Source organism: Sus scrofa, chromosome 15 (genome assembly GCF_000003025.6).
Source record: "Sus scrofa isolate TJ Tabasco breed Duroc chromosome 15, Sscrofa11.1, whole genome shotgun sequence".
In the NCBI taxonomy this organism is placed as follows: domain Eukaryota; kingdom Metazoa; phylum Chordata; class Mammalia; order Artiodactyla; family Suidae; genus Sus; species Sus scrofa.
The window spans coordinates 118,776,452-118,920,630 of record NC_010457.5 but is presented as its reverse complement, the minus strand read 5'-3'; the positions used below and the strand labels follow the sequence as shown (position 1 = coordinate 118,920,630).

At 48.6% G+C, this 144,179-nt stretch overlaps 2 protein-coding genes across 2 annotated transcripts; one reads left to right on the top strand and one right to left on the bottom strand.

Moving 5' to 3' along the window:
• On the top strand, positions 42,844 to 58,815 carry IGFBP5 (insulin-like growth factor binding protein 5). Its single transcript, NM_214099.1, is given in 4 exon segments — positions 42,844 to 43,177; positions 56,474 to 56,703; positions 56,997 to 57,116; positions 58,533 to 58,815. Coding segments are annotated over 4 exon segments (816 nt in total). The 3' UTR covers positions 58,665 to 58,815.
• On the bottom strand, positions 69,646 to 98,539 carry IGFBP2 (insulin like growth factor binding protein 2). Its single transcript, NM_214003.1, is given in 4 exon segments — positions 69,646 to 70,170; positions 72,799 to 72,939; positions 73,686 to 73,912; positions 98,048 to 98,539. Coding segments are annotated over 4 exon segments (951 nt in total). The 5' UTR covers positions 98,466 to 98,539; the 3' UTR covers positions 69,646 to 70,005.

The following is a 144,179-nucleotide window of genomic DNA, read 5'->3' as shown; positions in this document are numbered from 1 at the left end:
AAATATTTATTTCTTTGTCAATTTATTTAAAATAATAATAAACTCACTGCATGTTAACAAAACATATTTGTTATTAAAAAAATAACTATACTTGAAGTTCAGTGAGAAGTGCAGCATGATTTTGCATTTTTGCAAATCTTTTTAATTTCTAGTTTAATAGAAGACAGCTGGGTTCTCATATCTGCTTCTGCATTCAGTCTGTTAGGATATCACATGACAGTTAGCCTCTGGAAAAATCCAGTGTCTACTCATAAAAGAATGAGAGTGAGACAGGCAAATAATGGCTGAGAATAAAAATAGTTTTGACCTCGCAGACCCCCTGGAAGGGTCTCATGGACATACTTTGGGAATTGCTGGCTCAGGCTAATCAGAATTGCCTTCTGAGGCAGGATGGAGTGGAAATCTGAATAAAACTAGACTCTCTTGGAAAAGGGAAAGGAGTCTGGGTTTCGGTAGCAATCCACAGGATCTCCGTCACAGGTACTGAAAACAGAAAACAGACAAAAACTGCTACCATCCATCATCTCCTCCATCTCATTTTTTTCTAAATCGAAGACATGAGATAAACACAATTTCAAAATAAAGGGTAGTAGGTTTGATGGAATACATAAAATTTCATGAAGCACCAACTACAATGATTAGATGTGGAAGATGTGGGGAAAGACACCATACAGATGGCCTCCAGATTGAGAAGTGGACAAAGACGATGGCATTAACTGAAAGGGGAAGCCAGACAGGAGCAAGTTTGGGGCAGAAATGATGGATTCCACTTTGGATATGTTGACTGGGGCCTGGGAGAAACCCAAGCGGAGAGGTCAGGACCCCATGCTGAGATCTGCGGCAGTGAGGAGAAAGATGGGAAGTGAGTGAGTGACAGCCGAAGTTTCTATTACAGAGGAGGTACCCTGGGGACCAAAGACAGGAGATGGGAGATGGCCCACAGTCCAGGGAGAACTTCGAGAGGCCCCTCTTTATGGGTGGTTAGAGGAGGAAAGACAGGCAGAGGATAAGAAAGAGGAGTTTCCAGAAAGCTGCAAAAACATGTTCCAATCCAGTCTTGAGTGCATTCAAGAAGAGAATAAGGATGAAGCAGGTGTGTACAAGCCAGATGCCAGAGAGTGTGAGAGTGGCACTGCTGGCAGACTTCATGGTTATCCTCTAACCTCCAGTGCCTGCCACTTCCAGCTGGCTCCATATTAAAAAACAGAAACAGGGAGTTCCTGTTGTGGCTCAGTGGGCTAAGGACCCAGCATTGTCTCTGTGAGGATGCTGACTCCATCCCTGGCCTCAATCAGTGGGTTAAGGATCCAGGGTTGCCATAAGCTGTGGTGTAGGTTGCAGATGCCTCTTGGATCTAATGTTGCTATGGTTGCAGCATAGACTGGAAGCTGCAGCTCTGATTCAACCCCTAACCTGAGAATTTCCATATGATACAGGTGCAGCCATAAAAAGAAAAAAAGAAAGAAAGAAACAGAAAGAGGAGTTCCCTGGTGGTTTAAAAGGTTAAGACCCAGTGTTGTCACTGCTGTGGCACAGATTCGATCCCTGGCCTGGGAACTTCTGACGCCATGGGCACAGACAAAAACAATCAAACAAACAGCAACAAGAAACCTGCATGCAGAAAAGAATCTCGTAAAATATTTTTAATGACCATATAGTATTTTGCCCCATAGATGTGCCATCATGTAATGGTAAGTACTCGTGATACATTAGCAAGTGAAAAAAAAATCAAGACACCAGACCATGTAAGGAGAATGATTCCTTGGAGCTTTGCTCTGAGTGCATACATGTGGATATATTAATCCACCCATGGCAGCACAAAATGAGGCCCCTGGGGTGTGCTTGTCCAGGATTTGGCTCCTTGGTTCTACTGAGTGAGTGCAGCTGCTAGCTTTGTAAGCTGATGGGACTTTGAGGGGGTGGTAGAAGGACTGAAGTGCCAGGTGGCTGGAGAGGCCAAGGATGAGTTTCTTGGGAAAGAGAGAGAAGAGAGAATGAGACAGTTTCCACCAGGATTACAACTTTGAAGAAAACACACAGATGTTTAAAGTACATGGGGGCAGGCGGAATGTCCTTTTCAGTGTGACATAAACATCTCCATCTTCGCCCAAGAAATTCTAGAACGATCTACATCACTCAGCAATGATTTAGGAACTGGAATTGGATGGGACTGGGAATTATAAGGATTGGCCTCCAGATAGCACAGAATAAGAGCCACGGAGGCACCCAGGGAAGCTAAGTTATGTGTGAGTTATAAAATAAAAACAACAACCATAAAAATAATACCAAAAACTATCGTTTCTTGGGCACTCACTACATACCAGGAAGTGCTCTGAGCACTTTACTTGTATCAACTCACTATATCTTCATGACAGCCTTATAGCATAGCTGCCATAATTATCCCCATTTTGCAGATGAAGCAACAGAGGCCGGAAAGGTTAGCCATCTGTGTAAGAATGCAGAGCTAGGAACCAGCTTAGCACCAAGCTCAGATATTTTGCTTTTAGCCTCCACAATCTACTCTGCCTCTCAGTAAACTAAGCAATATGCCTGCTGGAAACTAGAACAAACCTTCAGCCACAGTCGCTTCTGTGTTATAAGAACATGGGCGATTTTTGTTTTCTGATTTATGCATTTTCTATATCTTCCAGTTTTTCTACGGTGATCAGGGATAAATGTTTCAATTATAGGAAATTAAGAAAAGGATCTTATTTCATCACCAATTACATAAACATCGATTGCAACTGATCAGAAGACCTCTCTCTCTGAGGAGGGTTTACATTGTAATGAGCAGCAAATTCCTAAGCAGAAAGAGGGAGATCTCTCTTCAGTGAGCAAACTGGGAGGGGGGAAAGGGGGCTTTGAAATCAACTCACTGCCCACCAGTGCCTGACGCCTGGACAGAACTGCACTCCCAAGAGCCATCTCCTGGAAAGAGGGGAACTGGGGGGCTGGTAATCCCTGTTGTAATCAAACCCCACCAGGGCCACGGCTGTAACCAAATCTTGTATTGGAGTGAGAGGGGAGGAGAGGCCCAGGGACCTGCTGAATTAGAAACCTGGCATCCCGGCCTGGCAGCTGGTGGGCTTGGAGTGTAAAGAACTTGTGAGCTCTGACTTTTCCATCTCAATGCCCCCTTAGATGAGCAAGATGTTACACAGTGAGGCTCGGTACACGTTCCTTCATGAGTTAAATGATTAATATGATTTTCATTTTCACAAATGACCTACAAAGAAGGGAAGAATGAAAGCCGCCCCCAAAGAGGACGTTTGGAAGGACTTCCTAACTCGAAAGCAAGTGAAATCACTTGTGATGGAACACGATGGAAGATACTATGAGAAAAAGAATGTGTGTATATACACATATATATATCAAAACACTGGGTCCAGAGAGGACAAGTTTGCCTCCTTGGAGAGACTTCTCATCGTGATAGCCTTTGGTCAGCTCCTCTGGGGGGAAGAGTCTCAGGGATAGCCACCTCTTTGGTGGTGGTGATGGTGGTAATGGTGTGACTTTGGCTGACCCTGATGGATTGAGCGTAAGAGGCATATCCCCTAATTGAAAAACAAACAGGCAGAGCTCCCATTGTGGCTCAGAGGTAATGAACCTGATCAGTATCCATGAGGATGCAGGTTCAATCCCTGGCCTCGCTCAGTGAGTTAAAGATCCAGCATTCCCACAAGCTGCAGTGTAAGTCACAGACACAGCTTGGATCTGGCATTGCTGTGGTTGTGGTATAGGCCAGCAGCTGAAGCTCTGGTTCCATCAGCCCATAGCCTGGGAACTTCCCTATGCTGCGGGTGTGGCCCTAAAAAGACAGAAGAAGAAGAAGAAGAGGAAGAAGGAGAAGAAGGAGGAGGAGGAGAGGAAGAGGAAGAAGCAGCATCAGAAGAGGAAGAAGGAGGAAAGAAAGAAAGAAAGAAAGAAAGAAAGAAAGAAAGAAAGAAAGAAAGAAAGAAAGAAAGAAAGAAAGAGAAAGAAAGAAAGGAAAGAGAGAGAGAGGAAGGAGGGAAAGAAGGAAGGAAGGAAGGAAGGAAGGAAGGAAGGAAGGAAAAGAAACAAGCAAATAATGAAACCCCTCCAGGACTGATTTTCATCCCAGCTTACAGAACCATAAAATCTGGGGATTCAATAGGACTTCAGGGGTTTTCTTATGCCCCTCCCCAGACCACATGCAAGTCCTTCCCTAGGTCTCACCATCTGGGGACCCTCTAATCTCCACCTACCTTCATCTCCCTGGTTCCCTAAAGAGGCCATTCTGTTAACTGGAAAGACGATAAGCAAACTGGAAATGTCCATCCCATGAGAGACAGATGTCCTGTGTTAACCCAGGACATAGAGCCCAGTTGACAGCCAAGCCCATAACATTCCTGAAACACTGCTCCGCCATCTCTCATGTCCATGGTGGCTACAGCCTCTCATTGGAAAAACCCAAACCCACCCACCAACATGCTGCAGGTATCCACCTGATGTGTTTCTTCAGCTTTCTGAACAAGACAAATCACCACTAACTCTGTGAACTTGACTAAGTCTCTAATCTTTCTTTGGCCTCCATTTCCTCACCGGGAAAAATGAGAAAACCCAATTGGAGGCTCACTCCTTGAAGTCCGACCAAAGCTAACACCATCATCCTGTGATTACTCTTGCTGGTAAAGTTGCAGGTGCAGGGAAAGAGGGTACTAAGGATTTATGTGGGAGTCACTCCTCAGCTCCAGGTAAAAAGAGCCTGGGTAATGAGCAGAAGCTGCAAACAGGCAAAGTGTGTATATATTTGCGCTGAGAGCTAGGTGGCCACCCAAGGCTCCAGAAACACAGAGCGAGGCCAGGGGCTCTGTCTGGACACCTGAAGGGACAGCACCACCTGCCCAGTAGCTGTTGGGCTAAGGGAGAGGGAACCCAGTGCTCCCACCCAAGCTGCACCTTCAGAAAGCACACCCACCTAGCAGGGCTCTGAGCCCACCAGGGGAAGCAGGGTCTATTACAGGTGAGGCTTCTAACACGTCTTAGCGGGGCTTGGAAACGCTCTGGGTGGGTCAAAACTGAGGGAGGAAGAAAGAGGTGAGGAAGGGGTAAGATGGCAGGAAAAGCAGGCAAAAATAAGAATTTATAGGATTTCCATTGTGGCTCACTGGTAACAAACCAGAATAGTATCCATGAGGACGCAGGTTTGATCCCTGGCCTTGCTCAGTGGGTTAAAGATCTGGCGTTGCCGTGAGCTGCCATGTAGTGTGCAGACACAGCTCAAATCCGGCATTGCTATGGCTATGGTCTAGGCCAGCAGCTACAACTCCAATTTGACCCCTAGCCTGGGAACTTCCATATGCCCTGGGTGTGGCCCTAGAAAGACCAAAAAAAAAAAAAAAAAAAAAAGAATTTATATATATCCAGGGTCACAGCCCAGGAAATGCTCACCCAGAATATGGGTTGTGTGGAGGTGGCACCAAGATGCCTCCACTGTGCTCCTTAGGTGGGTCCAGCACAGCAGGCTCCAGGGCAGACAGTATGGTGGCCTGGAGAGCATGGGCTCCAACTGGCTGCCTGGCGCCCAACCCACCCCCTGATAACACAGCTGTGGTGTTTGCATCCCGTAATTAACCATTCTAAGCTCAGTTTCTTCATCTGCATAATGGGGATAATAATAATCTGTATCATGAGGATGCAAGTGACCCATCTCATGAAGTTCTCCGAAGAATTAGGTGAAATGATTTTAAGAAGCTCCCAGTAAAGTGTCCAGAACCTGCTATACACCCAGTGTTGTTAGCGACCAGCCCCATCCCAACAACAGAGCTACGGCTCATTCCCGAAATTCTTGAGCTCGGAGGAGATGACGGAAGGGAGGAGGCAGGAAGGCAAATCATCCCCAGAGATAAACCAGAAGAAAGAGTCCTTTTTATCCCTGCCCTTCACACCCAGCTGTGCCCCCACAGCTCCCTAAAGGCGACCTGCAGATTGGCAGCAGGTGTACCCACAGGTGACATAGACGCCTGTCCGCTTCTACCTAGTGGCCAAGAGGCTGACCTCACAGTAGGAATCAGGGGCCTATGGGACAAAGATGAGGAAAGGGAACACAGGAGAAGACATGTCTTGCAGTGACAGGAGTGTGGAGAAACGGGAAAATCAGTGGCCGAAACCCAATTCGGAAAGTCTGACTGTCAGATAAAATGCAGGATGCCCAGTGACATCTGAATTTCAGATAAACAAGGAATAATTTTATAATACAAGTATATCCAAATATTGGAGGGGGCATGCTTATGCTAAAAAGAATTAAAATATAAAAAACCTGTTGCTTATTTAAAATTCAAACTTAACTAGACATCCTGTGTTTTTATGTGTTGAATCTAGCAGCCTGGGCGGGAGGCACGTGACAGCAGGCTGGAGAGGGTCCTGTGGGGGCAGGAGAGGTGAGGTGGGCTCAGCCTGGGAGGGGAGGAGGAAGAGGAAGTTCAGGCCAAGTGTAAAGAGGGAGTGGATGGAGAGCCCCACGTTTAGACTGTGGCAGAGAACATAAGCCAGTCAGGCAGAGGGAAGAGAGCACTGTGGGTTTCGTTGCAAAGGCCCAAAGCCTAGAACAGCACAGTGTGCTCTAAGAACTGGTAGCATCCAGTGTCCCCCAGTGTCACCCAGTGTCCCCCAGTGCTGCAGGAGGCAAGGAAAGTAAGGCGTGGGTACCCACCTCAGGAGATGCCTCATATTCGGGACATGTTTATGTAGAACTATTTTAGCATCTATAATGTGCCAGGCTCTCTTCTTGGGATACAGCAGTGAACAGACAGATGAGCTCACCACTCTCATGGCGTTGCTTATGTTCTAGCAGGAAGTGAGGGCATTTCAGACAATAAACAAGTAAATAAGACCATGAGAACCAAAGACATACCTAAGCCCCACTCTTATACTACCTGGCTAACTCCCATTCGCCTTTAGAGTCTACCTGGATATTATGACCTTGAGCAAGCCTTTCCTGAAGCCTTTAGCTAGAATTAGGATGTCCCCTGGCTCTCCCTGCATAGCTCTGAGCATAGCACATGCAATGGAGTGTTTACTTCTCCATGCCATATACTAAACAGTGAATCCTTAAGGAAACGGCCTATTATTACATCCATAGTACTCAATTTGGTGACTGGTATTTGGTACATGCTGAAAAACACATGGCAGAAATGTATGGGTTTTGTACATGGAGGATGGCTCTGTGCATCTTGGTGGAGAAGCCTAGTCCGGGTGGATTTATGGATCTTGAAATGGGGAAAAGATCAGAGGCTTAAAATCAGGTTTTTTAATTCTAACATATGGATGGTATGTTGAGGTCATGTGTGTGAATGAAATTCTGTCCAGGGGAAGCATATGCAATATGAAGTTAGAAGTTAGAAGTTTCTTTGGTTAGGAGCAAGCAGAATTAACACAGGCAGACTCAAACAAAAGCAAATAAACAAGTTGAGGGAGTTCCCTTATAGCAGCAAGTTAAGGATCTGGCATTGTCACTGCAGAGCCCAGGTGGGGCACACGTTCAACTCCTGGCCTAGGAACTTCCACATGCCACAGGCCCAGGAAAAAAGTGTTGAAGCACTCCAACAAAAATAACTCACCTGGGACCTGGGGGTTACTTTGGGTGCTGACACAGGTGACTCACCAGATCAGCCAGGTTTAGAAAGCTGGGCCCAGAGTAGGTTGGGGCATGTGTGCGACCCAGGGTGCCAGGACCCCCTGTTGAATGGGCTCCACCAGTGTGGCTCATCCTGCTCACTCACTTCAACTAAGCCTCAGGGGAGAAAGTCCACTGCATAGTTTGAGGCATGAACCCCCCTCTTGTTTAGGCCAGGACAGGAATTTGAGACCAAGACTGCACCCGTGGGTAATTCCACCATGCGAAATTAGGGTGGCATTCTCAGAAAAAAGAGGAAGTGGACACTAAGGAGCTGATACACAAGGGTCCTTACAATTATGAAGCTTTGCCGAACTGGCAGACGGTAAAGCCGTAGATCAGGAGACCCGTGGACCCTATGACATCTCCTGCTATGGCAATTTCTAAACAAACCACCTCCTGAGATTATTTGAATGAGCATTGCCTAGAAACAGGAGAATGAGCATGATAACATTTTTTTCCATTTTTTTAAAAGCTTTATTGAAGTATAGTTGATTTGCAATGTTGTAACAATTTCTGCTGTACAAAAGTTATACATGTACAGCAGAAATTGTTATACATGATTCAGTTATACATGTATATATACATATTCATTCTTTTTCAGATTCTTTTCCCAGAATATTGGGAATATTAAATATTGAATATTGGGATGTTGAATATCACAGAATATTGAATAGTGTTTACTGGACTACACAGCAGGTTCTTATTGACCATCTGTTCTGTATACAATAGTGTGCATGTGCCAATCCCAAACCTCCAATGAAAGGTAGTATCTTTAGTTGTTTTCAGAGCTACAAGAATCAAAGTTTCAGGACAACCAAGGGAGTCTAGAAGTTTTGATGTTGCCCATTAGTGTAACTTTTCTATGTGAGATAGTATGAAATCACGCTATTTCTGTTTCTTGGTGGGGTGGGGGTGGGGCAGAGAAGGTCATGCTGGGATGAGCTGTTGGAATAACCAACTTTAGGTTGGATGGGTAATGTCTAATTTATGTGTAGATGTGCCTTCAGTGTTGCAGGTGTTTTATGTCAAGATAGACATCTAGATGTGTTGATATGCTTCAGGCAAGTTGCCCTCCCTGTTGGAGCACCTGGGTTTACAGATTTAGAAAAGGCCTCCCCATGCAAGCAACTGTCAAGAATGATGGATGCTGAAACTCAGATTGGAGGAAGGCATGAACAAGAGACCTGGGCCCTGGGAACCTGTTGGAACTTAATTCCATTCTCTTTGTCCTTAATGATCAAGGACTGATGATCAAGTGATCCTTTCCAAGTTGCCTAGAAGACTTCAGAGCCAAGGCACCAGAAAAGTGATTGGAGAGGTAGTGGGAACAGCTTAAGAATTATTTGCGGGAAGCAGGGACAGAAGGAAAGAGGAGTAGAGTGGTAATGAGAGAGGGAGGTGATAGGGCCGAGACCCAGTAGGGGAGAAAAGGGGTGATTTTACATTTCAGTAAGAAACTAGGATGCTTTTCCTTTGAAACTATTGCTTCAAAGAATTCTATTCCCTAGCTCTAATACCAATCAGCTTTCTCCTAATTTTCAAAGACCAAGAGTCTTTTCAAGACCTTCCTAAACTGCCCTGCCTAATTCATCTTTCCATTTCCCATTCCTCTATTTCTTATTCAAAATTTATAAAAGACTTGTTAAGCATGTTAAGCATTCAAGATGTTAAAGCCCATAGACTTTATTTTTTTTTTTTTATTTTCCCACTGTACAGCAAGGGGGTCAGGTTATCCTTACATGTATACATTACAATTACAGTTTTTCCCCCACCATTTCTTCTGTTGCAACATGAGTATCTAGACATAGTTCTCATGCTATTCAGCGGATCTCCTGTAAATCTATTCTAGGTTGTGTCTACAAGCCAAGCTCCCGATCCTCCCACTCCTCCCCTCCATCAGGCAACCACAAGTCTCTTCTCCAAGTCCATGATTTTCTCTTCTGAGGAGATGTTCATTTGTGCTGGATATTAGATTCCAGTTATAAGTGATATCATATGGTATTTGTCTTTGTCTTTCTGGCTCATTTCACTCAGTATGAGATTCTCTAGTTCCATCCATGTTGCTGCAAATGGCATGATGTCATCCTTTTTTATGGCTGAGTAGTATTCCATTGTGTATATATACCACATCTTCCGAATCCAATCCTCTGTCGATGGACATTTGGATTGTTTCCATGTCCTGGCTATTGTGAATAGTGCTGCAATGAACATGCGGCTGCATGTGTCTCTTAAGTAGAGCTTTGTCCGGATAGATGCCCAAGAGTGGGATTGCAGGGTCATATGGAAGTTCTATGTATAGATTTCTAAGGTATCTCCAAACTGTTCTCCATAGTGGCTGTACCAGTTTACATTCCCACCAACAGTGCAGGAGGGTTCCCTTTTCTCCACAGCCCCTCCAGCACTTGTTATTTGTGGATTTATTAATGATGCCATTCTGACTGGTGTGAGGTGGTATCTCATGGTAGTTTGATTGCATTCTCTTATAATCAGGGATGTTGAGCATTTTTCATGTGTTTGCTGGCATCTGTGTATCTTCTTTGGAGAAATGTCTATTCAGGTCTTTTGCCATTTTTCATTGATTGATTGGCTTTTTTGCTGTTGGTTGTATAAGTTGCTTATACATTCTAGAGATTAAGCCCTTGTCCGTTGCATCATTTGACTTTAAAATAAATAGCAGCAATCCATTTCATCCTGACCAGATTGCAAAACAGTCACATCTGATTGTCACATCGGCCTTGTGAAAAAGAGGTAAGACTGGCATTATTTTTCTTTAAAGCTTAAAGGACACTAACAGAGTATATACATATGTGTATGACTGGGTCACTTTGCTGTACAGCAGACATCGATACAACATTATAAATCAATGACTTTAATTTTAAAAAAGAAAACATTAATAGAGAAACTAGGTTATGGGTTCAAGATGACATAGCTGATAAGGAAGAGGGCAGAGAGGTTAATCTCAATCTTCTTTCTTTCTCTTACTATTAGAAACATCTTTCATCCATGTATAAACGTTTTGTTCTACCATGTGAGGGTCATTCAGTGAAATAACATTGACTTTAAATCTGCTTGCAAGTAGCTCACATAGAATCATCTTTTTTTCTGAACTTCATTGGGATATGATTGACAAATAAAAAATGGTATATATTTAAGGTGTACAGTGTGGTGTTTTGATAGAAGTAGACATTGCGAAATGATGAACACAATCAAGATATTGAACATATCCATCCCTTCACACAGACCATTGGTGGATGTATGTGTCTGTGTGTGTGTGGTAAGCATACTTAAGATCTATTTTTTAGTGGATTTCAAGTATACAATGCAGTATTATAACTATAGTCACCATGCTGTACATTAGATCCCCAGAAATTACTAATCTTAAAAATGAAAGTTTATGCTCTTTAACCAATATTTCCCCATTCCCGCTACCCCTCAGCCCCTGGAAACCACCGTTATACTCTCTATTTCTCTATTTCTTCATTTTTAGATTCCACATATAAGGGATACTTTGCAATATTTGTCTTTCTATGTCTGGCTTTTTTCACTTAGCATAACGTTCCCTAAGTTCATCCACATCATCACAAATGGCAGAGGTTCCTTCTTTTTATTTATTTTTTTTTTGGCTTTTTTTGGCTTTTTGGCTTTTTGCTATTTCTTGGGTCGCTCCAGGGGCATATGGAGGTTCCCAGGCTAGGGGTCGAATCGGAGCTGTAGCCCCTGGCCTACACCAGAGCCACAGCAACGCGGGATCCGAGCCGCGTCTGCAACCTACACCACAGCTCACGGCAATGCTGGATCGTTAACCCACTGAGCAAGGGCAGGGACCGAACCTGCAACCTCATGGTTCCTAGTTGGATTCATTAACCACTGTGCCACGACGGGAACTCCCCCTTCTTTTTAAAAAGCTAAATAATATTCCATTGTGTGTGTGTGTGTGTGTGTGTGTGTGTGTGTGTGTGTGTGTGTGTGTTTCTTTATCCACTCATCTCTTGACAGACACTTAGGGTTGCATCCGTACCCTGGTATTGTGAACAATGCTGCAATGAACGTGGGAGTGACAATAGCCCTTCAAGATACAGAATTCATTCCTTTGGATAGATCCCCAGAAGCGCAAATTCAGAGTTCTTTCCCTAATTCCACACTGCCTGAAACCTGTGCTCTTCTCCACTCACCGAGGGAAGCTTGGTTTGCTCTGGACACATGGGAGGGAGGAGAAAACAGAAAGTCTCCTCCTTGGGACAGGAGCCCATTTCAGATACTTGTCTGGTGGAGAGACACTGTCTGATCCACCCATTCTGACACCATGCACAGAGCCATGGATTTATAGCTATATTGGCTTGTGGCTGCCTCTCCTTTGTTTTGCAGCACTTGTAATTTGGGTGCAGCATGACCCAAGCCGAAGTCCAGAAATGAGCCCTGATTGGTCTGAGCCAATGAGAGGATTCCATCCAACTTATCATCAGAATTGGTCCATGAATGAGCAATAACCCAAATTTAAGCCAGTTGGCTCCTGGAATCTTTCCGAGAATCATAGTGATTACTTCAAATTGGCCCAGTAAGAGTGAGCACAGGACCAGGACCAATATCATGGGCATGTGGCCTGTATAGTCACCCAGGGATCTGCACTTACTAGGGTTCCAAAATTAGTTTAATGTTCTGCTTTTGCCTTCTGGAATTTCTCAATAATTGTTGAGCAAGACACTCAAGTATTCCTTCACACTGAACTCCACAATTGTATCACCAGCTCTACACCAGCTCTACACAAGACTTTAGTTTATTGGTTAAGGATAGACAAGAACAAGGAGCACTAGCCATGGCTGCCATATGCTGCCATCTTGCAACTGTGAGTAAAGCAGCCTGAAGATAAAACCAACACTCAGAGGGTAGAACTGAGAGAAGCACAGAGAGTTGGTGCCCTGATTCAGTTATACCTGAAGTCTGCCACTCAGTTGGACTTCTTTGTTATGCAATCTAAAACATCTTCTCAATTTAAGCAGATTTCAGAGATATTTTCTATTATTTGCAACTGAGCACTTCCTATCTGATACAATGACTAAAGATAAATTGTCAATGCAATAACTTAGACACTTAGTGCCACATCTATAGGGTAGGACGTGGTGACTTCAGCTACCTCCCCTACATATTCTGCATGTCAGTCCTATATTCTCCATGACGTCTGTCTTGTCTGTTCACTCCAGGCCCCAGAGGTTCCCCCTCCCCAAAGGAACTCAAATCGACACACATTCTTGAACACTTGGCATAAGATGTACCCAGCCCTGGGTTGATGTGAACCATTTATACACTGTATAGTAACTATTTAGACAAAAGGCATAAGAACTAGCATTTTGAGCTGGACTGGACCTAAGAGATTGAGCCCTACACCCCTTCATTTTCCAGATGGGAACAAAGACCACAGGGAAAGTCACTTGCCCAAGGACACAGAGCATTCCTTCATGTATTAACTCTGTAATCTTAAGCAAGTTCTTCAAAATTTCTAGGACTGTGCTGTCCTCTCCCAAACAAGATAATCATTCTTACCTCAGGAGGAAGTAGTAAAGATAAAATAAATTGATGAATATAAAGTACTCAGGACTGTGTTACATGTATCAAGTGCTCAATAAACATTAGCTATTATTGGATTAAGAAGATGTGGTAAATATATACACAATGGAACACTACTCAGCCATAAAAAGGAATGGAATAATGTCATTTGCAGCAATATGGATGCAACTAGAGATTCTCATATCAAGTGAAGTAAGTCAGAAAGAGAAAGACAAATACTATACATCACTTGTATGTGGAATCTAAAATACGGCACAAAGGAATCTATCTACAAAACAGAAACAGACTCACAGACATAGAAAAGAGACTTGTGGTTGCCAAAGGGGGGAGGGGAGGGAGTAGATGGATGGAGAGTTTGGGGTATATGCAAACCATTACATTTAGAATGTATAAGCAATGAGGTCATACTGTACAACACAGGGAACTATATCCAATCTCTTGGATAGACCATGAAGGAAAATAATTTGAAAAAAAATGCATACAAATGTATGACTGGGCCACTATGCTGTATAGCAAAAATTGGCACTACACTCTAAATCTACTTCATTTTAATTAAAAAATATTAGCTCTTATTATTTAATTATTATCATAATACTTTCTCTCATGATATTGTCCATGCTTAACTTACATTAACATTTAACCCTTAAGTTGATGTTTAGTTTTTTGTGGATACATGTTTCACCCTCTCCCAAAAGCTCCTTCATGACAGGGAGCTGTCAGAACTGACTGCTACCTTCTGTGAACCCAGGACAGGGCTCTGCACTCAACAAAGGTGAGTAGTCAACAAAGAACTGTGGAGTCATTGGCCCACCTGCTCTAGAAGGTAAGATGCAAGAATTCATCTACCTTCCATGAGCTTTAGAAAAGTCTAGCTTTCTGGTTTGCAAGATGGAAGACCTAACAAATTAACTTTAAAACTGGCCAGTTAAGGGAAGGTCCCAGGGGCTTCTTGAAGTGGTGGGGACAATGTACGTATTCTTTGTGCCAACCAGAAACAAGACCCAAAGGAATGGGGCTCTGCTATAGCTGATTTGAGTTAGGTATCAAGAAGCACTTCCTGGCTCTACTGGGACTTAAGTACAGGTTCAAAGAAGGTCATGGTGTTTTCTGGATTTTTTTTTCAAGGTGGCTACCTCTTGATTTCTAGTATAGTTGTCATGTGGCGCCCACTGAGGATAAGCAGTGGGATAGCTAAAGGTTCTTTTGCAGTCCTGGGATGGAAAGACCAAAATTTGGCAAAGCCATGGGACCCAAAGCCTAGAAGTCAGGGCCTACACAGCCCAGCAGACCCCATGAAGCACCATGCTAGCCACACACACTGTACCCCAGGCCACATCTTTCTCTCCGGGTCATGCTGGAAGGGAAGAGTTTGGGGGCAAAAGAGGTGGGGATGAGGTGAGGAATTAATGACATAATTTCCCTACAGCAACCTGAGCTCCTTGGGAGAAAGCTGTGGCATAAGCACCAGGTATTACTATTATGAATCAGAATTTCTTCTCTTTAAATCCATTCTTCACTTAATACTCTTAATGAGACAAACCATTTCTAGGAAAAGGGAGTAGGAGATGTGAGAAGTGGTTTTCCAATTGAGTGGAGTGTTGTGGATCCTTTCAACAAGCTTTCCCAAACTTTTTTTTTTCTTCTCAGGATCAAATGTCGCCAACTGACCAGACCCCATTCTGTCTAAACAGGAAATTCCCCATCCCTGACCCCAAACCTCACCTTGCTGCTCCCCTCATTTTACTCACCCTTTGCCCTGAACATAATATAAATATTTAATCTCATTTATTACCTGAAAATTATCTGTATTTATTCTGTTTACTTAACCACAGTTACTTGAAAACAAAACAAAAACTACCAGACTGGGTCAAACAACCAGTGTCTCTGATTTTTCCACTAAGGTAAACCTTTCCGGTGTTTAATTTAGGTAATTGACTGCTTGCTCCCCAAACGCCCCACAGATTTTCCCAGCCGCCTTGCTTTGGATCCTTCCTTATTCTCTCCCACATACATCTTTTCTCTGTCTGGCAAAATCCAACACCTTTCAAAACCTATTTCAAAAAACCCCCTTCTCTGTGAAGACTTGCCCAGCAGCCCCTCCCCCACTGCCGCTGGACCAGCACTCCCTACCCTATCTTCCCAGAGTGCCTTGGGTGTACCTGAATCCTTGGTCTTATCACACCATGTGATTCCCTGGGACCTACTGGGAGGCAATAAAATGAGGATTTTAGAGGATTCCAGAATCCCACTCCATGGCTTCAAGGGCAGACTCTACAACTTTCCAATTTTGAGTCAGAAGGCAAGTGTCTTGGCTTTTCTATTGGCCAGGGAGCCCATCTTCTTATGTTTTACCTAATAAGCCCCCTGGCTTGGAGTTCCCATAGTGGCTCAGTGAGTTAAGAACCCCACGAGGATGCAGGTTCAATCCCTGGCCTCACTGAGAGGTTTAAGAATCTGGCATTGCTGTGGCCATGGCCAGCAGCTGCAGCTCTGATTTAACCCATAGCCCAGGCACTTCCCTGTGCAGCAGGTGTGATCCAAAAAAAAAGAAAGAAAGAAAAATCAATAACTAATAAAGTTCCTGGCTTCTAGGAGATTCTGTGCAATCCTTGGGGGACAGGTAAAGATAAGAAAGAAAAGGTAACTAAATGGGAGGGCAAAGATGGGGATAGAAGAAGCTAGAGAGAAGAGCAGGGGAGAGAGGAAGAATTTTTCTAAAGGGGAAGAACATATCACTCAGGAGTGGTTGAGGCCCCGAGTTAGAACTCCACATCCTGAGCTGGCAGCCTCCAGGGCTTATGATTTCAGGGGTGCAGGTTCATTGTCAGCCAGCTCTGTGTTCCTGCACGGTGAGGTCCGGGCTGAGGCCTGGCAGCAGGAACAAGACGAGGCACGGGCAGGCAGGTTCCCTCCGTCTGTGCTAGCACAGCTCACAGTCTGCGTCTCAGGCAGGACCTCACTTTGAGACTATCCTGTCCTGCCCCAGCCCAAGCCTCTTAACCGTGGTCAGATCACTCGGGATCAAATTACCCTTTTAACCCACAAGTCAGACCACGCTAGTCCTTTGCTCTCAGTGCCCCAGTGTCTTCCCCCATCACTCAGGAGACAATCCAGGGGCCTTACTGTGTGGCCCGGCCCCGAAATACTTCTCTGTGCTCTCTCCCCACATGGCCCCCTCGCTGCTTCTTAAGCACACCAAACAGGTCCCTTCTAAAGTATCTGGACTTGCTGTTCCTTTTCTAAGGATCCACTTCTCCATGCCTGGCTTGTCCCCTCCTTTCTTCAGGTCTCTGCTCCAATGTCACCTCTTGGGAAGTGCCTCCCACAACCACCTTACCTAAAGCAGACCCCCCTCCATCACCTCCCATTCACCCCACTGTACTTACCTTCCCCACACTCATCTCATCTGACACTGCATCTGCTCCCCGCTTGCATATCATCCAAGCCTGACATATGTAGGTGCTCAAGAAACAGTTGTTGAGTGAATGACAAAACAAAGGGCTCCAACCTTTTCACTCCCAGGGAGGAGCCCCGGGCCCAGAGCAGGAAGAACTTGTTCAAGATCATACTCACCAAGAGCTCCTGCTGTGGCACGGTGGGTTAAGAGCCTAACTGCAGCAGCTCAGGTTGCTGCAGTGACATGGGTTTGATCCCTAGCCTGGCATAGTGGGTTAAAGGATCTTGCATTGCCACAGCTGCAGCGTAGGACACAGCTGGCGCTCAGATTCCATCCCTGGCTTGGGAACTTCCATACTTCCATATGCCGTGGGTGAAGCTGTATCTGTATATAAATATATAAAATACTCACTGGCTCATGCGGTGCAGATCCTGAGTTCACCCATGTCTCTGGCCCCCACATGGAGGCCACTGAGCTTTGGAGAATGGCCCCCTTACTCACACAGCCCTAAAAGTGGACTCTGAAAAGGAGGCGTAGCCCCAGACAGCACAGTGCACAAGGTGGCTTTCTGGCCCTACTTGACTCTTTTCACATCTCTCGCTCCAAATAGCTTCTGAATCAGAATGAAAAGGTGCTTAAGAAAACCAGGCAAGATGATCCCAGCTTGGGGTGACCAGATGGCAGGAAAAGATTCCACTGGATTTGGTTAGACTGTGGTTAGAGGGCAGAAGGAAGCCCTAATAACAGAGGACAGTCGGAACCAGAATGAGTGTCCAGGATGGGATGGAATATCATTAGAGCCCTGGGGAGACAGGAGAGGCAGGAGAAAGCCACACTGCCTACTTATGTAACATTCATTCAACCATTCGGCAGAGAGTAAATGAGCATCTAGTGTTATTAAATGAGATACCTAGAGTGTCTCAGTACATCCCAGGACTATGCACCTGAGGGACAACCTATGAGGCCTCACAAGCCCAAGGAACCTGATCCTGTACGAGCCATCCCCAAGAATCTCTCTGTAGAACAGTCTCTTCCTCAGCTGGAGCCCTGAACCCTGGGGACAAGAAGCCTCCAATAAAGGAAGTGACGCCACCTTCCTTCTCTCTGCTCTGGTTCTGTGACTCAGATAACAATGGTACCCACACGGTCATGGGTGCCAGATTATCTGAACCCTCCATGGCTCATTTTGTCCATCTCTCTGCCCCTACAAGTAAACAGTACTTTCTTAGACCCAGGCAAGGATGGGTCATTCTTAGAGAGTGAGTCCCCAGCAGAGTTCATCATACCTCCTTTGCTCAACACTGTGACAACTACCAGCCTTTCCATTATAAAGTCCTTCTGGATGATGGTTATGCTATTTCTATGTACTCTATGATACTTGACACAGATGTTTCAAATTTTCTACAGAAATGTTCATTCAGCCCGCACCAATCATAACTTGGACGGTTATTGGAGGCATCCTAGACTTTTCTATCTTTGTGAGAAATAATCCAGAAGCACAACAGCCTGTTGTATGTAATAAATACATAATAAGGGGGGAAAAAGTTCAAATATTGTTTCATATCCTTCAGAATTGGAAGCAGGTTTTAGTGCAGGGACCACATTTTGATTTATTCAAATGATAGTAATTGAAACCTCATTAGCTAAAAAAATAAAATAAAATGCAGGTCTTCTGGTGTCTTTCCTCAGACTTTTCTGCAACACCTTTTTAAGATCTTTTTTTAGGGCTAGTCTCCATCATCACAGATAATTCTCCAGACACCAACTCCCTTTCTGTATCATTTGTTAAAGAATACATTTTTAAAAATGGGAGTTCCTATCATGGCTCAGTGGTAAACGAATCCGAGTAGGAACCATGAGGTTGCGGGTTCAGTCCCTAGCGTTGCTTAGTGGGTTAAGGATCCGGCGTTGCCATGAGCTGTGGTGTAGGTCACAGATGCAACTCGGATCTGGCATAGGCCGGTGGCTACAGCTCTGATACGACCCCTAGCCTGGGAACCTCCATATGCCACAGGTGCAGCCCTAGAAAGGAAAAAAAAAAAGAATACATTTTAAAAAATGAATTAATCAGCCAACAGCTATGCATTGGGTATCCATGATATGCAAAAGTCTCTGGCAGGTTTGGGGAGACGTACAAAAAGAAGGCAGAGGAAAGAGCAGAGGGGCTGGAGACAGAGATTAAGTTGGAATCATGGCTCCAATTCTTGTCCGGGTGAGGACAATTTTTCTCCCCCCTGTGGGATTTATCATCTCTGAAACAGGGTGAGCAATGCCTGCTCTATCCGTCATCCTGGGTGGTTGTGAAGCTCCATAAAGCTTATCATAAGCAGGGGCTTTATACACTGTAAAATTCCATAGAAATGTGAGTCAGATGCAACATGGTGTAGTGGAAAAACACTGAACTTACAGCCACAGGGTTGAGTGTGCCCAATTCTCTCAGTATTGATTCCGTCACCTATTTCCCCTGGGACATTAGGCTCAGTTTCCTGCTCTGTAAAAATGGCTTATTGCCAAGGGGGTGGAGGGGGGTGGAGTTTGGGCTTAGTAGATGCAAACTATTACATTTAGAATGGGAAGGCAGTGAGGTCCTGCTGTACAGCACAGGGAACTATTACCAATCTCTTGGGGTAGAACCTGATGGAAGATACTATGAGAAAAAGAATATATATATGGGTCACTATGCTATACAGTAGAAATTGGCACAATGCTGAAAATTGAGTATATTTTAATAAAAAAATTAATATAAAACAAAAAATTTTGATGACTTGTTGTGCAAATTGAGACTGCACATAAAAAGTATCCATCATTGGATTAGGAAGATTGGGATATACACACAGGGAATATTACTTAGCCATAAAAAAGAAAAATAATTCCATTTGCAGCAACATGAACTAGGGATTCTCATACTAGGTGAAGTAAGTCAGAATGAGAAAGACAAATACCATATGATATCACATATCTGGAATCTAACATATGGCACAAATGAACTTTTCCACAGAAAAGAAACTCATGGACTTGGAGAACAGTCTTTTGATTGCCAAGGAGGAGGGGGAGGGAGTGGGATGGACTGGGCATCTGGGGTTAATAGATACAAACTATTGCATTTGGAGTCGATAAGACAGTGAGATCTTATCGTACAGCACTTGGAACTATATCTAGTCACTTGTGATGGAGCATGATGCAGAATAATGTGAGAAAATGAATGTATATATGTGTGTATATATATATTATATGTGTATGACTGGGTCACTTTGCTATACAGTAGAAAATGGACAAAACACTGTAAACCAACCATAATAGAAAAAATAAAAATCATTTTTTAAAAAAGTATCCATCATTGTCTCCTGGTACCTAGCAGATCCTCAGCCTGTATTTGTTCAGTCTTTTGCAACAGATGAGGTGAGAGCAGTACAAGCAAGTGACAGAGAAGAGCTTGTAATAGCAGTGAACACCTTGTTCCAACCAGGCTTGAAGGGTCAGCCTGAAGATCAATCAGAAATGAGACAGAAGGGTTGCTGACATGAGGGAGATGGGGAGAGGAAATGCCAGACTCAGGAGTTTATGCTTGAGAGAACCATTTATGGGCATCAGGGAGCCATAGGTGGTTTTAGAGCAGCAGGATGATAGATGAGAGGTATTTCTGTGCTTATTATGTGTAATTGGCAAATAAGGTACAAACTTGGCTCTTGATGTGTTGTGGCTGGTGGAGGTCACAGGCTCCCCTGGGCCCCACAGTGTGGCCCCAGGACAGGATGGAGCACCCCAAGATTCATGGGGCTCTCTGAGACACAAACAGAGGGCTAGTCAGAACTAAAGAAGACACTCAAGGAAAGTCTAGCCCTACCTCCCCACCCACAGCATCCGCATTGACAAGAGAGCAGCCACTGTTCTATAACTGGTATAAAATTTTCAGTAAAATAATCCTCATAGCAATGGCTCCATTAATGTCAGTTACTCTTATTAAGAAGCCAGCTTTGGGGAGTTCCCACTGTGGCTCAGTGGCAATGAACCTGACTTGTATCCATGAGGAATTGGATTTCATCCCTGGCCCCAGTCAGTGGGTTAAGGATCCGGCATTGCTGGGAGCTGTGGTGTAGGTCATAGAGGCAGATCCATTCTGCATTGCTGTGGCTGTGGCTGTGGTGTAGGCCTGCAGCTACAGCTCTGATTTGACCGTTAGCCTGGGAACTTCTACATACCCCAGGGTGTGGCCCTAAAAAAAAAAGCCCAGCTTTGGAATCATACACTTCTTCATCCCAGCCCCCACTGGCACACTTACAAGCGGTCAGTAAGTTAAAACAGAGGGTGTAGCTTGAATTGATTAAGTGTCAGTGGGTCATCTAAGAAAGGGGAACAGTTGTCCCTACTTGCAGAGCTGCTCTGAAAACAGGGGACATTAAGTGCCATGGGCCAGGCATGCAGTAGACTCTCAGTAAGGAAGAGCTGTTACTCTGGTTACTGGCCAGGCCCATCTACAGAGAGAAATCCCTCATGCCAGATGGAAATCAGACGACACAGAAGAATCTCTCTGTTTCTCTGTGAACTTTCCCCCTCACCTGGCTGACACCGCTCAGGAGCAAAGGCAAAGATGCTGAACTCTTGCTCTGGGCCAGACATGGCTGACTGGATAAGTAGAAGAGGAGGTTGGAACCCCCACAGGGCCCTCAGTTCCCCGTGAAGCCACTCCAGGCAGCCCCACCAGTGCCTCCACCTCCAGGGGCCCTACCAACTGGTTATAGCTGGAAGTTCTCGTGGGCATAGAATCCAGTCCTTCCTGAGGCCATGGGGATGATGTGTCCCACATTCTCTCCTGCTAGAACGTGATAACAGAGGCTTACCTCTGTGTCCATCATGTGCCAGGGGTTTAGGCTGAGCAACCTTCCTAAGGAGGTAAATTATCCTTATACCCATTTGGCAGATGAGAAAATAGACTCAGAGCAGTTCAGAAGCCAGCTGCAGGTTACTACTCAAGCAGTAAGTGATCAAGATTCAAACCCAGTCTTGTGACTTCAGTGACCCTGTTCTTCCCCATTGGGCCATGTAGGTATGCTGCCCCAGGGACCCACTGTGCAGGAAAATTGCCCTTATTGATGGGCATGAAGTCAGCAACATGGAGAGGAGGCAGCAGATGCTGGTTGGCAATTCTAGGATCACAAGAGGCTCCCTGCCTGGGGGAAGCATCCAGACTACACTTGCCCCTCCCAGACCCCAGCCGCCCTCCTTTCTCCTCCTGCACTGCACTCCGGCCCCCAGACCTTTGCAGAGTCAGCCCCCAAATCACAGTGGAGAGAAACCTGCTACAACCACGTTCTTCCCAGCATCCCCAGGCCAGCCCTGGTGGGAAGGCTTCTCGACTAGAATACTAGAAATCTCCCAGCCCTTCACCAATCCCCTGCAGGCAGGGAATTAAAATATAAAGACAGAGAAAGAGGAGGAGTCATCTGAGAACTAAACTCTCCCCAAACACTGAACAAGACTTAAATGTCCTGAGGACTGGAGCCCAACATGTTTCAACGCACCAAGCACTCCTCCCCTCCAGCTGCACCAAGTAATTACAAAGGAAAGGTTGAAAGGGAAGTTTTAAGCTTTTCGTGACAGTGCAGTTTTCTCTTTTATTCTCCTCTGTCTCTGTTCCCCATTCTCTCTCCATCTCTCCCTCCATCTCTGATTCCTGGCCACAATTTTCTGCAGACAATTAGGAGCTGGTGGGCTCATGGAGCACAGACTCACATGCTAGAAGGAATTCAGAAGTCATAGAATCAGAACCCAGCTTCTACCCAAAATCATTGCTCCCCTGTCAGCATCCTCAGAAAAGGGTTCACCAAGAGCCTAGACTTCTCAAGACAGCATTTAAAAGTAATGGGGGGATGGAGTTCCCATCGTGGCTCAGTGGTTAATGAATCTGACTAGTATCCATGAGGACACAGGTTCGATCCCTGGCCTCATTCAGTGGGCTAAGGATTCGGCGTTGCCATGAGCTGTGGTGTAGGTCTCAGCTGCGGCTCAGATCCTGTGTTGCTGTTGCTGTGGTGTAGACCAGAAGCTACAGCTCTGATTCACCCCTAGCCTGGGAATCTCCATATGCCACAGGTGAGGCCCTAAAAAGAAAAAAAAAAAAAAAAGTAATGGGAAATGCTGGAGAGTGTGTACAGAAAAGGGAACCCTCCTACACTGTTGGTGGGAATGTCAATTGGTGCAGCCACTACGGGGAACAGTGTGGAAGTTTCTCATAAAAATAGGAGTTCTCATTGTGGCTCAGCAGAAACGAACCCGACTAGCATCCATGAAGATACGGGTTCAATCCTTGGCCTTGCTCAGTGGGTTAAGGTCTGGCATTGCCATGAGTTGTGATGTAGGTCACTGATGCAGCTCGAATCCCATGTTGCAGTGGCTGTGGCATAGGCCGGCAGCTACAGCTCCAATTTGACCCCAGCATGGGAACTTTCATATGCCATGGGTGTAGCCCTAAAATGCAAAGAATATAATAATAATATTTTTTAAATTAAAAAAATAAAAATAGAGCTGGCATATGATCTAGAAACTCCACTCCTGGGCATATATCTAGACAAATCTCTAATTTAAAAAGATAGGTGCACCCCTATGATCACAGCAGCAAAATTTACAATAGATAAGACATGGAAGAAACCTAAATGTTCATCTATATAAGAGTGGATAAAGAAGATGTGGTGCATAGATGCAATGGACTATTACTCAGTCATAAAAAAGAACAAAATTTTGCCATTTGCAGCAACATGAATGGACTTGGAGGGTATAATGCTCAAAGAAATAGGTCAAACGGAAAAAGATAAATTCTGTATGATGTCTCATATGTGGAATCTAAAAAACACAACAAATTGGTGAATATAACGAAAAAGAAGCAGACTCACAGATATAGAGAACAAACTAGCAGTTACCAAGAGCGAGAAGGGGGGGGCAACAGAAGTAGAGGATTAAGAAGTACAAACTACTACGTATAAAATGAGCTACATGGATATATTATACAGCAGAGGGAATATAGCCAATATTTTATAATAACTATAATAGATATAAATTTTAGAAAACTACAAATAAATTTAAAATTTTTGAATCACTATATTGTACACCTGTAACATATAATATTATACCTCAACTATATTTCAATTAAAAAGAGAGAGAAAATAGGAGTTCCCATCATAGCTCAGTGGTTACAAAAATGATTAGTATCCATGAGGACATGGGTTCAATCCCTGGGCTTGCTCAGTGGATTAAGGATCTGGCACTGCTATGAGCTGCATGTAAGGTGCAGACACAGCCTGGATCCTGCATTGTTATGGCTGTGGCATAGGCTGGCAGTTGTAGCTCTGATTCGACCCCTGGCCTGGAAACTTCCATATGCCACGGATGCGGCCCTAAAAAGACAAAAAGAGAGAGAGAGTGAATAGATGCAGACTATTGCCTTTGGAATGGATTAGCAATGAGATCCTGCTGTGTAGCACTGGAAACTGTCTAGTCACTTATGATGGAGCATGATAATGTGAGAAAAAAAGAACGTATACGTGTATATGTAACTGGGTCACAATGCTGTATAGTAGAAAATTGACAGAACACTGTAAACCAGCTATAATGGAAAAAAATAAAAATCATTATATAAAATTTTTTAAAATTGAAAGAAAAAATATATGTATGTTCAAATAAAGATCTAACAATAGTTTTTAAAAAGAGAATGAGGTTCTTCCTCTGTAACAAACCCATAGCATCACAGGCTAAAGGAAGGGATATCTTAGTTTGAGGCTGGGGGATGGGCACGGTGCCACCCTCTTGATAGATGAGGAAAATGAGGCCAAAGGATATATTGGTTTGTCTGTGGCCCTCAGCTAGATGGGAGTCAAAGATGTGGCAGAGAAGAGAAGTGCTTTGGCCAGGGACACAGAGGCACAGGGAAGCCAGCAGGAATCCTGACATCTCACTTGTACTAACAGGTTGAGTCTCCAGCTCAATCCAACCCAAGTTTTCCAGGATCTGCAGCCAAGCAAACGGTCTGGATCTGGGGAATGACACCTGTGGGGCTGAACATCCTCCCCCTGGCTGGTGGCCCCTCCCTGAGTCAGGGTGTATGCTCCCAGGTATCAGAAGGCTGGGATGAATACCCCCAGAGAATGTCACCAAAAGAGGAGCTCACCCAGAAATTTAGGACCAGCCCATCTCCCCATTCCTGCCCTGCACTTAACACAACTTAATCCTGGTCAAGTCCTCTGACAACTAGCATCAAGCTGTGGCAAATCTCCCTGAACAGAAAGATCCAGACACCCCAGGCTGGCAGTTGAGCTTATACCTCCATTCTGAGGCAACCAAAGAGCCCCAGGCAATGCTTTGGAGTTCGTTGCAACCTGTCAAGCTGCCTGTCCCTCCCTTCCTCCTCCAGGATTTAGCCTGGGGCTAACAGCCCTCACTTGCCACTCCCTTTGCACCCCCTGGAGCCATCTGCATGGAGTCTTCCATTTCTAGACCTGCCAGGGACCGATTCATCCGCTGCCAGATTTCCCTGAGTCCCAGCCCAGAGCCTGTTCTCACCGCACCCTCAAAGCCTTTGCCGGATGCCCTTTTCTCCTGCGTAGGAACCTCTCAGAGTCAATTTATTTTTCCCCAACCATGCCTAAGCTCCTCCAGCTTCTGTCTGCATATTTTTTATCTCCTCGGTGGCTCATCAAAGAAGAAAGAGGAGTGTGATGAGAACACTCCTAAGTGATGATAAGAAGAAGAAGATCTACGTACTGCTCGTAGAATTTCAACTAGCTCATTCTTCCAAATGACCTAATGGAGCTAGCTAATTTAGGAAGAGCCATTGTTCAAATTTCAGGAGGGCCTTTGGAATTCTCCAAGGATCTTCAAGGTCCTGGGAAATGTTTGAAAATAAAAATTAATGATTTTGGAATCATTCAAAGAAAACACCAAAAAAAATAAGAAGAAGAAAAAAAAACATGCTGAAATGACTTCTGACACAGATATTGTTTCCTCCTAAGGTATGGACACACTTTTACATGTATATCCTTCCTATTTCCTTTGGTACCCATGCCCCCTACATGTGAACATATGCCCATACCACCTCTGCACAAACCTAGAAATGCCAGAGGCTGTGCTCACCCCAGGCAGAGGTGTCAGATACAAACCTGACACCTGTCAGATATAAATATAAAAATATAGGGCACCCGGGTAAATTTGAATTTCAGATCAACAACAGATAAATGCTAAGTATGCCTCAAATATTGCATGGAACACACTTATACTAAATGTATTCATTGTTTGTTTGAAATACCAATGTAACTGGCCATTCTATATTCTCTCTGGCATCCCTAACCCACAGACGTGCTCTGCCCTAGTTCTACACAGACACTCTACCATGAACATGAACCGTGATCCATTGTGAGTTTTCCCTATTTTCATACAGTCATCTGAAAATTACCAGGGCAGAGGATTTAGGGAGAAGGGGGCTATTTTCAGGTCCTTCAACATTGGCCTTACTCCTGATCTCACTTAGGAAACTTAGGAATGTGGTCAGTGACTCAATGGTTGGGAGTGTCAGGGTGATCAAACTCACCAAATGTCAAAGATCGTTATTATCCCAAACAGTTATTAGCTCACTCAGTCCCATTTTTTTTTTTTTTTCCCACGGCCACACATGTGGCAGGCTAGGGGTGGAATTGGAGTTGCAGTTGCAGGCCTATACCACAGCCACGGTAACACCAGATCCAAGCTGCATCTGTGACCTTTGGCTTGTGGCAATGCCAGACCCTTAATCTACTGAGCTAGGCCAAGGATCAAACCCGCATCCTCAGCAACACTATGATGGGCTCTTAACCCACCGAGCCACAACGAGAACTCTGGCTCTCTCATTCTAATTTTTCCCTCCATGACAGTGCTGGTTTAGACTAAGAAAAGGCTAAAAGTATCCACTCCTATGAAGATTTTAATTCCCAGGTACTAGAGAAAATCAAAGAAGTGGCTTAGCTAGTTTCTAAGACATCCCAGAGATGCCCAGGACAGCAGTGGATCTGTCTTAGTGGATCTGGTGTCCAAAGTCTAGAGGTGTGTTTTGTGCTTATTATGAATGTCCCTCAACCTTGCACCCCACAGAGTTGACCGTGGCCATGGAGACAGGCTCCTATGACATCTCTAAGTCCCTTCCCTGCTCATCACCTGGAGAGCTGTGTATCCTCAGTTTGGTGGGCACTCTCCTAGTGGATAAAAGCAGAGATCTCCCCAGTTTCTGATAGGGTTCCTTGAAACATCTCTGTCCCTTTCCCTTGTTGGGCATGTGTGGACAGGATCCCTCATGTTTTCAACTTCCCCTAAAATGAGCTCTGCCCAAGGCTCAGGTCTCCAGCTGGGAGTTTGGCAGTAAGCCTGGGATACTGGGGAAGAAGGCATTCTAGCCAGGTTTCCAAAGCTGACACGCCTCAGACACCCATGCTGCCAACCAGCTTCCATCTGAGCTTCTATTCCCAGGTTGGTAGAATGGGTTCCCTTGACTAACCAGTATTATCAGGAAGGCCAAAGAAATGCTATCTCTGAATAACGGTGAATACTCAGAGGCCTAGCATCAAGATCTGAAATAGCAGGCATTTTTCAAGGGTAAGTTATAGTCTAAGGCTTTCAAAACAGATTTTGTATCTCCAGGATCTCTCCCTGAGAAACTCTGACACTTTCTTATGTAGAAGAAAAAAAAAAAAAGATCTTTGGTCTCCTAGAACCCAAACAATTTGGAGAAAAAGATAGCACTACAGGAGTTCCCTTTGTGGCTCAGTGGAAACAAACCTGACTAGTATCCATGAAGATGGAGGTTCGGTCCCTGGCCCCGCTCAGTGGGTTAAGGATCCGGTGTTGCCTGGGGCTGTGGCATAGGTTGCAGATGTGGCTTGGATCTGGCCCTAAAAAGCAAAAAAGCAAAACAAAGATAGTACTACAAAGATTCCCAGAGGGAATCAAAAGAATTATGAAGGAAGAGTCCAAAATTCAGTGAAAGGACCAGCATTTAACACTTCAAGAGTGTCCTAAGAGTGAAAGATTTCTATGCATGAAAATTGACAGAATGAACTCCCATCACACGGTCTTGTAGAGTTGAATTTCTGTAAAGACATGCAATCCCAACATTCTTCAAAGTGGGAGAAGAGGATTTGGGTGACAGCCCAGCACTACCCCAAGTCAGAAAATCCATGAAGATGTTTTAGTAAAAGCTCTTTGTGTCACAAAGAGCAGAAATCCTCTCCAACCAGTAAGGGAAGAAAGTACTTGTTAAAAGGGTAGTGGGCCCTTTGCCTCATTTTCCTTAGTAATAAATTGATAATACAAATTTTAAAAAGGAGTTCCCATCCTAGCACAGCAGAAATGAATCTGACTAGGAACCATGAGGTTGCAGGTTCAATCCCTGGCCTCCCTCAGTGGGTTAAGGATCCAGCACTGCTGTGAGCTGTGGTGTAGGTCACAGACTTGGCTTGGATCCTGCATTGCTGTGGCTGTGGCATAGGCCAGCGGCTGTAGCTCTGATTCAACCCCTAGCCTGGGAACCTCCATATGCCAAGGGTGAGGTCCTGAAAAGCAAAAAAAAAAAAAAAATTTTAAAGTAAGGGTAGCAGGAATGTCATGGAATCATGAGGAAAATCAGAGGACCTGCAAAAAAGCAAAAAGCCTTTGTGATTCAGGGCCACTTGCTGCTGAGCAGATGTTCATCTTTGATCTCCTCATCCCAGTTCCCTAGGGCTTCTCCGTTCCCATGACCACCACCAACTGGTCCTTCCTTCTGGGCCTTTTATTCACATTTGTGAAAAGGAGAATCTAATTGACCCCACCTCACCCATGCATGAGCCCTGATGGGGTTGGTGTCCTACCTGGAGCCAGTCACTGTGATCAGCAGAGAGGGTTCAAGGCACTGAGCTTTGCTACCCATGATCAGGAGCAGGGCAATCACCATTAAGCCTGATAAGAAGGGAAGAGTTCCCACTGTGGCACAGTAGAAACAAATCCAACAAATATGCTTGAGGTTTCAGGTTCGATCCCTGGGTTCGATCCCTTGCTCAGTGGGTTAAGAATCCAGCATTGCTGTGACATGGGTCGCAGATACAGCTCAGATCCCAAGTTGCTGATGGAGGTCCCCGGGCTAGAGATAGAATCCAAGCTGCAGCTGTCAGCCTATACCATAGCCACAGTAACACCAAATCCGAGCCACATCTGCAAACTATGCCACAGCTCAGGGCAATGCCAGACCCTTAACCTACTGATTGAGGCCAGGGATCAAACATGCATCGTCCCGGACACCATGTCAGGTTCTTAACCTGCTGAGCCATACAGGAACTCTGGCATATTTAAAAGAGGTATGTACCACAGTGTGTTCATTGCCCGCAATGAGTATGAAGGTCAATGCCCATCCATTTAGTGGACAGAGTGCTAGGAATTTTGCATGTATTACCCTGTTTAGTGTCCCCAGCCTTCACAGTAGGCTTATTTCCATTTTACAGGTAAGGAAAACTGAAGCTCAGAGAGGTAACTCACCAGGCTCGCTCGGCTAAACAATCCAACTCAGGTCTATAACACTCCTAGCCAGCATGCTTTCAGACACAACAAACAAGGTTCTCCCTCTGCAAACGGAGTCAAATTAAATACAGACAACAAAAGGCAATCTACTCCTAAAAGCACTCTAAATGAAGAAGACTGGGAAGGGAGGAAGGCCAGAGAGAGGAAAAATGGATTTGCTTTTCCTGAGTAAATAGGAAAGATGAAATGGTAGAAAGGTGGGAGACGTCTGGTCTGTCTGAGGACACTGGGAGCAGGGGGCAGGCAGAGAAAATGAAATCCAAGGCCATAGAAAAATACTCACTTTAAAGGAGTGATTTGTTTTGTTTTGTTTTTCTTTGTTCCTGTATCAGAAGTGCCTATTAAAAAAAAAAAATCCCTGCTGTTGCTCCAGCAACAGACAGAACCAGGGCCCTGCAAGGCCTATGCCAGGTCAAGAGCTTTTTCTACTCCCCCACTCCCAACATTTCTATTGTCAAGATCAGGGGCAGAGGCTTGCTGAGATACACCACTCAGAAGAGGCAGCAGAAACCCAGACCTCACTTGAACTAGAAAGAAAGCTAAAGAGGAACAGGGGGTGGGGGGTGACTGTGGGCTCGGCCCAATCTCACCCGAAAACAATGACAGAAGTTGAGACCAAAAATCAAATCCTGAAGTTAGTCCACAGGGAAAATAAGAGGAGGGAACAGAGAAAACTGACCACATCTAAAACACACACACTCAGAGTTCCCCAGTGGCTCAGGGAGCTAAGGACCCAGTGTTGTCACTGTGCTGTGCCTCTGGTTACTGCTGTGGCGTAGGTTTGATCCCTGGCCAGGGACCTTCTTCATGCAGCAGGCATGGCCAAAAAATAAGAATTTTTAAGAAAGGAAAGAAAGAAAATAAATAAAACACACCACACACACACACACACGCACACACACTCACCTAAAGACCCAGAAATAGACACAAACACACAGAAACAGAAACAGAGACCAGAGGAAGGGGAAGGCTGCCTTGTTTGTTCTTGCAAAAGGCATCTGGATTTCTCAGTGAGATCCTGACTTGGGGCTGGACTGAATGGTGAAATGCCTGGCACGAGAGGTGCCGTGAGTCAGCCACAGATTCAAGCTCCATCCCTCTGCCCCTCTGCACTGCTCTTTGCCAGACCACACAGCTTCCCTCCCCCTCCTGCCAAGCCTGGCTTAGCTCACTGTCCAGGTAACACACTTCAAAGACTTAGGGGTGAGATGGAGGGGGCTAGGCCAGCCTCAGGAAGGGAGCAGATTCCACTCCCAGCCCAAACACTCCTCGTCAATTTTCTTGAATGTCTGCCCTTCCTCTCGTATCCCTGACACTTTGAATAACCCCTGGACGTTAGAACTGGAAAACCCAATTTTTCACCAGGGCTGTCATTCTCTTCTGCCCTGGGAGCCTGTGCAGCTTTGTTATTGAGGGGTTGACCAGATGTCAGCCAATGCCGAAGCACAGTCTGGCAATAACAGAGTCTGTATGTTCTTCCCTGGAGTTGGTCGTGCTCCCTGTGACAGTCAGAAATAAGAGGAGGTGCTTAAGTGACCAGAAGCCATAGGATATCTATCAAAGTGTATTATAGGGATACCCTAGAGTAGGTCTTATGGCCCACAGGCTGGCTGCTCACATCCCTGAAGATGTTACCTTTATGCTACTTTGTACTATCCCAATGTGTGCAATCTCTTATAGAAAATGTAGAAGATCTCTGCAATCAGGAAACACACTCATCTTTAGGGCCCTGGTAACATAAAGTGAAGGACAGTGCCTGGGGCTAAAGTGCTCTCATTAAATGTCTGCTGACTTGAATCTGCTGGTATCCTCCTCCAACTCTTTTGAAACGCTGCAGAACTTGAGAAGCATGAAAACAACTTAATATTGCTTCCTCTCTTAAGTCCTTTCTCTCTTGACAATTAGATCTATGCATGAGATTGAGCCCTGCTCCAGGGACTCAGAGTCCTGTCATTGTACTGGTGGGGAACCTGAGAACAAAAATGACATTGACTTGTCAAGCACCAGAGCAGGCAGTATTCTAAAATGACCCCCCTGGTGACCCACACTCATATAATCCCCTCCCCTGAGTGTTGGTGGGACATGCAACTTGCTTTTAACACTGGAATATGGCGACAGTGATAGAATATCAATGCCTGTGATTATGTTACCTTATATGGCAAAGGTGAAGACACTTTGCAGATGTAATTAATTTGCAGTTGATTTTGTGTCAATCAAAAAAGTAGGTTATTCCTGGGTGGGCCTGACCTAATCAGGTGAGCTTTTTAAAAAGAGGATCTAAAAGTTCCCTGAAGTTTCTAACTAGGAGAGGTTCTCTCTCTCTCTCTCTCAGCTGGAATACTTTTTAGTGTGTGTAAAGAGGTTTGGGGGAGTTCCCGTTGTGGCACAGCAGAAACGAATCTGACTAGGAACCATGAGGTTGCAGGTTCAATCTCTTGCCTTGCTCAGTGGGTTAAGGATCCGGCATTGCCATGAGCTATGGTGTAGGTTGCAGATTTGTTTGACTCTGATCTGGTGTTGCTGTGGCTGTTGTAAGGATCGGCAGCAGTAGCTCTGATTAGACCCCTAGCCTGGGTACCTCCATATGCCTCGGGTGCAGCCCTAAAACAAAACAAAACAAAAAGAGGTTTGCCTTCTGGGTAGGTAGGTAGTCACTTCCTCTTATGAGTTTCCCAGGAGCCCTCTCACCCATCCATTCCAGCCATCTCAAATCCTCACTTCTCTCTACATGTTCCAGTCTCTTCCCACCATGACATGATGACCAGTTCTTTTTTTGTTTAAGTTTTATTGAAATATAGTTGATTTACAAGGTTGTATTAGTTTAAGGTGTACAACAAAGTGATTCAGTTATACAGGTACACACATCCATACTTTTTCAAATTCTTTTCCCATGTACATTATCCCAGAATATTGTACAGAGTGCCCTGTGCTATACAGAGGGTCCCTGCAGGATAACCAGTTCTGACTTCCTTCACCAAGTTCAAATCAAACAGGTGCCCTCCAGCACTTCTTCCTCTCTAACACCATCCATCTGCCTTCCTGGGAAACTGAGCAAGAACTGGGCTCCTGGCAAAAACGTTGAGTTCTCCTCTGAAGCTCAGAGCAAAGTGTTCTTCTCTGCACACTGCATCCCCCTGAGAGTTCACACCATGTTGCCTTGTCTTTGTGGCTGACCCCCAGAGCTCTGCTACCAGCCCTGCTCTTTCCAGACCTCTCTGCTACCAGCCCTGCTCTTTCCAGACCTCTGTCCTCGCTGTGCCTGGGCAGCTTCACCAGATATACCGCCTTCCACCTCCTTCTCTCCACCTTTCTTCAGGGCTTCCTCTGCCTGGATCATCTGCCTCCCACCCTCTCTTCTCAGATGGCCAAACTCTGGAAGCTCAGAGTCCTTTAGCTTCTACTGACCCGCTTTCCTCAAATATTCTTTTATTGGTCACCAATTTTCTTCCTCCATATAGTGCAGAAGGAAATGATCAATCTCCTTATTCAGTATTTACAAATGTTTGGGTGAATTTTCGTGATGTAAGAAGAACGAAGCTCTTGAACATAAAAGTGTACCCGAAACTGAAGAGTTATGTTTTCATTATGGTTTAAAAGTCAGTCGGCAGAAATAAAGAGAAGGAAGAGAGCTATGTAGATGGGGCAGCCATGGAATAACAGTTGTTCAGGCTGAAGGATGGACTCGTGGGTGTTTATTATACTGTTCTGTCTACTTTTATGTGTGCTTGAGATTCTCCATATAAAAATTTTAAAAAGGCCTTGCAATAAAATTTAATACCCAACTAAATATTTTAAACAGAAAAAAAAAAGGTCAGAGGACAGTGGGGCAATGCTGTTTTCATGGTCCGGAATGGTAACGACAACCTGAAAGTGAATTGTAGCAGCCCCTCTTGAAGCCATGCTTCTCCCCAGTCCCTGCCTGGCCTGCATTCTTCCTACATCTTTCCAGGGGGCTATGTGCATTTGTGACATCCATTCTACAGCTGTGAGAAAACAGCTAAGAAGATGGATAGATACATACACACATAGGTGATGCCCGTCAATCAGTAAATTATTAGTGTGTTTTTCATCTTCATTCATTTCTTTGTAGCTATAACAACTCATCTCTGGGTCTCCAGAATACAGAACATTATCTCCCCATATTTAATATGCCAGTTCCTACCCGAGTCCAAGATTTGTAGAACTCCTGGTGTTTGGACCAGAGAACCACATGATACAGGTGGTCACATCTCTGGGCTTACCCTGGTGGTTTGTGGACCAGGGAGTCATTGCACCAGACAAAGGGAACATGCTTGCTTCCGAAGACCAAATTAAGCCCCTGTACCTTTCCAGCCTGTGGCCCCTTGTTTAGATTTTGACTTTCAACCAATATTGACCTCACTGCTTTCTTCACAGGGTAAAGTGGGTCACATTCATTCCCAAGCCCTAGTCCTGGCCAACATCATGTCCCAGGAAATGCTCCGAGTGGGTTCTAGCTATCTCCAACATAAGCACCTCCACTCCCTCCCCTACCAGGACCCCCACTGCCCTTTGCCATCTGGTTTCTAACTGGCTGCAGAGAGCAAGTGATGAGGGAGGATTTAATAGCTATCAACGAAGGAAATTAAAATTTGTTTGGTTTCATTCCTTTGGCCTTTAATACTTTGACAATCAAGAAAACATAACAGGGAGTTCCTGTCGTGGCGCAGTGGTTAACAATCCTACTAGGAACCATGAGGTTGCGGGTTCGATCCCTGCCCTTGCTCAGTGGGTTGACGATCCGGCGTTGCCGTGAGCTGTGGTGTAGGTTGCAGACGTGGCTCAGATCCTGCGTTGCTGTGGCTCTGGTGTAGGCCGGTGGCTACAGCTCCGATTCAACCCCTAGCCTGGGAACCTCCATATGCCGCTGGAGCGGCCCAAGAAATAGCAACAAGACAAAAAAAAAAAAAAAAAAAAAAAAAAAAATAACAAGAGAGAGAGGCTAGCTAATTGAAAAATCGAAAAAAAAAAAAAGATGAAGGAAAAAAGAAGGAAACAGACTTTGTTCACTTATCTACAAACCCTCACTGGGTGTCTGCTTGTGCCCATCGCTGTTCTAGGCACCCACCTACACAATGGTGACCACTATAGTCCAACTGTCTGCCCTCAGAGCACTTTCTTTCTAGACAAACACAGGCCAGGAAAGACGATGATCTGACAATTCTGGCCATAATAACACCCCCATGGAAAGGTGATTGAAGAAGGCATCGTGGATAATAATAACCACCCCTGGAGTGTTAATTATGTGTTGTAGATGGAATTGTGCCCCCACAAAATTCATATGCTGAAACCCTCACACACACACCCCAGAATGTGCCCTTATTTGGAAATAGGGTCTTTGCAGATGTAACTAATCAAGATGAGTTCATATTGGAGTCAAATGGACCCCTAACCCAACATGACAGGTGTCTGGGGAAAGCAGGACACAGACACACACTCAGGAAAAATAGCATGTGAGGATTGGAATTATGTTGCCATAAACCAAGGAACTACCAGAAGTTAAAAGAGACGCCTGGAACAGATCCTTCCCTAGAGTTTTCCAAGATAGCATGGCCCTGTCAACACCTTGATCTTAGACCTCCAGCCTCCCGAACTGTGAGATATAAAATTTCTGTTGTTTGAGCCTCTCAGTTTGTGGCACTTTGTTACAGCAGCCCTAGAAAATGAATACACAATGTACTAGGCACTATTCGGTGTGATTTACATAGATTATCTCATGGAACCTTCATAGCAACCACTGATGGGTACCACGGTCCATTTTAAAGAGTAAGTCAAAGCAGAGGAAAGTTCAGAATCTTTCCCAGAGCTGAATCACTTTAATGGAAAAGGACGGAGGGATTCAAAGCTTGGGGCTCAGGGAAACCTGCCCTCCACATCCAGACTACCCTAACTGGGTATGTGCCACCTCTCTCCACACGCAGCCTTTCAATTCTTGCTCCAAGCATGTTGTCTCTTCAGTTGGCTTATGTGAAGATATTTCCATTCCTTGTTTGATGGTCAAATTGGTGCCTTTACCTGTTCTAGGTCAGTACCAGCAGAAAGACCTTGTGAGTCATGACGTTCATGCTATAGGTGGTACCTCAACTCTCGCCTCCTCATTTACCGACAAACTGGTAGCCAACCCTCCTGGCTTCATGACATCTCTGTGTGAAACCTAGGCTGTTCATGCTGTTTGTTTAATTTGTGTGTTCATCCAAGACTTACCACTGGGTTATGTGCAAGTTCCTCCTTTGACACAGCTCTAGAAGACGTTTTTCCACAACCAAAGGTATGGTGGCCAAGCAGTTTTCTTGTGACTGTCCTTTACTAGTGGGCTAAAGAGCAGATGTGGATTTGATCCTGAGAACTGTAGGAGCTGAGTGAAGGCTTGGGTGTCATGATGCTATGTTACAAAAGGGAAGGTTTTACAGTACTATTTTATTTTTCAAGTGATTTAAAGTATTTCCATGGATAGTTTTGAACATACTCAATTTTTGTATTTCAAGCTGACTTTAACCACTATATAAGCCATGACTCCACTATAGCCTAAAAAAAAAAAATAGTGGGTGAATTAAATCAACAAACAGGACATCAAACATGTGCATGCTAAGCTCAAAAAAACCTGCACTCAAAAAAACAGTTAAACCATAATCACCACATGAGTAGTAATTTATTTCCAGCAAAACATCAACCAAACTTCAACCAGCACACTAAATTAATGCTGTCATTTGGGTTTTGCTGGGGTTGTAATTCTGATTGTGTTTATTTACATATGTGTTTTATACATATGTAAATATGTGAGATAAGCATACAGAGTTTATAGCTTCATACATTTGCACATGTTTAGGTTACACTACAATTAACATATTCTAAGGCCAACAATAGGAGTATATTGGAATTTATTGTCATTTGAAAAGAGTCCATAAATGACTCACATTTGAGACACAAAGGGTTGATCAGACTGGTATATAATGGCACAAAAAGACACACATCGACATGGACCTTAAAACAGGCAGAATGATGCAGAGATCAAACTCATAGTGAAGGAAGATGTTAGAATAATTAGGCTGTGGTAAATGCTTTTCATTCAAAAATAATTTGTGACGTGCCCTCTGTGCTAGGAACTGTACAGGGGCTCATGGCCAAGAGGTAGGGAGGGAAGACAGGAAAGAGGAAATAAGATATCAAGATGAGTAAGACCTTGGGCTGTTGGAGACTCTCAGTCTAATGGGAGAAGAGGGCTACAATAGGTAACATTAATTGGGTGTGAACAAGCTTCACATAGACGGCCTCATTCAAGGCTCATGACAATCCTAGGGGTAGGCAATATTGTTCCCCTGTTTTACTGATGAGGACACAGAGAACCACATGGAGTAACTGCTGCTACTCAGCTAGGCGCCCTAAGGAAATCACACACGGGAGTCAGGGAAGCCTTCCGAAGTCAGTGTGACTTCATCCAGGTCTTCAATGATCACTAGGAGGTCACAAATTGCCACAGAGGGAGGAAGGCATTCTTGTCAGAATGAACAATTTGTGCAAAGCCACAGGGGCATATGGAAAAACAGGATTTCTCTAAGGAACAGCACAAAAGGTATAGATGGGCCAGCTGAGAACACGGCCAGAGTAAGCTGCCTTGAAGGGGTTCAAGCCCACCCCTCCACTCTGGAGATGGATCAAACCATGTCACTGGACCGACCCTTCCACACTAGTAGAAAAGCAGTGCTTCCTAATGGTTTGGAAACCAGGCCCAACTCTTCCAAACAGGGCCACTGCATACTACCTATTGCTGTGCAGACTGAGAACTGCAGGGTAAGGGACCCTTCTAAGTGGCATGGATCACACATGAGATATCACAGATACTTATGTATACAGATATTCCTTACCACAGTTTACTGAATGGAGTAGTAAAGCTTCTTCCTCTAGTTAGATCTGTATTGTATAATAATTTTCTGACAAATAGAAGTAAAGTGTCTTGCAGAAAGGCATCTTTTCCTAATTCATACAAATCTGCTCTATGGGTGGCAAGCTGGCTCTTACTGCTTCTTCTTGAGCTGTGATGAAACCTGTTCCAACCATGCACTGTGATTTTATTCAGCCTTTCTTACAGCTCACATGCAGTATATCAAAGCTGTTTCAAGCAGGTAACATTTTCTCTTTCCTCCTATCCCATGTGATTCCATCTTCCCTACCTAGTCCATCCCTATTGCTCTTGCATCTGGATCTGTCCACACTGTTTTCTAACTCACAACAGATCACTTTTCCTAGTTAATCTCATTTTTGCAAAACTCAAGCACAGCTCTGGAGCTGTCTGCTGTCAGAACAAACCAGGTCTCATGATCCAGGAAGATAGGAGGTGTCCAATCAGAAATTTATGCAACCCTCCCTATCCCTCCATATCTCTCTGGAAGGGCTCCAGAAGCCTCCTAAACCAGAATCCTTTTTTTTTTTTTTTTTTTTTTCTTTTTACAGCCACACCTACAGCATATGGAAGTTCCCAGGCTATGGGTCAAATCCTAGCTACAGTTACCAGCCTACACCACAGCCATAGCAACACTGGATCCGAGCAGCATCTGCGACCTACGCAGCATCTTATGGCAATGCCAGATCCTTAACTCACTGGTGAGGTGAGGGATCGAACCCACATCATCACAAGGACAACATTGGATCCTTAACCCACTGAGCCACAATGGGAACTCCTGAAATAAATAAAACTATTAACTTATATATTGCTCACATAGAAATATAAATCATTCTGATCTGTAGTTGGCTCCCACTCCTTCAAAAGTTATCCTAATATCTATTTAGACTCTAGTTAAATGGCCATCAGGGCAAGCCCTGCTACAAAATGAACCCTAACGGGGCACCTGGTTTCACCCTCAAAATCATTCTAACTCTGTTCTGTAAGAAACTTCATATAAAACCTAGAAAACCTTGTGTAGAAAGGATACAAAGCTTTTGCAGGAGGATGGCTGCTTTTGCAGAGGGAAGACCACCAGGGCTCCAGCGGAGGTGAGCTGTTCCCTGTAACAAACGCTGTATTTCTTTTTAACAAAACCTCAAAGAAGATGGCGAAACACCATGGTAAATGCATGCGGTGAGAAGAGGATACCTGTTACATTATCTTCTGCTCTTTAAATGTTTGAAATACACCATAATTAACATTTTAAAATGTAAAAAAAAAAAAAGGACATTTTTATGCCCTTTGGCTGAAGATCATATTTTAATTATTCACCAGCGAGGCTTCAGGGCATCCTTTGATGAACCCAAAGTAATCAAGTTCTGACCTGGCCCTCCCTCAGCTCAGAGGGAAGGTGATCATGAACAGGGTTGTTCAGGGCCCTCGCAGCATCTCCCACCTCCAGCTGGATTTGGTGCTGTCATGGCAAAAGGGCAGCGCCAAGGCTGGGGCAGCACCCCCAGTACCCGGGGGCGTTGATGTGGCCATCCATCCGTGCATTAGCTTCCCCCACCCCCACACCCATGTGGTCAGATTTCCACTAGCGTCTGCTTTGCCTCCTGCAAAGAAGGCGTGTTTTAAACGATGTATCTATTCTGCCACCTAGCCTTCAGTCACATCACTACAACAAAGCTGCCTTAAATGGCTCTTCTGCACAGACCTCTGTCTTGCTGAATGTCCCTAATGTTGAGGGGACCTGGGGGATAGGATACTTTATTTCCTAGGGGTAACCATACCTTAGATTTGGACTGGGATGAGTCAGTGGCGTTAGCATGGCCCAGTGTAAGAGAGCATTTTTCTCTGGGAAAGGGACTGGTGCAACTCAGAAGGCCCTTAAAGTGGAATAATGGCTCACTGTGGGGAACAGTCTAGGCAAATCTAAGGACAGTGGGTGGGGGAGCATAGGAGTGAATGAAGACAAGGCTGTTAACTGACATTTTTCTTTTCCAAACAAAGGAATTCATAATATTTTATGTCCCATTAAAAGCCTAGTTTTCCCAAATCATCAGGCATCATTCTGCCTCGAAAACCACTTAGAAACTCATGGAAAATGACCAGAGGAAAGGACTCAAGCTTTCTAAAACACAAATGCTAAGACCCTTAAAAAATACATCCATAAAAAGCACAAATCTTTTAAAGGGTTGCATTTCTTGAAATGTGGTCTTGCTAGGCAATTAATCTTTTCAAGGAATGGGAAAGGGTGATCTCTGGGGAACTGAACACAAGTAGATGATATTTAACATCTTACTTCTCCCAGAAGGATGTGACTGAAAGGCATCCAAGCTGAAATATGCCAGAGTTGGGAAGCTTTGTGGCAGGAGTTTCTCAAAGGAGAGAAGGGACCCTGGCCTCTGATATTGAAATCTGGCTGGCATTAAATCTGGGTGCACCCCCCAACTAAATTCATTGATGCAAACTACTTTTTTTCCAGAAGCAATCTTCAAAGGTGAATGTGAACAGATCCAGGGCTTCAGAACAGAGGGGAAGGGAAAATGGAATTTTAAAAGACTCCTATGCATCCCCACAATCCAACAACCTGGAAAGGACCTTCCCACTGCCCTTAAGTATGGGCTCTTAGGGGCAAACCCATATGGCCAGAAGCCCACCTTTGAACCAAATTACCATAGACAATGCCAGGCTCCTGAGAATACATTTTCTCTTATGCCCGTCTAGGGAGCCTACCCGAGGGTCCCCAGGACAGCAGCTTCCATCTCATCAGCCAACTTTCAACCTCTCATGAGACAAGCCAGTTTCTAAGTGGAGATACGGAGCGGGTCACTTAAGGTCTACAGACCTTCAGCGTCCCCCCCTCCGAGGCCCCCCTGCCGCCCTCCCCAACGGACCAGCTCCCGTTTCCCTTCTCTCCACCCTTGTCGTCTCCTCTATGAATCATCCCCCCTCTCCCTTTTACCTGTCTTCACACATTTTATTTTCCAGCCACTGGAAGTCGGCTAGACAAAAAGACGTGTCACCGAGGCCGTCTCTCTCAGAATAGAGGGTGGCTGGAACCAGACAACTCATGTTTCTCTGGAAGGAGCACTACAATCTCCCCATTCATCTTAAATGCTACCAGTGTGCCCGGATCCGGCTCTGCTGCAGAGCTGGTGCCGAAATAGGAGCAGGGGCCCTGAACACACACCACCCACCATCCAGCCACTCTTCTCGTCTGCACTTGACACAGAGGGGAAAGTAATACATGGGCTCCCTCACCCCTCAAATATTCCAACCAAAGTTTTGGATATTAATTTTCCCCCATCTTATGGAGCCCCAGACACAAGAGAGAAGAAGTGCTCAGGAGCCTGGTTTTTTTCTTTTTTTTTTTTTTTTTTTTTTAATTTTTACACACAGCTCCTCCTCCCTCTTCCAGCCGATACCTAAAGCCCCTCTGGCCATAGGAACAAAAGCACAACTTGAAACTTTTGCCTCGATTTTAAAATATGCTTGTGGGCAAAGAGATAAGTAGGAAGAGACCTCAGGATCTGGGTGTGTAAACAGCAAAGAGCAAGATGCTTCTGAACCAACCCAGCCAGAGTAACATGTTCTTGAAAGCAGCCCCAAGGAAGGAATTCTTATCATAGGGGAGGGTGCAGTCTAGTGGCAAACTCCATGAAATGCAGCCCCTTCTCCAAAGGGAAATTAGAAGGCTTCCAGGGGGATGAAATATTAAGGGGTAACAGTCCACCCCCAAGGGCCCCCCCACCCAGTGGGGCAGCAAATAGCTACCCATCTCTCTCTGCTCTGGCTCTGAAGTCACAGCCCACTCATGCCCAGTTCAGGAAAAAAATAAATCCCCTCCTTCCTTCTTTAAAGACTTGAGCTTTTCTTTCATTTCACTAAGGAAAGAAGGGGACTTAGTGTCCCAGGAGATTGTCTGAGGTTTCCAATGGACTAACAGTATTCCTGGTCAGGACCAGCAAGTCCTGGGGCACCACCAGCTCCTATTCCTGTGCTGTGCCTGCTAGCACCAGAGTAGCTCATAACAAAGAATCCCTCTGGTCTGTCACCCACTCCCTCCTGGGATATAGCCCTGCCCAATAGAAGGATCATCCACTCTGCCCACCTGAAAACCTCACACCAGGACACTTTAGGCCCCCAGGCAAGATTTTTCAGACCTAGCCTTTCCTCCAAAGTGCTGGTCTCTGTAACTCATTTCTGTCTACAATGCTGCTGGTATGAATGTCCTTTCCTGCAAGTACACACACAAAACACACACACACACACACACACACACACACACACACACACACAGAGGTTTCCTGGGCCAACTCTGTAACTGAAGGCAAGTAACCACTTCTTCACCATATAACCAAAGACAGTCACGTCACAGAGCAACAGAAACACTAGATTAAATCCCCTTTCCCAGATTTTTTTTTTGGGGGGGTGAGTTCAGAGATTTTTTCCTTTATTTTTATTTCTCCCCACCCCAACACACACACACACACTCACACACCCCTTATTCAGTCACTCATACACCAGCAGACAGCCATTTCCCAAAATTAGGGGAGAATTTCTTGGGCAGTGTATATATGTCCAGTTGGCTAATAAGAAAATACTCCTTCCAGCCTGGGCCTTGACTAGTTATGGGGTGGGAGGGAAGGGGGGACAAGTTAGTCCTTATTGTATCCACTGCTGGGAAGAACATTCAAACTCTCCCCCACCCCCACCCCACCCCCCTCTTGGCTGCCCCAGCCTTGTCTCTCTGGCCCCTTCTTTTCCATTTCAGGGAGGGCAGGGTGCTGTTCAGGCAGTGAAGGGGAGCCCCCGTGTGTCTAGAAGGTCTCTCCCCACCCCCACCCCGTGTGAGTTTGTACTCCTTGGCATCTTTGCCTGGGTTGGGTGTTGGGGAGCTCAAATTGCAGCTACAAACTGGCTGGCAGCCAGGGGCCGTCTATTTAAAAGCGCCTGCTCAACCCGAGCCTTTAGTCTCTTTGGAAACTTCTGCCGGGGAAAAAAGAGCTAGGAAAGAGCTGCAAAGCGGTGTGGGTTTTTTCCTTTTTTTTTTTTTTTTTTTTTTTTTTTTTTTTTCCTTTTCCTCCTTTTCATTACCCCCTCCTCGGTTTGCACCCTTCTTCGAGCTTCACGTAGAACCTGCGAATTTCGAAGAGGTGCTGGCAGAGTGGGAGGAAAGAGGTGTTAGGGGTTTGGATTTGGTCTTTTTTTTTTTTTTTTTTTTTTTAATTTCTTGATTTCAACATTTTCCCCCCACCGTCGCGGCTGCAGCCGCCGCCTCATACCTGTTCCGCGGCAGCCGTGCGCCGCTGGCGGCTGAGGGTTAGAAAGGAGAAGGGTGTAGTTTGAGATTTTAAACAAAAATTTCGAAGAAAAATCTATTTTTATCCCTCCCCCCTCCACTGCCTCCGAGCTCATTATTCTGGTTGTTGTTTGAGGGGGGGGACAATTTTTTGCTCCCTCCCAGCCCCTGCAATTCTGACCAGGCCAGGCTTGGGGGTTTGTTTCTCTGACCTCCAATTCCTCTGCGTGCACCTGGCGCTGCTCTTTTTCCCCCTACCTGTTGCAAGTCTGTAATCTTTGCAATTGGGACTTGCTTGCAGGCACTCCAGCCCTCCATCGCTCCCTGCATTTTGCAATTGTCTGGGGGAGGGCACCTGCTCTACCTGCCAGAAATTTTAAAAAGAAAAGAATTTCTCCGCGCGCCTTCCTGGCCCCTTTCTCCTTGCACTCTCGATCTCCTGCCCCGCCCCAGGTAAAGGGGGAGACTCGGAGAAGATGGTGCTCACCGCGGTCCTCCTGCTGCTGGCCGCCTGTGCCGGACCGGCCCAGGGCCTGGGCTCCTTCGTGCACTGCGAGCCCTGCGACGAGAAAGCCCTCTCCATGTGCCCCCCCAGCCCCCTTGGCTGTGAGCTGGTCAAGGAGCCTGGCTGCGGCTGCTGCATGACCTGCGCCCTGGCGGAGGGGCAGTCGTGCGGCGTCTACACTGAGCGCTGCGCCCAGGGGCTGCGCTGCCTCCCCCGGCAGGACGAGGAGAAGCCGCTGCACGCCCTGCTGCACGGCCGCGGGGTTTGCCTCAACGAAAAGAGCTACCGCGAGCAAGCCAAGATCGGTGAGCGCTCTCAGTGTGCCAGGCAGTTACACGGCGCACGGGCGGGGGACTTGGGACAGGCTGGCCCCGCGCGCTCTGCCCAGCAAGTGGCTTAGAGCCGGGGTGCAGCCCGGGAGGAGGGCGGGGAGGGTCCTTGCACCTTGGAATTCGAGCCCTGACAGATCCTGCTACCCCGGGCTGCGGTTAGCCGAGCTTCTGCAGGTTTTCGCTCCTTCTCTTCGCCCCTGCCCCCACCTCTCTCCCCTCGACTGAATACCGACTCTGAGCTCTTACTTGGTCTCTAGGTCCAAACCCCCAGGTACTCAATCTCCATTCCGAAAGTGTGCACCTTACGTTATCATCTCCTTCTACCACCCCACCCCCTATCCACTCAATACGGTTTTTTTTTGGGGGGGGGTCCTAAACTTGAAAAAAAAATTTCCTTTGTTAAAATATTGTTTTAACTGAGGACCGGGAGAGAGAGACGCTACCGGTCTTCTGTGCTAATTCCACCTTTGTCCCTCCCAACCCCCTACCCGCCCCCGCCAGTCTTTCTTTGACGTTTCTATTCTCCAACCCCGCCACACCACACAAACACACGTACACGCACACTCACATGCACACATACACGCACGCACGCATTCTAGGTAGCTAATGCCTTTTGGGTGGGGACTTCGATGCCCCTCCCACGTGCACTCTCGTCGATTTAGACTTGACTGATTGTGGTAGATTGTAAAACATGTGAATATGCAAAATACTTTTTTTTTCCCTCCCCGGTGGGGAAAGATTACTTTAGACCAGCGCGGCTGGGAGGTAAGGGGTTGGGGGAGGGGAGTAAGAGAAAGGGACTGGCAGGAAGTGTTCGGTGTTCCTGGGCTGAGTTTTTGTCCTTGAGTCTTAATTCCTTTTCCTCTGTCCCAATTCAGATTTTACCTAGGAAGAAAGATGGAAATAGGGTTGGGAGGCCAGAAGACATGTGAAATTCAGACATCACAGCTTCTCCGCCAGCGCTAATCCCCCACTCTCTTTCCTCACCACTCAGTAGCAAACCTGATCACAAGTGGGTGTGGTGTAAATGCGAGAGGGGCCCTGGAAACGCAGAATGCATAATCAAGGGGGCGGAGACGAAAAGCCCCGCACCCGCACCCGGAGCCTCCCCTCCGCCTCCCAGTAGCCCCGCCCCTGGTCTGCCCCGCCCACAAATTCTCAATGCCTGAAGTCTAGGGTTTAAAAGGTTGACAGAGCTCCTTGTTCAATCAGAACAGATCTGCGCCCCTTAGACTGGGTTTCCTTTGGGAAGTTACCTGGTCTTAAATGTTAAAAAGAAAAAAAAAAGTTTAATGAACTGTACATGAAAGTCTGAGTTCCAAGGCGTCAACCTATTGATCCTCTCCCAAAAGGGTGAAGACTTGTCTAAATAATGTTCATTCTGTAATTTCTTACGGGAACAATGCTTTTCTTGCCTCCTATTCCCTTCCGTTATGAGCACCCAACACGAGTTTTAACTGCAATCTACAGACACTATCATGTAGGAAAGGTGCTTGAGAAGAGGCAGGAGAGCTTTCTTGGGTTCAACCTGAAGAACCACCAACCCCCAACCCTGCAGAGTTTGCCTGTCCACCCCTCCAGCTTTGCAAGAGGTAGTCTTTCTCCCGAGTGCAGCCGGCAAAAAGGCAGAGAAGACAATGTGGAGGCCCCAGAGGCCGGTTTGTGAAGTTATTTTTATTAAGAGCCAATTTTCAAAGGCGATCCCGCCCTCCTTCATCTTGTGGGATGTGGATTTGGGAAAGCTTAGCACCGGGGGAAAAGGTATGAATCCATTTCCTGCCTTGGAAGCAAGCGCTCTGGGTAACAATCCGGTCACATCGAAAGTATGCAAGGTATCGCTCAGCCACATTCTGGCCCCACTTTTATTTGCCCAGCTGTGTGGTTGGTGTGATGTGGTTGGTGTGGAGGGTGAGCGCGCGCGCAGTTGCTGGGAGGAGAGTAAATTGGCGCATCTAACTTAACAGTTTAACACGCACACGCACACATGGGCTTTTGTCCCAATCAAGAAGCCTTAGAGACTTCTCTGCAGCCTCTTCCTTAGCCCCCACCTTCAAGGTACCTCTGAGTCAATGAGGAGCAGCAGCCCTGCCCCACCCCCACCGCAGTCCTTCCTTCAGACTCCACCCTGCCTAAGGCAGGTGCCTGCCCCAATGCCGTTGCTGGACTGCTGCCTTTGACCCGCGGCCGGAGCTGACGCCTGCTCCTGGCTAGAGGGATGGATGGGTCCCCCAAAAGTTGGAGATGGTGCAGCGACAGTACTTAAAGGGAGGAAAACGAAGAGAGAGAGGGAGAGTGTCGCCTCCTTCAGCCAAAATTGCTGCCCTCCTAACACTCCATGCCACTTTTCCCTACCAGTAACAGCAGCGCGAACTTGGCTTTCCGCCCCCCCGCGGTTTGCCGGATAGATTTGTGTGTGTGTGAGTGTGTGTGTGTGTAGACAGACATAGATTTTTTTTTTTTCCCAACAAAAAAATGCATTTCTAGAATCAGAAATGGGGAGTTGAGGAGAGCGAGATGGCAGGCAGCCAATGCTTCTTGGAGGAAGAGCGGAGGGCGGGCGGGCGGGGACTGGTGTTTTGCTAGGCGCGTTGCTGAGCAACGGGAGAGGGAGTGAGCCTGCAAGCCTGGTGCTGGGAGCGCTCAGGGCTCTGCATTTTATTTTGGCCAGTTCAGGGGCAAAGATAGATATAGAAACAGAGGGCAATGTGTGTGAGGCTGGAGAGAGGCGGGAGACAGGAGTTATTTATTGAACCAAGCTCGTGAGCTGGGCCGAGTCAGCGAAGGACCCAGCTTTGCTCTGGGCATTGTTTGGAGAAGGAGCCTTGCGGCTTTACTGGCGCGCATTCTTGTCCAGGTCTGGAAGATATCTCTTGCGCCTGTGAAACATTAAGTTTGGGATATAGGGAGAAGTGGATTCTGGGTTTCAGTTCTGTCATTGAGAAATAAGAGAGGAGAGGAAGAACAGAAAATATGCTTCTGGGAAAGAAAAAAAGTTACCTAAATAAAAATGAATTGCTTCTTTGAGGGGTTTGGCCCTCCATCACCCTGGCTTCCATTCCCAGCCTGGTCCAAATGCAATGTTGAAGTCAAGTTCCAGAGTTAGGTTTATTGGCCAAATTGGTGCCTGGGTCGAACAAGATCATGGAAAACTGAAGGAGCCAGATTCCTTTCCCACCCGTATCCCCTCCCTTTGAAACATGTCTTTGAGAGGCTGGCTGTGCCCTGAGCCAACCAAAATGGGAGCTGGGAAGACAAGAGAGGATGCTTTTAACTTGAATTTTCTTGTCTTCCCCCTCCTTCTGCTGTGTCAGCTCAGAATGGAAGAGTAAGCACAGTTGGCCATTTTCTTTCCATTTCTCTTTTTTTCCCCTTTCTTATCCCCCCCCCACCCCTATCCCACCTCCTTCTCCACCCCTCAACTCCAAGACATCCCCTGAGGGTTTGAGTTTAAGCCGGAGCAGCTGTGTGTTAGTCCTGGGGCTTGGGTTGGATTTGAGGGGGCAGGTGGGCTTGCAGCTGCAGAGGGAAGACCGGGCTGACCTAGGAGCCAGAGGTCACCCTGAGGGTTAGAGCAAAGGGCATGGGAGCAGGAATCCCAACAGAAGCCCTGGTCCCCTTAACGGGGAGGGTGGAGGGGAGAAACTAGCAGGACAAAAGGTGATCTTTGTCCTCTACAGTTTTTACTTCGTACCTGAGCAATGTCTTTGAAACTTTGAGTTATTTAATGTATGGAAAGTAAAATTTTGGAGAAGGCACCACCGCACTCCAGGCTCATTGCCTCCAGAAATTGGAAGAACGCCACAAGCAGACCAGGTACCAATGAGGTCCCACTGGAAGCAGGAGTGGAGGGGGCGGGAAGTGATTGCCCTGACAGGGAAGCAGTTTGGTGGGGTTTTGTTTGAGTTTTTGTTTTGCATCTTTACTGAGTTGGTCCAAAATTTGCAATCCCGGGAAACCAACCTTAAATTGTAACCTGGATGTATGGTTACAATAACAATAAGATTGGTTACATATTTGCAAATATAAATAAGCAAATCAGCCAAAAAAGCCAGTTCTAAGCTTCTGCACCCCACCCCCCACATATCCAGAGAATCCACTCTTGTTTCCAGCTCCAATTTTTTCCATGATTTCTATTATGATGTCTTTTTTAAAATTTCTTCTTCTTAAACACACGTCCAGAAGAATGATTGGAAATCTCTAGGAGAGGTGACATGGCCTTGCAGCCCTACACTCAGCTTAGCTCCGTCCTAGTGTCTCTCCAGGAACTGTCTGGGTATTGGCCAAAGAAGCCTACAACTGGAAGGAGCGCACAGCAATCCTGGCAGTCAAGGTCTTCATTATACAGATGAGGATTCTGAGGCCCAAAGTGCAGGGTGAGAGGCAAAGCCAGGGCTAGAACTCAGTCTTAGAGTCCTGTTGATTCTAGGCCTCCGTTCCACTATCCCCGGCTTCCTTCCTTCCTCACTAGGGCTCTGGCCTGGGCTTGGTCTAACCTGCAAGAGGCCTTTGGCAAAGATTGCCTGAGGCTGCCATCCTATAGCAGAGGTTGCGAAGCTGAAATAAGCGCTCAGAACTGGGGGTGCTCCATTTGAGGGGAAGAAGTGAAGCAGCCCCAAAGTGGAGAAGGCAGTACCCCTTTATTTTCAATCCTCTCTGTTCCGTCGCTTTTTCTACACAGTCTTGCAAGCAAGGCTGGCTTAGGGCAGTGGTTTGGTGAGGGATGGGGGCAAGGAGGGTGGAAAGGGGTGGCATTCAGCCCAGACTTCAGGTCCATGTGCCAAACCTCATTTCCTGAATGACAGGGAGCTGTCCTGATGTGGGCAGGGAGGCGGGCCCTCGCTGCCCCTTGGCTGGGCATCGGTCCTCAGTCTCTAAGGAGCACAAGGCACAGGAATGGCCTGCTTCCCGTGGCAACCAGCCTCCAGTACCAAGGGCTTCCATGGAGCTGGAAGCGGGTGGGATGGACTGAGGGAGTGATTGGGGGATTCGTGCATCAAAAGAAAATTGAGAAAACCACACATCACAAAGTTGATAAGGTTGAGAGTGAGAAGATCACCAGGGTTTTGAAAACATTCAGGCACATATTCAGAAGGAGAGGAGAGGAAGGGCTCCGGATTCTGGCTGGGGGCTCAGGTTGATCAGAGGAACTGCTGAGAGCCACCCTAATACATCCTGGAGGCTGTGGCAGCTCCTCCCTTGCAGGGTTCCTAAGAAGGAGGCAGATAAGATAAGACTGTCTTCCCAATAGATTAGACCACCAGGTGAACCCTTGGCGGCAGGGGCAGGGAGGGGGGCTATTTCAGTCTGGGCCTTCCTTGCTTCAGGGTTTGGCAAGGGAAGGCCTCTGATGGTCTGGATGAAGGGATCAAAAATGAGATGACCTGTTTGTTTTAAAATACCACTCCCCAAGGGTTCACCTGGTGGTCTAATCTATGGGGAAGACAGCCAAATAAATAAGAATCTCATTTTTGATCCCTTTACCTAGACCATCAGAGACCTTCCCTTGCCAAACCCTGAAGCAAGGCCCAGATTGAATTGGAATGCAAAACCCAGCCTCGTATGACCTCTGCTGGTTTGCAGAAAAGTTTCCTGGGGGCCCCAGCTATCCTGAACTGTTTAGATTGTACCATCACAGCTGTACTGGGCATGCTCCCCAGTGTCTTTGTCACCACAGTAAAGATGACTCTCAGATCCTTTAGGATAGCACAGTTCAATTGAAACATAATACAGGCTGCATATGTAATTCAAACTTTCTAATAGCCACATTTTTTAAAAAGGTAAAGAGAAACAGGTGACATTTTCATATATATATATGGATATGTATATATATGTATCTCCAAAATGTTATAGTTTCCACATATACTCAAAATAAACAATTATAATGTTTTACATTCTTTCTTTCATATTAAGGCTTTGAAATCTGAGGTGTCTTTTACATTTATAGCACATCTCAGTTCAGACATCAAATTTTCATTGGAAATACTTGATCTGTATTTTAAGCGTCCTAAGATTTACAGTTGAGAGAAGCGATTCAGACAGACTCAAATGTTTTCCAGAAAACAAATTGGGTCTTGGTTTTTTAAGTTAAATGAAATAAAATTTAAAATCCAGGGAGTTCCTGTTGTGGCTCATTCGGTTACAAACCAGGTTAGTGTGTAAGAGGATGTGGGTTCGATCCCTAGCCTCACTCAGTGGTTAAGGACCCGGCATTGCCCTGAGCTGTGGTGTAAGTCACAGGTGCATCTCGGATCTGGCATTGCTGTGGCTGTGGCATTCTCCCACAGCTACAGCTCCAATTCAACCCCTAGCCTTGGAACTTCCATATGCTGCAGATGTGACCCTAAAAAAGTAAAAAAAAAGTAAAAGTAAATACATTTTTAAAAAAAATGCAGTCCCACTAGCCATATTTCAAGGGTCAGAAGCCACATTCGGCTGGTGACCACGTAATTGGATAGGGCAGAGGTCACTGGCAGGCCCCTCCCACACCTAGGAAGAGAACTACTCTCTCTACTCTCTTCCTCCTGCACCCAAAAAGCCAAAATGGAAAAGAGTCTGAGCTTTAATTGGCAGACAGGACATATTCCCTTGTTTGACCCCTAGCAAATCTCTCTTCTTGTGCGGGGGGGGCGGGGGGGGGGCGGTGTTCAAACCATCTGCTCCCTGCCGCCCCCTTCTGGTCATGCAGGACTTTCCTGGGAATGTGGCTACTTAACTGTTCTGTTCTCAATGGTCTGTGATGACTCATCAGTGGGAGTGTGGCCAGGTCAGAGAAATGGCCCCTCACTTCCTCAATCTCCTCATCTCCCCCCGCCACTCAAAGGCTGCTCCCTACCTCATCCTCCATTACCTTCTGGTTTGGGGTGTGTATAGGTATTTCTACCGAACATTCGCCACCTTCCCCAAGTCTAGAGAGACCGTAAATTGTGCATAGTGTGTATTTCTCATGCATACATTTATCACCAGCTGCCTCCCAGGGAACAATAAATGTGTACCAGAGTCTCGGCCCTGAATCCTACTTGTCCCCGGGTGGGGAGGGGGCAGTGGGAGAATGAGGAGGACCCTTCCTTTACAGTGAAGGATGTGTGAGCGGGACCCCAGCTTTTTGTGCTGGTGAAGTGTCACCAACTTGCTTTGGTGTCTTCATTTATTTGCCCAGGATAGAGATGTCCCACACCCACATCGGCCAACTTGGCTGTTGGTTCTCCTAGACCAGGATGGGGTGGGGGCTCTATCAGAGCTCAGCGAGATAAGCCTATTACTCTATCCAGTCACTGACTCTGCTCCCCGCCTCTGCCTTGCACCCAAGTCAGCAAGACTTCCCTCCATGTCTTCTTGCAACCCTCCCTTCTTGCAACTGTTTCTTAGGATGGTGGTTGTTTGGGTTTTTTTCCTCTTGGAAAGTCAGTGCTCCTTTCCTTCTCAGCCCCCATAATTCAGGTCAAGAAGAGCCTAGAACATGCATGTCTGTTACTGACCACAGAGGAAAAGAAAACAGAATCTTCCAGTGTCTGCCTGGGCCAAGGCAGACAATGGTCAGGGATCCTCCTGGTAGGAGTGGGGACGTTGCAGCTCCCCTGGGAGCCTCCGCAGTCCTCCCTACCACCCTGTCCCCTTTTTCTTTATGCAAAAGAGGCATATGCAGTGTAACTGAGTCTTTGGCCTTTGCAGCTGGGAAACGGTCAGACTTCAGGAGACTGAGACATGATTCACATTTTTGTTAAATAGTGAGCCACTGATCCATCATTTTTCCCATAAGCCTCTAGTTGTAGCAAAGAGCAGGAGACTGCAGGTTGGCTAGGAAATGGGGCAAAGTGGGCAGGAGACACAGAGCACCTGGCCCCACCCAGGCGTGGATCAGTGTCCTCGAATAAGCTGTCCAGTAGAATTTTCTACAGTAATAGAAATGTTCTGTCTCTTTGCTGTCCAACAGAGTAGCCACTGGCCATGTGGCTACTGAGCCCTTGAAATGCGGCTTGAGCAACTGAGAAGCTGAATTTGTACCTTGACCGAATATGTATTTATCTCATTAGGCACATGTAGCTAATGGCTACTGTCCTAGATGGCACAGTCCCAGATCAAAGAAGCCCAGGAAATCCAGGGGACCCTACTTCTTCCTGCTCCTACGAGGCTCACGTGCCTGCCTCCTTGTTCCCTCTGCAGCAGTTACTGTGCTTAAAGGCAGGGGCATGGATGACATGAACCCACCAGGTACCCACTGAGCTCTAACATGCCCCAGCTTAGATCACAGAACTGCTCCTAGACCTGCTTCTCTCTGTCTCATGACCAGATTCAGGCATCTCTCCATTCAAAGGTTATTTATTGAAGACCATTTATTTATTGAGAGACAAAGATAAATAACAACATTCTGCCCTTAAGAAATTTATGTTTAAATTCCATAGAGGGAGCTAGAATGAGAGCCAGGGGCCACCCAACTCCCCTTTCCATCCCTTGTGGAGAGCTTCTGGGTGAACCCATCTTATCTTCTGGCTAGAAAAAGAGATTCTTCCTTTCCCCAGGTCCCAGTGGCAAAGCCCTTCCTTCTTCTCAAGCTGTGAGTTCTGAGCACATCTGTTTCCTCAATTTCTGTAAGCAAAGTCACAATATCTGAGCCACCCATTTTCTCCAATTTTGATTATAGGTCAAGTTCAAGTGAGAAATGACCACCAGGCTGTCAGTGGTGCCAAGGTAGGACCAAAAGCCAGGGTGGAAGTTTTGATTGCAGGAAGCAGCAGGTCCCAGACAACGCACCCATCCTTGAGACTGGGGAGCAGGTGGAATGAGAATGCTTCTGAAGAGCACTAGCCTGATTCTGCTGCTGAATCATCCTGCCCCTGCAGGAGAACAGATGCAACAAGAGGGCAAGGTTGGAGAGAGTGGTCAGCTTGGGTATAGAGTGCATTTTGGCAATTACAGTGCGAGTAGCAGTGCCTCTTGATCCGCGGAAGCTGCAGCCTCACCCAAACACCTGCTGGGTTTGCTGGAACATGAGGATGGCATAGTCCTCAAGCAGGTTTTCATGTTGCCTCAGTGGGTGTTGCTGTATCTGTGTGAATGGGCAGCGCCTTATGAATGAAGGAGAAACTGAATTGGCCACCCTCACATGGCAGGGGCTGGGGCCATCAGAGTGCTGGCTGGCAGGACTGGGGGCAGAATAGAGCAGAGAATCAGAATGCACCCTAAAGATAAATATCAGGACAATATAAGAGCTCTTGCTTCCTTAATCACTGGATAGATGATGGAATTAAAGGGCCCTGCCTGCACAGCTTCCCAGAGAGGGAACAATATTGAACATTCCTTATTCCTTTGCCCACTCTGCAGCACCCTTTCCAAATGACGTCTAGAGATAGGAAGGGAGGTCCTAGATCTGTTTTTCTTCTTTCCCTGATCTTGTTTCAGTTGCAGATTAAAGAAATAGCAGGGGGTTACACACAGATCACCTTGACCCCGTCTCATCCTGCCTTTTCCCCCTGACCTCATTCGAGTCCGTTCCAGTCCTCGCTTGTCCATCTCCCTGACTCTTTAAATGCCTACCGCAGAGGCACAGAGAGGAGGATGGGTGAGGTTGTCAGAGAAGTAGGAGTGGGAGGCACACAGACTCCTGATTTTAAAATTGCTTACAGCCCCTGCTACAACGGGCCTTGGCCATCAGTCTCCTCCGCCATCTACTGGTCATGTGGAGGTACTGACCTGCTGGTCGATCAGGTTCCACAACCCTCTGCACAGTTAAGTTCCTTGGATTGCAGCTTCACCAGGAAGTCCTCCCTTATATCCCACCTAAATCCCTTCCCTTTCTGCAACCTTGTTCCATTTTCTTTTGATGAAACAGCTCAAGAGCCACCAGTCTACTGGTGCCTTCTTGTTTTATCTAAAAGTTAAACCCTCCCCAAATTGAAAGCCTATTTATGACTTGGCCGCAGAGCAGCTGAGTAGGGCTAGCTGGCTCTGGCACTCCAGCTCCAGTCTTACTTTCCAGCCCTTTAATCTTTGTGGCTCTGCCCTGGCTCCGCTCCAAGTTTCCGCTGTCTCTCTGGAGCCTACAGGTGACCACAAGACCCTGCTTAGTATCTTTGATACTCGACTCTCCCGCTGCCTAAGTAATAGGTCCCATGGGGTTAAATGGCACCAAAAACTGGGAGGGACATCAAAACTTTAAGCCTGCCCTTCATAAGCAGCCAAAGAGCCTGCAAACTGGGGAGAGTATGCCCTCAGGAACCCTGCCTTGGTGGAGGAAGGACAGAGGGTTTGCAGAAGTATTTTGAGTCCCTGAAAGAAGGTACAGGAATCTACATTTGTTTTCCTAGTATCATCCTTGCTTAGTCCCAAAGCTAAGACTTTCATAGAAAAGACTAAGAGATGTCAAAGTAAATTGTCCCAAAGTTTCTTGAACCGTGATTAATGGCCCCATCCTCCTCCCAGGAAGGGTGACCCAAGGTTAAGGAAGGCCCACAGCACTTCCCAGGAAAATTCCTAAAATGTGAAGAGTCTGGAGAAGAGCAGCTGATGTACAGGGGGCCATGAGCCAACATACTTCCACCAAGGGCAGAGGGAGAAGCTCCAGAAAAGATGGTGACATGGCAATTGGAGAAGGGATCCCTCTGACCAAAGGGACAGGGAGTCCCCAAAACAGGTGGCCAGAGGAGGAAGGGTGGCACCCCCATCCCAGATGCCTTTAAGAACTAAAAAGAACACCACTTGGATGGGTGCATATACTTGTTTCTGCCTGGACACGGGGGATGGACTAGAGGGTCCATTGGAGGAATTCTGGGAGCCGGTACATCCTCTGGAGGTAAGCAGTTTCCGGGGATCTCTCCCGGTGAAGAGGTGATTCCTGGAGCCCAGCTCCACAGGTGCCCCTGAGGACAAGCCAGAGCAGCCCCCAAAGGAGATGCTCACCTCCTTTCTTGCACCGGTCAGCATCTGGCCTTCTCATCCTCCTCCCCTCCCTTTATCTGGTTACAGTTGCAATTGAGGAAGGGCTGTGACCATGCCCCCCAGAATGCTCTCTGCCTTTCATTTCATATACATATTTGGCCGTGCTCACAGTACACAGAAGTTCCCAGGTCAGGGATGGAACCCAAACCACAGCAGCAACCCATGCCCCTGTAGAAAAAATGCCAGATCCTTAACCTACTGCAGCACAAGGGTACGTCCCAGCCTTTCAAGGGCAGTCATGTCTTGCCCTCTCCCCTACCCCAGTGTTCGAGTGAGGATCAGAATGCTGGGTGATGCCCAGAAAGGTTGAGTGAAGTGTCAGGTCACTCAGAAAGCTGTGACCCTGTGGTTAGCTTTTCCCCTCCTCATGCCCTCCCCTCACCCGGAACAAGGTTGCGGGTTTGGGCCTGTGTTACTAGATAACAGCACCGTTATTTTTCAGTGTGTGCGGAGCTCCCCGCCCCCCAATTCAGCTGTGATCTGCTCTGCATCCCGCCCCCATTCTGGTTCATCCCACAACCAAGAAAAGTTGGTTTTTACACCAAAACACCTCTCCATTGGCTAATCCCCAGGAGGCCTCACTCTACCTAACAGGTGCATTGCCTTGTTGCTTCAGCACCCAGCAGATCTTGATAAAGGAGAGTCAGAGCCCCAGGTCAGGCCATGGGGGGCAGGGGAGTGAAAGGCCAAGAGCGGGGACTGGGATCCTGGCCATTTGTTAGCCATTTGCTTTCTCCCCACTTCTTCTCCAAAGACTACTTCCCTTCCTCTCTGGTGGACAGACACCCAAATCAGCTAACCACCCAGAACACAGCAAACCACTGGAGGCTTCTCCAGGGTGGGAAACTTCCCTGCTGGGGCTTTAAAGACTGGATGTCTATTCATTGAATTTGATAAATCCCCAGCCAAGAGACAAACAAGTGCATGGGGACTTCTCACCACCTGCCCTCCTGATTAGGTTAGGCCAAGCCTCCTAATGCCTCCTGGAACCTCCCCTGGGCCAAGAGCTCCTGCCCTGGAGACACCAATGTCTTCTCACCAAGGTGCTCTTCCCCCATACCTCCCCTCACCCACCTCAGATTCTCCTCCTTTTCTCATCCCTGTGCCTTGCCGTCAGGTTCCTGGGTAGCCCAGTGAGAGCCATGAGGGTGGAGAACAGAATTTTCCTTCACTCTCTATTTGAGGTATTTGGCATTACTACTAAAGCCCCATTTTCTTTTCCTAGAATTTGAAAAGAGGGTAATGAAGGTGGGGTTCCCTGTCCCCGCCTGCACAGCCCTGCCCTGCCCTGCCCTGCACCGGCTCTCACTCTGGGCATCCTGGCCACACCCTGCCCACCTGGGAAGATCGACCCCACCCAGGGTCTGCCAAGGCTGGTGGGGTCAAGGAGCTGAGAGGAGGGCCTGGGACCCTGTGAGATGAGAATTTCATGGAAATCTGTGGACCAAGAAAAGGCCGGGGGGTGGGGGGCTAGGGGGTGGAATTAACAGATCAAGAAATAAATGAACAAAGTCTTAGTCCTTTAAAGGTCATAAGTCAGCTAAGTATAGACTGTCACCAAGTCACTGCTATATATAACTGCTCCAGCCCCAGCCAGCTGTCTGCCTCTCCTGGCCTGGAGTTGAGTTATGTCCCAGCCTCCCAGGGTACAGAGTACAGAGCCACCTCTGAGCAGGGAGCGGCGCTTTGGGCATCCATGGCCCCCACCCACCCACCCTCACTGCTCCCCACCAGACCCCACATTTCTGGATCTCCCAGGTCCCCTCCTCCTGCTCTTGGGGATGGACCCCACCACTCGGCCAGGACCCTCTTGCCCTCCACTCCCCAAGTCCAGATATACCTCAACTCCAGCAGTTCCTTGCCACCAAGATCTCACAAGATGATGACTTGACCTCTTGCACACACGCTGGCAGTCCCCCATTTCCCTCAAACAACCTAGATCTCCAGCCTGTGTTCTTCCATCACAGCCCCACCACCAGCCACTGCCCCATCTACTTAGCCAGCCCCCCAAAACAAGCAAGCCCCTTTCCACAGCCTACCCCACAACTCCTCTCACCAGAGGTCCTCTGCCTCCCATTCAACTTCCCCTGCTGTATCAGCTTGACTTTTCCAGCACTCTCCTACTCCATGAAGTCTCCCTGGATTTGTTCTACTGGACCTCCCACCACTTACACGAGTGTTGGTTCACGTCCGGATTCCTATTTCCCTGCTTTCCCCAGTTTGGTAGGCTCCACGGGGGCTGAGAGCCCATGCCCCACCCTAACCCTTCGAGCCCTGGACTCTGCCTGGTTGTGCCTCAGCCGGCAGAAGCTGATCCTCTGCCCCACCTCCCTGCAGAGAGAGACTCCCGCGAGCACGAGGAGCCGACCACTTCCGAGATGGCGGAGGAGACCTACTCGCCCAAGATCTTCCGACCCAAGCACACCCGCATCTCCGAGCTGAAGGCAGAGGCCGTGAAGAAGGACCGCAGAAAGAAGCTGACCCAGTCCAAGTTCGTGGGGGGAGCTGAGAACACCGCCCACCCTCGAGTCATCTCAGCGCCTGAGATGAGACAGGAATCTGAGCAGGTGAGTCTCAAGGGGTCCCATCTCCTTCTGCATCCGCACCTGCAGTCTCTGCCACCACTCCAGCTTTGACCTTGCCCCGAGTCTAAATGAGCATGCGTGGCAGTACTTAATATACCTGGGGCGGGGGAGGGGGGCGGCGAGGCAGGAAGAAGACCTTGGGTTGCAGCTTATCAGAACAAAGAGTGGCTCCCCTTGCAGACTCTTTAGCCCCCACACACCAGCCCCGAGCTCTGCACGATCAGGTGGTTCCCTCCGGTCTTGCCATGCCTCTCACCCCTCCTGTCCGCACACAGGGTCCCTGCCGCAGGCACATGGAGGCTTCCCTGCAGGAGCTCAAAGCCAGCCCGCGCATGGTGCCCCGCGCGGTGTACCTGCCCAACTGTGACCGCAAGGGATTCTACAAGAGAAAGCAGGTACGCCTCCTATCATGCCCCAAGGTCAGGGGTCTCCTGGAAAGGCCCTTGCCAGAAACCTCCATCTCTAAATGCCTGGATTTCTGGTCTTGAAAACCGTGTGTTAATATCCTTAATATCTTCGGATAGCCTTGCATACACCACAGTCATGCCCCCCCATTCCCTCCTACACTAAAATCTATTGAGGTTTCACTGATTCACCTTATGTACATGAATTCATTTTAAAAGGAAACTTTCCATCCCTGAATCATGTCACACAGTTTGTTGTGCTGTTTTCTGATGCAGACACTTAAATATATACACTATGTATGACTCTAAAACGTATTTTCACCATGTACCACCTGAAATTGTTCAGTGCACCATTCACAACCAGGCCACCCTTTGGGCAGTTCTGCTGCTGGTTAACCAGCAATCTTAGCCTGTGAAGGAGTACACGCGACCTCAGGGCAATGGTTCTCAGATTTCTAGAGCTCAGCATCTCCCCGAGGGCTTATTACCCACACCAGAGTTTCTTTTTTTCTTCTTTTTTTTTACAGCCACATCTGCAGCATATGGATGTTTCTGGGGTTAAATCGGAGCTGCAGCTGCAGCTGCAGTCCATGCCACAGCCACGTCAACACTGTATTCTTAACCCACTGAGCCCAACAGAGGTGGGCTTGCACCCGCAGAGACAATGTCGGGTTCTTAATCTGCTGAGCCACAATGGGAACTCCTACCTCCCCAGAGTTTCTGATTTCTAGGTCTGGGGTGGACTCCGGGAATTTGCATTTCTAACAAGTTTCCTCCCAGGTGACTCTGACACTTCATAAGGGCACCGACCTCTCACCTAAGTTAGGGGTCAAGAGCCAGATAGCTTTGGGTGAGTTCTTGGCTCTCATGCATATGAGCTGTGTCCTCTTACCCCAGTTAGTTAATGTCTCTGCCTCTGGCTTCTCATGTAAGATGGACAGTAACTGTACCTACTATTCTCAACTGCTTTTGGGAATAATGCACTAATCTTTGCAAAGCGCTTAGAACAGCACCTACAGTATAGTAAGTGTTAAGTGGTGTCTGGTATATGACACAGCTGTACAAGTGATGCATCTTATTATTATTATTTAATTATTTAATTTATCATCATCATCTTCAGGCCACATAACTCCCTGGAGAATATCAAGTTGGAAAACCCTGAGTGGGTGACATTAAAAAAAAAAAAAAAAAAAAGTTGTAGGAGTTAGCCAAGGGCAGGCTGCCTAAATCAGCTCTTTTCTCCAGGTCCTGTCATGCAATGTGGACACGAGGACCCCAAGAGTTGGGTATAGCCCCCTCGACCCTCTAGGGATGGGGGTCTGTCTTGGGGTGGGGAAGATGAAGGACCAGGCAGGAGCAAAATGCAGGGTACAACCTTCCTCACTGCCTGTCACTCTCCCATGCCAGTGCAAGCCTTCCCGTGGCCGCAAACGTGGCATCTGCTGGTGCGTGGACAAGTACGGGATGAAGCTGCCAGGCATGGAGTACGTGGACGGGGACTTCCAGTGCCACAGCTTCGACAGCAGCAACGTTGAGTGATGCGTCCCCTCCCCATCCTTCCTCCCTCGCCCCATCCCGCCCCCAGCCCCAACTCCAGCCAGCGCCTCCCTCCACCCCAGGACGCCACTCATTTCATCTCATTTAAGGGGAAAAAAATACATATATCTATCTATTTGAGGGAACTGAGGACCTCGGAATCTCTGGCAAGGTCTCAACTTTGAAAATGGCAACAACAGAGATGCAAAAAGCTAAGGAGACCCCCAACTTAAAAAAAAAAAAAAGATTTTCTTTTTGAGGCAAGTTGAAGGAACAGGGAGGGCAAGAGAGGAAAAACAGAAGAAAGAGAAGGGAGGGAAGCAGGTGTGTGTATGAGAGGATGAATAGGATGAATAGTTGTGAGAAGGAAAAGCAGAGTGTGGGCAGGAAGCATCTGCCTTTATGTCCATCCCTGACCTGAGTTGGGGAGCCATTTGGGCACAAGCAGGTGTGATCCCAGGTGTGATATTCTGTGACACACTTGGAATTTGCCCAGTTTGGATATGTCCCAGGTGGAAGAAAGGAAAAACAACAGGTGTCAGTGCCTCTCCTGGATCGATCTCCTGCAGCCAGCAACTTGCACGGCTTGAACCCTGTCCTTCCTCTCCTCCCCCGCCCCCCACCCCATGGCACTGTGATCTCTCTTCCCCCCAAAAATTTACAAAAACTAAAATGCATTCCATTCCTCTCAACACAAAGCAAATTCCTAACTGAGTGATATTAGGGAGATAGGTGTTCCTGAACAGATCCATGAACATGAAGTGTGTGTGCATATTTCACTCCCCATGCAGACTCTGAGAACTCAACCCACACCCCAGTCGTGGGAAGACCTGTTCTTCCAGGGTGGCTAAAACCAAGTGCTGAGTGAAGCCTGTGGTTTCAGCCCTTCACTGCATTCAATTCACAACTAGGACAGCCTCTGTGGGGGAGGATAGGCTGAAAAAAAAATGTGAGCTTGTATCTATCTACAAGGCTCCATATAGTCATATATAGGCATATACATCTATCTTCTTTCTTTTTTTTTTTTTTCTTTCTTCCTTCCTTTCTGTCAAAGGTTGCATTAACTTTCCAAGTAGTTCCTATGGGGGCATTGAAGCATGTCCTTATTCTGGGTAAACCAAGAAAACCCATATTCTTCTAATACCACCCACAATACCAGTGTTGCCTCTTCTCCGTGAGCAGCAAATGCATCCCTTTGTGGGACACAGTGTTGGATAGTTTCGTGACTTCCCACGTGCACGTGTGTTCACACGCCACCAAGCCATGTGGATGAACGCACCCAGTGGCGCACCCACCAAGCCCTCCAGGACACCCTATTCAGCTTGAGGCCCTCTGGAAGTCACTGTCTCTGGACCCCACACCCAATGAACCCAACAGGTCTAAGTTGGACCCACTGGTCCAGCCCAGCCTTTTCGTTTCATCTGCACAGAGCCTGCATTTGGAAGGCCTCTCTCAGCCTGCACGCTGGCAGAGCAGGAGAGAGGCTGAAATGAGAGATGGCCAAGAGGGAGAGGGAGGTGGAAGGGTTAAGGACAGGGAAACAGTAGAAGTGACGGTTCAGGCCAGAGTAGATGCAGTGAAGGGCAGGGAGCTGGAGAAACAGGGGGCTGACTTCCCTATTCTAGCTTTGGAGCAAAGTGATGGGAAAGGGGACAAAGCCCAGAGAAAGGTCCTTGGGTCCCCACCCAATAAGCTCTCTGGGATTTAAGAGGAACGAGAGAGGAAGGTGGGGGAACAGAAATGAGCTTGAACCAAGGAAGGTGGCTATCTTCAGGTGGGTTCTAGACTGTAGGTGCTGGACAGGAACAAGGCTCGGTTGAGATGGGCCGTGGTCTTGAAGGGACAAGCCTCTGTGCTCAACGTGCCCAGCTTCACCCCGCAGTGACGAACTGAAGCCAGAGAGTCTGTCAAGCTCTTCATCCACTCTGTTCTGGCTTCCTTCCTGGGGTGGAGGGTGGCAGAAAGGCCCTGGACAGAGAATGGATACTCTGGGGGTGCTGTCATTCGGCAGCCAGATTCTGAACCAAGCAAAATCCTATTCGCCACTGGCTCCCCCAAAAAATGGGCAGATCTGGGGCTGTTCTCTGAGGATGGAGCTCGCCAGCCAGATCAATGGCATGACACCATGGAGACCACCCGGGCCCCGAACTTGGGCCAGTGAATAAGGACAAAACTAAGGACAAAACCATCTCAGTTGGTGGAAAGCCCATGGCTCTGGAACATGGCGGGGTGTTTCCTGCTCACCCGCCCCCACCCCTACCGGGATGGTTGGCTGGGATGGGAAAGACAGTCGATCTTCATAGGACAAAGGGCCTGATGGGGGTGGCAGCTTTGAGGACTTACTCAACCTGCTGTGCCAGCATATCCCAGCTCTCTGCGCAACTGTCCCCAAGCCCCCGGCTCTTGTGTCAGCGTCTTAGGCCAGTATCGTCAGCCTTTCCCACTTCACTCTTTCTGCCCGTTCTTCCTCTGGACCTTGAGCAGTCGTCTCTCTGGGATCCGCCACGTGGATACTGGGGTGCCATTACCCCTAAGAAAAGACTGAGCCAGGAATTGCATACCCCACCCCTCCAAGGCCTGGACCTGGTTCCTGAGAGGGGCGCTCTTTTCCGCCCAATGCCTGATGTTTACTGGACTCTGAATGGGCCTCTGCTCCTTCCCTAGGCTCTTTGCTGTCAGCCGTAAGGTGGGGGATTATGGCCTGGTTTAACGCCACCCATCTCTTCAGGTCTCCAGAGCTCACACCAACTCACCCGAACCTGTGAGTCTCTTTCTAGTGCTTGGGGTGTGAAGAGGGGTGATTCTGGTCAGCTGACCACTCCCCGAGAGGATGCTGGACCTTCAGACAGAGGAAGGTCCAGCCTGAGCCCAGGGTGGGAGCTCAAGGGAAGGGAGTCATTGAGGAAGGTAAGCCAGGGCAGGGTGGCAGGAAGGCAGGTGTGGCGAGCTGCCAGCTGTGAAGTCCTGAGCAGGGATCCTCTTGACCCCAGGCTGCCTATTGGCAACTGTCTGCTCACCTGTGGGCCTCAGACTCTAGGTCTCTGTGGCCTCAAGTCTAAATGCTGCCCCGCAGGCCAGCAGGAGTCTCTTCCCATCCCCTTTTGACTCACGCCTCACTCGCAGTGGAGACCCATTGTCCCCCATTGCTGCCAGGTGATTGAAAGAAGCCTCACCAGGACTGATCTTCCCACCCCCAGAGCTGCCCTACCCACCCCCCTGGGCAAAGCAGGGCATCTGGGAAGGAAGACATGCAAAAGTTCTCAGACAGCCAGGCCTGAACAGAAAGGCCTGGAGACATTCAGAGGGAGGTCAGAAGGCCCCGTGTGGTCCCACCTCCCGTCCCCTTGCCCATTTTCCTATCACCACCTCAGTGGTCTCCATGGTAACCCTGCAGGACCAACCTCCTCTGGGGAGGTGGGCCTGGACCACCACTCTCCCACCAGCCAGCCCACGCAACCGCCAAGACCCCCTCCTTCAGCTCAGCCCCCTGCGAGGGCTCCAGCTCAGATGGGAATCTCAGAGAGGAGTGGGCCAAGGAGAAGCAACCCTCTGGTCTCAGAGAGGACGTATTTCCTTTCTTTCCTGGAGAAAGGAAGCTAAGTTTTGAGAAGTGGTGGGACAAGGGAACGGAGGTTACCAGCCAGCAGCGTGGGCGTTGTACTGTCCTTATTTTTAAAACCACTAAAGTGCAGACTGATTTTGCACTTTTCTCCACTTTTTTTTTTTTCCTCTTAAGTTTTTGATGTCTTTTTTTAAACACACTTTCTTGGTTTTCTAATGGAGTATATAGTTTAGCCATTTCCACAGACTCTGACCTCCTCTCTTTAACACTTTTTTTTTTTTTTTTTTTTGGATGGGGGAAAGGAGAGGTGCGGGGTTGGGGGGTGGGGGATCCAGCCTCTCCGCACCCATTCACCCCACCTCTCTGGACCCTAGCCACCAACCTGAGTCCTGGACCTTCCACCACCACCACCACCACCACCACACACAGTAGCCCACACGGATAGACAGTTGTCAGACAAGATTCCTTCAGATTCCGAGTTGCCTACCGGTTTGTTTGTTTAAACAGCAATAACCACAGCACATATTACCGTAGTTCCTTATAGTTTGACATACATACATACCATAGCGCTATTCTCTCCTCTTTTTGTTTGTTTGTTTTCAATTTTTTTTTAAATAAATGCTCATAATCTTTACTGGTGAAAAGGATTAAAAAAATAATAAACCAACAAACAAAACCTGTTTGTGGAAAAATAAATAAATGAAAAAAGGGGGATAAGAACTCACCTGAATGTGGAAGAGCTTGCCTCCCGTTTAGGGTTTTGTACCTAAGGAAATAAAACACAAAACAAAACAAAAACACCCCCGGAGGATCTCACGTTTTATTAAAAAAGTGAAGATTGCTGTATACTATTTATTCAACTTATAATTTATGTTACTCCTTGATCTTTGTCTTTTGTCGTGACAAAGCATTTATTTAATAAAGTTATGCATTCAGTTAGCCTGCGTCGGCTTCCTCCAAGGGCCCGGGGAAGGTAGGCGAAGGGCGAGAGAGGATGGACGGAGGAAGGAGAAAGGACCAGACAGAAGCAGGACCAGGGCCTGCTCCCTCCAGGGAGACCCCCACACCGGCCCTCCCACCCAGAACTCGGGTGCCCGCCTCTCCATCTCTTCAAAAGCCTTTCAAGGAGTTCATGTACACAAGCAGGGCGGGAGGTCCTACAGGTTTAACTGCTGCTGTCACTGTGACTGCTATCATTATTACCAGTTAACCTCAGCTCCTGCTGTTAAAGAAAGTGATTGTGGAGTTCCCATCATAGGTCAGTGGTAAAGAACCTGGCTAGTATCCATGAGGACACGGGTTTGACCCCTGGCCTCACTCAGTGGGTTGAGGATCCGTCGTTGCCATGACCTGTAGGGTAGGTCACAGACGCGGCTCAGATCCTGAGTTGCTGTGGCTGTGGTTGTGGCGTAGTCCGGCAGCTGCAGCTCCTATTAGACCCCTAGCCTGGAAACCTCCTTGTGCCTCAGGTGCTGCCCTTAAAAAAAAAAAAAAAAAGATTTTAGTTGACTCTTAAGCAAAAGATCGGTCTCCTCTCTTCAGAGAGGACTTTGAGGAAGGCATTGCTAGAATATTCCCCAGTTGCCGATTCCAGTGCCCACAAGCTCTTCACTCCTAGGAGCCTCTGGCTGAGGTGAATCCCACCTCCGACTCCTACCCAGCCCCCACCCCCACGGTTTCCAAGGAAGAGGAAAGTTTTGGAATGGCTAGTGACTCTGATTTCAACCCTCCAGTGGCTTAAAGAGCACAGTTCCTACACAGTCCTGCCATCTGCCCTTCCTCCCTCCGGCCGCTTCTCCTTTCAGGCTCTTCTTTCTGTCTCCATGTCCCTCTTCATCTGCAAGCCCACAGCTGGGCATTGCCCTTCATGCATCCCCTCCCCCGGTACTGCCCCCCAACTGGGGCCTCCATCTGTGGTGGGGGGGCGGCGGGGGGGCACATCTCCACTCTGCCCAGCCTGAATCCCAGGGCCCTGCCATGTCCCAGTCACGTGGCAAGCAGAGTAATTGGAAGCATCCCTGCCAGGCGAGGAGCTGGCCTGTCATCGGGCACAAGTCCTTCTGAAGCATCATTGAAGCTCTCTTGGTGAGGCCACTCAGCCCGTGTGCAGCCTGGCAGACGTGCAGCTGTGCAGCCAGCGCCCAGCAGTGATGGCAGAGATGGAAGGGGTGACAGCTGTGCTGGGAGGCGCAGCGAGGGACCGGCCTTCCCCCACTCCTGGGCTTTCCCCTGCAGGGAGGCTGATGAGTAGGGGAAACCAAAAAAGCAACGTGCAGGAAAGCCATACGAGTCTATATCAGGCCACACAGCCTCACCCGCCCTGGGACTTGTCCTGGCCCCTCCATTGGCAGCTGCTCACCCTACTGTCAGCCATGTCCTGCCTGGGGGTAGCTGGAGACCGACCCTTCTGCCCATCATCCCAGCCCTGGGCCCACTCCGCCATGCCCCCGACCCCTATAGCCTTCACCTACCAACCTCCCGTTCACCTACCCAAGTCGTTTAGGATCTGGCCTTTGTCCCACCCCTCCCTGCACCATTCATCATCCAGGACACCCAGCTCTTTAGTGACCACACATTCACCTGGGGGCCTTGTGTTCCAGGAGGACTGGTCTGGGACCTGGGATTGGGGGCTGGTCCGAGGCCACACTCTGAGAAACACTCTCCCCTCCACAGTCTCACCTGCATCCGCTGAAGCCACTCTCTGAGCCTGGGTACCCTAAAGGGTTACACATGGAAAATCCAAAGATTTCCCCGTCCCCTTCCAATTGCAATCGGCTGTCACAGTGAGAGAAATGGGGCGAGGGCACTGTGATATTTACCTTGTGGAGAACGATGGCCTTCTATCCTCTCCATTCTGTTTTTGGACTCGTCTCCCCTCCCTGGCTCCACTTCCTTCCCTGGGGAGCCCAGAGCCCACGGCTCCTTCTGCTGTCTGGGTCTTGCCTGGCCTGAAGCCCCTTGGCCCTGAATAGACCTCCCCTTGTCACTCCTGCATGGGCCCCTGAGCCCTGCTGGAGAAAGTCCCCTCATCGTGCGGACTGACACCACCACAGAGTTCCCAACTTCAAATCCCACCTGGGGAAGCTCTTCATTCCCCTCTTGTCTACAACACCCTGTTGTGCTTCTCTACACACCGTCTTCTTGCAGAGAAAGCCAAGACCCACCAAGGAGAACGTGCATCTTCTCATCGCCATCCCTCCAGAGTCAGACACAAAGCTATTGCCATGTTCTCCCCCGCACCCATCCCCCAGTCAGTCTTCCTCTGCTTCCCAGGGGTGGCCCCCTTCCTTCACTCTCCCCTGCCGATGCTCCTCCATCTCCTCCATCCCCTGCCCCCCTCTCCTGCTGTAGAGCCAACAGAGGAGAGGGAGAAAGAGGGATGGATAGGAAAGTATCTTGTATTTAGAGCCCATGGAACTTGTTCATGGGATAGACGTCTGGATGAGGATGAGGGAGAGTCAAGGATATCTCCTCTATCCAAAGTCCACCCCACCACTCCCACCTCCCAGCAACTCAAGTTCAACCTGTCCAGACTAAACTCAGGTACTTTGCCTGTCTTGTTCTATCTTCTATCCCAAACCACAAGTTCAAAACCAAGAACAAGATTTGAACTCATCATCTTCCCTCCTAAACGACCCCCCTTCACACCCCCTCTCCTTCTCCTCCCCCACCTCCCTCCACTGTTTGCTGTCTCAGAGAATGGCAGCATCATCTGCCCAGCTGCCCACACCAGACCCTCCTGTACCCCAACATCTAATAAGTCCCCAATGACAGGAACCAGCCACCTCATTGACAGCTCTCCCATCTGTCCCTTCTCTCCATCTTCCTTACCTGGTTCAGGCCATGCTCACTTCTCACCTGGATCACTGCCATTTCCTCCTGCTGGGATGTTCTACCCCCTCCCATGTCCTCCAAGTGAGACGTCACAGTCAGAGTTCACTTTCAAAAACACAGACTCAGTCCTGCCCACCCTCTGCCTAAATCCCTTCCTTGACTCTTGAGAGCTTTGGGTCCAAAATTGAAATCTTTCAGCAAGACACCAAGGTCCTTCCTGGTGGGCCCTTCCGCCTGCATCTCCCACCACCACAGGTAGCCTCAAACATGGGAAGCTCTCCCTGTTCACTGTATAGCTCATGCTGGTTCCTCTGCCTGAGCGCCACCACACACACATGCACACACTCACACACATACCACTCCTTTCCCCCAAATTCCTACTCCCTCCTCACAACTCTGCCTTTGCACCCCTCTGAAACACAGATGTCCCTCCTAATTGCGTTGGGCACACCTCCACCACACCCACAGTCATCAAGTGCCTGGTTCCCTCCACTAGAATATCAGCCCTTTCAGGACAGGGCTTTTTCATCTTTTTCATCTCCATGTCCTTAAACCCTAACACTGAGCTTAGGACACAGTACTCATTGCATGCAGGGAGCATTTATTATATGACAGAAATGGTTTTCTAGTCTCAAAGCCATTCTTGGAGAGAGAAAACATCTCAGTATTTAAAGATGAAACGAATGAGGTTCAGAGTTAGAAAAGTGTCCAAAGTCACATAAGTTGTAAGTAGTAGAGTCCGAATTCTCTTCCAAGACTGCCTTACTTCCAAGCGCTTGCTTTCAACCACCCCGTCTTATGTAGCTAGTATTCCACACACATCTGAAAGATGCAGTCACTACAATGGTGATTCTCCAGATTCAGAGGGTGTAAAAACAGGCAGTCTAGGATCGGTCCTGTGGTTCTAAAATTCAACAAACATCCGTAATTGACTCATTCCGGACTCTTGGGACCACCACTTAAACAAATGACTCTTGCAGTTTCCTGTGTTACCACACGGTGGCAGTATAGCACCAGTGTTTGTCAACTGTCCCTCTAACATTTAAAGAGGAAGTGAGTTCCAGAAGGTAAACTATTGGCTTGATATTGTAGAGATCCTGCCCGACCATCTTCCCATATAAGTGCAATTAGCAATTGACCTCAGAAAAAGTTTCTAGGTCATACTATGCGTCGGTCAGTGTGGTTCCTGTCTCTTGGAGCCACAGCCGAAGGGCTGCTCACATACTTGCAAAATCCTTGGGTTTAGGGTACAAGGAGGTAACATGGTAATAATGGAAATGGCAGGGAGATTGAGGCATCCTCAAGAGTACGCTGGAAATATAATACAGAAAGGACCCATGTGTGTTGGCAACTTTGGGGCGTGGGGGCTGGCATAGGCTGATCCCAGCAATGGCCCCATGATAAACATTCACCTTATACATTCCTATAGTTCTCAAAGCACATTCACATCCATTGTCTTACACTGATACCACCCTGTTATCAGCTGGGTCATAGCAAATATCAACCCTACTGAGGCTGAAACCATCCCATTTAACAGATGAGGAAAACTGAAGCTCAGAGAAGGTGAGTAACATAGCTCCAGGGCAGTGGAATCATAAGTTGGTGGGATAGGATTCAAACCCAGGTGTCCAGCATGCTCCTTGCCTCCTCCCTGGCTCTGCGTTGGAACCTAAATAAATACATACATACGTAGAACGACTTGCCTGTGCTCTGCTCCAGAACCCTCAGGTCAGAATTTCTTTTTCTTTCTCTCTCTCTCTCTCTCTTTTTTTTTTGCCTTTTTTAGGGCCGCACCTGCGGCATACGGAAGTTCCCAGTCTAGGTGCTGAATCAGAGCTACAGCTGCTGACCTACACCACAGCCACAGCAACACGGGATCCGAGCCGCATCTGTAGCCTACACTACAGCTCACGACAATGCCGGATCCTTAACCTACTGAGCGAGGCCAGGGATCGAACCTGAATCCTCATGCATACTAATCGGGTTCATTAACCACTGAGCCACGACAGGAACTCCCAGGTCAGAATTTCTGATGGTGGGCAGCAGCAGGAGTATTTCTTTCAGTGCCCCAGTTGATATAAATGTCAGCCAGGTTGAAAAATCGCTGCCTTTGCTGGAAGAGCCAGCATGTCTGCCCCACCCAGGACAGCAGCCATCGGCTGCCAGCTACAGCTGAGGGGACAGTGGCGGGAGCACCCACCAGTGGACGAAAGGAAATCCACAAAGGGACTGCTGACCCACAGGGCACAGATCCAGCCAGTGCCCAAAGCCCTCCAGGCTCTCTCTGAGCATCCTCCAGCTTTTGCCCACAGGGGGCAGTATAACTCAGGGCTGAGCAGCATCAAGGCTCTGGAGTTTGGGGTCCCAGCCCTGGGTGGTGGAGGTCAGGGCACTTGGGGGGGCCTTTTCCTCATCCATGAAATAGAGCTAATACTAGTGCCTCATTTGTGGGTTCACAACGATTAATGAATAAAGTGCTTCAGGGGTGGCCAGACACCAGGTGATGGTGCAGCCTAGCTGCTCTGGCTGGGGGCGGGGAAGGGGGGAGTCTGTCTGCTTTAGGGGACTTGTTTTTCTTCTCCAAGGAGGAATGAAGCTCATCCCACCCCTGGGATGGGCCCCAGGTGTCCCTCTGCCTCTCCTGAGTTGCTAGATGGAAGGTCAGGAGGGAGGGGAACCAAGCAAAGCTGCCTCTGGTCCCCTCCTCCAGGATGGGAAGGATCAGGCTCCACAGACAAGGGGGAGCGCTCCTTCCCTCATGGTCCCCTGCCAAGGGGGGAGCCCCCTGGAATTTGCCAGGACTGGAGGGGCCAACAGAACCAAGCAGCAGAGCTCTCACACAGGATTTGGCTTCAGACATAGGACCCACTTCTGTGCCCCCGAGTCTTGGACAGCTCCTCGGGCCCCTCAGCAAGCAGGCCTGGATTCTCAGAGGTCACACTGTTGTGAATACACTGGCCCCCAACAGCCCCACTCCCTTTTCTGGGGGGCTGAGTGAAGGTCTCCTCCCACACAACTGGAGAGGGAGCACTCCATGGTTTCAGGGGCCAGAGGACCCCAATTTCACTGTTTCTGGGTTCCCTTCCTCTTGCAGCAGTGTCATGGGAATTGAAAAAGGAAGAAATACCAGCCCCACCCCTGCTTCCCCAAGGCCCACCCAGGGGCAGGACTGGCCAGAGCCCTAGCTGGGAGTCCCCAGATTCCTGGGGTTGTGCTAGAAGTTTCCTCCTGGGTTTAGGACTTGGAGTTCCTTTGTTCTCTTTTTTTTTTTTTTTTTTTTTTTTGTGGATTTATTTTTAATAGTCCCAAACTGGAAACATCGAAAGTGCCTATCAGTTGTTGAATGGATAAGCAAATTCCAGTCTATTCATGAATTGAAATACTACTCTGGAATTGAAATACTACCGTTTCCATAAGCCCTTCCCCCTGCCCCACCCATTTCATTCCTGTTGAGTGGACAACCCATTCTTGCCTCTCCCATTTCCCCCAGGGTCCGGGGAAAGCTGAAGAAAACGAGGCTGGTGAGCCCTGAACCTCGGGATCTCCTTCCCAGGGGGACCCCAAAAGATTCAGCCAAAAGACACACACTTTATTTGTCCTTCCTTTAATCTTAAGCAAAAGAGACACAGGGGTTCAAAAATAAAAATTTCTTTTTTCCCCCTCTCCCAAACCTCTACCCCAGCTCCGCCACTGCAGCCCCCTCCCTCCCCAGCAGGGATTCCAGGAGGGAGGGTGCGGGCATCTCCAGCTGGGCATCTCCAGCTGGGGAGGGGGGAAGGAGGGGGGGACGGGTGCCAAGCTCGGTGCTGGTCTCTTTCCAAATATAAATACGCATGTCAGAACTCCTGGAAAATCCTCCCCCACCCACCACGCAAGCACTCTCCCCGCTCTGCCTGCGTTTGAAGAGGGGTGGGGGTGGGGGGGTGCCAGGCACCGGCTGGCTGTGGTTTACTGCATCCGCTGGGTGTGTGCCCCGCGAGCCCCCTGCTGCTCGTTGTAGAAGAGATGACACTCGGGGTCCCCCCGGATGGTGGGGGCCCCCTGGATCAGCTTCCCGGTGTTGGGGTTCACGCACCAGCACTCCCCACGCTGCCCATTCAGAGACATCTTGCACTGAGGAGAGAGAAGTGGAGGTGGAGGAGGCCGCACTGAAATGCAGATGCCCTTCGGCAGGTCTGGGTGTGCTTGCGGTTCTGCAGGGCTAAGGAGCTCCAGCGAGATGCTGGTGCTGCTGGCCCAGGACCATGCTCTGGTTAGTGGCGTGGCTGCTGGGGATGCCCCAAGGAGGAAAGACATAGCCCCCACCTGCAGGGAGGTCCCATCCAGTGGGGGACCAGTGTACTGGAGGTCAGCCCTAGTGTGAGGCAATATACCCAAATGATAGTAAAATCATCGCTAGCACTGGAGTTCCTGCTGAGGCTCAATGGGTTAAGACCCTGACGAGTATCCGTGAGGATGCAGGTTCAATCCCTGGCCTCACTCAGGGGGTTCAGGATCCAGTGTGGCTGTGAGCTGTGGTGTAGGTCACAGATGCAGCTCAGATCTTACATGGCTGTGGCTGTGGCGCAGGGGGGCAGCTGCAGCTCTGATTCGACCCCTAGCCTGGGAACTTCCATATGCCACAGGTACGCCCTAAAAAGAAAAAGAAAAGAAAAATGTTTTTTAAAAAATCAGCTCTAGCACACATCCTACCATGTGCCAGGCATGGTGTAAGCTATCTACACATGGCTTGCTTACAGTTCCTGTCTAACGTATGTATTCATTTAATCCTCACAACCGCCTTGTGAATTAGGTACCATTACTTTACCCCTTGACAGACCATCAGAAGGAAACACAGATGGGTTCAGTAACTCGTCCCACATCACAGAGCTAGTAAGAGCCATCGCTGCGATGCCAATGCAGGCACTCCCCTCCCAGGTCCCTGCTCTTCCCCAAAACCCAGCTCCTCTTGCAAATCCCTGCAGTTCTCCACAAGGCTCAGTGTGCAGGCTGGTTTTCTATAGAAGAGATGGCTATTTCTTCTTTTGTGCTCCAAATGCAGTAGCTGGCTGCCATTTAGAGGGCAGGCACATGAACCAATAGCTTTTAATGTTAGACTGATATTTCGAGGGGCAAGATGCCTGGGCCGTGTAGGACGTGGGGAAGTGAGACCCCCCCCACCGCGGGATCAGCAGAGCCTGTACCCCATCCCCTGGCTTTGCAATCTACCCTTTCAGTCGGTTTGACAGCCTGCTAGGATCACCAGGGGAGCTTTGAAAATCCGGTGCCCAGAAAGCCCCCCAGACTCACAAAATCTGGATCTCTGGGAGGAGGGCCAGGGCATCGTATGATTTGAAGCTCCCTAGAAGACCCCACTGTGCAGCTGGGCTCAGAACCCCTGCTGGAAAACAGAATGGCTGGTGGCGCCCACACCACTACCCGCTTCCTCCCTCCTAGCTCTCACCTGTCTTCAGTGAAATGCATGTGGGCTTCCCCTCCCCACACAAGGCATGAGCGGAGTGGGAGGGAGGGAGCAGTGGGCTAGGAAAGAGGGCAGCCGACCAATATTAAACAACCACTAACAATCATGACTACAAACTCTAGACGGTTACATAAAAAATGTAATAATGCTAAAGGGAAATATGCATATGCCCACCATTGATCACGAGAAGGTATATGAACAGGAGTTCCCATTGTGGCTCAGCGGGTTAAGAACCCGACTAGCATCCATGAGGACGCAGGTTCGATCCCTGGCCTCGCTCCATGGGTTAAGAATCTGGTGCTGCTGTGGCTGTGGTGCAGGCCGGCAGCTGCAGTTCTGATTCGACCCCTAGCCTGGGAACCTCCATATGCCACAGGTGTGGCCCTAAAAGCAAAAAAAATAAAAAAGAGAGAAAGAAAGAAAGATGGTGTACGAACATATGAACAGAGTGGAAAGGGGTGAGAAAAGGGCTCCTGGGTGTTTTACTTACACTTTCTTAATTTTCTCTAATGTACTGACAAAGCTGTTCTACTACCCTTCTTAGACATATTTTAAGTCATATCGCTCCACCCCTGATTCTCCATTCCCTGAAATACTTGAAAACCAGAGCGGCTACTTGGTCAGTGGTTTAAATCAGTGATTCTGCAAGTGCAGTTCATGGCCCATCAGCATCCCCTAAGAGCTGGTTAGAAAGGCAAATTCTCAGGCCCCACTCCAAATGGCAACCTTTTTTTTTTTTTTTTTTCTTTTCTTTTCTTTTTGGTCTTTTCAGGGCCACACCCAGGCATATGGAAGTTCCCACGCTAGGGGTTGAATTGAAGCTACAGCTGCCAGCCTATACCGCAGCTCACGGCAATGCCGGATCCTTAACCCACTGTGCCGGGCCAGCAGGGCCCGCATCCTCATGGATCCTAGTCAGGGTCATTACCACTGAGCCGCGAAGGGAACTCCCTGAATGGCAGTCTTTGGGGGTGAGGCCTGGGAATCACCTCCTGGTGATTCTAATGCTCAACAGAAGTCAAGACGCCCTGGTGTAAGGCCCCCATCCCTTCTCCAGGCGGCTCCCTCCCATCCTGGACACCAGAGCTGCCGCCAGGTAGCCAGGTAAGTGGAGTCAGCCTCCGAGGGGCCTGAAGCCAAGAAACAAGCCCCACCCTCACTCTCCCTGGCCTGGCAGCGGACATCCCCACCCCTGGCTCATGAAGACTCGGTCTCCGGCTCAGCTCTGAGACCTCCAGGGGTAGGATGGGAGCAAGGCACGGCCAGAGAGCCTCACTCACCTGTTTGAGGTTGTACAGGCCATGCTTGTCACAGTTGGGGATGTGCAAGGAGTACAGGTGCTCCAGGGGGCCCCGCTCATCCGGAAGGCGCATGGTGGAGATCCGTTCCAGGACCTGGTCCAACTCCTGCTGGCAGGGGGTCTGTGGGCACAGGCGAGCCAAGAGGATGCTTAGAGTGAGAACTGGATCGTGAAACCAGGGCCCTGGGTGCAGCCTCAGGAAGAAGCCCAGGTATGAGAGGGAGTTTCCCAAGGCCATACTGCTAGCTAGTGGATCCAAAGACTTCTCACTACCCTATCATTGTGTCCCACCCCGGCCTAAAGAAAGCTGCCTGCATATGAGTTTTCACTCCTCCCCTCTGTCTGTGTCAATGGCTTTCAGGGGTCAAAGTGGGATCGACTTGCAAATCCCAAATTCAAGAGGCTGCCTCTAGAGTTTCTCTACCCAACCCTGTGGTCCAATCGCCATTCCTTCCATAACCCCAACCAAGGTGGAGACCAAGACAGCAGTGCTGAGCTGGAAAGAGGAAAAGGAGTAGCTGAGCGAGGGTGGCGTATGACAAGGGTGAGCAAGTTCCAGGGGATCCACCTTCATCTCTAGCACCCAGTGTTTGGCCTGTGTCCCAAAGCCAAGGAGAAATGTGAAGGTTTTAGAAGGAAGGGACTTCAAGAACCCATAATCTCAGCCCATTTCAAAGCCAAAGAGGCTGAAGCCCCCATAAGAGATACTGATGGGCCTGAAGGTCACTGAATGTTAGTGGCAGAGCCAGAAAGGAAAGTGCTTTGCCTGCAGGCCACACAAGACATGGACCTCACTGGGGCGCCCACTCCCTTCCACCCCCCACATGCTGGGACACCCCTCCAATCAGACCCAACCCCTGCTCTGACCCTGGCAGGCGGCGGCCGCAGCTTCTTGGGCTCCTCCAGGCCGAGGTGATGCTTGCCACCCTTGCCCATCTGCCGGTGCTGCTCCGTGACTTTCTCCCGGAACACAGCCAGCTCCTTCATGCCTGACTTGAGGGGCTTCCGGCCAGCACCGCCTGTACCTCCCAACAAGTTCACGTTCCCATCCACGTGGTTCTCAACCAGGCCTCCCTCAGCATCGTCGCCATTGTCTGCAAAGAGCAAGCAAGGAAGAGCTGCAGGTCCAGTTTCCAGAGAAATGGACCCCCAAGGTCGTCTGGGCCCCGGATAACGAGGAAGGGGATGACAAACATCTAAGCAGGGGCGCTAAGCAGTTTTCGTGGATCACCAATTTCCACTTCACAGCAATGGGGGGGGGGGCGCCCTTTGCACCCTCCCCCAACTTCTACCGACCGAGAAGCTGAGGCTCATGGAGGCCAATTTCTTGACCAAGACCACAAGGCAAGATTTGAACGTGGTCTGACTCCAGAAAAATGCCCAGCCACCTACTCTGCTCTGCCTCTAACCCAGGAGGCCGAGGGGGAAGCCCTGGCAGAGCAGAAGGACAACCACGTGGGCAAGGCCCTCCCGGGAAACAGGATTCGGCCCATCATTTTTCCCTAGAAGGACCCCTCGGATTCACCCACCAGTGACACCCCCTGTTTAAAGTCTTCATCATTTATGGCCTGAAAGGGCATGGATCGGCTGAGTTTTTAAAACTCAGGCCGTAGAGATCACTAGGCCGTGCCATGTCCAGTGGGGGTGAGACGGAGAGCCTCGTGGCCAGCAGAACTCAGGTGTCCAGCACCCTTCACCGTAACTCTTTTTGGGCCCGTCTGCCCCCTCCCTCCTGTCACCCTGATGTTTTGCTCCTATGGCTATGACACTACCCAGGGACCCTGATTTGTTTCATCTGTCTGCATGCTGCCCACCCCCATTACAGTGAGAGCCCCAAGAACAGGCGCGACCACCTCCTCCACACTCTAGTTCCATCTCATTGCATGGTGCTTGGTCTCATGCAGATGTCTGACCAAGAACCATCCATGAAATCATCTGACTTTTTTTTCTTTTTTAATGGCCTAACCTGCAGCATAAGGAAGTCCCGGGCTAAGGGTTGAACCAGAGCTGCAGCTGCCAGCCTATGCCACAGCAACGCCAGATCTGAGCCACGTCTGCAACCTACACTCCAGCTTTCAGCAATGCCGGATCCTCAACTCACTGAGAGGTCAGGGATCGAACCCACATCCTCATGGATACTAGGTTGGGTTCTTAATCCATTGAGCCACGAGAACACCTTGACTTGCTTAAATTGCCAGCCAGTGAGCAACAAGGAATGGCTCCTACTGGGCACACAGCTCGGGTGGAGGGGCCCCAAGAGTAGCCCCCGATAACCAGTCTCCGCAAGCTTTAGGCATGTTCATCCAGGGAACAAAGTGAATAATACAGAAGAGTTGTAACCAGGGAGACAATTTCCCACAAGCCCTAGTGGGCCAGGACGCAAAGAGCCCCCCTCCCCACAGACACTGCGGGACAGACAGGGCCTCAGGCCACACCATGCGGAGCTGCCCCCTGCAGGGTCCAGGGAGGCACAGGTGTTTCCAAACAAACCTGGGGCATTTCTTTTCCTCTTTAATGCACCTTGAAAAACACACAACCCAGGAATTCCCGTTGTGGCTCAGGGGAAACAAATCCAACTAGTATCCACGAAGATGCGGGTTTGATCCCTGGCCTCGCTCAATGTGTTAAATCATCCGGCGTTGCCCTGACCTGTGGTGTAGGTGAGCTGTGGTGTAGGTCGAAGACGCAGCTCAGATCCAGCATTGCTATGGCTGTGGTGTAGGCCGGCAGCTGCAGCTCCAATTCAACCCCTAGCCTGGGAACGGCCACATGCCACAAGTGCAGCCTTAAAAAGCAAAAAAATAAAAAAATTAAAATTAAAAAAACATACAGCCCAGATAACATATGTTAATGTCTTTTAAAACATTTCTACACAAGGATTTCGGGTAAGGCACCCAGTATATAGGGGTCCCTTCAGAATCTGGGCACAGTGCGGTGGGCTCCAAAGGTTGCTGACCTGGGCAGTGCTGTACAGTGGAAAGGAATGGCCCTCGCCTGTAAAAGGGGTGCCCTGGTACCACCTCTGGGTGGCTGTGAGCAGCAGTGTCCACGGCCTCACCAGCTGAGGGGAGGGATGCTCATTCATGCATTGGGGAGCTGGCACCCACAGCCCCAGAGCATGCTACACAGGCACCAGAGGACCAGGCAGCATCAGGGGCCCTGCAAATGGAAGAGTTCACCAGAGGTTTGCTCCCAATCCTTTTCTTCCTGCTGGGCCTGATGCCTGGTCTGCTCACACCCACTAGAGCATCCCTTTAGAACCAGGCACTTTATCTCCAGATGGGCGAGCACTGGTCAGGGAGGGCATACTCGGGTTAAATCCCAGCTCCACTACTTTTTATCCCAGCTGCATTTATACCCTTCTCTGGACCTCTATTTTCTTAACTATAAATTGTTGGATGATAGTTCCCATGTCACAGAACCACTGAGAGTATGTTATAGGTAAAGCCATTATGATATACCATGAGGAATTCCTGTTGCGGCTCAGCGGGTTAAGAGCCCAACGTAGTGTCCATGAGGAAGCTGGTTCGATCCCTGGCCTTGAGCAGTGGGGGTTAAGGATCCAGCATTGCCACAAGCTACAGCATAGGTCACAGATGTGGCTCAGATCCAGTGTTGCTGTGGCTGTGGTGTAGACCGCAGCTGCAACTCCAATTCAACACCTAGTCTGGGAATTTCCATATGTCACAGGTGTGGCCATAAAAAGTTGTGGACCATGGAATGCAGAAACCCTAGGTCACACTGGTGGTGATTATTTTGATGATGACGAGATGCAAATGATGACAGCTGCCTCAGGGATCTGGTACTCCGGCCATATGAAACCCAACCACGATGCAGGAAGCAGAGGAACAGAAGCTTCTGAGCATCAGGACAGCAGTCACCACATCCGTGTGTTGCAAAGTTGTGATGCTTCCCTCACAAAACAGGGCAAGTCAGCATGTGGCGAATGCTGACAGTTCACAGTAGCGCTGCTCCCGTAGGCCTGGCTTCTGCATGTCTGGTTTCCAAGGCCACCACAGAAGAAAATCAACAAAATTAAAAGGAGCAAGAAGGAAGGCCTGTGGACAGTGGCAAGAAGTATCAAATGGCAGGGAGGAAAGAGGACACTAAAAAACCAAACAGAAGAACCCTGGGGACGTTCAGTGCCTGGCAAACAACTCCACTGCCATCGATGACCCCTCAAAAAGTTCACGTTGTGTGGTCCCAGACAAGAGGTGTGTTGATAATAATGCTGACCCCCAACATCCCAAAAGGGGAAGAGTTAAAAGGGCAAGTATTCAGTACTTTTTAAAAATAGATTCGATGTCTATCCCAAATGGTCAATATTAGAAAAACAACATTGAAGTGTTTAAATAAGTAAGCCCTCTGAAACCCAGAGAATTTTTCTCCAGAATGGCTATTTCCCCAGGGGTTCCAGATAGCCTGGGTTTTACCATAAATAAACCAAGCACAGATTCAATCTTGTTCCAGATGCCCCAGCATCATCCACAGGGGAAGGATGATTTGAAGCATTTGCTACCAAGCTGGATGGGAGTCCATCTCCAGCCCCTTCTACATCTTTCCTCCCAAACTTCCCTCCCTGATCCTGCCCTCTCCTTTCTGTCCTTGAGGCTGAAACAGCAGAAATTCAGAGGCCCCAGAAGCAGCATTCCAGGTTCCCCAGCTCAGCTACTGGCCAGGTGCCCCTGAACAGGACGGAGTAGCCCTGCCTGGCTGCACCTTTCCCCTGGACCTGGTCAGGCTGCTGAGGACAACCACAGAGAAGACCCCACCCCCGGCCCCACTTCCCTCTTCAGATACCAGAGGAGGTGGAGGGCTGGAGCTGGGGGAGAGAGGCTTGGGAGGGCCCGAGATGAACCTGGAAATTACGTAGGACGGTCTGATTCAGGGAGCCCTCCATGTCCTTAACATTAGCCTTGAAGCACAAGACAGATGCTGACAGAGGTTGGCACATGGGGTCAGGGGGGAAGATGGACCTCCTCCTCATCCTTTCCATCAGTTCTGCCTTTTCCATGTCTACAGGCTTCTCTGCACCTGCCTGGTGGGGCAATTTCAGGCTCCCTACGCCCATCACTGACCTCAACACCACTTTCGGCTCTTGTGCGCCCTGCCCATGGGTAACTCAGCAAGGGCTCTGGGAATCGGCCCCCATTTCTGGAACCATCCACTGTCATCACTAAGCCTGTGATTCTCAGAAGCTCACCTGCGCATCTCTCTTTTGGGGAAAAACATGCCTGTCCATCCCAAGGCTTAGACTAAAACGGCCGGTCTCCACTGTGGCTGCAATTATGCGTTCTCAGATTAGAGGAGGGCAGGGCAGCCCAGGTTCCATCCTATCCAGGAGCTGGTGAGAAGACTGTGCTCTTCTGAACCCAATGCCTGGAACATTCTCGGGGTCAGGGTCTCCAACCTCTGTGCTACTGGTTTGGGGACCAGAAGATTCTTTGCTGGGGAGCCGTCCTGTGTAAGACACCCAGCACCAGCCTGGGTCTCTACCCATCAGATGCCTCCCAGTTTTGAATCAAGTGTCTTTCAACATTGCCAAATGGCCCGTGGAAGGCGAGATCGCCCCTGGTTGCAAACCACTGTTCAAGAGTAACAGTTCCCCAGCCAAGTGCTGAAGACTCCAGGCCTCACACAGGGCGGATCTGAGCTCTGCTGCCCCCACTCCCTCAGCTAAGACCCTCCACCACTGTTCATCCTCAGGCACACTTCTGGCCTAAAAGCCCCCACTTCTTGGTCTCAGACGACTCCCAGCCCTCTCACTCCTCTTTCCTAAGCTCTCCTGCGCACTCATACCTCCAGAGGCCAAAGAAGCATCCTTTGGCTGAGCCCTGGAAGTCAGTCCACAGTTAAGGCTCAGAACAAGTCCCTCTGCAAGCCCCTGGATGAAAGAGAGGGGCACAGAATTAATGTGCATTCAGGGCCACAGTTCTGGACAGGGCTGGTCTGTTTATCAGCAGGCACAGTGCCCAGGGCCCTAGGAAATGTTTTCATTTCTTTTAAAATAAGGAGAAAAACATAGAACTTTTAGGTCAAAGCAAATGTCTTCCTATAACACTGATAAAGTTATAAAATACAATTTTAGAAATTTTTTGTGGGAAAAGGGGAGCACGAAGGCAAACATGCCTAGAGCCCCAAAAGTCATGATGCACCCCCCAACTCCAGGTCCCCAAAGACAGCCTGTCCTCTTCAAGGAGGACAGAGGTGTCTTCCTGTCCTGAGCTGTCCCAGGCCTCTTGGAGCTTAAGGTCAATTCATCCACCCTCAACGGAAGCCACTTGGGTTCAAGGGTATGTCTCATTCCATTCCTTTATTGATCTCCTCACTGCCAATGACCATGCTGATAAGATGAGGACATCTGCGGGCCTGGCTTACTGACACAGGTGCCAAAGCCCCACATCTTGAAGTAGAAACCCAGGGAAATGCAATCACAGATAAAGTGGAGATCAGAAAGGACCACAGGCTTAGAGAAGCCTTGATTCTTTGACCATCCCTATTTCCAGCCAAAGAGGTTCAAGAATTCAGCCTCCAAGGTCTAGTGGCCTGGCTGAAGCCCAGCTTCCCAATGAGCTGTGCAGCCACAGACAAGTTCCTGAAGCTCTCTGTGCCTTCACTGCTCATCTGTAAAATGTGGATAAACAGAACCCACCTCCAGGAGTTCCCCCTGTGGCTCAGCAGGTTAAGAACCCAACTAGTATCCATGAGGATGCAAGTTTGATCCCTGGCCTCATCCAGTGGGTTAAGGATCCAGCGTTGCTGTGAGCTATGGTGTAGCTATAGCTCCAATTCAACCCCTAGCCTGGAAACTTTCATATGTCGGGGGTGTGGCCCTAAAAAGTTTAAAAAAAAAAAAAAAAAGAACCCACCGCCAGCAGGCGGCAGGGAGGATCCCAAGAGATGCTGGCGCGTACACAGTGCCAGGTTCACGGGCTGGCTCACAGTTGCTTCCTTTGCTCTCCATACTCACAAAAGCACCCACAAGGGACCCCCACACTCTGTCAGACAAGGACATCGCCCCCCATTACCAAGTTCTGCCCAGACGTTCTCTGATAGGTGACAGGGCAATCTGCAGGAAAACATTCCACATGGAGAACTCCAGCTAGAGATGGAATTTGCCCTCAGAGCAAAATCACCAAGTTGCATTTTTTTTTTTTCTGCCTGAGAGTTAGGTTCAGAATAATATTTATTAAGCAACCACTTATGTATGCAGCTCTGCAGGCTGCAGCGCAAAGGTCGCTCTAAGGAACGGTTCTTAGCAACCCAAATCACATAACTGGAAAAGCCTGTGGGCTGAGCGGTGACTGACAGGGCCCTCCCAGAGCCCTGAAGAGATGGCCATCTAAGGATCAGTAAGCAGTGGCTGTCCTCTGCCTAGCAGCCCAGGAAATGGGTCAACACCGAAGCAGGCTGGTTCCAGAGTTATATGCAGAAGGCCAAGCTCTTCCAAAGAGGAGAGGATGGAGAGAGCAGAGCCTGTCTCATGTGTGGGAGGCTTGAAGAGCGGGGAGGAGGCTGTCCTGCCGTAAGGATGCTGCCCGCCTCCCACCTCAAGCACCTGGAGACGGGAGAGGCAGAGGGAATGAGAGGAAAACAGACGAGGTGTCCCATTTTACGGACAGCAAACCCGAGGCCCGGAAGGACAGCCACGCGGGTCACCAGGCGCACACGCAAGCTCTCTGCCATCCGTAGGGATGCTTCACAACTGGCCTGGGTCCCCACACTGCCCTTTGACCAGCGTTACGCATCTATCCAAGAGGGCAACTGGAAGAGAACACTCCAGGAGCAGAAAGATACCTGCGTCTTTGCATTAATACCCTGGTTTTTAAACTTGATTTTGGCACAGCCCTGTCCCCCCAGTGTCCCTTGTTTGACTGTGGGCTGTTGACCTTATGCAATGAATGAAGACCTTGTTTCTGACAAACGTTTCTTTTCATGAAAACTCCTTCTCTCCTATTGCGATGCTCTGACCTCTGGCCCTTTTGAGAGATGACAATTCCGGATCTATGGGAGACCTCAGAGCACTCGAGGAAAACAAGCCTCAAAGATCTAACAGCAACTCTACTCCTTCCCAGTTAGGGGGTGAGGCACCTGTCCTCACGTAGGGCCTGGTGAGAAGACCTTTCCCAAAACCATCACACATCTTTATAGTAGGTTAATACGTCTTTCTTTCTTCTTTTCTTTATTCTAAAGAAACCTTTGCTAGAGTTTCCATTGTGGCACAGCGGTAACAAATTCCACTAGTATCCATGAGGATGCAGGTTCAATCCCTGGCCTTTCTTAGTGGCTTAAGGATCTGGTGTTGCCATGAGCTGTGGCATAGGTCACAGATGAGGCTCAGATCTGGCATTGCTGTGGCTTCGGTATAGGCCAGCAGCTGTAGATCTCATTCAATCCCTACCCTGGAAAATTCCATATCCTGCAGGTGCGGCCCTAATTTTAAAATAAATAAATAAATAAATAAATAAACCTCAGTCGTTTTCCAACCTTATCCTATGTCTACCTCATGATTAGACAGAAATCTAAGAACTGGAGGCACCAGAGATGACCTAACTCAACCCCAAATCCATCACTCCCTCCAGTGGACTCATCTCCTTCAACAGGTAACATCATTTCAGGCCCTTCAAGAACAGATTCCAAGTCACATGCCAGGGGAATGCTGGCTACTGTCCTGGTTCCACCCTAGCTGGGCAACTCACATGGCTCCTTCTTTGTTGATTTCTCCTACTTAACCTTGACATATGTGGGGCAAAAAAATAAAAACTACCATCTTCCTGCTCCCTGTCCCCACCCCAGACAACTTCTGCATTAATACCCATGGCAGTGGACAATTCACTACCAAATTCAAACGGGCAAAGAACTCCAGGAGTCAAGAACTCTGAATTCCAGTCCTGGCTTTACCATTTACAATCCACCTGTGATTCTGGCCAAACCCTTTAACCTTTCTGAGCTCTAATTTCTCTGAGAATAATCACTATCCAATCTAAGTGAAGGCTACTACTTAAATAGCCTATAGCATCAGCATCACTCAAACCCCCAGTGTGGGCAGAATTGGGCTTCGGGAGCAATGTGCAGGGAATCTAGTCCTTGGATGGATAAGTGACAGGTGTATCTGCTGCGCAGAGGGGAAGGGTGGGTGATATCTGATCTGTAGAATGGCCAAATGCCTTGGGGGGCGGGGGATGAACTGTAGAAGCTATTTACATATATATTTACATTTCTATGTAAATATCTATTGCATATCTCTTCTAAAGCTTGAGTCTGTAAATTCTATATGTTGCTAAACATCAAAGCTCTCTGCCAGGAAGAGATGAAGGACTTGGGCAAGGGTGGATTTGCTGAAATTGCTTAACTTTGCCTGGAGGAAGGAAGGATGGGAGGAAGAAAGGGAAGGGAGAAGGGAGGAAGGTGGACAGACACGCCTAACTGCCAACGAGGCAAAGGTGAGGCAAGGATCACAAGTAAACTCACCCGCACACATGGGAAGCAGCTTTTGTTGGAGAGAATCTGAAGTCCATTCCTTTAGTGGTCATCTAATTTCATCTAGCATGTGGCCACTATGGTCAATAACACAACTCACCAAGAGGACAAGTGGGTAATTTGGGCCATCCCAGGAGGTAGGGAGGGTAGGGACAGAAGTTAGAAATGGGGACCTATTTGCTATTTTTCAGCTACAGTTAAACCTGAGGTCCTTATGTATCTTTCTCCACCTATTTTTTTTTTTTTTTTTTTTTTTGGCCGCACCACACAGCATTGCAGAAGCTCCTGGACCAGGGGTCAAACCCGAGCCACAGCAGTGACAACATCAAATCCTTAACTGCTAGGCCACTAGGTAACTCCCCTCCTCCTTTCTTTACAAGGTCACAGGCGGCAGGCAGCAGTGGCCTGTCACGCTGGAATCCTGAGCAGTGCATGCAGACATCTGCTGTGGTGACATTCCAGCTCATCTAATGGTATTTCTCCTGGTCGGGCCATCTACCCCCTGCTGACACCCAGCTTCATTCCAAACTCCCTTCCTTCTGTTCTTTCCTACCCCTTGAGCCCCTGCTCCCTGCAAGGGAGCCAGCAAAGCAAACCTGACATCCCTCAGATGCCACCACACAGGAGAAGTCCCTTTGGCAACAGACCCATAGCTCCTCAGCATGGTTTTCTAACAAAAGAAGGGGTGCCTCCTCTTGGACCTTCCCCTGCGTAAGGAAATGGCTTTGAACAAGCAGCTCTCTGACGTTCTCTCTAGATCCACAAGTCACCCAGGGAATCCCATGACACAAGTGCAGGAACTGGCCTTTCTCATGGTCTCCCTGTGCCCACAGCTACCACAGGCCCATCCCCCAGCTATGGGCTGCAGAGCTGGGGAGTCTGTGGAGTGGGAGGGCCAGCAGGCTCCCACACCCGTCCTCACACATGGAAGGAACCACTACAGCATGCGATGGTGAAGATGGACACAGGGCAGAGGACTGACCACCTGCCAAGCCATTCCAAACCCTTGCTGGATTTCCTTGGGAACGACAGCTCTTGGGCTCCAAGCCTTGGCCAGCCAGTTCTAGCGTGGCAGAAGGGCAGCACTGGCTAGAAAGCCAGAGGCTCAAGGTTCTGAACCTGACGTTGCCTGAGATTCTGAGTGATGCCAGGCTAGGAGTTTTCAGATATGTAGGCTTCAACATGCTCGACTATACGTTAGACCTGGTAAATGATTCCCTACAGTAGCTGTTCATCAGAAATCATCTGAAGAGCTTGCTAAAAATAGAGCCCTACACTTCAGCCCTAGAGGTTCAAAGACAAGCTGGCATGGAGGTCAATGACTCCGTACTTTGAACATTCCCCTTCCAGCTCAGGCATTTCAAGAGCCCCATTCCTCTATGAGCCCTGCCTTGGCTTCCTGAAGATTTCTCAGGGATGGATGAGGCTTCTGATAATATGAGAAATATGTTAAATAACATAACATTTGTATGATGCCTGGGTCACCATGCTGTACAGCAGACATAGACAGAATGTCGTAAATCTTTAACTCTAATAAAAAAAATTCTTAAAAAGAAGCTTCTCTTCAAGACATACGGCTTCACATAGACACTCTGAAAAGACAAGCCTCGTAAGCTGTACGATCTTCACACCCACTGACATGTGGGTTCATAAACAGACATGTGTGTGTGCTTGAATGCTCCCTTCTTGGCCAGGCATTATGGAGATTTCTACAGCACACACGCCCTCACATCACCGTCTCATCTCAGGCTCCCCCTGAGAGCGCAGAAACAGCACAGCCCCTCCCGAGCCTCTAAAGGGCTGCTTCACAAACATCAGGGTCATTCCTGGAATCGCCAAGGCCTGGGGAGGGTCAGGGCTGAGGCAGACAGTTTGAGAAAACAAAAACATTCAGCCACGGTCCTCTGGGGCTCTGCAAGCCAGGCTGTCCTTGAAGAGCCACAGAAACTGATGTCGAGAGGACCAACATATGATCAGCCTTCCCTCCTTGCTTCTTTCTTGCATCTGGAAGTCCCAAACTAGGGGTCAAATCGGAGTAGCAGCTGCCGGCCTACACCACAGCCACAGCAACCCGGGATTCGAGCTGCATCTTTGACTTACCCCACAGCTTGCAGCAATGCTGGATCCTTAACCCACTGAGCAAGGCAAGGGATCAAACCCACATTCTCATGGATACTAGTCAGGTTCTAAAACCAATGAACCACAACAGCAACTCCAAACCTTCCCACCTTCCTGTGGGTCCCAAACATAGTCTGGTTTAACCAAAGCCATCTGAGAACTCGGCAAGGGGACCCTCCTGCTGGAGGCCCAAGTGAGTGCAGAGGACAAAGCCTCGGTACAAACTTGGATCAGAGCCCATGTGCCTGACCCAGCAATTCTACTTCTTTCAGACACGTGACCAAAAACATTCATCCCTTGCCCTAAACTACGGGCAGCCAAATCCTTAAGCCTTTCAACAGGTGAATGCATAGAGTGAGAAGGGAAATACAAAGGAACAACATACAGCAGTTAAAAAGAATAGCTCTGGAGTTCCCATCGTGGCTCAGTGGTAATAAACCCGACTAGGATCCATGAGGACACAGGTTCATTACACTAGTATTCCTGGCCTCGCTCAGTGGGTTAAGGAGCTGGCACCTGGCATTGCCGTGAGCTGTGGTGTAGGTCACAAGACGAGGCTTGGCTGTGGTGCAGGCCAACAGCTGCAGCTCCGATTTGACCCCTAGCCTGGGAATTTCCATATGTCAGGAGTGCAGCCCTAAAAAGCCAAAAAATAAAATGAAATAGAGAATAGATCAGACCTGTGTCTATCAACGTGTGTAGGTCTCAAAATCCTAGCATGGATGGAGTGGGGAGGGGAGGAAGAAGAGGCTTTGCAGATTGAAACATTTTATGTGCGTTTTCTGTTTATTCCCAAAGAACAACTCTGAAATATCGTCGTCGTCCATTAGCAAAGCTGTTTAGCTAAGAAAGAAAAACATTAAATAATGCCTTCTGTCTGGGAGAAGGGACTGGTAGCAGGCAGCTGGTGGGGAGAGCCATCAGGGGAAACTTAAAAAAAAAAGACTTGAAGTAAACATGACAACCAAATAACTACTCTAGTTGCAGGTGGTAGATGGAAGATGCATCATTCTTCATACTCTCTGCGCCTTTTTTTTTTTTTTTTTTTTTTGGCTTTTTGCCTTTTCTAGGGCCGCTCCCACGGCACATGGAGGTTCCCAGGCTAGGGGTCTAATGGGAGCTGTAGCCACTGGCCTATGCCAGAGCCACTGCAACTCGGGATCCAAGGCACGTCTGCAGCCTACACCACAGCTCACGGCAACGCCGGATCTTTAACCCACTGCAAGGCCAGATACCGAACCCGCAACTTCACCGTTGCGCCACGAAGGGAACTCCTCTCTGTGCTTTTAAAGTTTTCTTTGCAGGAGTTCCCGTTGTGGCGCAGTGGTTAACGAATCCGACTAGGAACCATGAGGTTGCGGGTTCGGTCCCTGACCTTGCTCAGTGGGTTAACGATCCGGCCTTGCCATGAGCTGTGGTGTAGGTTGCAGACGCGGCTCGGATCCTGTGTTGCTGTGGCTCTGGCGTAGGCCGGTGGCTACAGCTCCGATTGGACCCTAGCCTGGGAACCTCCATATGCCGCGGAAGCGGCCCAAAGAAATAGCAAAAAAATAAATAAATAATAAAAAAAATAAAGTTTTCTTTGCAAACAGTCACTTCTCATTCCGTCCACTCCCATCCTCCTTGTTAAGTAGAGATATCAGTAAATAGGGGGTGCCCCCTGAACCCCACTGGCTGGAAGAGGACTGACCACAGTGACATGGCCAACTTCATCTCTGCTCTCAGAGGCCAGTGTCACCAGAGCCACCTGTGTGCCAGTCAGAGACTGACCACGGGCTCCCGGCCAGGTCTCTGCAGCATGAAGTGGGAAATGAATCAGAGGAAAGACTTGAAGAGAGTGGAAGAGGGTCACAGGGTCAAGGAGGGGAGATGCAGGAATCGCCACTCAGGGGCCACTCACGGCCAATGGAAGGGAGACCGCTGTTGTGGCTTCTTAAGGAGCAGTGCGGTAGCAGCCTTAAACCAAAACAGGTGAGAAGCCTCTCAAGAATTTCATGGGAAGAAGTAAAGCAATGGGCAAACTGCAGGTGGGGAAAAAATGCACAGAGCCCTCTGGCATAGTTTAGGAGGCAGAAAGATGAAGTGTCCCAAGGCCACTTGACTGAGTGGATGGTGAATTGGTCCAATTCCTTCACAGCCCTCTGGCCCCAAGTGCACTGGCCAAAAGCCATGGATCCATGCTCTTCCTTCCTCCTCCAAAGGAAGGAGCTTCTCGAAGACACAAACTTGGACTTAGCTTCCATAGAGCTTTTTAAATACCTAGCTATCACAAGACATGTTTCTTTGAAAACTCCATCTTGTCCTTCTTCACTTTATCCCATCTTCTTGCCTTACTTTATCCTACCTTCCTGTTTGAAAAACAGTCACAGTGCTGGTAAATGACTTAAGCATAAGAACTGTTATGTGCCTAGAGGTCAGAGTAAGAGCTTAACCTTTTACCAGCTAAGTGGCTTTTAAAATAGTAAAAGAACTTATATAATAGTAAACAAACCCTATATCATCCACCCATAGCCACTCCTCCCTCACTTGATCTCATCTAAAGAGCACAATAAAAGCGGTGTGGTTTCTTGAGGCAGTGCTCTTTGTCCCTGAGAACTTGAGCCCCCCAGTTCCCACCTTTACTTAAGATAAGTGTCTCCGTGTCCTGTTTTATGTTAACTTTTTTCTTTAAGTTCCACAGCACCCGTTCTTCAGCCCCATCCTGCTAGGCTGGCCTCGGCACCCAGCAGAGTTCCTGCCATGTCACGGCGGGTTAAGAATCCGACTGCAACGGTTCAGGTCACTGCGGAGGGGCAGGTTCCATCCCCAGCCCAGAGCAGTGGGTTAAAGGATCTGGCATTGCCACAGTTGTGGCGTAGGTCGTGGCTATGGCTCGGATTCAATCTCTGGCCCAAGAACTTCTATATGCCGTGGATGCAGCCATAACATTTTAATAAAATTTTAAAAAATTTTTAAATTTTAATAAAAAATAATAATAAAAGAATAAGTAAAAATAAAAAAGTACCCATCATGAAAGGAGAGCAGGTAGGGAGACATTCTGTGTGCTCAATTTGCTTTTTTGTCCGGAAAGAAAGAGATTGTGCTTTCATCTTCCAAGACTGGAGATGCAGATACCTGACAAACTTGAGATTTTCTTATTTCTGTGACTTTATCTGTCAGAAGGGATCCCCTTATTTCACGACAAGATTTTCCTGAGAGCCTTGGTTAAAAGGCTAAAAGAGCCACCCGTTTACTTGCATGACATTTATTATTTACGTCTCTACTGACGTGGGTTTCTTCTTAGATAACAGCAACTTTTTCAAATGCTTTTCTTGCTCCCCTCCAGGCTCCAGGGTCAAAATGCATGTGCTACAGGTGGAGTGATAACTGCATGTGTACAGAGTCAGTCTCATAGCTTGCACACGTGCACGATCGATGCTAAACATTAGGGAAGCTGACTATCCAAAGAGCATCTCAATGCTCTCTGGCCTAGCGCATCCAGGGATAGGACTTCTTTTTCTTACCTTTCTGGTCTCTCCCTCACCACCTAAGCCCCAGAGCAGCAAGAGTGCTTAGGAGTAAAGAATGGCAGTGAGCAAAGAGAAGCATGCAATGGAGAGGACGACCACTTCCCTCTACCAGCACCCACACTCAAACGACCATCCCTATACTCTGCTCTGATGCAGCCCCACAGACCAGCTCCCGTGGAGCCATAAACACTGGGTCCCACCCACCTCTTCTCCAGCCCCAGAAGACCGCTCCCAGAGACGCCGGGCCTGACAAACTGAACCCAGGGGATGCGAAAAGAAACTAAAAACCTGCAAAGATGTCCAGGATTGCCGGCCACACTCTCAAAGCAGCACAAGGAGTGTCTTGAATATAAATAAGTGTCTTTAAATAGGTCACCAGGCTTTCTTTTCCTTCAACTAAAAGTTCACTAATTTTGTCTGATATAATCCTGCGGCACCTCAGTTGTCTTCCTTGGTTATGCTCTCTTGGTTTAGAGGCAGGAAATGAACCAGAGATAACTAGTTAGCAGGGCTTGGGTGAAAATCCTCACCACTGGGGCAGGAACGGCCCTGGTCCGCGGTCTGCCATTGGTAGAACCACGGTGAGTAACAGTGGCAGCAAAGGCCATGACTTCCCTCTGGAAAACCCTCCACTGACTCCATTCTGGACTTTCCAAAGCCCAGGGCAGCTGTCCAGGTAAGCCAGGCCCTGTGGAGGAAGCCACACCTCCTTACGGTATTCTTAAGTTCCTCTCTTCCTAATAAACTTGGCCAACCAGAAAACATCTAAAAATGGGCATGTGCCTTCTTCTCTTGTTCTGTGTGTTGAGATCAGAGGGAGAAGGGAAATGGATTGAAATGTGTATGATGTCATCTGATTATCTGAGTTTCTAACCCTGTACTAAGTGGTCTGTGTACATGACTTTGTTTTACCATCAAGCAATCACATGACGTTGATAATTTCTTATCCCTTCTCACCCTTGGCAAAGTACCCATAGAGTGTGAGGCCAATGGCACAAAGTCACGTAGAAACAGCAGAGCCAAAAACCAAATCCCAGGTGGTTTAACTCCACAGCTCTTAACCAACCAGAATGGCATTTGGTCACTGGTAACATGGACAACTCTTAACCTTTTAACCCCAGGGCTTCCCGACAACTGTTCCCTTCACCTTGCCCTTCCCAGCTCCCCTCATCTACCCAGGGAAGGAAGCCATCAGTCATAAGCCCAAGAGTCCCATCCAATCTCAAAAGCCTTTAGGATCCAGTAAACCCTTCCCTCCCCACCCTCTTTATCTTGCCTGACACACCTCCTACCACTGTTGCTATAGCAACCACTAGCGTTATCAGGTGGTTGCAAGGGCAGGGCCCAGGGGAATTGCCATTTTCCTTTTATCTTGGCCTCAGGCACTTTAGAAAGTAAGTTCACCATCCCCAGGCAACTTGGCACCTCTATCCAGAAGTCAAGACAATAGGCCTAAAAGAAACTTCCCGGGGAGTTGCATAAAGGAACATTTTTGAGAAGTTATGCCTTAATTACTACCTCCCAGGGAAAAGGAGCTTTTCCGAGCAGCAATATATAATTCACTGCTTCTCTGCATGTGTGAGTCTGAGAGAATGGAGCTCTGGAATGAGAATCCGGTGACCCAGACTCCATTCTGGTTCATCCATTCCGGTCTGTACTTGCCTTGGCATCTGAACCTGAATGTGACCTTGATTTCTTCACCTGTCAAGTGGGGAGAATCCTGAAGCTAAGACAGCTAAGGAAAAAAAAAAAAAAAAAAAAAAAAAAAAAACCCACCAGGCATCTGGGTAGAAATGGATGATGTCTAGAAAAAAAAGGAATTTTAATTGTAATTATTTGTCATTTACCCTTTGCTCACTGCATCCCTACAAGCCAGTTTGGATCACTCCAGCTAGAAGGCCCCACCTCCTCAACCCCTGTCGGGGTGGAGCCCCTGAGCCCCTGCCCCCCACTCCCACCTCTCCAGCTTACCAAGTCTCAGTGGCCCTTCCCTCAGTGCTTCCTGGCTCCGAGGGCTCAACCAGGCCGACACACCTACACGCTGTCCACTAATCAGAAACCCCCCCAGGCTCTGCTCAGGGCCAACTTAACCAGGGCCGGTGGGCCAATTCCCCAGCCCAGCAGCGGGAGGCCTGCCAGCCCCTGCCCCCTTCTCCCCAATCTTCACTCCTGCCCTGCCTCCCAACAGCCAGGAAGAGATGTGGGGCTGGCGGCCAGAAGGGGCCCCAAGGGCTGCCAAATGCCCCCCCCCCTGACAAAAAAAAAAAAGGGAAAGGAAACAATTCCTGACTACAGTCCACTCTGTATTTCTTTCCGGGGGAGCAGGCTTTCTGAGCAAGGTCTCCCTCTGCGTCCTGACTGACACCCAGGAGCCGAGCCAGCCCAAATCTTCCTTGGCTTTGTTAAGGAACAGGAGTGGCCCAGGAGGGGGAGGGGGCGGTCGAGGAGCAGGAGCCAAGTGGGGGAGGGGCACAGGGAGATGGTCCATTTTCCAGCAGGAAAAAAAAAAAACCTCTCCTAGAGCCCATCCGCTCTACTCATGGTGGGGGTGAAGGTGAGGGAGCAGACTGTCACCCTGAAACCTGAAAGCCAACCCATTTCTCTGGACCCACCATCCCATCTGTAAAGATGGCTTTGCCTCTTGGTCCCCCCGCCCCAACCCCCAGGTCTAGAGTCTAACAAGACTGTCCACCCCACATTCCCAGCGGCAAAAGCAGTGCTTTGTCCCTACAGGCCTGGGTTTCACCACGAGCATTTTTTGACCCCTAAGGACTCAAGCATCCACCCTTTCCGCTTCCTGGGGGTGACTCCATCAGCCGCTTGACAAAAGTCACTGTGTCATGTCACTGTGCCCAGCCATTCAGAGGGCTTCCCAGGACCACAGGCGGAATTGGACATTAGGAAGAACCCCAGTGCCCAGAAAACACTCCCCTACCTGTTGAGGACCTGTCAGCCCCGACCCTACTCAGGAGTGAAGCCAACTCTGAAGACCGTAGTAAGAAATAGTAAGAAAGCATTGGCTTTTTTTTTTTTTTTTTTCGGTCTTTATGGTCACATATGAAAGTCCTCAGACTAGGGGACGAATCCAAGCTACAGCTGCTGTAGCCACAGCCTCAGCAATGCGGGATCCGAGCCATGTCTTCGATCTACATCACTGTTCATGGCACTCCGGATTCCCAACCCACTGAGCGAGGCCAGGGATCAACCCACATCCTCATGGATACTAGTCAGATTAGTTTCCACTGCACCACGAGGGGAACACCCAAGCATCACTTTTTTTGGATAGAACGTCCCATTTCCTTGCCAGGAACACGTTCAGCTTTCTGGCTCCCTAGGCTCAGGATGGACCAGAAAGCCCATTCTCATGGAGCAGGGTCTTCACTGGCTGCGCTGACAACATAGCGGCTCACCCCACACACGCCATGTGTACCCAGCACATTAGCACCAGGTTCTGACCCTCTTCTTTGAAAGTCTGAGTCCTAGAAAGTTTCCTGTAGGGACCATCTGTGGAGGAAGTCACTTCCCATCCCTGAAATGGGACCTCAGGGACTCCCCAGGCCTCTGAACCCAGCAACTGAAGGGCTAGAGGTGGGCTGGTCAGGTGAAGGCAGATGCAGCCTCGTGTCACCTGCTTCTGAGCAGCAAGGCTGGCATGGGTACCCAGTGGCAAGCCTCTGTCCCTCCCAGTCCCTCCGCCCCCATTCTAGGCACTACAGTGAAGTGCCCCCAGCGCACAGGCCCAAAGAGCACCACCTTATCCATCCATAAAAAGTGCAAGCCCGTGGGCCTCAAGCCATACACTTACTCTCACTTGGGCTCACACTGCACTTAAGCAGTTTCATTTCCCTTTCGACAGTCTGAAAATGGGTCAGAGGTATGGGTGTTTCCATTTTATAGGTGAAGACATGGAAGTCAATTACAGAAAGAAAACAAAAAACCCCCAAGTGCCTAGGCTTTATATGTATTATCTATACACACACACACACACCACACACACACACACCAGAGGCACGTGCATTTGTTGCTCTCAATTCCTCATTTGAAGATATGGAAACTGAGGCTAGGGGAGCATATACCCCCTGCCTCAGGTGGTGAGAACATGGTAGGAAACCAGGGTTTGAGGCAAAGCCACTTCACACCAGGATGAGGCCCCTCAAGGCCTGGTACAGCCTTCAGACACAAGTGGCCTGCCTGACACAGCCAGGTTGGCCTTCATTTTAAAGCCTGGCTGACTAAGCATCAGATGGGAGACGTTACAGAGAACCTACTATGTGCCAGGCACTGTGCATTATCATAGCTGACCTTACACACACCCCATTTGAGAAATACAATCATCTGTATTTCCACAAAGGCAAGACCCTGGCCCATTATCACTCAGGTTCTCAGAGACAGGTCCGCATAGGAACCCAGGTCAATCTGCCAGCAGAGGCCAAGGTGCTCCCACCATCATCCACTGCCCACCAGCTCCTCTCTCCAGAGATCCATCCTGGGACCCTCCTGTCCCTCTTCACTGTTGCACGATAGTCACTTCCATTTCTGAAGTCCCCAACTCCAGGACTTGGGTCTCTCAAAAGAGTGCAGAGGGAATGCAAAGAACTGAACAGTGGTCCAAGCATCACTGCCCATGGCAGGTGACCAGGAACAAACCTTCAGGCTGATGGGGTCAAAAGCTTCTCTGCCAACAGCTTCTACTCCTTTGTTTGGCCATGGAGGTAGAGGCGTGCAGAGCAAAGGCAGCCAGGCTAGGCTCTCATCTCATTACTTACCTGCTAAGATGGCCCCTTCCCTGAGCCCCAGAGTTGTCACCTGCAAAGTGGAGGTAAGAAACCTCCTCCCAGGAGTGTTGTAAGACGGGAGACAAAGCAGGCAAAGAAGCTGGTTCATAAGAGGACGAGGACAGATGGGAGGGTGCCTGCCATCTCAGCGGAACATGGGCCAGAGATAGCAAGGAGAAGCAGAGGGGTTCAGAACATCTGCCAACCAGATCGCCAGCGCCCGGGTGCATCACAGTATAACCTCGTTACTCTCTGCCTTGGTTTTGGCAGAAGCAGCCCCAGCAGGAACCCCCCTCCCCCACCCCATAGGGGAGATGGCCACTTCCCCACCCACAAAGCCCTGCCCTGTCAGTCAACGAGGCTCCTCATTTCAAGGAGATTTGTTTCAAACATGCCAATCCCCAGTCAGCTAATGGTCTCCATTTACCTGCATCTCTGGGGAAGGCCGGGCCAGTCTATTTCCCATGTCATTTTTTCAAGCTCTGCCCACAGGCTTAGCATCCAGCCAGGTGTTCTACCAGAGTCACAGGGGGAGAAGCAGGAGAGAGAATGGATCAGAGGGGTTGAAAAGACGAGGGAGAAAGCACAGGAGGAAAAGGGGAGCTGGAAACACAGAGAAGAGAAAGACTAAAACCAACTGCAGTCTCTGGATATGCTGGCTCTTTAAAAATAATGATAACCAAGCCTTTTCTTTGGGGGGGGGGAGTACTGTTTTATAGTATGTGAAACCAAACCAAAACCAAACCAAACCAAACGTGGGCAGAGCCTGTTCATCTGCTGCTTCTCCCTCATTCTCTTTAGCAACCCCTGCCCTGTCTACCCCTCCCTACTCCTGTTCTGCATTTCATTAGAACCAAGAATTTTTGGAACTTGCTCATATCAAAACTTAGCAATTGTGTGTCCCATTTTCTATGGCAGAGAATAGCTAATCTGAGAACCGACTAGAAGCTAACATGATAAATAGGCTAGAGAACAGTGATGCTCTCATCTCTAAAGTCAGCCCTCATGTCTGACAGTGGGTGATTGAACACACCCCAATCTCAGGTATCCTGTGGGCATTTCTACAGGGCTAATTTCCATGGAGTCCCCTAACCTGAAGGAATGATGTGCCTGAAAAGTTTATTTGAAAGCTTAGTGCTAAGGTAAGCTAATATGAGAACCATCCAAGCTTCCCTTTTTCCCTTTGCCTGCCAGGAAACTCAATGGTCCAATTAAGCCAAGAATCAGAGATAGACCCTCACATCCACAATGGATGAGTTCTTTCCCCCCTAAACACCCCCACATATTCTTTTTTTTTTTTTTTTTGTCCTTTTTTTGCCTTTTCTAGGGCCACTCCCATAGCACATGGAGGGTCCCAGGTTAGGGGTCTAATCGGAGCTGTAGCCACCGGCCTACACCACAGCCACAGCAATGCAAGATCCGAACCATGTCTGAAACCTACACCACAGCTCACGCCGACACCGGATCCTTAACCCACTGAGCAAGGCCAGGGATCGAACCAGCAACCTCATGGTTCCTAGTCGGACTTGTTAACCACTGAGCCATGACAGGAACTCCATCCCCCACCTATTCTAATTCAGAGACTCCTTACCTCTGGTTTTGTAAGATCTTTTGACATAGTTATATAGGATTTTTTTTTTCCTCCAAGATTCCTCAAATACATTGTTAAAGGAATGGATGGGGTCATTATTACTACACAAAGGGAACAATCTCAGAGAACACTATGGACACAAGTGGAAGGTGAGGAGGGAGACTGCAGGCAAACCTGAACACTGTCTGCCTCTGCCCAGTTGGTTCGGGACCCACCAGACCAGCCCTGCCTCCAAGGCTGCAGTGCTGGTCCCATAGCCAGGGAACTACAGGTCTTCCATCTCCCCAGAGGGACCCAGGAGCATCGGCCCTGCAGTCCCCCATGTCCCCTTTCAGCACACTTTGGTGACTCAGGCAGGAGTGGCCTTGCTGAGCTAGTTCTGGGTGTTCTGTCCCGAAGGGGGGAGGGGGGGACGGAAGGTAGTGATGCTAGCTAGCAATCAATGACAGTGGGTCCCACTCATTCCCCAAGACTATTTTACGACTTTGAACTCAGTATGCAAATTTATGCAAGACAAGATGCAAAGCAGCACTTTGAGCCAGAAGTCCCGTTGCTTTTCTCCCCCTTCTTTGAAGCTGCACTGAACCACTGTAAATCAGCCCTCGCCTCTGCCCCCCTTCATGCTCCCCCAGCAACTGCAGATGCAAAGCCTCCCCAGGCCCGCCCGCCGGCCCGCCGGCCCGCCAGCCCGCCTGCCCCGGGACTTTGAATGACTGCACATTTCTATAGCACCTTTATAAGTGCAGCGGGCCAGACGGCCACTTGGGCGCTCCGCCCCTCGGCATAATCCCCGGCATTGTACACGGAGGGGAAGGAGGCAGGGGAGATGCTGAGGGAGCCAGTCCGGCCAGGCCGAGGCCCTGAATTCTGAAAGGGCCCGGACTGGCCCAGGCCTGCTTCCTTTTCTTCCCCCGAACATTTCTAGGCACTTCTGCCCACTCCACCACCCAACACACCCTCACATTTCTCAGGTCCAGACTTCACCCAGATCTCCGGGGCCCCTTCCCATTTTTCTTCCAGGCTCACCCCCTCCAATCCCCACCCCCACTGCCCTGGCTGACTTCTGGGCTTCTTAGAACCAACCAGCCCATCACCCCCATGGGATGCAGGCTCAGCACCCGCTGATGTGCCCACCCCCACCCCCTGCATCCCAGCCATCCCCAGGAAGCCAGCAACACAGCCCCTGAGTCCAGGGAACAAAGACAAAAGAGCTAACAGCAAAGCCGGAACTGCTGGGGTTTGCTGCCTCGAAATAAGGGTATGTTTAAAATTCTCACAAGCAACCTGCTCAAAGAGGAATGCAGGCTGGGATGTTGAGGGGGGCATTCTTCAGAGAGGGAAGTAGCATCTGGGCCATGTTCAGGGCTGCAGACCCTCCCTACCCAACGCCAACACCCCCCCCAAGCCCCTGGCATTCTCCATGCAGCACCCCCATCCCTGCCCCAGTCCAAGGCCTTCTCCTACACAGGAGCCTCAAAACTTGTCCCTCTCTTTTCCCTGCACCCCTGCAAGCCCAGGCTTCTCCCCACGGTGCCCCCTCCCCCTCTCCCAGCCCTACCCATGCCTCAGACACCCTGCTCCTGGCCAATTCTTTCCAGGGCGCCCATTCAGCGTCCACCCCCACCCCCCACCTTGGTGTCCCCTCTCCCCAGCCTGGAACACAAGAGAAAAATGCGGAAGGCGGCTGTCTGGCCATTGGGAGCAGGCTGAGGAGGCAGCTGGGGCTGGCTGGAGGAAAGGAGTCCCATAACCAGGCAGAAAATCCAGAGTGACATTCTTCCCATGAACTCACCCCATTGTCCCCAAGCTCCCCTGACGACTCCGAGGAGGAGTGAATGGCAGAATTCCCCGCTTCTGTTCCCTTCTGAAGACCCTAACCTGCCTCTGGGGGCTGGGAGGCAGGAGAGTTGGTTTTCAGGCAGAGAGGAAGGAAGAGTAAAAAAATACCAAAACGTGGAGAAAGGACATGTATTGCACCCTTGACTGAAACAGTCAAGATCCCAACGATTCTGTGAACTTGGAGGCCTTTTGAACAAACGTTCACCCTGCTGAGGGAGATGTTTAGTTTGTCAGAGTTGAGCTCAGAAACCACAGCACCTCCCTGGTGGACCATGGGGTGTGAGGGGGGCCACGGAGGAGAAACACAGGAATGGGGGGATGGGCACCCAGCCGTGAAAGGACCTTTGCTGAGTCTTTTCCCTTTTATTCCTACTTTCTAAGAGTAGCCAAAGGGAAGGGTTAACTTCGAGGCAGGCTGGGGAGGGAAGCAAGCCCGAAGGAGAAAGGCATGGAGGGTTCCACTTGGAGGGAGCCCTAACTTGCTGTGCCCTCAAGGTCAAAATGTGCCAGAGAAAAAATTTCAACTCTGACCCCTAATTGTATTCCCAAGGAGAACAGGGGACAAAAAAAAATAGTAAAGGAAGGTGGGGGGGGGGCTATGGGAGGAGAGTCGAGATGTTGTTGGAGGACCACAGAAGCTGAGAAGCAAGCAAAAATGTTTCCACTTTTTCTTTCCTTTTTTTTTTTTTCTGTCTAAGTTTGAGAAACTTGGTCAGACTGGCTTGCTTTTTAAACAACAGCAGCAGGCAGTGGACACATTTCGCCACTGTCTCCAAGAGGAAAGAAAATAATTACAGCTTCCTCCAGAACGACTGGGGCAGGAGGCTTTTGTAAATTAAGAAACAAACAAACAAACAAAAAGCCAACAAAACAACAACAAAACTCAACACGTGAGGCCTTCATCGCCTGGCTGTGTCCTTCAAAAAAATGTCTTTTGGGGGGCGGGGGGATGAGGACCCAGGAAAAAGAATCTCAGGGCCCTCATTCTATGGGATAGGAAGAGCTCCCTCAAATTAGGATGGTGGGGGTGGGGGACCACCATGCTCCGGCAGGAGAAGCTGCGCCCTGGCCCAGGCATCCTCCTGCCGGCTGCCCCAGGGCCCAGATGCTAAACTGAGCAGCATGGCTGCCCCCGCCCTGAACTGCAGCCGGCAACCCGGCTTCATGGCTGAAGTTACAATGACTCCACCGCTGGGGTCTCTTCCTCGCCTCTCCAGAGCCCCTTTTTTATTGTTCTGCCTAACATAAAAGCAAGAACCTTCTTCATCCCCTTTGTAAAATAGCAGCGTTCCTTTTCATTTTTCCACTAAGCAGTCCACCCGACAAAGTACCAACAAGTCCTTTCTTCTCACCTCACAATCCCAGAAGGAAGGGACCTCAGACGCCGCTGCTGTTTCCCAGCGCCCCCTTCTCACCAGAAGTCCCTGAGGTCCTCGGTACCCGCCAGGCTCCCCCACCATCCCCGGCCCCCAGCAGCGTCCTCCACCAGGACCCCTCCAGCAACCTTTGGTCGGCGGTCACACTCAAGCTGTGCCCTAAGTAAGCCTGAAGCTCTTCTCCCACCAATGTGACCAGCCCCCTCCTCCTCAGCAAGTCCCCCCTCCAAAATAGAGGTCAGGGTACGTTCCAACCAGGGAAGCCTATGGTAACAGGGATGCCGTCCTTCTCCCGGTTTGTTCCCCACCAAATCAGTAGCCCGGGCTCTTCCGCACGCTGGAACTCCAGCTCCCCTCCCCGGGTCCAACTTTTGGGTCCCCCCTCCCAACAATCCCCCAGAGCCAGTCCAGGGCTCCGCTCTTCCTGCGCTAAGACGGTCTCTGAGGGGTGCCGCACACCCCTCCGCTCTGCAAGGGCGCCAGCCGGGCTCCCCGGTTGCCCTCCAAGTTTCTGCGAACTAGTTGTCCTAGCCGGCGTTACCTGCAACCTGCTCGGGGCTGGCGCCGTACTCGGCATCGCGGCGCTTTTCGCAAGTGCCCTCGCCCAGGACCAGCGCCTGCAGGGGCAGCTCGGAGCCCGGGTGGGGATAGCAGCGCAGCCCCTGGGCGCAGCGCGGGGTGTACACGCCGCACCGCTCGCCCTCCAGCCGCGCGCACACAGAGCAGCAGCCGCAGCCCGGCTCCCGGACAAGCTCGCAGGGCGCGCGGGAGTCGCCAGCCGGCCCGGCCCCGGCGGAGGGCGGCGCGGCGGGAGGGGGCCTGCAGGCGGCCAGGCTCTCGGGCGTGCAGGGCGGGCAGCGGAACAGCACCTCGGCGCGCGCCCCGCGGCCGCCCGTGCCCAGCAGCAGCAGCAGCAGCGGCAGCAACGACAGCGCGGTGCCGCCCAGTCTCGGCAGCATGTTGGCGGCGGTGAGCGCGACGGCGGCGAGCGAGCGGGCAGGTGGCACGGCCCTGCGAGCGCGGGAGCCGCCTCCTCGGCTTCTTTCTCCTCCCCCGCCGCCGCAGCCGGGTCCTAAAGGGCCCTGCTTCTCCCCGCCCCCTGCCTTCTCCCCTCCCCCTTTTGGAGACCACCCCCTTCCCCCGACACTCCCGCGCGCGGGCCTCTACGTGCGCGCACGCCCACTCGCCCATCCCCACTTCCTCGCCTGCTGCGGGGGGTCCCCTAACTCCCTCCGGTCTGTGTCCCTCCACGCACTTCTACCCCGGGCTCCCTGACTCCCGGAGGATGAGAATAATTTGGGGGTTTGAGTAAGATTGGCGCGGGACTGGACAAGAGTGGGTGCTTTTGTCTCCTGTTTTCGGTTCAATTCGGAAGCACTTCGTTTGCGCGCTTCCCATGTGGCCGGCAAAGGACGTCAGGCATGACCTTCAAGTAGGTTTCAGTCCTCTCCCTGCAACTCCCTCCATCCTCGGGTTTTCACTCACTGCTGCCTGGGACAATGACTTAGGAGTCTGGAGGCTGTTCACATCCTCTAGACCAGCGTACCCTGAATAGCCCCTCTTAGGGACCATTGCAATTTCCCAACCCTGGGAGCATCTGGTAACATGTAAGTACCTGAAATGCAGTTTCTGGACACTGAGAAACCTGCTCCCTTCCTCTCCCCTAGTCTGCTCCCTCCCCAGAAAATTAATCTCTTGGGGGCCCGGCCCCCACCCACAGATCTCCAGACATTTGCTGCAGGATAGACCCCAGAACACCCTGCTTCAGGGATCTTAAAGAGGTCAGATCAGCTTTCCAGGTGTAGGAGAATGCCCTGAGGTTAGGTCCTTTGGAGCTCTCCTCAGTAAATGGAGATGAACAAGAATGGCCTCCCTTTATTCTGTTTGATTTACTGAATCATTGATCCAAGCTGTTCCCAGCTCCCAGAAATTCCAGGCTGGACCCCACTTTAATTATCACCCATCTCCCTGGGTTGTGACCCTAACAAAGATCCTTGTCAGAGAGATTCTCTTGGTGGGGGGTGGGCCATTAAGCTGCCTCCAGACCAGGTATAATTTCTCAATACCTCTGTGCCACCCTTCCCCCCGCCAGGGCCCTGCACTCCAGCTCTTTCCAACTTCAAGACTTTACTGAAGCAGCTTTTGTCAGGTGGCTACCTGGCTTTGAAGGTGAGCTGGATGTCCCAGGAGGGCAAGTTTCTGATCTTCAAAAATGGACAAGAACAACCATTTGGGGGAGAGTTTGGTGTAATGAACCAACAACAGATTGCCAGAGGCTTTGAGGAGGAGACACGCATTTAGATAGAAAGGTGATGGGGGTTTCAGGGGTGGGATCAGAATTGAAATTGAAGCTTGGAATTCTACCAGGGGAAATGCAGGCATAGCAAGGGCATCCGGAGCAGAAGGACTTGCTGAAGCAAAGACATGGAAATGGGAAAGTGAGGTTGGAGAAAGGAAGTCCACTTTGGCCAGCAGGAGGCTTGGGGGCAGGGGACGGACTGGCAGGAAATCCAGTTGACATGTGTGGGGGCTGGGCTTCATTTAGAGGGCAAGGGGATGCAGCATCCGTGTTTGGGTGGAGGGGTGAAATAGACAGAGCTGGACTTCTGGAAATCGCTAGAGCTGTGTCTAGTGCAGATCCAACAAAACTAAGAGACAAGCATGAGGAGGCTGCTGGTCACTCCTCTTTGGTGTGCCCTGGATTGCAGCAGAAACATTTGTTTCTGTTGTTTTCACTGCCTAGAGTCCGGGCACCCTCAGAGCAGGGAACAGGGACACTGTCTAGCTTGACTCTGTCCAATAAAAATCTAATGCAAACCACAAACATGAGCCACACGTGCAATTTTCAGTTTTTCTAGTCATCGTGGTAAAATACAGTAAAAAGACATAGATGAGACCCATTTTAGTATATACTTTGTTTGACTTACTATGTTCAAAATACCATTTCAAGGTGTAATCAATATTAAAAATTATTAGTGAGAGATTTAACACTCCTCTTTTCATACGAGATCCTCAAGCTCTGAGGTGTGTTCTATGCTTATAGCACAATTCAGTTTGCACTAGCCAGCATGCACATGCTCAATAGCCATATGCGGCAAGTAGCTGCCAGATTGGATAGGGAACAGGTCTGAAATATAGTGCCTGACATCTGGTGGGCACTCAGTAAATGCGCTGAATGAATGAAAGTGGATGAATGAAAAGCACTAGCTCTAGAGATCCGATTCTCAGAACCCCAATCTCAGTGGCCATCGCAGTGCCCAGCAGCTGGGGGTGAAAAGTAGGGATGAATCATGAATTATTAAACCGTATGATTTCACTTATATCTGGAATCTAATATATGGCACAAATGGACCTTTCCACAGAAAAAAAAATCATGGACTTGGTGAACAGACTTGTGGTTGCCAAGGGAGAGAAGGATAGAGTGGGAGGGACTGGAAATTTGGAGTTAATAGATGCAAACTATTGCCTTTGGAATGGATAAGCAATGGGATCCTGCTGTGTAGCACTGGGAACTATGTCTGGCCACTTGTGATGGGGCATGATAATGTGAGAAAAAAGAATGTATACATGTATGTGTGACTGGGTCACCTCGCTGTGCGGTAGAAAATTGACAGAACACTGTAAATCAGCTATAATGGAACAAATAAAAAAATCATTATTAAAAAAATTAAGTCAGAGTGGAAGAAAAAAAAAGAATCTATGAAGAGGATGAAAGAGCTGTTCATTTATCCATTCAGCTCCTCACTTATCTTTGGAAATGCATTCTCCTTCCTGCTCCTCTGTAGTTCTTGGTCTCTTAGCCAAGAACCTGGGAGATGAGCCGGCAACGTGAGGCTCATTTGACAAATGCCAAGTGCTCGATGAGATTTCTCTTTCTAATGAGTCTGGAGAGCATGCTCTGCCGATACTTTTCTCCTTCTTCCCTGGTTAAGAGTAACCCACGCTCACTTGGCACCAACAACCCCAGCTTTTTTAAGTTCTTTCCTAACTGCCCTGAGGTTCACAGTTCTACTCCAGAAAGGCCAGTTGCTGGTGAGGCTTCAATCACAGAATATCCTCAGTGGACTGAAGTCTCAAGAAGAGGAAGGGCTGGACCAAGGCCCCAGGGGGGTACCTGGCTGCACTGAGGCACTGCCATTTTGTTCATCACCACAGGCCCAGGGCCTAGAACAGTGCCTGGGCACACAGAGGCTGAATAAATACTGAGTGAACCCAACTTTTCAGCTCCTAGCCCCCTGCTCTGCTCACTGTTCCTGGAGCTTAACGTCCCTTTATATTTCTTGCAAATTCCTCTGTAACATCCTTAGGCTCCAGATCCTGTCTGTGCCCAGTGAGGACTCGTTGAGAGATGGGGACAGGCTGAAACTGGTTTTCTCCCCTCCCCCTAATCCCTGCCTTTTTCCATTTGAAAAGTGTTTCAAAAACCCCACCCTCACGAGGTTTACCGTAACTAAGTACCACCTGTACTATTATTTACATAATATTTTTTTAATGTAAGTCAATTTGCTTTTTTTTTCTTTTTTACTTAAAGCTGTTTTCTTAAACTTTTAATCACTACCATAAATGGAAAACCAGTATTGATGGCCATATATAGATAGCAACCATTAAAATAAACACGACAAAAGCAAAACAGTGTTATTCAATTCAAGCTGGAGACCATTGCGTACTGTAGCCTCTGAGGCTGGCACACTCTTCCTGGTTAACAAAAGATGAGACAGTCTAAAGAGAAGCCTTAAAGGCGAGCCAGACCCAAGCTGAAAGTTTTCTCCATTAAGTCATCAAGAGATGGAGAGGAATATTTTTTAAAAATTTATTGGAATGTAATGTACATTCAGAAAAGTACACATATCATAAACTTAAGGAAAGTTCCCAAATTGGCCATCTCATATAACCAGGTGAAGAAAGAGAGTGTTAACTGCATTCAGAAAATCCCTTCATGCCCCCTTTCCAGTAGTTACCTGCCCATCAAGGGTAACCATTATCCTGACTTCTACCAGCATGGATGGGTTTTGCCTGTTTTTGCATTTCACATAAATGAAAATTACCATATGTAGTCTTTTTGTCTCTGGCCTCTTCTCAACATTACACTCATGAGGTTCATCCATTATCTTTGTGTGGGGTGTGTGTGTGTGTGTTTAGGACCACACCCTCGGCATATGGAGGTTCCCAGGCTAGGAGTCAAATCCGAGCCACAGCCACAGCAACACCAGATCCAAGTCGAATCTGTGACCTGCACCACAGCTCACAGCAATGCTGGATCCTTAACCCATGGAGCAAGGCCAGGGATCAAACCTGCATCCTCATGGATACTAGTCGGGTTGGTTACCACTGAGCCACAATGGGATCTTTCTGTCCATTATCTTGAAAGTGTTATTCATTCCCTCTCCTTGTTGGGGAGTGTGCCATGGTGTCACTACACCACACTGTATTTCTCCTTTCTACTGGTGATGGCCATTTGGCTAGTTTCCTGTTTATGACTCTTCTGAGCACAGCTGCTGTGAGTCTCCCAGGACATACTGTTTGTTGAGTATGTGCATACATTTCTGTTGCATCTCTACCTAGATGTGGAATTTCTGGGCCATGAGGTAACCTGTGCTTAGCTTTAGTAGGCACAGCTAGGAAGCTTTGTCAAATAAATGTCTGAATCTATACTCCCGGCAGCAGTACCGAGGGTTCCGCTTGGTTTCTATCCTTGCCAACACTTGGCATTTTCCGTCGTTTTTCAGTGTACCTGTTCTAGTGGTTCTGCGGTTGTGGTGGTTTTATTTTAGAGTTCCCTGATAACTCAAGAAGCTGAGCACCTTTTTAATGACACTATAGGAAAAAATTTTAAAGCAAATTGTGTCAGGAGTTCCTGTTGTGGCTCAGCAGGTTAAGAACCCAACTAGTGTCCATGAGGATGCAGGTTTGATCCCTGGCCTTGTTCAGTGGATTAAGGATCCAGTGTTGCCATGAGCTGTGGTGTAGGTCGCAGATGCGGCTCGGATCCGACATTGCTGTGGCTGTGGTGTGGGCCTATGGCTACAGCTCCAATTTGACCCCTCCCTAGCCTGGGAACTTCCATATGCCGGGGGTGCAGCCCTAAAAATGGGGTGTGTGTGTGTCACATGACGTTATGTGACGTCGTGCCCATGTATCAGGATTAAACATCATGAATAGCACCTACAATCATCTTGCGCACATGGCCTTTATAATTATGGAGTTTTTAGTGCACAGTTGCAGTTGTAGTTTCAAGAGGAAAGGAAGAGGCAGAAAAGGGTAAGAGGATTGCCTGAGCTCAGCAAAAGTCCTCTACTCTCTTTTGATACTCCTGGGAACTGCCGCAGAGCAGTGCCCGCCTCCTCTTTGGCACTTCCTGACACAAAATAAGCAGGCAAGAGGACCTCTGGCTTTTCTGATCCAATTCCTTGTTGGAAAGTCCACCAACCAAGATGAAAACTGAAGAATGTGTTCTGGGGTCACTAAGAGGCCAAGGCTGCATGCTTTGTGGTCATTTCCCCAACAAGCCTCCGGTCAAAGCCAACAACTTGATCCATGACCATCATCAGCTTTGTCTTCAGAGCATCTTAACCAAATACCTCTCCCCAAATGCTGGCTTAGGCTTTTGTGCAATCCTGTCCTTTAGAAGTTACTGAATCAGATTAGATGACTCTGAAGTGACAAAACAGAGAAGACACAAAGGAAAAGAATCAAAATGAGAATGTGACACTGGAGGCTGGTGGAGGAGTTAAGAGAAAAGGCTTTGCAGCCAGGCTCTCTGCATTCATGTCTGGCCCCTCCCCTCACTGGCCCTGTCTTTGGGGCAAGTTACTTCTCTTCTCTGAGCCTCAGTTTCCTCATCTGTAATAAAGAGGTGATAATAATAGTACCTATTTCAGACAGTTGCTGCAAAAATTAAATGAAATAAACCAGGTGAAGTCTTTAGCACTCTGCCTGCCATGGAGCCCTCAACGAGGATAGTCATGCTATTGCAATTACCTGCCACTCACGAGGGGGGGCCCTTTGGCGCCATGCGGAGCATGAGACTGAGAATTCCCCAGGGTGAGGTCAGAAAAGTGCCAAGTCCCCTCCTCTGACACAGCTGGGAAGATGTTTTCAGGAGAAGGAATTCACCAAGGGGGGTTGATGGGCAGGGGTGGGAGTGGTTCCCGGGCATAGAGTGAGGTGGGACTCGGGTAAACAGATGGACACAGCTTCCAGGACATGCACTGAAGAGTTATAGGGAAGAAAGAGAAGAAGACATCAGAGCACAGATGCCTCAGAGGCCCGGAAGAAGGCCTGGAAACAGCCACGGGGATCTAGAACCTTCTCCCTCCTGTAAGTAGGGAGCCAAAGCATCTGTGTGGCCAAAACAATGGGCAATGAAATGCAGTGACACGAGGAAGAAAAGAACAAAACTAAGAGCAGTAAATCTGTGCAAATACTTTCACAGGTGTCACTTCATTTATTCCCATAAATGTCATAGGAGCCCAGAGAGGTTAAGTGGCTGTCTATGGCCACACAACTAGTATTGAATACAGCCAGGTGTCAGAGGCTTACCTTTCCACAACTACAGAAGAGCCAGGGAACCAGAACTCGGTTCCACTTCAGCTGCTGACTTCAAGTGTCCCAGATGTCTGCTCTGCCTCCCACGGCCCACACTACCTTCACCCTCATTCTGGTTCCCTCCCACTATGGAACCAACCATCCCAAAGCTTAAGTCTTCTAACAATCATGTGTCAGAGTTCCCGTCGCAGCTCAGCAGAAATGAATCTGACTAGTAACCATGAGGACACAGGTTCGATCCCTGGCCTCGATCAGTGGGTTAAGGATCAAGCATTGCCATGAGCTATGGTGTAGGTCATAGACGCAGCTCAGATCTGGCATTGCTGTGGTTTTGGAAGGCCAGCGGCTACAGCTCTGATTGGACCCCTAGCCTGGGAATCTCCGTATGCCACGGGTGTAGCTCTAAAATATATATATATATTTTTAAAAAATTAAGAATAAATAATAAAAAACAATCATGTATGTCATCAGCTGTGGTTCTGTGGATCGACTAGGCTCAGCTGGGTCATCACGCGATATGGAAAAAGTGGACAGTCTGGGACTTGGATCAGCCTGACTGAGCTGGGCATCCAAGAACGTTGCTCACTGTTCTCAACAGTGCCTGAGGCCAGCTGCTGGCTGGCAGCTGAGTTGGGTGTTCAACACCCTCCCTACGGCTTCTTACAGCAAACTCCAAGTGGCTGGGCTTCCAGGGCGAGTATCCCAAGGGGCCACATGGAAGTTGCAAGGCATCACGCCGTCCATTCATCCCACAGTATCACTTGCATTCCTCTGGTCCAACATCTTCCAGGCCAGCCCATCTTCCGGGGGTGAGCCATGCATGTGGGATGGAAGATGTTGTCCTGGCCCCCTCTGGAAAGCACGACAGCACAGCCTCCCCCCTTCTCACTGACAAGAACATCTGCACATAAGGCACGCCATCAGTCTGGGTCCCTCTGCTTCTCAAACTGCCCGTCATTCATTCCCCGGGGAGAGCACCCCGCTGCTCTCCAGAGGCAGGCTGATGGGGATAAAGTGAATGCCTGCTTCTCCTTCCCCTGGGTTACCCACCCCTCCCAGCTTCTGAGGCTCACAGTTTTACAAAGAGCACAGCGGAGCTCCAAGACTCAGGTGCCACCCGTTTCACCAAGCACAATTTCTTTCTCTCCTCTTTGGGGTAGTTGTTGAGGTCAAGGTGTTCAGAACCTCGGGACCCATTTGGTCTGAAGGAGGAGTGTTGAGCTTGAATTCTCCATATCAGGTTCAGGAAACTTTATAGTAAAAATTAAAAAAAAAAATCCTCTTTGGTAAATATTTGAGGACTTGCAGGCTTTGTATGGTCTCTGTCAATACTATTCATCTCTGCCATTATAGCCCCAGAGCAGCCAAGGATGCAATTCAAACAAATGAACATAGCTGTGTTCCCATTACACTTTATTTACAAGAACAGATGGCGGCCAGGATTGGCCGGAGGTCTGCAGGACGCCGACCCCTGCAGGAGGGCCTCCTTGGTTAGAGAGAGCAGGCATTCAAAGACTCTCCTACCCAGGGGATAATAGAGACACTGGAATATCACTTCCAGCCTGCATCCAACTGACCGCCAGTGGAATGTCCCTACCTGCTACCACAAGGGAGCAATAGGAACTGACTATTCCTATCAGAAAGGCTGGTTCTGTGTCCTCTCCAGGGTCCCCACTCCCTCCCAGAATCCCACGGTGAGGTGTCTGGGTCCCTAGCATCACTAGAAGACCCTCTCAATCCGGCATCTGGCCAGGCCCGGAGAGGCCCTCCCTGGAGCCAGACAGGCGGCACCCTGAGACCTCTTGGAAGAGGTAGGCGGGACAGGCGGCACAAGGAGGCCAGGCAGATGCCAGGGACCCAAGCGAGAAAGAACTGGCTTCCCCAAAAAGGTTTCAAGCAGGGGGCAGCATCTGTGAAAAATTGGAGTGGGGCTGCCGTCTCCATTAGATGGGCCTGCCCCCCGCCTCCAGGCTGCAGCTTTTCTTTCGAGGAACAAGACTACATCTGTTTGGCGATACTCTATCTGGAATCGTTAAATAAACCTTTCAGGCCCTGGCAAACAACAGCCCATCTTATTCCGATGGGGGAGCTCCTGAAACCCAGCAGACTTCTTAATCCTAAATCTGTCTGCAGGCGCCCCCTCTCCTCCCAGCAAATCCCTGCCGCCCCCGCTCCCTGGCCCTCAACTGGAAGAAAGATTGCTCACCCCTGCCACCTTTGGCCCCTCGACTGGAACAGATTCCTGGCTTTGCGTCTCCACGTTTACTTTTAGTATTGTTGGACTTGGTTTTTCTCTCCCTCCCCCTCTCTTCCCAGGGGGTCTCTCTCTCCCTCGCTCTCGCCGGCTCGGTGGATCGCAGTCACACAATACCGTCTGAGCAGACTTGCGCAGGGCCCCACAATTATCTCATCTTCCCATTACCCCCACCCTCACCCCCTTGGGGCCACTGAGAAGCAGGCAAAGCTAAACAAATAAAGGATGGGAGGGACCCAGCCAGCTTTTCCAAGGCCCTGGCCCTGTAGAATCGCAGGCTCACAGGCTAGCTGCCTTCTGCTCCCCAAGGGCACCAGCCGCCCCCATCATGATCACAACAAGCAAAAAAAGAAAAAAAGAAAAGAAAAAAGAGCCCCTCCTACAGCTGAAACCCAAGTCCACTGCTAAGGCGTGTTGCAATGCAGGCTGCGGGACCTGTGTGTCCAGCTGAGCACACAGACTTCCCCGCCTCCCCCAAAGCCTTCCCACGGCATCCACACACTTCAGTGCCCTAACTCTCCTTTCCAGGAAATCTGTTGCCTCCACAGAGAGTCAAGGAAAGCATGAAGTCGCTGAGGGCACGTTTGGGCTCTTAGAAAATTGCTGCCTGCTGGGCGGTGGTGATATGTGGGTTTGAACACACCGTTCTGCCCCCTCTCTGCCTTCCTGCCTGAGAGAGGGCTGTAGGGCAGGGCAAGCCGGGTTTCTCCTTTGCTCTGTAAGGAGAGCACAGCCTCTCCCCTCCAATCAGAAGCCGGTTGAGAGAGGGCAACCGCTCAGCTGAGGTTGAGGGGGAAGGGAGGGAGATTTGACCAGGAGAGGAAATGATGAAATCAGCCAGTTTGGAAACGAAGCCATTGAGGGGGTGGAGGTAGCCAAGAATCATGCCCTAGGGGAAGAGTAGGACCCTCAATTCAGAGACACTGCACAGGCCAGCGTGTGGATGAGAGAGGCTTCCTGGGGGAGGAGTCTTGCTTCTCTCTGGGCAGAGCGCCTGCCTGAAGGTGAGGCCACCAGCCTCTGACCTGTCCTTCGCCCCTAACAGCACTGCTCAAGAATGGAGCTCCGTCCGAGCTAGTCTGAGATCTAAGTTTACATGACTTGGTGTGTCTGCAGCTTCCATCTAGCTCCTCCATTCCCCCCTGATACTGTGAGCTCTGTGAGAACAGAGACTGGCCTTTTCTGATTCCTGGGCACCCCTCTCCCCCACTCACACACCCCTCTTCTGCCAGGCTTGACCCATAGTAGACGGAGAGTACCCCACTCCCCCATGTGCCTACACATACATGGGCAGCCTCAGAGATTCCTCTTTGCATAAATAGATGAACAGCACCCTGAAGAAATGAAGCTCCTCCTCCTTCAAGGGCGTTGGATCAATCTGTGGTTTCACTCCCCGAGCACTGGCCACCCCACTTGGCCCTCCTACCTCCTCATCCTGGCCATGGGCAGGCAATAAAACCCCACTGACAGGGCCATTGCAGACAGAGCTGATATCAAACTGTGTTTCCTAAACAGTCATTTTGGGAATTTGCTTCTTATTTTGGCCCTATCTTTGAATGACTCCTACTATTATTTCCTTGACATTTATCTTAAAATCACCCCATTTCAAGGAGTTCCCGTTGTGGCTCAGCAGTAACAAAGCCAACTAGTACCCATAAGGATGCAAATTTGATCCCTGGCCTCGCTCGGTGGGTTAAAGCATGCAGTGTTGCCACGAGCTGTGGTGTAGGTCTCAAACATGGCTTGGATCTGGGGTTATTGTGGCTATGGCATAGGCCAGCAGCTGAAGCTCCGATTCAACTCCCCTAGTCTGAGAAATGCTATCCCCTAGTCTGAGAACTGCTATATACCGCAGGTGCAGCCCTGAAAGTCAAAATAATGAATAGAATAGAATAGAATAGAATAGAATAGAATAGAATAGAATAGAATAGAATAGAATAGAAATCTAATTTCATTTAAATAAAATACCACAAGCAATAATACTTCTGAAAACAAGGGGTTTCATATACTAAAAAGCAGTATGTAACTTGTCAAATAGGAGTTGTTGAAGGTATTTTAATCTTTGGGCCAGTTTAAGTGTTTTAGACCTATCTCTGGGATCAAGCCCCTCATCTATAAAAAAGGAATGAAATTGCCTTACTCTGCGTTCCTGAGGGCATTAATACCCCAACAAGACAATGGGCAATATAAAGCCCTATCAAATAGGAAGGGAATTTTTAATAGGAGTCATGGCCACGAGAATGTCCACAAATTTAATAAACATGGGGATACTGTAAAGTCTAAGTTTCTAGAAGAGGAAGAAGTAGAGAGTGCTGTATGTACTCAAAAGAACAAGAACCCTGCACCAGATCCTGCAAAGGAGATATAACAAAAATAGTAGGGAAATGTACAGGCTATTAAAGGAAACAATACACACCCACATGAAAAACACAAATAAAAGAGCCTATAGGGAATTATAACCCTGATTAGAATTCTCTTGAGCCACGAAGGCAAAGCAAAGGAACAATGAGCCTCTGCAGGGCTCGTAGGAAGACTTGTAGCCTAAACAGTGGACCAGAAGACTTCCTGGAGGTGGTGTTAGAAATCAGAGCTCTGGATCTTTGGCTGTGAGGGTGTTTCTGGAATCCTTTTTCCCTTCCCCACATCTCAACTCCACATCCCCCTTGGGTTTCTGCCCTAGATGGCAGGTGTGTGTTGCAAGCTACTTTTCTAGCTGGTGGTTGGCAGGACATCAGGGCCATTGGAGGCAGTGGTGCTGTCTCTCTGGGGTGTGCCTCAGCACTCAATACCCTCTGTAACTGCCCACGCAATCCCTTACCCACAGCCTCCTGGGTGCACATTCTTCCCACTGGAAGTCTTTCTGGCTGCCGCCTCCAGTGAAACTCGTCTTCCTCACTTTCCATAATGTTTCTCTCTCCACTGTGCAGCTGTCAGAGTGCAACTATTTCTATCTCCTCTGTTGTTGTTCCTCTCCATTACTCTGCAGCTGATCTTGGGGCTGGTGTGGGACTTCAAGGCCTCTTCAAGGAGACAGAACTCAAAGCCTCTGGGGAAGACAGGAATTACCAGACCCTTATCATTGCCCCCGCCCCCCGCCCCACCGCCCCAGTCTCATTGTAATGCCCCCTCCCCCACCTTGAGCAACCTGTCCTAAACTTCCTACCCCCTACTAAGAAAGGTATGTGGCCCACTCCTCACTCCATCCTTATGAGGGCTTATATGCCCCCAACCAACCAGCAAATGTATCCTAAGTTCCCTCTTTCTCCAACCAGTCAGCAGGTCAGCAGGTGTATCATAAGCCCTCACCTCTCCCTGGGCTATAAAAACAGACATCACCACGTGCCCAGAGTCATCTCTCCCTGATCATCAGGAAGTCTGACCGCTGTGTTAACAGCATCTCTTATCTCAATAAACTCTTCTTTCTCTTCACCCCACTATGTCTGGAAAATTATTTCTCCAACCCGTACACACAGACCACAAACAGCTGGTCTCTTTCTCTCTAGTCTCTGCCTCTTTCTCCCTATCCTTGTTATCTTCATTAATGATAGGATTTTCATCCCCGTGCTTGCCCCCAGCTAGAGGCCTCTGTCTCTGACCCAGTCCTTCCCCTCCATAGGAAGAGTCTCAGGGATTCTGCTATATTCAAATGATCATCAGTGGCCATGAGACTCTAAGGAATCATTGTCTGGGGTTTGGACAGGAGGCAAGGCTTAGTCCCATCAAATCCTCACCACCACCACCACCACCACCACCACCACCACACACACACACACACACACACACACACACACACACACACACACACACTGCAAGGTTGCAGCACTGGGCATTTGGCCAGTCCTTTCAAAGTTGTGCCTCCTGCCCATGATCCAGAAAGAAGAGTCAATATTTATTTCCATCCACATCTTTACAAAATAGTAAACAACCTGAAGGCTCAAGCAGGTGACCTCAGTTCCTGTTCTTGGTTCAGAATCCTGGTCTCTGCACCCTCAGGAGCATTTGAGTTCTAACACCAGGGATTTCATAACTTGAAACAATCAAAACAGGCCCACAGACTTTAGAGGCTGTTCAGGAGGGTGAGGGGATGACTTTTGCAAGTCACCAAATTGGTTGGAGCCTCGGTTTCCTCATCTGCAAAGTGGGGTGGGAACGCCTAGCTCATGGGGCTTCTGGTGGATTCACTCATGATGGCCTCTGGCTGGAGGTCCAGTCCAAAGAGGGGGTTAATGTAATGTCTGCTAAACCTGAGCAGGGTCTCTACTGTGGTGGTCTTGCCTTCTGGAGCAATCCCCTGAGTGAAAACCGGATCCAGGACACGAGGTGCCAGGGATCCTTCAAGGCCACCTGTCGGCAGTTGAAGCCCCCTCCCTTCTTCCCTCCTGGACATAATGATTTCGAAGGCTCCACCTGCCCGAGAGGACCTTCACCTCGTAGGTGTGCCATCTGCCACTGCCTGTCCCCCTTCCTTGGTCCTGGCCATCTGGAACAGGGCCTTCTCTCTTGGCGAAAATATTATTGTTTTTTTGGCCACTGGTTTGATCCTCCGGAGTCAATATTTGCAGAGATAAGCACAGTGGCATGTAGCAGTGTGGTTGTTTATGACTCTCTCCCCAGTTCCTTCTGGGCCACAGTGTGAGGTGAGGGTGCATTTTGACAGCAGTGGATCCTGTTACTTACTCAGACCACCTCACAAGGATGTGGGAGAGAGGCTGGGGTCAGTCCTCTCCTGCTCCTAAAGGTGTGCTCTCAGCCTGCTTGCACAGGAGCCAGAAAGGGTTTATCATGACCTTCCGGGAAGCCTGCAGCCTGGACTCCTGTGCCTCCAGGCTGTTCCAGTTACACGCATCCTAGGCTGACCCTGACCTTCTCCACTAGATTCTAAGGTCTTAGACTGGTCTTTTCTATAAAAATGAGATTTTCTGTTTCCACTTCACATAAAAATGTCTGGGGAGATTTTTCCACCCAGACTGGAGGGCTTATTTCAGAAGATTTGACTTAAAATATAGGTTCCTGTTGTGGCTCAGCAAGTTAAGAACCCAACTAGTATCCATAAGGATGTGGTTTCGATACCTGGTCTCACTCAGTGGGTTAAGGATCCAGCATTGCCAAAAGCCATGGTATAGGTCGCAGACACAGCTCAGATTCCGAGTTGCTTTGCCTGTGGTGTAGGCCTGTAGCGGCAGCTCTAATTCAACCCCCTAACATGGGAACTTCCATATGCCATAGGTGCAGCCCTTAAAAAAAAGAAAAAAAATATATATATGGGAAGATAGGAAGATTCATCAATAAAGAGAAATAACTTAGATACTTAAAAATTATAATAAAATATAGGTTGTAAGGGGTTGTGCAAAATTCCTTTTGAAGTGGTATGACATCCCACTAGGACAGACATACTACCCATATTAAGCCATTGAGGACAGAGAAAGCAAGCATGGTTTCAAACAAAGCCCAAACTAAAAGGCACAAGGACATGCGAAGTTGCAGTTGGGCTGCTTCTCAGGTGGGCAACTCTATGTAATTACAGGGGGGTAGAAGCAGGCATTGATTAATGAACCATGGTTAATGGTTTTCCAGAGAGACACTGGGGAGGCTGGATAGCTAATAATAGTGATAACAACTAATAGAAACAAGAGAGGAGGAAGAACAGGAAGGGGAAGGAAAAAGAAAAAGGAGCAGCAGAGCAGTGGCATAGCTGGGTGGTCTTCTCAATACCAGTCTCTTCAATTTAAAAAAAAAAAATTTAGGAGTTCCCGTTGTGGCTCAGTGGGTTAAGAACCCGACTATTATCCTTGAGGGTGTGGGACCAATCCCTGGCCTAAGGATCTGGTGTTGCTGTGAGCTGTAGTGTAGATTGCAATCTCAGTGGCTTAGATCCCGAGTGGCTGTGGCTGTGGTGGAGGCTGGAGGCTACAGCTCGGATTCCACTCCTAGCCTAGGATCTTCTACATGCCATGGTGTGGAGCTAAAAAGCCAAAAAAAAATTTTTTTTTAATGGAGCCAGCTTCTTTATTACAGAGGGTGAGTTCACATTTAAGTGTCTCCATTTCTTCTCTCTCTTTCTTTTCTTTTTGTTTTTTGTTTTTTGGCCACACCTGAGGCATGTGGAAGCTCCACAGCCAGGGACCGAACATGCACCTCAGCAGCAACCTGAGCTGCTACAGTGACAATGCTGGATCCTTAACCTGCTGCACCACAAGGGAACTCCCAGTCTCTTCATTTAATTATCTTACTGAATTCTCACAACCACCCCACAAGGCAGTTCGTATTGTCCCCAGTTTTCAGATAAAGAAAGTGAGACTCAGAGGTTAAAGTGATTTGTTCAAGGTCATACAGCCTATAAAACATAGGTACATAATGAGACTTTGCTGACTTTGATCAAGGAACCTTCCGAAGATCAGTCTTTTATAAACTCATCATTCTGTACTGTAGACAGCTGGCCCTGATTATCCCACCTTAGCCAATTCCTCTTTCTCCCCTTTGAGACAATGGGATCCTTTGAATCCTCGGCTTGGGCCCAGGCTAGGCTCCAGAACAACTTGGTCAAATGAGTCAAGATGACATATGCCTTGCCCTGAAGCACTTGGGAATCTGGAGCCCTTTGGGAATCCGGGGGCACCTGCTATGTACAGGCGGTTTTTGTCATTTGGGATAGGTCAGTGAAAGAAGCCAGGACTCTCCCTGCTCTGGTGGAGCTCCATGGGGAGAGGGCACAGGAGTGGCTGGCAGACACCAGAGGGGTCCTTTCTTTGAAAAAAGCTGACCCAGCTCCAGGCTGCTCTCCTGGTAGCTAGTGAGGTTTATTTCCCAAACACAAACATGATCAACTCAAATTCCTACCAAAAAGTGGTTTCCCTTTGCACTTAGGATAAAGACCCAAAGTCTTAGATCTGCCTTCAAGGCCCTACATGGGGTCCAAAGCCCTCCTCTGTCTCACTGCACACCAAGCCCCTCCCTCTCTAACCAGCATTCCAGGCCCTTCTCCTTTTACCAGCCAGCCACCCCTTCAACCATCTCCTCAGTCAACACAGACTTGCAAAAGGAAGGCCCTGCTCCTGCTTGGCCAAACCTCCCCTTACAGACTCCCCGAGTATCCTGGGCCCTCTCTGTGGCACTTCCCAATGTTACGGCTTCATATGAGGTGATCTGAGGCTCCCACACTGGACTGTAAGCTCCTTGCACCCAGGACTGACCAGTGCACACACCCCACGTGCCCAGAACCTGGTCAGGGCCTGCTCCAGCACAGTCTGCCAAATGAATGACCTTCCCTACACCCCACAGGACTAGTGATCTTCTCTCCTCACCCCTTTCCTATTAAGTGAAAGGGCAAAGGGCCAAGAGTTATGGGCAGGGTGCCCACAACACTTCAACCTCAAATCAGGATCTGTGGTCTCAGAGTATAGTTGCCTGTATTATGGGAGAAAGACAGAATGTTTGACTTCAGGTCATAGGGTCACCGCATCTGTGACGAAAAACAGAAACCACTGCAATATGAAATTCTGGAGAAAGAAGGGGATGAAATTAGTCCATGGCCAAGCCTGTCTCTAGAAAAATACTGAGCAGAACCCCTCCAGCCTCACGAAGCTTGGAGCTGCACAGCTGAGCACTCTGTTCCATTTCACCTACTCACCTTTCATTGCCAAAGTGCAGGCCTAAGCTGCAAAAGTTACCTTCCGATTAAAGAACTAAGAGGCTTCCTTTCCCTTATTCACCCAGTTAACAAGCAGTGGTTAAACGTCCACTGTGTTCATAAAAATGAACTGGACCTAGGCATGCTTGTCCTCCAATTCCTGCCACATGAACAGAGCAGGCAGGTTGGGTGGGACGGGGGTTGAGACGCAGCTAAGGGTCTCCGGGGCAAGGTGGCAGGCACCTGCCTCAGCATGAGAAGGGCTTCTTGGAGGAGATGAGGCTCAGGGACTGAATCCAGAGACAGGTAAGAGTTGGGGTGGATTGTAAAGGACTTTCCAGGCCATTGGAATGGCACAGACAAAGCATGGAGGCAGACACAGCTTCAGGTGTGGTAGGAGCCACTCGCAGTTTGGTATCCCTGGGAAGTCAAGTGTAAGACTGGAAATGTGGGAAGGGAGGTGGAGCAGGAGGGAAGGGCCAGGCCTTGGAGCAACTTTTAAGTCGACTGAAGAGGCTTTTTTTTTTTTTTTTTTTTTTTTTTTTTTTTTTTGCTTTTTAGGGCCACACCTGTGGCATATGGAAGTTCCCAGGCTAGGGTTTGAGTTGGAGTTACAGCTGTCAGCCTACACCACAGCCACAGGAATGCCAGCTCCGAGCCACGTCTGCAAACTACTCGACAGCTCATGGCAACACCAGATCCTTAACACACTGAGTGAAGCCAGGAATCAAACCCGCATCCTCATGGATACTAGTCGGATTCATTTCTGCTGCACCACAACGGGAACTCCCCCTTAGAAGAATCTTGAATGTTTTCATGGCCAAACAACAAAGCATCATTGAGGGCTTTAAGCAAAAGAGTAACCCAGACAAGACTGCATTTTAGGTGGATAACAATGTGGGGAGAAAGGGTTTGAAGGGGACCAAGGAGGGACAGAGAAGCCAGTTAGAAAGCTGTCGAGTCCACAGAGAAGAGACAAGAGCACAATCTTGTGTCGCAGGGAGGCGCAGGGGGAGGAAGGTTTAGGAATGTATACTCAGAAGATCTAGGTATAATAAAAGCCATAACATGCTTTCCACTCTCTGAGTTCTTTCTTCCTGCTGGACACCATGAAGACCCTTTTGCATATCATTGTAAGTTTTAATACTCATCCAAGAAGGTAGGGGAGCCATGATGAGTAAAGGCTTGGAGGCTCTGGGACCTTCTTTGTAGGGTCGAATTATCCTCAAAATGCTGTGCAGCCATGAAGACCAACTGATCTGAGATGAGGGGAGAGAAATGAAGCAGAAGACAGAGGATGGACTAGAAATGAAAGAGAGCGTGTCCTAGGATTAGTTAAGAGAATTTTATTGGGGAACTTTAGGAGAGAGTAAGTTTGCAAACCCAAATGTTTCTGTGCACCAGAAACTAACCTAAGTTCAATAGGCAAAAGGCCAGACAGTCAGGAATGGCGGAGACTGCGGCAAAGGAAGAGCCCAAGCACTGTCAAAAAAGGTCACCTGCTCTCAGCTTCAAATGAGGATGGCTTTGCAAGAATGAGAGTTCAAGGTTGCCAAACTGAGTGGTTTTCAAAGTGAAACCCGTTCTCCAGACTTTTGCATGAATTCTCCCAATCTGAAAATGTTGGTAACTAATTCAAAATTTGGAAAAGAGAAGAAAAACCCCATACAAAGCACCTGCCTCTAAGCTGGACATGAGTCTGGGACTGGCAAATGGGGGTGTTCTGGTGTTGACACTTTTTCAGGCTCAAGTTACACAAAGGAAAGGGAGAATCCCAGAGGTGCAACTGGGAGTTGCCCAGGGTCCTGGAGACCTGCCAGCTTGGTGACAAAAGACCAAATGCTATTTGGAGAAGGAGAGTCAGGTGTGGTAAGGTCTCCTCCCCACCGAGTGACAGGATCTGCATGGAATCCCCTCCTGGGGTGAGTGAAATCAGTTGCAGTGTGAGCAGGGGTGGTCAGGACATCTTCAAGCTTCTCGAAGCTCAAAAAGCAAGGTTCACGCTCAGCATTTGAAAGGTAGTTGTGAGTGGGCTGGACTGCCTTGCAATTATGCCACCATCTCAATTCAAATCAAGATGCCTCCAAGAATAAGGAAGGGCTGGCCCATGTGCCCCTCACTTTGTGCCAGGCAGTCCTGGGTGCTCCCTATGCTGACCTCAGAGAATTCAAATTCTCCCAACAAGCCCAGGAGGTAGGAGCCATTATCATGCCCACTTTACAGATGGGAAACTGAGATCCAGGTGGAGAGGTTAAGTCACGTGTCTTAGGACTGTCACCTCTTTTGCCAGGCAGGGTCAGCGCCAGAGTTTGTGCTCTTTTAAACATCATTTCTCAAATTACCTCTGGTAGAAAACCAGTCCCCACCCACCCAATTCATCACAGACTGACTCTTGTAAAATACAGTAATAAATGAATTACTAGGAAAATGAGCATACGCTTGGACGACGCAGAAATGGAAAATTGCTCTAAAAGTTTCTGGATGCTTACTCTCAGTTTCTACACCTATCAAGTCCGGGCGTGGAGCAGCCGGGGCCACGGGGACTGAGAAGCGCTAAACCACCTCCACAGTCATCCTCCAAGGATGCGAACGACTGGGCGCCAGGAAAAAAAAAAAAAAAAAAATCCTTGTCTGGATTCCAAAGGCTGAACTGTTAACCTCAGCGCTCACTCTAGCAGTAGAGAGGCGTGAGAGCCCCTCGCCCAGCGTTCCTGGTGTGGGTGACTTAGGGAGGGGGGTGTCTCCTATTGTCCAGGAGTGAGATGGGTTCCCTCCAAAGGGCCCTTGCAAAACCCAAACGCTAGGATTCCGGCTCCTTTTGCAACATCCCACGCCAGCTCAAGAGAAATGTTTGCAGGGCCAGCTGTTTTTGCTCCTGCGCTCATTAATAAAAGTAGTGAACGCAGCCAGAGCCACCCTTTTCTTTCCTTTGTCCTGTCCTGAAAGGGGGCAGGGAGGGAACAAGGGGACGTGCCAGACGTGCAACAGGAAGGGCTCGGCTTGATGGGGACCGCGAGGAAGGAAGGCAGGTGGGCGGAAGGCGGCAGCTGCGGCGGGGCGGGGGAGGGGCCGGGTGACAAAGGCGGGGAGACACGTGGAACCAATTCCCCCAGGCAGTGGGGTGGGGGGGTGCACCTGAGAACTGGAAAAAAACACCTGGCAGTTTCTGGAACAGAGGAGGATTAAGAACCGCTGATGACAGACCAGGGCTGGGTGAGGTGGGAGGACCCTCTGAGGAACAGCTTCTCTAACTTCGGGACCTTCTTTTGATCCCCTGGTGATGTTTCTCACAGTCCATCTGTAGGGGCGGAGTGGGGGTTGGGCAGGAAATTGGTTGCAGAGGTGATAGAAAGCTTCCTTGGTCTGGCGGGAGCCGGGTTTCTCCAGCAAGTGTTTCCACGTAGAATACTAGACGCTGGTTAAATTTTAATTGCAGATACCTGCATAATTGTTGGTCTAAAAGGTTTAGTATATAATGTATTAAATGCCACAGAATCGTACACTTTAAAATGATTTAAAATGGTAAATTCTGTGTTATGTGTATTTTACCACAATAAAAATGGAATATAAAATTTTATTCCATATGTCTGAAACTCAATGTAACCAGTGCCTTGTATCTTATTTATTAAACCTGGCCAGCCTACTCCCAGCAGGAGCTAAATGGATGGCAGGGGGCTTCCTGGATGCAGCTGGGAGACTCTGCTGCTGGCTGCTGCTGCTGCTGCTGCAGGAGGAGAAGAAATCACCCTCCTTCTCCCTCCAGGGACCCACCAGTTCCTCCCTCCCATCAGCCAACACTCCCAGAAGCCTAAGCGAAAAGGAGCTTCCGAAAGGCAGGGGCAGGGAAAAATCCAAGAGCAAACTTGCCATTGTTTGAATTGACCCAGGAAAGCCAGACTCGCCAGGCCCAAGGACCACAATTTTATTTTATCTTTGTCAATCAAAATATTAATCATAACGACAATGATGATGCAGGAGGATGCAAATAAGAAAGGAGCATATTTGAGGTTTTAAGAATTGCAATGTGGAAGGCACAGATCCTGGTAACTGCAAAAGAGTGTGCGGAGAAGCGTCAGGGGCTTACAAAGCCAAAAAGCCACGAGGTTCTTAGGAGTTGCCTGGCAAGGACTGTGATGACTCTGACGTGAGCCAGGAATTATTTGTCCTTAAGGAATCACGAGTTGTTTTAGGGTGAGGGTCCGACAACTAGACAGGCTGTGGTGAGTTTCTGGCAGATGTTTTGGATGACTTCATCAGATCAAAAGGTCAGATTCCATCCAGGCCGGGACGTGCAAAAGTCACGCTCCATTACTGGCCTCCCAGCTCCGTTACAGAGGGCTCTCTTAGCAATACCAACTCCCTTTTGATTTTCCTCTCAATTCTGCAGGCTGAAATGAAGCCTCACGTCTCCGTCAGGTCACCCTTCTGAAGTCCTTGATCTCTCTCTCGTGGACGATCCACGAATCTCGTGAGCAAATGGTTACTGCTTGCTACTGAGGCAGCAGATAGGACCATATAGGGGAGCATCTCCAGGCTAAGCATCACAGACAAGTGCTTCAGGTGGGAAGTGGAGGATATGGTTCTTGTCTTGCAGCTGGGTCCCTTAATGTCTATTCAGTCTTTTACCCATCGTCTCCTTATGAGATAGGCACTGTCCACGGCAGTGGAGCCTATGTCAGTAAGTTAATCAGACCTATTCCACATTGTTAAGGCGTTGACAATTCTGTTTGGTTGGGGGAGTCTAAAAGGCAATAGGAATTAGTTAAAATGATGTAAATGGAAATGAAATAACAAGTGAAAGAGAAGTCTAGAAGCGAAATGACAGGGAGCTTACGACGAATAGGACATAGATGGTTTAGGGTGTCTATGGCAGGTGTACCCAGCCTGGTGCTAGGTGCTGAGGGACAGCAGCACAGAATGGGATACGATCCTTCTCCAGGAACTCACGAGGTTGTTTACAAGAATTGGCCCCAGGTATTTGTTCGCTCGTCTTGACTTCTAACCCCACGGAGAGGCCATTGGAGGAAGAGGGCTGATTTAGTTGCACAGAGCTCTTGAGCTCCCACTCAATTTTGCCTCCAGCTCTGTGAGTCCTGGGGCCTCAGTTCCCTGTGGTGGAGTGATGGTCTGACCTTGATGGCCTCTGCCTCTGCTCCCCCATTCCTCCTGTCCTGCCGTATTGGTTGCTTCTCTATTTCATGTCTGCTCCCTGGTTACCTCGGACAACCTGTCATCCTGAGAAGTGACCAGAGTTGAGTCCAGTCATTTGTAACCCTGGAGGACCAAGCTCAAAGCCATGAACCAATGACTCCCACATCTATCATCACCCTGTGAGGAATTAGGGAGCTGGTATCAGGTTGCCAGGGTTGAATCCTGCCTCTGCCAGTGACCAGCTTGAACAGAGCTACACAGACCTCAGTGTGTCTGTTTCTTTTTTTTCTTCTGTCTTTTTTAGGGCCACACCCGAAGCATATGGAGGTTCCCTGGCTAGGGATCCAGTCGGAGCTACAGCTGCCCACCACAGCCACAGCCATAGCAACTCGGGATCTGAGCCTCATCTGCAACCTACACCACAGCTCACAGCAACACGGATCCTTAACCCACTGGACAAGGTCAGGAATCAAACCCGCATCCTCATGGATACTGGTTGGGTTTGTTAACTGCTGAGCCACAATGGAAACTCCTTTCTTTTTAAGGCTGCACCTGCAGCATATGGAAGTTCCTGGGGGAAGGGTCGAATCAGAGCTGCAGCTACAGGCTATGCCACAGCCTCTGCAACAGTGAATCCAAGCTGCATGTGTGACATACACCACTGCTTATGGCAATGCCAGATCCTTAGTCCACTGAGCAAGGCCAGGGATCAAACCCATGGCCTCATAGAGACAATGCTGGATCCTTCAACCACTGAGCCACAATGGAAACTCTGTCCATTTCTTCATTTGTAAATGGAAATAATGAGTACCCTGTAGACTTGTAAGGCTGAATAAGATAGTTCCTGTGAAAGTGTGTAGAATGGTGCTTGTTAAGCATCACTATTTAGTATCACTCTTTATGAGATTTAGAAACAGATAATAAATAACTCCCAACTGCCTACCTTCAGGTCTTTGCTTTTCAGTCTATGGATTATAAACCACTAATGGGTTGTGAAATCACTTTAATAAGTATAATATTATTACACATTTAAAATAGATATTTATGGGCGTTCCCATCGTGGTGCAGTGGAAATGAATCCGACTAGGAATCATGAGGTTGCGGTTTTTGGTTTTTTTGTGTGTTTTTGTTTTTTGTCTTTTTGCCTTTTCTAGGGTCATTTCCGTGGCATATGGAGGTTCCCAGGCTAGGGGGCTCTAATAGGAGCTGTTGCTGCTGGCCTACGCCAGAGCCACAGCAACGTGGGATCCGAGCCGCATCTTCGACCTACACCACAGCTCACGGCAACACCGAATCCTTAACCCACTGAGCAAGGTCAGGGATCGAACCCACAACCTCATGGTTTCTAGTCGGATTCGTTAACCACTGTGCCAAGATGGGAACTCCGAGGTTTCGGGTTCGATCTCTGGCCTTGCTCAGAGGGTTAAGGATCTGGCATTGCCATGAGCTGTGGTGTAGGTTGCAGATGCAGCTTAGATCCCATGTTGCTGTGGCTCTGGCACAGGCCAGCAACAACAGCTCCGATTAGAGCCCCTAGCCTGAGAACCTCCATATGCCACAGGAGCGGGCTAAAAAGACCAAAAAAAAAGACAAAAAATAAATTAATTAATTAAAATATTTATTATAATTACACAACAAAAGACAGGTATGTAGAAAAAAAGGGAAATAATAGAAAATATTAGTGTATCACCTGCGCTAAGTATTGTTCTGTGAAGCTAGGGTTTCAGTTGTATGTGTGTGTATTATGCTACAATGTAAAATGTATCTCTTATTGTGGGTCACAGTTAAACAATTAGTGGAGTTCCCACTGTGGCAAAATGGGATCAGTGGCCTAAGGGATCAGTGGCATCTTGGAAGCGCTGGAACACAGGTTCAGGCCCCGGGCCGGCATAGTGGATTAAGGATCTGGCATTGCTGCAGCTTCAGCTTAGGTCACAACTACAGCTTGGATCTCATCCGTGGCTTGGGAATTCCATATACCGTGGGGTGGCCAAAAGAAAGAAAAAAAAAATTAGAACCCACCATTTTAGGTTAAATCACTACTCCTTATAGTTCTACCCTTCCCACCTTTCAACACCCCTGCTCCTTCCAACCCCCATGCAAGCACTGCTTACTCTCTTCCTCACACACTCATTCGCCCCTTCCTTTCCCTCCCCTTCCTCCTCGGGATCCCAGAGGCTCAGCTTTCTCTCCACCCCTGATCCCCTAGGGGCCCTGTTTCTTCTCTCTCAGCTCAGATACAGGACAGCAGAGGCTGGGTGCTGGACAAGTGGAAGACAGCGGAGTTGTCTCCCAAATGGGCAGTCCTGGGGCAGGAGGAGAGGTGGGGCAGCAAGGGGGAGGTTTTACATAACCAGAGCATCAGAGCACCAGAGGAACACGCTGGAAGCAGCTTTGGGTTCAGGGATAGAGGAGAGGAAGGTCAGGGTTTGGGGTCACTTCTGAGAGACAGACATTCCTGAGGGGTGGGTGGAGTTAACCTGGAGGGAGGATGAAGGGGAAAGAAAGAACTGGAAAGAATACCCCGAAGAGGCCACTGAAACAGTCAGGAACCAAAGAGATGCACTGCCAAGTGTGACGTGGGGGGGAGGCAGAGGAAAGCCCAGAAGAGGCTCAACAAATGCCTCTATATCTCGGTTTGAGTAGGGGCTCAGCCCGCAAGGCCTGCCAGTGTCTTCAGGAATGGGTTTGCCTGAAGGCCTGGAGACTATCTTTGGCCTTGCAGGGTCTTCCCCCCCCCCCCGCCCCCACTCTGTCTCCTCTTCTCCTCCCCCATCCCCCTCTTCCTTCTCCCCCTCTGCTAAGTGAAGTAAATCACCCAGGTTCCTCAGGGTTAGGCTGACTTAACTGCAGCCATCATTACTTTAACCACTGACCTCTGCAGCTTTGTTCAATCCCGCTTTTGGTCTGACAGGGCTGAGGGACGCCCACTTTGCATGATAAAGCCTGCTGTCCAGGCTGGGCCCCTGCAGACGTCCAGCGCCTTCTTTAGCAAAGCCCTTCCCCCATCCCTGTTCTCCACCTGGCTCTCAGGTTGAGAGCAGAGAAGATGCACAGAGGCTCTCCGCCAGCTTGCCCAAATGCCAAAGCATAGGGCAATGGTCTGTATCATCCAGAGTTTCATCCTTGGAAGCATCTTAGTGGCTCAACATCGGAGTCCCGAGCTGTGCTGGCAGGTAAAGGGGGCTCGAGGAGGTGGTAGTTCCATCAGCTGATGCCTTTGCCTCAGTTCCCTCTAGAGAGAAGGTCTGAGAGTCCCATCACCTTGCACTCTGTTTGGACTTGATCCTGAGGGCCACCCATGTCGCTCGATTCTGTGGGTTCTGCTTCCTTATTGTGTAAAAGGGGGGCTCCTATTGAATGACATCCGACGCCCTTTATAGAGAAGTACTTCCATGACAGGTGTTACCGAGGGTCCAAACAGGTAAAAGGAATGAGCAAAGCTTGCTGTCCTACTATAGGGAGTAGGATGGAGTGGCTCAAACAGGAAAACCCTTGCTCTGTCTCAAGCAGCAGCCACTAGTCCACTCTATTCTGCCCACAGAAAAGCTGGACATCTGTGATTTTATGTGAAATCTGCCAAACTTTTAAACACTGACACCTCGTTGTTTCAAAATGTCCAACCATCATTGCGAGCCAAGCGTGAACATCTGCGAGAGAGCCTGACTCAGCCTTTTGGTACCAGTCAGCTGCCTCCTCCAAGAGGTTCTCAAACTTATGCATGCCTCAGAATCGCCTCAACGGCTTGTTACAACACAGCTTGTCAGGCCCCATCCAGAGTTTCCAATTCCCTAATGCTGCTGAAGGAACTGCAATTTCTAACAAGCTCCCAGGTGGTGTTGCTGCAGCTGACCCTGGGAACACACTTTGAGAACCACTGCTCTACTCTATAGGAATACAGGAGTTCATGTAATTCTCTACCTGATGCCAAAGCAGCTTCCCTTGAGGCACTGCTGATAATCTAGGTCCCTGATTTGCAAGTAGAGTGAGGATGATGGTGATGAAGAGAGCAGCCAACCACTTAACGTGCATCCTCCAGGTAGTAAATATTTTACATACATTATGGTCTTTTTAGTCTTCACAAAAGTCCCAAAGGTCGGCATTAGAAGTAGCCCCTAATTAGAGACGAAAATAGCTAATAGGCCGTGGGTTTGAAGCCAGTGAGACATGAGAGGCCACCTCCACTCACAAAAATTCACAGCCTCTTTCACACTCCATCACATATTCGGATCCTCTAGATAGTATTTTTGGCCGTACCCATGGCACGTGGAAGTTCTGGGGCAAGGATTGAACCCATGCCACAGCAGCACCCTGAGCTAGTGCAGTGACAATGCCAGATCCTTAACCTGCTGCACCCCAAGAGAACTCTTAGATCATACTTTTTTATGGGTAGATCTGCATAAGTCAAAGCCACTGGTGTGTTAATCATTTATTCATTCAGTGAATGTCTGAGCTTAAAATATGTGCCTGGAGGTCATGCTGCATAATGTGAACATAGCAAGCAAGGTAAAAGGATAGGGAAGGATGGGGGGAGGAGGGCAGGTCTATTTTAAGATGAAGCCGTCAGGGAAGGCCTCTCCAAGGAGGTGACGAATGAAAGGGGGATGTAAGGAAACGAGGAAGCGGGAATGGCAAGTACAAAGGCCCTGGGGTGGAAACAAGTGTGGGACATTCTAGGGCCAGCAAGAAGACCAGTGCAGCTAGAAAGAGTGAGCAGAGAAGAGGTTGGAGAGCTGAGCGGGTTCCTAAAGGCCACAGCAAGGAGTCTGCTTCTACGCCAAGTATGATGCAGAGAGCTAGAGAGTGAATAGCTATGATTAGGTTTAGGTTCTGGCTTGAACCCCAAAAGAACTCCTAGATCATACTTTTTATGGACGGTCTCCTGGGATCCTCTGATCTGGTTAGATAGGTTTGGACTGGGATCCCTCCGGCTGCTAGGGTGGAGACCAGACTGCAGGGAAGAGGAGTGGAAAAAAAACAGAGCTTGCATGTAAATGACAAGATGCTCAGAGGACGTGCACTCCTGCAGCCTGTCTCAGCCTCGGTGCGTCAGGGAGAGAAATGATGAGGGAAGGAAGACAGGTGGGAAAGAAATGGAGGCCAGGTTTTGGTGCAAAATGAAAACTACCTGATTGATAACTCAGGGAGTGGGAAGTTCTGCCTCCCTGATGGGGACCCAGAAAGAAAGGTGGTGTCCTGACTCCCCCTGACTTCCCCTGACTCTCAGCACCTAGTGCCTGACCTTGTTGGGGAGAAGAGGTGTCTTGTGTAGGGTTTGGATCTACACAAAAATGATTTGGGTCCTCAGGTCCATCTCCTCTTAAGCCTGCCTTAAGTGCTCAGAATTTCCCATCATGAGAGATGGAAATATTTAAAAACTGGATTGTGGTGATGGTTGCACAACTGCATAAATTTACTAAAAGTCATGGAACTTACTAGGGAGTGAACATAATGGTTTGTAAATTCTACTTCAATACAGTTGTTTAAAAAAGAAAAAAATATTGGCCCACAAGGGAACCATCCGTTGAACCTTGAACTCCTTTTTTTTTTTTTTTTGGTCTTTTTAGGGCCGCACCCACAGCTATAGCTGCCTGCCTATGACACAGCCACAGCAACACATCTTCAACCTACATCACAGCTCACGGCAACACCAGGTCCTTAACCCACTGAGTGAGGCCAGGGATCAAACCCGAATCCTCATGGATCCTAGTCATTAACCACTGAGCCACAAAGGGAACTCCTGAACCTTGAACTCTTAAGAGATTTGTTTTGTTTTGTAAGTTCCTGGGCCAGGGATCAAACTGGCACCACAGCAGCAACCCAAGCCACTGCAGTGACAACGCCGGATCCTTAACCTACTGCACCACAGGGGAACTTCCTTTTGAGAGTTTGTCTATCACTGAATAGCCCACAGCCCCTTAAAAATATACATAGTAATATTATTCCGAATGGAATAATAACCGTGGTGATTCGTACTTTTGAAGAACACTTGAAAACAGGTAGAAAACTATGTATGTAATTTCAATTTTATTTTATGCATTTGTGTGTTTGTGTATGTGTGTGAGAGAGAGGAAGAGAGAGACAGAGAGAGGGAGAAGGGGAGAAAACCCCGGTAATTCAGGTGAGTGCAAATAAAGCCCATATAAAATTGAGTTAGAGGACAGACGAGCAGAAAATAGGTCATGGGCATTTACCATTCCCCCAATATTGTCTGGAGGTAAGGTCAGCAGGGGCAGAGACAAAGCACAAAGGAGACGAAGTAGAGGGAAATAAGTTAAAAGGTTCATCATGGAATCATAGGCAATTTCAACATTCTTTTCTTCACTTCTCAGTCTGTCTCATTTTTCCACCATGAACATGTATGATTTGCCTAATGGAAAGGAGGCATGAAATCTTCTAAATGAGTGCCACTCTGATGTTACAGATTACTTTCTGCTTTATCATGGACTGTTTCCTTCTTCTTTTTCCACTGTGAAGATTTAATTTAGATCAAACATTTCACAACTATTTATGGCACTCTTATTCTGTGCCAGGCACTGTCCTAGGCACGGCAGGATATGGAAAGATTTTTAAGGAACCATCAGGTCTCTTTTTCCATGTAGCTCTTGGACCAGTCAGGAGACAGATGGGGATGCAAAGAACTATACTGCCACTCCATGCGGTCCACGGGCACAGAGAGGGAACCATAAGGTGTGAGGAGAGTTCAGTTAATCAGTCAGCAAAAATGCTTTTTGTTTTTTAAAGGAAATTCTATTATTATTGCAAACAATTTTGACAAAAGCGATCTCTCTGGCCTTACTAGCTTGGCAAGATCTCTGATAGCTGAGCTATGTGAGTATCTTGGGACGTTTTTGTTGGGAGCTAATGCTGATCAGACATCTGTTGCTTGCCCACCGTGGGGAGACAAGAAGAATAGGATAGTTGACAGAAGACCAGGCTCTAGAGTCAAGCTGTCTGGATTCTAATCCTGCCTCTTCTACTCCATAGTTACATAACCTCTGGCAAGGTTCTTAACCTCTTTGTGCCTCAGTTTTTTCCTCCATAAAGTGGGCACATTAACACTACACACATCACAGATGGGTGGCAAGCACTGAGCACTGCATTAGACACTCAGAACACGCTCTTGGATTTTATTTTTATGTTTCACCTAGGAAATATTCATACTTCTTGGTATTACCTTTTTCATGTACTGCTTTAAATGTTTTCCACCTAAAGACCACATTATGACAATGACTCAGCAAATTCTTTTCTTTTCTTTTTTCTTTTTTTTTGGCTGCACCCTGGAGAATTCCCGGGCCAGGGATCAAACCAGCGTCACAGCATCCACCCAGCCACAGCAGTGACAACACCAGATCTTTAACCTGCTAGGCCACCATGGAACTCCTAGCAAACACTTTTGATCTCCTCCTATGTAACCAAGACCGTCTGCCTGCCTCACAGGGAGAGCAAAGCGGAAGAGAGCCAGGACCCCACCCTGGGACTGCTCACAGGTTAGTGCAGGAGAGAGTCACAAACACAAATAACAGAACAGGGCTGGTAATTAGTAACAGTAGTTGCCTAAAATGTTCTGAAGTCCCAGAAAACATTGTTTTTGCTCTAATAGTTAAAATGTGGTTCCCATTATCATGTTTATAGTATTCGCTGGTGAAGAAAAGAAGGAAACGAACGTTCCTTGGGTGTCTTGTGTGTGCCAGGCGCGGGGGACTGTCTATAACAGCATGACACTCACTGTGTACCAGACAGCGTGTTGAGTGTCCCATAGGCTTATTCTCCTTTAATCCTATGAAGCAAGTGTGGCTGTTATCCTCCTTTTATACACAGAGAAATCGAGGTCAAGTAACTTAGCTTAGACGTGACCTTTGGCTTAGAGTCAAGTAACTCCCCTAGGTTATACTGCCCAGAAATGGCAGAGTCAGGACTCAAAATCAAGCCCACCCTCTCAACTATGCTGCATCTCCTCCCAGTGTGATATTCTACATGTGATCTAATCCAGTCTTCATAGTAGCTCTTTGGGGGTGATGCTGTCATGCCTTTTATTTATTTATTTGGCCATGTCCACAGCATACAGAAGTTCTTGAGCCAGGGATCAAACCCACACCACAGCAGTGACAACACTGAGTCCTTAACTTCTAGGCCACCAGGGAACTCTGAACTTAGGCCTACTTTTATACACAAGGAAACTGACATTCCAAAAACTAAATGCTTTGCCCAAGGTCAAAGATTTATAAGTGACAGACCCAGACACCTCCAAAGCTGTGGTCTTTTTCCTAGTTACTCTGCAGCTATTTTCTCCTATGCCAATTAAAATTGAATTTTCACCCAGGCCTGCATCAGTGCACTCTGGGTTGGGAGGTAGGAAACAGGACTTCTCATCCTGACTCTGCCTCTTACCAGCACTGGGGCCTGGGACAAATTGCCTCCCCTGTTGAGGACTTCATGCCCTCATCTGTCAAAAGGTAATATAGGGTTCATACTTCCCAGGAGGCCCCAGAGGAATGCCACAGAAAATAGGCTAAGACCAGACTCTGCTGGAATAAACCTAGGGTGGGAACCTGGGGTGATGCCCTAGGAATTAAGAGGGAGAGCTCAGAAGGTAACCACCTCCACACTGTTCAGGAAAGGGGTCTCCATCCTGCGATCTGCCAGAGAGGGATGTGCAGCATATGGCAATATTTGACTTTTTCAGGACCCACAGATGCTCTAGTTCATCTTTGTCAGCATCAGCAAACACACATAGATGCCATGTACTCTAGGCTCTAGGGTTATAAACAGTCCCTGCTTCATTGGTGAGACAAGGTGTACAAAAGAAAGAAAGAAGGAAAGAAAGGAAGAAGGAAGAAATGAAGGAAGGAAGGAAAGAAAGAGAAGAAGGAAGGAAAAAGGAAGGAAGGGAGGAAAGAAAGAGAAGGAAGGAGAGAAGGAAGGAAGAAGAAGGAAGGAGAGAGAAGGAGGCAGGAAAGAGAGAGAGGAAGGAAGGAAAGAAAAAGGGAAGGGAGGGAGGAAAGAAGGAGAAGGAAGGAGAGAAAGAGGGAGGGGGAAAGAGAGAGAGAGAGAAAGAAAGGAAGGAAGGAGGGAGGGAAGGAAAGAAGGAAAGAACAACTAGACCAATGCCCATAGGAGTTTAGAGGAGATAACAGGGCTGGAAGGAAATGGGTAAGACTTCATGAAAGAGGATGAAGGGTTTGGAAGATGACTTAAGGTATTGTTCACGTAAAGAAGGCAGAGGGCATTTTGGACTGAGAGATTTCTGGAAGGCAAGAATGGACATATGTGGACATACTTTGAAGCTAATTGGTAGACCAGTTGCCTGTAGTGGATAATTTGCAAGATAAGCTGGAAAGTTAGAGTCCAGTCATGGAGGATTTCAAATGCAAGGATTAGAAACTGTTTTTATCTATTATCCTCAAAGAATTTTTAGCAGAAGAGTAGTGTAACCACACTAGGGCTTTATAGTATCACCTGGAGCCAAGTATGACAGACAGGTTCAAGTCTGGAGTTGAACAGTTGAGAAAAATAGGATAAGGACAAGCAAAGATCAATGGATTTGGAAAAAATAAAGTACCATCGATGACCCTGCCATGACACTCCGAGAGTGACCTAGGCAGGAACTGGTGCACAAAGGAGGAAGGAGGGGGTAACGGGTGCCAAAATAAAGAGAAAGAGTATTCAAATTCTAGTGAGAAGCTTCCAAGTAAATAGAAGGCCAGTGGGTTATAGGACAGGTTCAAGGAAAGTTGGGTCTTTTTTCTCAATAGATTCAAGACAGGAAAGAAGAAGTTAACAGAGAGGAGGAAAGTGCGAGAAGGATCAGAGAGGTGGAAAGATCTCCCCTTCGGAGTTGCCTGGCCTTTCCCTCCCCGCCCCTTCCAAGTTAAGATCTATACTTGGCAGTTTTAAGGGTTGGATAGATAGGCCAGTGCATGAGGTTATTAGCTCTCCACACAAACGCAGCTGGCCTCGATAGCTCTCCACACAAACGCAGCTGGCCTCGATGTTCTGCACACAACACAGTATGAAGTTATCAGCTGTGAGGGAGATGGAGGAGGAGAGATGGTGCTTTGGTTTGGGTATGCCCAGAAGCAAACTCTGAGATGAGCATTTGAGATAAATTGTGTCTTTCAGAGTTGATTCCAGGAAGCAGTAGTAAGGGAGCTGAGGTGTGAGATGGGGAAGGGCGAGCACCCAGTAATGGACAGGCACTGTCAGACCAGTGGCCCCTGTGGGAAGCTTCATCCAGTGGAGAATGCTGGGAATCAGCAGAGAAGAGAATTATCCTGCAAGAGAGGTGAGGGAGCCAGGGAATTCATCTCTCAGCTCCTGCCAATCACTGGCTTAGGGCCACTTCCAAGGACTACCTCTTACAGGCAGATTACTGGACAGTGGCAGGCATACCGGCTGAGAGGGCACAGCAGGCTCTGGCAGCCAGGTACAGGCAGCTGGAAGCATGCCTGAAAAAGATACCAGCGCCAAGAACATCTGCTACAGACGGGAACTGGGGGTAAAGAAAAATGTTTGAAATAGACAAGATGAGGTGTGCCGTAATGGTTCTTCGGATGCCCGATTTTCCACTTCCAGTTCTTCAGGTCCACAGCAGCATTTGCCTTTGCAAGAAGTCTTATTCTCTGATAGTTTGTCCTTTGCTCAAGGTCAGGGGAGGGCTCAGGGATCGGGCAGAGTGGGAAAATACCCACGTGGGATCACATGACCTTCATGCTCAGAAATGGTACATCCACTCCGTCTGTGGGCTGAGCCTCAGCCCTGGTCCCACTCTGCTGGTCTCCTGCCTACAGCCTCTGGGACATTTAATGGTGTGAGCAAGCCTCTAACTCAAGTTCAAAGGCTGCTGCAACTTATTGTCTGGGATCTTCAGGGGCCACACTTCATATTGGAAGGCACTGCTGGAGGTGGTTGGGAGTTGCTGGCATCAGTGGGGGCACTCACTCAAAGTGAACAGCAGCAAAAGAAGAAGAGTCTCCTAACAGAGGTGGGACCTTTAGGTGCCGCAGTGGCTCAATGCTAGTGATGTGATGAGGGTGCCACCATGGGAAAGTTGGATGAGACAAGACTTCAGGAGGTGAGGTATTTAGGAGTTTTTTGGTGGGTTTTTTTTTTTTCTTGTCTTTTTAGGGCCACACTCGAGGCACATGGAGGTTCCCAGGCTAGGGGTCTAATAGGAACTGTTGCTGCTGGCCTGCGCCAGAGCCACAGCAATGCCAAATCAGAGCCACAGCTGCGAACTACACCATAGCTCACAGCAACGCCAGATCCTTAACCCACTGAGCGAGGCCAGGGATCGAACCACAACCTCATGGTTCCTAGTCGGATTCATTTCTGCTGTGCCATGATGGGAACTCTGGTATTTAGGAGTTCTGTTGGAGCCTATGGGTTAAGGATCCAGCATTGTCACTACTGTAGTTCTGGTACCACAGTGGTGCAGGTTTGGTCCCTGGCCCAGGAACTTCTGCATGCTGCAAACAGTGGAGGGAGAGAGGGGAGACAGAGAGAGAGAGAGGTATTTAATGTGGACAACTGGTTTTCCAAAGGGTTCTAACTGGTTCAACACACTGAACATGAGCAAGTGCTCAACACATTGTTTTAAGCCAAGAGATGCAATTGGTAGTTAATGTGCTTTTTGAAAACATTTTTAAATTATAAGTGATTTACACTGTTGTGCTAATTTTGTTCTACAGAAAAATGACTTAGTTATGCACATATATACATTATTTTCTTAAAAATGTATTCTTTCCAGGAGTTCCCGTGCCATGAGCTGTGGTGTAGTTTGCAGACGCAGCTCGGATCCCACGCGGCTGTGGCTGTGGCGTAGGCCAGCAGCTGTAGCTCCGATTTGACCCCTAGCCTGGGAAACTTCATATGCTGCGGGTGCAGCCCTAAAAAGCAAAAAAAAAAAAAATTCCTTTCCTTATGTCTATCCCAGGACATTGGATGTAGTTCCCTGTGCTATACAGTAGGACCTTGCTGTCTATCCATTCTAAAAGTAATAGTTTGCATCTAGCTAGTTAACGCAGTTTTGAATTCCCAATGCTTTCCACATCATGTGTAACTCTTTGAACCTTTTTTTTTTTTTTGGTCTTTTTTGCTATTTCTTGGGCCGCTCCCGCGGCATATGGAGGTTCCCAGGCTAGGGGTTGAATCAGAGCCATAGCCACCACTCTACGCCAGAGCCACAGCAACGCGGGATCCGAGCCGCGTCTGCAACCACAGCTCATGGCAACACCGGATCGTTAACCCACTGAGCAATGGCAGGGATTGAACCCGCAACCTCACGGTTCCTAGTAGGATTCGTTAACCACTGCGCCACGACGGGAACTCCCTCTTTGAACCTTTTATGTTCTATTTTTTCCCTAGAAATAAAGTTAAAAATACCGCGGATATAAAGGGAATAGTCTGGTAGTATTTCCCTGGTTACCTGGTCGACACAATTTTTTTCAGTCATAGTAATAACAGCATCAGCAACATCGGGCTCCTTGGCCGAATGCACTATAGTGACTGGCCGGGTAGTGCTTTCTTCATTGGCATCCACTGACTTGCCTGAAGACCAGTCAGTTGGAGGCATCCTGGAAAACCTGCCCAGGTAGATACCATACTCCTTTGATAGCCCTGTCATTGCCAAGAATCTGCTCAAGTTTATGCGTCTAAGAATAAAATCTTGTTCAAGTTAGAAAAACATACAAACAAAAGTTCTAAGACCATTCAATGGGGAAAGAACAGTCTTTTCAACAAGTGGTCCTGGGGAAACTGGACATACACATGTAGAGAATGAAGTTGGACCCTGACTTCACATCATATACAAAAATTAACTCAAAATGAATCAAAGACCGAAGAGTAAGCGCTAAACCTGTAAATCTCTTTGAAGAAAACAGAGGGGGAAAAACATTGGATTGGGTGGTGATTTCTTGGCTATGGCACTAAAAAAGGAGGAAAGAAAAGAAAAACTGGATACAATGGATTTCATCAAAATTAAAAACTCTTGTGCATCAAGAGGGTGAAAAGGGTAACCCACAGAATGGGAGAAAATGTTTGCAAATCATGTACCTGATAAGGGATTACTCTCCAGTTCATGTAAAGAACTCTTACAACTCAGCAAAAAGAACTCAAAAATAGGTAGAGATCAGGAGTTCCTGCTATGGTGCAGTGGGTTAAGAATCTGACTGCAGCTGCTCAGGTGGATGCGGAGGCAAGGGTTGGTACAGTAGGTTAAAGGATCTGACATTGCAAGAGCTGCAGCGTAAGTCACAGCTACCACGGCTACAGCTTGGATTCAGTCCCTGGCCTGGGAAATTCCATATGCTGCAGGTGTGGCCATAAAAGAAAAAAAAAAAAAAAAGTAGAGATCTTACAAACTATCACCACAAGAGAGAAGCAATTTTTGCAGATATCGAATCATTATGATGTACACCTAAAACTAATGTAACATTTTATGTCAATTATTTCTCCATTAAAAAAGGGAAAAAATAGGAAAAATAGCAAAGTTTGTGCTATGTGTATTTTTTTGTGTATGTGTCTTTTTAGGGCCACACCCACAGCATATGGAAGTTCCCAGGCTAGGGTCCAGTCGGAGCTGCAGGTGCCAGCCTACGCAACCCCAGATCCACCACATCTGAGCCTTGTCTACGACCTACACCACAGCTCACAGCATTGCTGGATCCTTAACCCACGAAGCAGGGCCAGGGATCAAATCTGCATCCTCATGTGCCGCTGAGCCACAACCGGAACTCCTGTGTTGTGTGTATTTTACCACAATAAACAACAAAGAAAAGGAGTTTCATTTGCTGCCACAGAATAATAATACAGAATTGAGGACAGAGGAGCTGTAAACTGGCTGTTCTCCAATCTCAGAAGAAAGGAGTTGCAGTCTTCAGGAGAATAGCATATGTGGCAAGTTTTGGGGGTTAGCTGTAGTGTAGATGGGCCTGAGCGTGCTTAGAAAAGGTACCAGATGCAGGAGGGTTTTTTACTTAGAAAAAAGAAAACCCCAAACTGTTAGCACGTGCAAGTCTGAGTCCCTGACTCACAGTGAGGCCAAATGATACTGAGATGTTAGAGTTTGGAGCAGGGAAAAGTTACTGCAGGGCCATGCAAGGAGGCAGGTGGTTCATGCCTTACAAACCCCAAACTCCTTGAAGGCTTTCAGCAAAGTCCTTTTATAGGAAAGGTGAGGGAGGGTGTGGTTAGTTGTTGCAAACTTCTTGGTGTCAGATCCGCTGTCCATAGAGGTCAGGCCACAAGATTCCTGTAAACCTCCATCAAAACAGGAGTTCCCGTCATGGCTCAGTGGTTAACAAATCTGACTAGGAACCATGAGGTGGTGGGTTTGATCCCTGGCCTTGCTCAGTGGGTTAAGGATCCAGCATTGCCGTGAGCTGTGGTGTAGGTCGCAGACGTGGCTCGGATCCTGAGTTGCTGTGACTCTGGTGTAGCCCGGTGGCTACAGCTCCGATTCGACCCCTAGCCTGGGAACCTCCATATGCCACGCAGGAGCGGCCCTAGAAAAGGCAAAAAGACAAAAACAAAACAAAACCAAATGTTATTCTCTGCTCTGAACCTTTTTATCTAAAGATGTCATATTCAAGAAAGGGTAGGGGAGGCATTAAATTCTTTCTCCATGCCTCCTTGCGGCTTTTAACCCTTAACAAATCCCATGAGCAAAGTGACATCGTTACCCCTAATTTTACTTGTTCAAGGTCCCAAGCATTGACTTTCACCCCTGAGGTCTAGGCCCTGGCTAAGAGGAGAGGGTCTCCACTCAGGCCTGTTCCCCTGCTCTGGAGCCTTTGTCCAGCACCCAATATGGATTCTTCTGCTGATGCCTAGGACTGGCTCAAGAGGCAGATGGCAGCTGGTGGTACCCTCCAGGTCAGGTCCCCAGACCCTGCCTGGATGTCATCACTGAGGGAGCCAGGCGCCCAGGACCCAGCCAGCCCTCAGGCTCCTCAGGCCTGCTGGATCCCACCACAGACTGTGACCTAGGGAGACTGCTGCTGCCATTAGGTCATGGAGGGAGGCCTGGGACAGGCCAGTGGGCGGCTGCAGTGAGGGCCCTGGGGCTCTGCAGGACACAGCCCTCAGCCTGTCCCTGGGCTGCCCGGCTCCCTGGCCAGCCTGAAGCTGGAGGGCCTGAGGGCCCAGGGAGGAGGCCAAGATCTGCTTCCCACCACACTCTCTCTGCAGCGAGGACCGTTCTCCGAGACTAACCGTTGGCTGAGCAGGACCTCTCTGGGTCCCAAAATAGTAACAAAACCCTAAAGGGGCTCTACGCCCTCCTGGCCCCTATTACAAAACCTCACGTTGGTGTAATGGAAGGGCTTAGAGTCAGGAAGAACCACTCGAGAGAGCACTGCGGAGCTAAGCTGGATGAGATACGCATCCGGGAGGAGCGGCATGGGGGATGTCGCCCATAGATTCTTCTTCTTAAGCAAATACTTCCCAGGCCTGGAGGCGACATCAAGATGACAATTATGTGGCTCTAAGAGGCCCGTAGTCCCTCCCCTGGGACAGTACCCAGGTCTCACAGCGACGGGCGCTCTCATTCCACTTCTTTGCAGGACTTCCTACGCCCCAGTAAACCTCATCCTTCCACATCCGCCTGTGATCAGCCTCCAAAGGGCATGATCGTGGTTCTTTTCATGTTCCCAGCTCTGGCTGGGAAGTTGCCCAGAGGAAGGAACGGGATTAAGGAGAAATGTTGACGTGTATTGTGTTCCCCCCAGAGCGATAATAAACTCCCATGGCCAGCGCTTCAGCATATTTTGATCTGTGGGATTTCGCATAGAAGTTAATTTAGGAGAAGGGGGGCTTTTGTCCTTCAAGGAGTTTGCAGCTCCAAGAGAGACTGTCATATTTTACAGCCGTGACAAATTGGGGGGCGGTGGGGGAAGGGTCTTTCGAAAGATGGGGTTACTTTCCACGCTAAGCAGAAAACCGAGATGACGCTCAGGAAAATGAAAAAAATGAGGAAAACCAGCCGTCGCCCAGGCAGAAGTCAAGTTAATCTCTAAAACCTGCTTTGGCTTGTCAAAAGTTCAACTTCGCCACACTCCACTTCAGTGCAGGTAAAAGGCGGTGGGGAAAGTTCCTTCTCTTCCCACAGTGGGGACATAAAATCTCTAGTAGCCAATGAGCTTCCCCGAGACAGAAAGCATCACCTTCCATCTGGGGACCTCTACAGATTCCTCTGCGAGCCCCCGCAGGGTCTGGCCCTCAGCAGGGGCTCAGCTCCGGTGAGTAGAATGAGTGATGGCTCCCACAAAAGAATCAACTGAAAGAATGACTGGAGAAGCCACATTCCAGCCCATGCCTCACTGATAACTGTCATAAAATGAAGAACAAAAGTGGACTGGATTGTTACAGTATTTTGACTGTGTTTAACTTTGTGCAAACACTTTCTGTTTTGCTGGGCTAATGGGAGGACTTGGGTTGGTCATAAACAACTAAATGAGCAAAGAAACGGTGTCTTACATTTGAAGTGATTTGCAGTTTACAAAGCTATTACGCACACATTTTTTCCACAGAGCCCGTTAACCACCTTGGGCACAGGCATGACAAAGAATACTTTCTCCTTTGACGAAACAGTAATTTAAGCAACTTCGGTGACTGCGATCGCAGAGCACAGCTGTAAACCCAGGTCTGATTCTCAGCGTGCCTTCTGACCTGCGTTCTGGCTCTCAGGGGACCTATACGTTGGAAAAAGTCACCCCGCCCTGGGGTTCAGCCTGGTGCCCTCCTCCAAGAACCTTCCTTTGCCATCCAGGTGTCCGTGAATAACATTTGGTCTTGCTTTGTGCGGGTTGTTAATTTGTCACACATTGTGCAATTCAGTAATGAAATGTGTAACTCAAGCATTCAGGTCCTCTCCCACGCACAAAAATCATCCATTTATCACATCTCTCATGAACATCCGAAATTCTCATTTTCATTTTTTGGCCCTTCCTGTGGTCACTCTCTTCCCCACCGTATGCGTCACATCCCTGCCCCTTTCCCCTGATGCTCGTGGTCCTTTCTGAACTGAAACATTTTGCCACACCCTTTGCTGCCTCATTCACTTCCAGTGTCTGCACACCCCCCACTCCCACCCCCTTGACTTTTCCCCAAGGCCCTGGAGTTGCTTTCTTTGGAGGCAGTGTCTACCCACTCGTTCTTTCCACAGCTTGGGCCAGCTGGCCCCAGAAATCAATCAGTGGCCCATCAGTGACCAGGCTAGCAGCTGTCACCCCCACCATGGAATTTAGGTAAGTTCCCCAGAGGCCCGTTAGTGCAAACATTTCATGAGTCAGCTCTGCTTCACGGAACGCTCCCATTTCCTGCAGTCGCCCGGAGCCTGGTCCATGTCTTTATCTGCTAAGACATCAATTTCTACTCCCTGAGTATGAACATTCTTGGTTTTCTTTCCTTTTTTCTCCCATTTACAAAAACGCACTGCGTGGTTTCCCAGGAAGCTTTTAGAGCCTCCACACACTCTGCCGTCTTCTTCACTCTGCTCTTTCACGAGATCGCCTTTGCCCATTTTTAAAATTTTCCTTCTCAGGTGCCTTGGGAGCTTTACTATGTCGGCCATCCTTCCGTGCCCTTAGCTTTCTTAGGTGATGTGCTCCTGACTGCCTAGTTTGGGGGCTGGAGGGAGCTTCAGAGAGCATCCCAGAAGTCCTAATCCAGAGTCCTTGTGGCCACCCAGGGACCCTGGGGAAGCTGTAATGTTCTGAAGTTTGTTAAGGGTCTGGGCATTTTAATGGAGAGAGAGTCCATAGGTTCCTCTGCTATCCTCAGAGACGGACCACGGCTCAGGCCCTGCCCCTGGTCCAGCCTCCTCATTTTACAGATGCCCAAACAGATGCCCAAACAGATGCCCATCCCAGCATGAGTTAATGGCTCTGAGACAGGAGTTAGGTTGGGGGCCTCTCTCGCTTGTGCTCTGCCATATCTGAGTGGATTTTCCTGCCGGGGGGCTGCCCTACATGCTGTTCCTCCTTCCTGGATTTTCCCCTTGGACTCTTGCTTTTCAAGGGCGCATGCATTGGGTACTCCCTTGCACTGATTCCGTGCTCAAGGCCAGGTGTAGAGTTTGTGGGACCCAGAATAAAATAAAGTGTGAGTCCTGGCTAGGAGTGGGGAAGCCAATCCTCCCTCTCTTTGGGTCAGCTGTCCCAGGGATTGTGACCTTGGGGCCAGGGTACCCTAGGTCCTAGAGGCTGGGTGGGCAAGAAGCCCATGCTCAGGTGTGCACTGAGCAAGCTGAGGGACCACAAGTCAGAGAGAGCAGCCATACCTGTCCCATTAGAGACACCGCAGGGCACAGGTTTGCCAGGCTGATTGTCCCTGTGCCCACACCCAGGCGAGGGAGATCAGTAGTGGAGGGTGGTCCTCCAACATGCCGAGCAGAGAACAGCCATCATTAGGGGTGAGTGTGGGAAAGGGAGGCCAGACAGGGCCCGGGGGCCAGGACTCAAGGAGCGGAAGACAGCCCATCCAAGAGAGGCCATGGGAGGCAGACCCCAGTGAGCAGAGGCTCCAGGCCCCCTATGTACATTCTACTGTCCTAGTGGCTTTCACATCAATGATGAAAGTGTTAAGAATCTTGAGTTGGTAGCAAAAGAGCATTGAACATATGGGTCCTTCTGCACCAGCCACAAGCCCAAGAAGCACCTGGCAGCATCTCACATGTTTCAAAGCACATTCACCTCCTTGCCCTTATTCTGACCTCTTGATAGTCCTTTGAATTCATCAGATCAGGGGTCTCCTTAGGCTTCATTTTGCAGGAAAAGACGAGACCCTAAGGTAGTAGACATAGCTAAAACACATGAGTTCTAGAGTCAGATAGGTGACCTTCATCCCTCTGGGCTTCAGTTTCCTAATTTGCAAAGGGAGCTTTGAAAATTAGGAGGGTTGTTGTTGGATTACAATAAATAATGTATAAAATGCATTCTATAGTGCCAAACACAGTCAGAGCGCTCAATAAGCAGAAATATCAGCATGCCCATGGACCTGTCTGGCTTTTCCCAAAATCCTGTTCATGAACACTCTTCACTAATTTTCAATATGCACAAGCCATCTGTACCATTATTGGCATAATATTTTTGTTTAAATCTATCTACTTTCTAACACTTACATTTATTTTATGGGATAGCTTTATGCTCATGTCACAAGTGAAAGATACTAACACCTTAAATAGAGGATAATCATAATAATAAATGTATGGAAAATGATAATGGTATGAGATTCTCACCTTATTCTTTTTAGTGCTGCACTTGTGGCATATGGAAGTTCCCAGGCGAGGGGTCTAATCGCAGCTGCAGCTGCTGGCCTATGCCACCGCTATAGCGATGCAGGATCCCAGCCACGTCTGGGACATACACCACAGCTCACAGGAACACTGGATCCTTAGCCCATTGATTGAGGCCAGGGATCGAACCTGCATCCTCATTGTTACTAGTCAGGTTCATTACCACTAAGCCACAGTGGGAACTCCCTCACCTTATACATTTGATTGCTGAAAACTTAGAACCCAAATTTTCTCTTTGCTAAAAAGGGAAATTTGAAAATGTGAAAGGTTTAGCCCTACTCTGAGACTTCCCTTTGGCTTAATCTGCAGGGAACAATTTTGTCACTATTCCATTTGATGGCACGATGTGCCCTGCACATAATAGGAAGCAGTAGAGCCAAGGTTCACCAGACATTTAGCATGATTGCAAAAGATGAAAAACCCACACAAACCAACTCCAAATGTTTTTTATGGACACATGGATTGAAAGAATTCACATCAGTTCCTTAATAGTGATTGCCTCTGAGGAGGGAGAGAAGAGGAAAAGGTCATGTCAAAGGGACTTGAACCATCTTTGTCATGTTTGAATAGTTTTATCAAAAATGCTTGAAACAAATAGGAAAATATTTTTACGGTTTGCTAATTCTGCATAATGCAAGCATGAATATTTAATATTCTTCAGATTTTCTATTTTTTTAAAAAAATGTTTCCTAAAATGTGAGAGAAAAATAAGAAAAAAAAAGTTTGGCCAGGCAACATACTCCCAAATAAAGTTACTGGGAAGGACTGAAAATTCTCTGCTAAGTAAGGAACTGTCTTCGCTTGCTAGGGCTGCTGTAATAAAATACCACACACTAGGTGGCTTACACAACAGATGTTTATTTTCCCAAAGTTCTGGAGGCTGGAGGTCCAAGACGAAGGTGCTGGCAGGTTTGGTTTCTGAAGCCTCGCTCCTTGGCTCGGAGATGGCTGCCTTTTCACTAGGTCTTCACAGGGTCTTCTCTCTGAACAAGTCTGAACCCTAATTTCCTCTTCTTATAATGACACCAGGCAGATTGGATTAGGACTCACTCTGAAGACCTCATTCCACCTTATTACATCTGTAAAGACGCTCCAAATAGTCATATTCAATGGTACTGCGGGTTAGGGATTCAACGTAGGAATTTGGAGGATACAGTTCAGCCCACATAGGGACCTTAAGTGATGACACCTGCTGACCTACCTCGCCATCCAGGAGTCACTTGTCACCTTCCTTCACTGACTCTCCTTCCCTCCTCTCCTCTTTCCAATGTCCTGAACATTCAGACGGGGTTTCCTGACTGCCCCACTGCCTGAACCTTTTTTTTTTTTTTTTTTTTTTTTTTTGTCTTTTTGCTATTTCTTGGGCCGCTCCCATGGCACATGGAGGTTCCCAGGCTAGGGGTCGAATCGGAGCTGTAGCTGCCGGCCTACGCCAGAGCCACAGCAACGCAAGATCCGAGCCACGTCTGCAACCTACACCACAGCTCATAGCAACGCCGGATCGTTAACCCACTGAGCAAGGGCAGGGACCGAACCCGCAACCTCATGGTTCCTAGTCGGATTCGTTAACCACTGCGCCATGACGGGAACTCCTGAACCTTTTTTTTTTTAATTGAAGTATAGTTGACGGACAATAGTATATAAGTTTCAGGTGTACAACAAAGTGACTCTTGATTTTTAAAGCTTATTCTCCATTTATAGTTATAAAATATTGGTTATGCCTGCACCTTCTTGAGCCTTCCTGGCACTGACCCCTGCTTCTTCCAGGCAGCCTACTGAGGACCACCTGTCCTCCTCACTCCAGCCTGGCCCTGCACCCTCCCTTTGAGTCCACACCCCATCTTTGGATCCTCCACTCTGGAGCCCATGGGTGTAGCATCCCAGACTGAAACCCCGCAGCTTCACCCAGCTCAAACTAGCTACGCACAGACAACACATACAAGATATTTTCTCCATATTCGAGCCGCTGAATATGCCCACACAGCTGTCCTTTTATTTTATTTTATTATTTACTTATTTATTTTTGGCCATGCTTGTGGCAGGTGGAAGTTCTTGGGCCAGGGATTGAACCCATGCCACAGCAGTAACCTGAGCCACAGTAGGGACAACATCAGATCCTTAACCTGCTAGACCACCAGGGAACTCCCTGTATGATTTCCTGAGATATGTCTGCAGTGGGTATGTTTGTGGTATTCCTTGGCCCATTTCTCTCTTTGTATCATTTTCAGGTCACAGATTGTATCAATAAGCATCCAATCCAGAAAGCAGAAACCTCTCTAGACACATAGCCAGAGGGAATTTAACATAGGGAATTGTTTACATGGGGGATGGGAGACCTGAGGAGCCAGATGGGGCACAGAGAGGGACATGAACATGTGGCCATGTGAGTAAGGGTGACACCCAGGTGATGGTGGATCAGCCACACAGAAAGTACTCGGGCTCCACTGCTCCATGGAGCCGCCACATTCACTCTAAACGATGTGAATTCAGACGGTTAAGTGAAAAAAGCATAACCTTCTATTACGCTGAAGCTACTTTTGCTTGGAGTCTCTGTTAGAGTAGCTAAGCTCATGTCCAGCAAATACATCTCTTTTTATATCGCCTCTGGGGGCAGTTTGTAGAGACCGGCCCTTCTCCTTCTGAGAGGAGACAGAGCTGTAGCCTTGGCCTTGCCATCTGAAATACATTCGGATGCATTCATTATTCTCAAAGGAGTCCTGGAACTTGGGTGACCAGCTGTCTCTGTTTGCCCACGAATAAGTAGTCTTGGGGAGGTGGGATTTTCAGGGCTTAGATGGGGAGGGTCCCAGGCAAACCAGGGGGAGCTGGTCATCCTGCCTTCTCCTTGTGCTTTCAGCACCTGCCAGTGTCCCAACCCCATCCTCCACTTCCATGCCCAGCTACAAACCACTGTGCAGGCTGCCACCCTCCCTGAGGCCAGTTGCCTCCCCAAGTCCTTTTGAAAGAGACTCAGCAAGTTCGTCCATGCCCACTGCTTCATTCCCGAAGAGAATAAACACCTCTCTAGCCTCGGCCTGCTGAGCAGAGTAGCCAGAGTTCTTCCAGCAGCCTTGGCCCTTTGCACCTGAGACATTTTCCAAAATAAATCCACTTTCTCTGGATCTGAGGTTCACATCGCATTCCTTGCTTCTAGGAATTTTTCTGACTGTAAGAGGAGTCTCTCTCTGGTCTGGCCCCAAGAAGTTGATCAGGGGGTTCTCCTACCACACAGGCCTTGCTGAGCTATTATGTGCATCCTCTCTGAAAGGGAGCCTCCCAATGAGGGGTGGGGGTGCCCTCCTCAGCAGGGGCCCTCTCTCATCCTGCCTTCATCTGGGGCACAGCTTGCAGGACTGAAAAGAGCAGTGGATTGAGTTCAGACCCCCATGTTTGCAATGCTGCCTCTGCCCCTCTTCTCTCTATAATATTTGTCAGATTGCCTCACCTTGCAGGGCCTCAGCTTTCCCATTTGTATAATGGAGTGGGATAGGAGGCTGATAATTATCCCCCAAAAGATATCTGCATCTACTCCTAGAAACTGCAAGTATGACTTTATTTTTTTATTTTTTAATTTTTTTTTTTGCTTTTTAGGGCCGCTCCTGTGGCATATGGAAGTTCCCAGTCTAAGGGTTGAATTGGAGCTGCAGCTGTCGGCCACAGCCACAGCCATGCCAGATCTAAGCTGCATCAGTGACCTACGTTGCGGCAACGCCAGAGCCTTAACCCACTGAGGGAGGCTGGAGATTGAACCCACATTTTCACCAATACTACATCGGGTTCTTAACCCACTGAGCTGCAATGGGAACTCTCTGAAGAAGTGTCTTTGAATGTGTGATTAAGGATCTTAAAAGGAGGAAATTATCCTGGATAATCCAGGTGGACCCAAAATGCCACCACAAGTGTTGTTAGGCGGGGGAGGTAGAGGGAAATTTCAGAGATCTCAGAAGGGGAGGTGGCAAGGTGACTGGAGGCAAAGATTGGAGTGATGCAGTCACAAGTCAAGGACTTCAGGCAGCCGCCAGAGTCCGGAAAAGAGGAGGAACAGATTCTCCCCTAGGGCCTCCCAAGGGAGCCCCTCCTGCTGTTATGGGATGAAAATTCATATGCTAATGTTTGAACCCCCAGTACCTCACAATATAACCATATTTGGAAACTAAGATTTTTAAAGAGGCAGTTGAGTTAAAATGAGGCTGTTTGGATGGGACCCTAATCCTGTAGGACTGGTGTCCTTATAAGAAGAGGAAAGGACACTGGGGACTCACACATACAAGGGGGAGGAGCAGGTGGGGACACAGCAAGAGGGCTGCCATCTGCAAGTCAAAGAGAGAGGCCTGGGGAAAAAACCAACCCTTCTGGTATCTTGATCTGGACTCCCAGCTTCCAGACGGTGGAGAAAGTAAGTCTCCATCATCTAAGCCACCCACCGTGAGGGACTTTATCATGGCAGCCCCAGGAAGGTTTTTCTTCTTCTTCTTCCTTTGGCTGCACCGTCAGCATATGGAAGTTCTTGTGCCAGGAATCGGATCCGAGCCACAGCTGTGACCTGTGGCACAGCTGTGGCAATGCCAGATCCTTAACCCAATGCACGGGGCTGGGGATTGAACCTGTGCTTCAACAGCAACCAAAGCCTCTGCAGAGACAATGCTGAATCCTTAACCTGCTGTGCCACGGTGGGAACTCCAGCCCCAAGAAGTTAACATGGGTGGTGACACCTACTCATAGGCTTGTTCTAAGGTCAAGGAGATCGTGAGGTGCAGCTGCTGGGCTGGGGGATTGCTGTTTGCCTCTCTGTGCTGAGTTCT